A 122,551-nucleotide genomic window follows, 5' to 3' on the forward strand; every position below is an offset into this window, starting at 1 on the left:
ATTTCCAAGCTTTTTACCATTGCCTTTTGTAAAGTCTGAATCTCCTGTCCTGTGTGCTGTTCCAGTGTTCTCATTGATTCATTTAGCTTCTGGTCGTACTCTACATATATGATTCCAATGTATGAAATTTGTCCAGTAAAGACAAGGTCTCATTCTTGGATATTATTTGGATGGTGTGCATACTTCATTTCTAGAGAGATACTTTATCTGTTAACCTATCATAACTTTTCAACAGATTTTGATTGTTAAATTCAACATGATTATTAAATTCCCAATTGATAATATTGTCAGTTATCATATAACTTTCAAATTTTACAATTTACTTACCTGCCCTAGGCAATTATAGTAAATTGGAGTAGGTGTAATAATCTTTATTGGGCAACAGATGTCACGGTTGTAGCCGTATGGCAGAGGGCTCCCACCGCATGCACATGTACCGTCACCTACTTTACTTCTGATAATGTGCTCCATTTAACAAAATAAGAGCAGTTTTTAAGGACAATTAAAGTGATTCCATACATAGAGAGAACTGATGGTGGCTTTCTGTCAATCACCAGCCATGTGATGTGTGCAGCCAATAGAGAACACCACAGGGATAATGCGATGTGAAAAAAGAAGGAACAGCACGCTGTTGCAGGGAAAGTTGGGGTCCTAGGCAGTGGCAGGTGGGCCACAGATGGGCAAGAACCATGCCTGGGCTGGCGAACCAGGAGTACAGGGGGAAGGGAGGAGTCCCACCAAGCATGGACTCGGCCCCACATTTGGCAGTCAGATGAAGTGGAATGTGTCAGATGGGGGAACCATGAATCAAATAATCCCATACTAGCTCCAAATAGGGTATACTAAGGTTTTACTTTATTAAAAGGGAAACTCGTAGATCACAACAAGGAAATAGGAACAGGATCCAACATCCAGGTGTTGTATGAGGGAAGAAGAGAGGCACTCCTGGGGGCCTTTTGGTACCCAAAAGTCAAGTCTACCTGGTCTGGCCTCTCAAAGGCTATTGGCTGAAGGAGGTTCCCCATCATTGGTTCCCATCTACCAACAGAGGGGACAGACCATGAGTGACTTTGCTACCTGTGGCTTTTATGGGACCTTTAGATCAGATATGCAGTGGTTCCTTTAATAAGATCCAGCCAATGACCTCAAGTATGTTTACTGAGAAGCAGGTTCCCAGGACATATGGCTTAGAATTTAGGAATAGTGTCAGACCAGAAAGGACCAGTATCAGAATGGAAATGATGTCTGGGCTTGGTTGCATATGCCTCTAGTCTCAGCATTCATTCTGAGGCTGAAAAAGTAGAAGAATTTGAAGCCAACTTTGACTACAAAATGAGACTGGTCTAAAAAAGGAGGAAGAACAAGGCACAGCAGTGCCTACTTTCAATCCCAGCACTTGGGAGGCAGAGATAGACAGATTGTAAATTCAATATCAGCCTGATCTACAAAGCAAGTTTTAGTACCATCAGGGCTACATAGTGAAATCCTGTCTCAAAGCAAAATAAAACAATAAATAATTTGAAAAATAAAGCAGGAAGGGAGGGAAACAAAATCAAGGAAGGGGGACATATTAGCTGTTGTCAGTGGAATTCTGAGGCTGACATTACCAGGTTCCATTTGAACACACATTTTAAATTATAAGTTGATTGAATCAAGTGCTTCATTAAGATAATATGAAGTTAACTAATAGTTTCCACATCAGTAAATATGAATGAGTACATTCTTAAGAAAACCCCAAGAGTAAGTATAGGTCAGAGTCACACTTTACAAGGTCAGAATTGTCCTCTCAGCATTTATTCATAGGTTATTTTTTTGTGAGGGATGTCTGCACCCCTTTCCCTAAAGATACTATATGTCTCAGTCAGGGTTACTATCACTGTGATATAAACACCATGACCAGAAAGTAAGTTGGGAGGGAAAGGGTTTATTTGGCTTACACCTCCACAACACTGTACATCACTGAAGGAAATCAGGACAGAGGGTGTGGGACAATTCTGTATTCTGTCAATTATGTTTTAAATAAATGCTGATTGGCCAGTAGCCAGGCAGGAAGTATAGGTGGGACAACCATACAGGAACTAGGGGTGGGGTAATAAGAACAGGAGTATTCTGGGAAGAAGGAAGCTCTTTCTCCAGTCCAGCCCAGACCATGGAAAAAGCAAGATGTGATCTGTCCCGCTGAAAAAGGTACTGAGCCATTTGGCTAACATATACTAGAATAATGGGCTAATATAAGTTATAAGAGCTAATACAAAGCCTGAGCTAATGGGCCAATCAGTTTATAACTTATGAAGACCTCTGTATGGTTTTCTTTGGGGCTTACCAGCTGTGAGAACTGGGTAGGACAGAAAACTCAACAAGCAAACCCTCTTGTTACAGACAGAAACTTACACAGGGTAGGAACCTGAAAGCAGAAGCTGATGCAGAGGCCATGGAGGAGTGTTGCTTGCTGGCTTGCCTGGCCTGCTCTTTTATAGAACCCATGCCACCATCTCGGGTATGGCCCCACCCACAATAGACTGATCCCTGCCCCATTAATCACTAATGAGAAAATACCTGTATCTTATGAGGGCATTTTCTCAATTGAGGTTCTCTCCTCTCAGACGACTCTTGCTTGTGTCAGACTGACACAGGATACTAATTTTTTTTGGATGATTAGTTTTTCCTCATTCTTTGTACTCTAGTCAGGATCTTGAATTGATAAACTAGTTAGTCTGAGGATTCATGATGAATTGTAGAACTAGGACAATGAAGGAGAATCAGAGGGACATGGGGAGACAAAAAGAATACATTGGGCTTCTAGAGATGGTGGCTTTTCCCAGAAGACATAGAGAAAAGACATAGTATAGTGGCATTTCACTTGTATTTTAATAAAGCTTGCCTGGGTATCAGGAAAGTAAAACAGCCACACTGGCAAGCCAGCAATGAAACACACCTTTAATCTCAATAGCCACACTAGCTTGCCATAGAAACCAGGCAGTGCATGACTTTAATCCCAGTGATGCACACCTTTAATACCAGCCCTATAAAATGGGAGGAGATATCTCTCAGACACAGTCTCATTCTGAGATTCCTAGAAGCAGGATCGCCATTTTCAGACTGAGGTGGAGGTAAGAACCAGTGTTTTGCTTTTCAGATCTTCAGGTTGAACCCCAATATCTATCTCTGAGTTTGTATTATTTGTGCACCAACATAGTGGAAACATGTCTTAGTGAGGGTTCCTATTGCTGTGGAGAAACAGCATGACCACAGCATGCTATTATAAAGAAAAACATTGAATTGGGGCTGGAGGTTTAGTCCATTGTCATCATGACAGGAAACATTGCGACACATGGGTAGATATGGTGCTAGAGAAGTAGCTGAGAGTTCTACATCCAGATTGGCAGGCAACAGGAAGAGACTGTGTCACATTAGCCAGGCTTGGGCATCTGTGACCTCAAAGTCTGCCCCCAGTGACACACCTCCTACAACAAAGTCACACCAACTCCAACAAGGCCACATCCCCCAAAAGTGCTATTCTCTATTGGCCTATAGAAGTCATTTTCTTTCAAACCACCACAGAAGGCATGGAGGCAGGGTAGACCTAAACAGGGCCAGTAGAGGAAAGGACCCTCATCAGTCTGTTTAGAAGACTCCAATCATTAGGGATCTTCCCATCCTGATGGGGTAACATTTTCTCAGAGGCTTGGGCTTCTGTCTTTCCCAGGCACTCAGTTTGTTGTCGAAGCTGGGGAATGAGCTCAGGAATTCCCTGGAGGAGCACCAGCAGCCTGTCACAATAGCATGGTCAGTTAAGTTTTATATGCCAGCCTGACTGGGCTAAGGAATGCCTCGATAACTGGTAAAGCATTATTTCTGGATGGCTCTGTGAGGAAATTTCCAGAATACATAGTGTTGGGAATCAGTAAACCAAGCAAAGAAGATGCTCTCACCAGTGTGGATCTTCTAATCCCTTGAGGGCTTGAGTAGAACAAAACGGCAGGAGGGGGTCCTTGGGCTGAGCAGGAGCATGTTCCCCTACCCTGCAGTGCCAGCACTCCCATCTCTTATCTTTAGACTTGAACTGAGGAAGCAGATGAAGCTGTTTCATCTGATACTCCAGATTTCAGAGAGCAGTATGTGCAGTTCAGCCTCCAAATCAAGTGGCCTAATTCCTGCAAAATCTATCCATGTCTCTCTCTATCTCTCCCTCACCCTGCTTATTCATCCTATTGGCACTGTTTCTCTGGAGAACCCTCACCAAAACAAATTGTGAAAAACAATGTGTACAATGGGTAAGCAGACTCAGATAAGCTGGGCATTTTTCTGATTGAGAGATGGTAAGGAAGAACTATGGGCTATAATGATCAAACAAGAAGACTTTTTTCCTCTGGTATATTTGCTACTCTTACATTTTTACTGAAACATACTTTATTAAATTTACACATATTTAAACCATACTTTTTAATATATAGTCTTACTTTGTGAACCATTGCTGGCCTTGAAATGACTATGTAGCCAAGAGTGACCTTGAACTTTTGATACTTTTGTCTCCACCTGAAATAACAGGCAAGCATTACCATGTTTACCCAGGGTTGAAGATTCAGCCCAGGGCTTTGTGCATACTAGGTAAGCATCTATCAACTGCACAGTCTATAAATACATCCCCAGCCTTGGGTAGCTGTTTTGCTTGTTTTTATGTATTTGTTTGTGTGACTGTATACATGTATATACACTGCTCCCATGCAGGAACCTGAAGAGCTTAGAAATCAGATCATCTGAACTGGACTTATATGCTGTTATGATGTGATGCTGGGAGGGGAACCTGGATCTTCTATAAGAGCAGTAAATTCTTAACTGCTGAGCCATTCTCTAGTCCCCCTCAGTTTTGATATGTAGACTTTCATGAAATTAACACTACAAAGTAAGCAATTAACTCGCAGATAGAGAACTGAATATAATTCAGTATATGGGCTATGTCTAACATGGATGGGTTCACTCTTCTCTACAACTTGCTCTAATGAAAAGAGAAAGAAAGATACTGAGTGCAGCAGTACATGTCCTTAATCCCAGCACCCCAGATGAGTCCCTGTCTCAAAACAAACACACACAACCATAAAGGCTCCTGTTAGATGTGTGTTGCATTCATTGCATTTAAGAACCCAGCTCAAGCTGGGCAGTGGTGATGCATGCCTTTAATCCCAGCACTCAGGAGGCAGAGGCAGATGGATGTCTGTGAGTTTGAGACCAGCCTGATCTACAAGAGCTAGTTCCAGAACAGGCTCCAAAAGCTACAGGGAAACTCTGTCTCAAAAAAAAAAAAAAAAAAGAACCCAGGTCAGAGTTGGCATTATTCTGAGAGCTAGAGAGGTGACTCAGTGCTTAGGAGAAGGTGCTGTTCTTTAGCCAGGACTGCTCTCAACTTCTGACCATAGTTTTAGTAGCATTATCTGATGTTTAGAATTTGGATGTTTGTTTCTTTAATATTCTTCACCAGATGTCCACCAAAACTTGATATTTACCAATATCAGTTGGTGAGACAACCAGGATGTAAGATTTATGTTTCTTTTGTGTATATTTTGGAACCTTATGAAATAGTAGGTTTCCATATGACCTTTTCAAACACCCTTAACTTAAGTATCCCCATCTCCACCTACTCTCTTGATCTCTGTCCCCATAAGATTTATTCTTTAAACTTTCCACTCCTGCTGGGAACACCTAAGAGGAACTGCTCCAAGTTGCTGACACAGGTTGGGCAGTTATGAGTCAGGTGGTACTTGCCACTTCATGACTAGAAATTAGCCCTCCTTAGATACCAAAAAACACTCCTGGGTCAAGGTACACTGTGCAATCACACGATAGCAACCCACCAGTTTCTGGTAAGGGCTAACAACAGCCAAGGGGCTCAGAACACTTCTTTCTCTCTCCAGTAAGAGTGCCTCTCTTGGCTCCTTCCATCTCCTACTTTCCTCCTCTGTTTCCTCCTCCCCCTTCCCCTTCATTTTCCCAAGGATTACAAGGACAATGCAAAAGAGTACCAGCTGAAGGAAGAGAGGTGATGGGAGCTATGTGGACACCTGCTCCCCAGAGTCAGTGGTAGTGTCTGGAGCCCTGATCAAGTTACCTTTGGGCAACTCTGAGTAGAGGTCAAGCTGCAATGACCCCAGGCCCAGAGTATGTCTGGCCACGGTTTCCATCACATGCCACCACCTCCTTGAGATCCTCTATGCACTCATGTATGATCATGCTTGTTTTCCCATTTTCAAACTCCTTGTTTATTTAGTTTTGAACATCCCTATCAGTATGTCCTGCCACTGTGCTCTGTTGATGTCCTGTTCATCATATCCCATTCTGCTCTCTCACTATAGACAGTCTGGTATTTCCCAGTAGGAGGACACTTCCTCAAGCATGAGGTCTGGGGTGGAGAGCAGAGGTTGTAGAGACTACCATTTGTACTTAAAAACTTGACGGTAGTCTAAAAAGGACCAGAGCTATTCATGTGGGCAAACCTCTCCTCTGCCAAATCTAAAAGCTTGGGCCTTTGAGAGCTTCTGAGGAGACTTTGTTCCAGAAGGGAACTTCTATCTCATTGCAGGAGAGACAATAAAGGTAACTGGTTCAAATCCTGTCCCCAAAGAAGAAAGCTTTAGAAAGGTCCTAACACAGGCTCAAACCAGTGTTTCCAAACCTCCTATGGGCTCTGCTCAGGTTCACCAGGGACATGTGGTAGTGTGACAGAACTGGAGGATTCCCAGATCCATCGTTTCTGTATATGGTGAAAGGGACACCATTCATGTTCCAGAGCACCTTGATGGCTTGCCACTCCCCTTCCAATATTCAGTTCCCTTGGAGTCCCTATAACAATGCATCTTCAAGAACTGGAATGACTTTGATACGAAAGAAGAAAAATATATAAATAACAAAAACAAAAAAAAAACCCACTGTGATATTCTCTGGCTCCAATATAAGAAGACTATAGGATGGAAGCTTGAACTATAACATAATCCTGCAGCTGAACCTGGTAGCAAGGGACAAAGCCCAAGATACCTTATATCTAGGCATTTTTATCCCTCTATCTGGATGGGCAAGGGAAAGGCAAAGGAAGATGAAAGAAGGATATATCTGATATCCTAGATGACCTATATTTGTGACCAAAACTCATTTTCCAAAAGGAAAGCACAATCAACAGGGTTCAGAAGATGACCTGTCTTCTCACATGTTGTAGAGCCCCAAACCACCTCTGTATACTCCTTCTATCTCAAGTTATCAGAAAAGGATAGAGGTCCTGCAGAGCACCCAGGAGCTTTGCAGTCATCCATCTGCTCCTGCACATACAGTGTTCCTCCAAAGAGAGACTCCAAAATCCTCAGGGACAATTAAAATTCATATTTTTTAAACCTTGAACTTTCAGCAATGCTAGGATAAGCTAGAAAGCATCTCTGAGGAGCCACTGGGACTACTAGTAACTGTCAGACTTTAACTTAAGCCTCTGATCTCACATGAAAGAACCTATACTTGATCCCCAGTACTCACTGTACCCTTAGGGAGAGGCAGGATGTGAGAGAAGCAAGTAGACATTCTGATCAACTACCTGCTCACAATCCCAGTGACTATCTACCCGCAGTACAGACCTGAGAAGCCCGCTGCTTGTGATTGCAACACACAAACAGGGACCCACAGGAAATCCCCATGTGGGGAATGTAGAGCGCCTCCTCAAAGGGAAGAAAATTGCCCAAGAACCTGAAAAGCCTGATAAGAGCATCAAAGTTACTCAAATGGGGGAAGAATCCTGCCCTGTTTCTCAATAAGCCAGCTGAAGAGAATAAAGAATGGAGTTTGCCTCAGCTGCTCGGTGCTATACTGTTTATCTCTAAACCGGAGACAGGTCTATACAAGAAGCTCATGTTTTGAACTCTTTATTTCTTTCTGGCTTCTGCTTGAACCTTATCAACAACTGGGTTAGGCTCTGCCTTTGGGAACCATCTAAATTTTGTACCTAGTCGCTCTTTAGAGTGGCGTTTTTGAAGTGCAGAGTTTGGATGAATACTTCAGAGAGTCTGTCTTAAAACCTGGCAAATGATAGATCTAAATAAAATCAACACAGCCCCCCCCCCATGTTTAAAGTTGTCTTTATGTACAACTATAGATGTGTATGTATTGCTATGTATGCCTCTGACTTTAGGTTATTTACATGGTACCAAATTAGCTCATATATAAGTGGTCATATAAACTAAAATTAGTAAGCTAGTCCAAATTCCTTTTAGTTAACAATGTAACTAAGTTTTAAGGCAAACATCCTGTTTTCAGAAGCCCACAGTGGGCCTGAAGAAATAGAATAATGGCAAAGAACAAAGAGAAGAACTTAATAACTGTAGCCACAAAGGAGAAGCAAAGAGGTCTGACGACCTCAGGGTTGTCTTTGGGTACAAGCAGGTTTAAAACACAGAAAAAGAACTCCAGAGATGCTCAAAGCAGGAACTTTTATCTCATTGAAGAAGAGACAACAAAGGTGATTGCTACAAATCCTGGTCTGGGAGAAGAAAACAGAAAAGTTATGGCCTTAAACCAGTGTTTCTAAACTTCCCATGGAATATGCTCAATTTAAAATAGAAAAAAATTAAAACAGTGGGCAAGAGGTTTGCATAACTGGGACATCTTGGTGAGGCATAGTTAATCACTGTCTCGATTCTGGTTCTTCAAGATTGTCCAAAGAAGACTCTATTGTCTGAAGAGTGGCCTGGTTGTCAGGTAGGATTGCTCCTGATGAAGCTGTAACTTGCAGGGGTGGGGAAGTTGGTTCTATTGTTTCTGTAACCTAAGACTTCTCTCTCTGCTTTAATAATCTCTTGCAAAGCAAGTAACCCAAAAAAATGGAGATGAACAAAAAATGAGGACAGAGATTTAAAAAAAAGCTTTTGTCCTCTTTAAAAAGATATATTATAGCCTGGTGGGACAACTTAGCCTACAAAGGTTTAATGATGAACCTGATCACTGGAACCCTCATGGTGGAAGGAGAGAACCAAACCCTGCAAGTTGTCTCCTGACTTTTAGATACACACCATGGTATGTACACATATGTACACATAATACATAAAAATGTAAAAAAAAATATTTTAAAAATTTTCCCAAGATCAGATCTGGCTACTTTAGATGCTTATTTTGCCAGTCAGTCTGCTCACATCATCAGAAGGAAGTGAGCTACAGACCCTCTGAGTTAATGTTTAAATTTGTTTTTTGGGGGGTTTTCAATAATAAGAACCAAACATCATCCTAAAGGCCCAGGGAAGGAATGACAGGTAAAGAAAGGCCCAAAGTGAAAGCCTTAGCCCTGAAACATTCCCCAAGGATACAATGGTCCACCACCTCACAGAAATCACAGGCTGAAGAAAGGAATCTAGAAGATCAATGTGTACCACAGCTGTGGGAAAAGAGGGCACTGGAGAATAACTGCCCTCAACAGGGTTCTGGAAAACATGGCTTTGCCCCTTTTACAAAGAGAGAAGTCACACAGAGAGGATGACTTTCATCTCCAATGCCTGTTTTCCTGTTGAATAAATATCCAGAGAACCATTGAGGTACCTTGAATAACTCTTGACACAGTAAGTCAAAATAGGAAAAAAAAAATGTGTATTTTCATCCAAGTACTGGGGCTTTATTCTCTGCCTTAATCAATAATCTAGAACCTCATATAGAAACAAGCATGTCAACAAAAAATAATATAAGTGAGCTTGTATAAAAACAAGTGTTTATAGGAATGTCCCCTAAATCAAAAGAATTATTGTCTCAGCTCCAGTCTTGAAGACAGCCCCGTATATGGCCCAATAGCAAGGCAAAACATTGGACATTGCTGTTCTAGTACACTGTATCGGTTTAAGAAAATGCCAATATACCAGTAGCTAGGCAGCAAGTATAGGTGGGGCAACCAGACTAGGGGAATTCTGGGAAAAGGAAAGGAAGAGACACAGTTATCAGCCAGACTCAGAGGAAACAAGATAAGAATGCCTTAACTGAGAAAAGGTGCCAAGCCACATGGCTAAACATTGATAAGAATTGTGGGTTAATTTAAGTTGTAAGAGCTAGTTAGTAATAAGCCTGAGCTAAGACGCCAAACAGTTTGTAATTAATATAAGCCTCTATGTGTTTATTTGGGACTGAAAAGCTGTAGGACCAGGTGAGACAGAAACTTCTGTCTACGAACATCCTCACTTAAAAGCTAAAAGACATTCCTAGAGCCATGGTTTACTTCTCCAACAAGACTCTTAACATCAATGGTTAGGATGATTACAATTAATGGCAATAGGGATGGCAAGATAGCTCAGCAGGCAAAGGTGCTTGCCACCAAGTCTGGTGAGCTGAGTTTCATCCCTGGGACCCACACCATACAAGGAGAAAGCCAATTCTTTAAGGAGACCCACATCATAGAAGGAAAAAGACAATTGAGACAGAGTTTCTCTGTAGTTTTGGAGCCTGTCCTGGAACTCACCCTGTAGACCAGGGTGGCCTTGAACTCACAGAGATCCACCTGCTTCTGCCTCCCCAGTGCTGTGATTAAAGGTGTGCGCCACCACCACCCAGCTGAGAAAGACAGCTTTCTAAATTGTGATCTGTCCTCTACGTGCATGTTATGACATTTGTGCATGTATGTATACATATAAATAAATGCAAACATGCCATGCTGATTGATGAACCTTGTCAAGGATATAAGTATCTTGTGGAGACATATATATTTTCTTGGGGTTGATAGAGGATGACCCCCCTGAGACTAAAAGAGCTAAAAGTGTTAGTCTCTAGGGAAAAGCTCTCCTTTATAACTCTCCACAGTGTCTAGAATTCCTCAAAGATCTGGCTGCTCATACCTGAAAACTGATAAATGGCTAAAAAGGCTTGAAATTTGTCCTCAAACAAGAAAATTGTATTGAGTAACTTAAAATGAAAAAATAAGACTTATTTATAAGTGTAATGGTAAAATAAAAAATGTTGCGGATCCCCAGCAGTGACAGGCAGGAAAAATGCTTCAGGTTCCCACTCGGTGGCAGCAGGCCATGTAGCGACAGGCAGGGGGCCCTGAGATCAGCCAGTCTCAAGCAGGGATGGCTGCATGTCCCCTAGGGGTGGCTGGCCCAGGGCAGGGAGACACGCAGCAGCAGGCAAGAGACAAGAGACATGGATAGGCATGCCATACAGAGTGAGGATGGATATTTATTCAGTGGGTTATGGAGGGGGGAGGAAGGGAGAAGCGGAGAAAAGCAGAGAGAGAGAGAGAGAGAGAGAGAGAGAGAGAGAGAGAGAGAGAGAGAGAGAAGGGACAAACAGAAGGGGAAAGGGGAGAAGTAAGGAGAAGCAGAAGCTGCCTCTTTGAGAGGGAGAGGGTAAAGAGAGAGAGTTGGGCTACAAACTGAAGATCAGCCTTTCTCATCAATGGGGGAGAGAGTGGGTGTGGCTTGTCTCTTAAAGAGACAGAATAGATCATTACAATAAATCCATCAGCAGTAGTAGCCTTGCTGTATATCTTGGTTTCCATCTTTGAGCAACGTTGATACAAAAAAAAATATGCATTACTATTTTATATTATTTCCCTAAAGAAAAAAGGTGTAGAAGATGATTGATAGGGCTGCAGAGATGGCTCAGCACTTAAGAGAATGCACTGCTCTTGCAGAGGACACAAGTTCAGTTCCAAGCAGCCACACTGAGTGACCCATAACCATCTAGAACTCCAGAGAACATCATGTCCTCTCCTGATCTGCATGAGAACTTGCATTAACATGCATATACCTGTCCTTCAACATACACAATATAAAAAGTAAATTTTAAAAGGTATAATTTTTTATTTTAAAAATGAGTGTGTTTGTGTGAGCATGTGTGTGTACATGTATGTTGTGTACACATGAGCGTATCAACCTTGGTAGGCAGAAGAAGGCATAGGATCCTGCCTTAGGGCTTTTATTGATGTGAAGAGACACCATGACCACAGCAACTCTTACAAGGAAAACATTTCACTGAGAGTGGCTCACTTACAATTCCAGAGTTTCAGTCCATTATCACCATGGTGGGGAGCACGGCAACATGCAGGTAGACATGAAGCTGGCTACCTCTTGATCAGAAGACAACAGGGAGTCAATTGAGACACTGGGCAGAATCATCAGCAGAGGAAATAGCAAAGTCCAAGCCCACAGTGACACAGCACCTCCAACAAAGCAACACCCACTTCAACAAAGCCACCTCTTAATAGTGCCACTCCCTATGAGATTATGGGAGCCAGTTACATCCAAACTACCACAGATCCTTGGAACTGGAGTTACAGAGGATTGTTAGGTGTCAGTCATGAATGATAGGAACCAAACTTGGGTCCTCTGCAAGAGCAGTAGTTGCTATTACCACTGAGCAAAATCTCTGTCCCACTATTTACCTTTGAATCTGCACCACGGTCATGGCTTTCCTGGTTCTTGCTCTTTTAAAGGTTGTTGATTGATGTAATCAGTTACTCTTTGGATCTTATATTTCTAACCCATTTCCTTATAAAGTTTGTGCTCTAGTGTACAGAAGTTTCAGACTAAACTCCTGTGATTCAGGGATTGAAAGTCATTCCAATACCAGGAGCCCAGGGCTTCCTCAACAACTCTACCATAAAATAAGGAGAACCCTGTGGTTCCTCTCAGGCTGGGACTATGTCCTTCAACATGAAGGAAATGATTATAAAAACAGCATATCATCACACTTAAGTTCCCCCCAAATATTTCTGGGTCCAAAGATCTCAGAAAAAGTTGAGGGAGAATAGAGTAGAGTACAAGTTCCAAAAGGCACTTTGAAAGGCTGAAAAATTAGCATACAAAAAAATCAATGGCTTTTGTCTACAAGGTCCTTGGCCAGCAAGAGGCCCTGCTCCTGTACCAGGAGGTCCATCAGGAGGGGTAAGTGTGTGCCTGCCTGGCCGATCCAGATGACCTGGGAATAGAGTACAGGGACCCTCCAGTCCCCTAAATTTTCTAGCCATTCAGTGGGGCTTTTCCTCGGCTACTGGCTTTTGCTATATATCCCATAGCAGCTTGCCCCCAAGCACCCCTTTCCACCTGCAGGGTCCTAGGATCCCCAAACTCAACCTGCTTCAGGGATGAGGATCTGGGGACCCAGTGGTGAGTGCTAGTGCTACAGGGGTTTCTTTGTTCTACCAAGTCTGCCCCTACCAAGCCACCCTTTTGTCTGTGAGGTCCTTGGCCAGCAAGAGGCCCTGCTCCTGTATCAGGAGGTCCATCTGGAGGGGTAAGTGTGTGCCCACCAGGCTGGACAGATGCCCCGAGAATGGAGTACAGGCACTCTAAAGTTTCCTAAACATTCCTGGCCATTCAATGGGTGTGTCTCTGGCTACTGGCTTTCTCTAGTTACCCCATCCCATCTTTACCCCAAGCATTCCTTTTCATCTGAAGGGTCCTTAGATCTACCACCACAGCCTACTTCAGGGTGGAGGGGATCTGAGAGACAACTCCAGTGCTCAGGGGTTCTAAGAGAGGGAAGACCAAGTACACAGTTAGCCACAACAAAGATTGGACCAAGACACCAAGACTCTCCTGACCACATTTGAAGGAAGAGATGGCAGGCGCCAATGCAAGAATTCCTCCAACAACCTGAAAAGCAACATGATAACACCAAAATCCTGCAAACTTGCAACAGGAAGACTTGAACACCCTAATCCAGAAGAAGTAGAAGAAATCGACTTTAAACATAACATTATGAAAGTGATAGAGACCCTTAAACAGGATGTAAAAAAAAAATCTCCCTTAAAGAAATGGATGAGAAGACTAAGAAAAAAGTTTGAAGAAGTGAATAAATCCCTCAAAGATACCCAAGAAAACAAGAAAAAGCAATCAAACAGGTAATGGAAACAGTTCAAGACTTGAAAAATGAAATGGAGCCAATGAATAAAACACAAACTGAGGGATGGATGGATATGGAAAATCTGGGTAAATGAACAGGAACTAGAGAGATAAGTATAACCAATACAATACAAGAGATAGAAGAAAGAATCTCAGACACTGAAGATACTATACAGGAAATAAACTCATTGATCAAAGAAAACAGCAAATCCAACAAATTCTTAACACAAAACATCCATGAAATATGGGACACCATGAAAAGATCAAACCTAAGAATAATAGGGGTAGGAGAAGGGGAAGAATTACAACTCAAAGGTCCAGAAAATATATTCAACAAAATTATAGAAGAAATATTCCTATGAAGGTACAAAAAGCATATAGAACACCGAATAGACTTGATCAAAAAAAATCCCCTTACCATATAATAATCAAAACACAAAACATACAGACTAAAGAAAGAATATTAAGAGCTGCAAAAGAAAAAGGTCAAGTAACTTATAAAGTTAAACGTATCAGAATTATTTCTGACTTCTCTATGGAAACCATGAAAGCCAGAAGGTCTTGGATAGATGTGCTGCAGACACTAAAAGATCATGGATGCAAGCCCAGACTACTATACACAGCAAAGCTTGCATTCACCATCAATGGAGAAAACAAGATATTCAAGGACAAAAACAAATTTAAGCAATACGTAGCCACAAACCCAGCCTTACAGAAAGTAATAGAAGAAAAACCACAACCCAAGGAAGCCAACAACACAGACATCTAACAAACCTCTACAAGCACAACTCAAAGAAGGGAAACACACAAACTCTGCCATCAAAAATAAATAAATAAATAGCCGTAGTTAACAACCACTGGTCATTAATATCACTTGATATCAATGGACTCAATTCACCTACAAAAAGGCACATGTTAAAAGAATGGATACAAAAACAGTATCCAATATCTGCTGTTTACAAGAAACACACCCAACCACAAAGACAGACATTATCTCAGAGTAAAGGGTTGGGAAAAGGTTTTTCAATAAATCGGATCTAAGAAATAAGCAAGTGTAGCTATACTAGTTTCTAACAAAATTGACTTCAAACTAAAATAAATCAGAAGAGATGGTGAAGGACACTTTATACTCATAACAGGAACAATTCATCAGGACGAAGTCTCAGTCCTGAATATCTATGACTCTAATATAAAAGCACCCACATATCTCAAAAATAAAAAAAAGAAACATTACTAGAACTCAAAGCACTCATCAAATCCCACACACTAATAATAGGATATTTCAACACTCCTCTCTCACCAATAGACAGGTCAACCAGACAGAAACTTAACAGAGAAATAAGAGAATTAATGGAGGTAATGAATCAAATGGACTCATATAGAACATTCCACCCAAATAGGAAAGAATATACTTTCTTCTCAGCATCTTATGGAATCTTCTCGAAAATTGATCACATACTTGGCAACAAAGCAAACATCCACAGATACAAAAAAAATTTAGTATCCACCTGTGTGGATCACCATGGAAAAAAGTTGGAATTCAACAACAATTCTACCCCCAGAAAGCCTACAAACTCATGGAAACTGAACAGTCAACTACTGAACCACCCCTGGGTCAAGGAAGAAATAAAGAAAGAAATTAAAGTCTTCCTTGAATTAAATGAAAATAAAGACATAACATACCCAAACTTATGGGACACTATGAAAGCAGTGCTAAGAGGAAAGTTCATAGCACTAAGTGCCCACATTAAAAAGAAAATGGAGAAAGCTCACATTAGAGACTTAACAGTACAGTTGAAAGATCTAGAAAAAAAGAAGAAGCAGATTCACCCAGGAGGAGTGGAAGACTGGAAACAATCAAACTGAGGGCTGAAATCAACAAAATAGAAACACAGAAAACAATCCAAAGAATCAATGGAACAAGGAGCTGGTTCTTTGAGAAAATCAACAAGATTGACAAACTGCTATCCAAACTAATCAAAAGGCAGAGAGAGAACACCCAAATTAACAAGATCAGAAATGAAAAGGGGGACATAACAACAGATACTGAGGAAATTCAGAGAATCATTAAGTCTTACTACAAAAGCCTGTATGCCACAAAGTTGGAAAATGTAAAAGAAATGGATGTCCCCTGCTAGGTCCTTGGACAGCAGAGGAGAGGGTGCCTGAACTGGCCTTTTCCCATAGTCACAATGATGAATGTCTCAAACATCACCATAGAACCTTCGTCTGGCAATGGATGGAGACAGAGACAGAGACCCTCATCAGAGCAGTGGACTGAGCTCCCAAGGTCTAGTTGAAGAGCAGAATGAGGGAAAAGTTGAGCAAGGAAGTCAGGACCACAAGGGATTGGTCCATCCCCTGAGACAGTGTGTCTGATCTAATGGGAGCTCACCAAATCCAGATGAACTAGGACTGAAAGAGCATGTGATCAACCGGACTCTCTCAATGTGGCTCACAATGGGGGCGAACTGAGAAGCCATTGATAAAGGCACTGGGACTTGTTTCTACTGTAGTACTGGCTTTTTGGGAGCCTAGTCTATTTGGATGCACACCTTCCTAGGCCTGGATGTAGCAGGGGAGGGCCTTGCACTTCCCACAGGACAGGGTTCCCTGCTCTCTCTTAGGACTAAAGGGGGAGGGAGGAGGATGAGTGGGCGAGCAGGAGGGGAATGGGAGGAGGGGAGGAAGTGGAAAATTTTTGAATGAAATAATAAAAATATAAAAAAATAAATTTTAAAAAATGACCAAAAAAACAATGACAATAAGGAAGGCTGGGCACTTCTGTAGAGCAGTCTGTAGTTATGAGCACAAGCTCAGTGACAGTCGTGTCTATAGGTGACTCACGATAAACTACATATAAGAAAACATGTATGAGAAACTCTGCACTATGCAAATAATTCCCACATCTGCCCCCACCCACCCAACCACCCCACCACTGGGCCTCCATCTTTCATGTACCATTGCCATTAACCTTCTAAACATATTTGTGCTTTAGCCCATTTCCTTCCTTAGGAATATATTCTTTCTTCATAAATTCTTTTGCTTTGCCTGTCTCTGTCTGTGTCTTATCCAATTATTTGTTCCAGGAAACAAGAAACTGAAAATCCCAGTGGGTCCACAGAATTCCTGATATTAAAATAGTAATATTCCGGTCAACAGATATCTTGAGAGAGAGAAGGAAACATATTATTACAGGCAGGCTTGCTGGACAGACTTGAGCCAAAGACAGTTTCTAATCTCTGGCAGAATGATGGATTATAAGACTTTTGGCAAGCTCCATTCTTGCAGCTGGACTCTGAATGAGCTGTGAACTACAGAGAGCTAAAAGCTGTAATAATCAGAGAAGCATGGAGTGGAAGTATCTGGCTTGCTAAACAAAGTAAGGTTCATATGTTTGAACAATCAATGGAGCCAAGAGCAAGAGTATTACCCTGTTACTGCAATGAGGAGGCTGACCAGCATAACTCCTTGAGAAGACAGGTGTCATACCTCCACAAACCAAAGCTAAAGTTGTGCCCAGTATGTCTGGTTTACCATAACCCGAGAGGAAAGTCTAGACAGAGAAATAGCCTAAATAAGATTAGCCTGTGGGTATGTCTGTCCAGGGTTATCTCATGTATTAACTGATGCAGGAGTGTCCAGTACACTGTGAGTGGCACCATCCCTAGCCAGGTGGACCTAGACTGTATAATAAAACTAGCTCGGTATGGTCCTGAGAGTGATCCAACAAGCAGCATTCCACTATGGATTCTGGTTTAAATTCCTGCCTTGATTTCTTGTAATGATGTACTGTGACGTAGCAATGTAAGGCAAACAAACCCTTCCCTTCCTAAATTCCTTTTGGTCATACTTGTTGCAGAAAAAAATGAAACTAGAATATCCAACTAATAGACATGTAAGCAACCAAGATTCTATGACTCTAAAGTTTCTGTGGTAAAAAAAAACAACAAAAAATATTTTTTTTGTTTTTTTTCTTTTTTTTAATTTATTAAAGATTTCTGTCTCTTCCCCACCTCTGCCTCCCCTTTAACAAAAAAATATTTTAAATGATTATTATTATAATTAGTTTTGTGAAACATGGTCTCACTATGTAGCCCTGTGATGGAGGAGGGTCATCTTTCTATCTGTTGTTTCATTGGTTAAGTAATAAAGAAACTGCTTGGCCTCTGATAGGACAAAAATTTAGGTAGGCAGAGTAGACGGAACAGAATGCTGGGATAAAGAAGCTGAGTCAAGGAGTCGCCATGATTCTCCCACACCAGACAGACACAGGTTAAGATCTTCCCTGGTAAGCCACACCTCGTGGGCTACACAGATTATTAGAAATGGGTTAGATTAATATGTAAGAGCTAGCCAATAAGAGGCTGGAACTAATGGGCCAGGCAGTGTTTTAAAGAATACAGTTTCTGTGTAATTATTTCGGATATAAAGTTAGCTGTGTGGGCGACCAGGTGCCGGAAAAGTAGCCCGCCGCTCATATTACAACAGCCCTGGCTATCCCAGAACTTAATATGTAGTCTGGCCTCAAACTTACAGAGATTCACCTGCCTCTGCCTCCAGACTGCTGACATTAAAGTCATGTGGCACCACACCTGGCTAGAGCAGATCATTTTAAAATGGGGGGGGGGGGAGAGAATGAGAATTCCTGCAGGACTTCTACTTTAAGAAATGTATCTCCAGCTGGGCATGCTGGTGCATGCTTTTAATCACTTGGGAGGTAGGGGCCAGTGGATCCCTGAGTCGAGGTCAGCCTGGTCTACAAAGTGAGTTCCCGAAAAGCCAGTTCTATATAGAAGAACCCTGTTTAGACAAAAAAAAAAAAAAAAAAAAGGAATGAAGGAAGGAAAAAGGAAGGAAAGAAAGAGAAAAGGAAATGTATCTTCTTGGTGAGCTCAGCCATATGAATTCATTAAAAAGCTTATCTGTAATCCACTTATTGTAGCAGCTACATGAGGCTTCAATGATGAGTAACAGAGATCCTAAGTGTCCTAAGCAGTAAATGTAGACTATGTGGAATTACATAGTTTTAGCATCTATAATTTTGATTAATATAATGTCTAGAAGAAACATCAAGAGTTCATAAGTTTCCCTAGTTTCCATGATGCTGTATAAATCATAACTTCAGGCTGACCTCTAGTAATAATGTAACCTCTAATAGTTCTAAACAATCAGGGATGAAGAGGTGGTTAATAGCACTGACTGCTCTTCCAGAGGATCCAAGTTTGATTCCCAGCACCCATATGGCACCTCACAACTGTCTTGGGGGATTCAGCATCCTCTTCTGGCCTCCTGGGTACCAGGCATGCCCATGGTACAGACATACATACAGTCAAAACATCTATACACTATACACTTAAAAATGTAACAAGTCCTTTTCTGTCTCATCAGCCAGCTCCCAAATAATGACATATAGAACAATTATTAAATATGAAGGTTTGGCCATAGCTTAGGTTCTAGATAGAGAACCCATGACAGACCAAAGTACAAATAGCACCAGAGTCCAACTTGGTGAGCCAATGAGCTTTACTGGAGTTTACAGAATATGGGTGAAGGGTCACTTACAGAAGCTGAAATGACACAAAGACAGCTACATTACCAAGGTCCACTCAAGCATGGTTGACAGCTCACAAAAGCTGGGGAATCTTGAGCACACTGCACAGTCTGCAGGCAGCATAGCAGATTGGAGCATCCTTTCCAAGTGACTCTGGTCTAAGCCTCTTCCAGGCATCTGGTCTGGGTCAAAGTTTTCTTTGCAGCTTCTCTCCTCAGAGTCTTCTTTGTAACTCAGCATTCCTTTTGCTGACAGGGACTCTCAGCTTTTAATGCTTACACTGGTAAGAAGGGGCCTAGTGAATCTGGTCAGTTGCAGGAACTTCCTGAAGCGATTTTGAGTTGTTTACCTCATACTTAAGGATCTTCTCTGCAGGTGATATGTACAAATCTAGAAAACCGTTATACAGCACTCCACTGCCCTCCACAGATGGACAGAATGCGACATCCCAGATCACCATCCCATAACAAAGAGTTGGGTTACAAAGATAACCTTGGTGAAGCACGCTGAAAGTCTGCTGTCATCTGTTCTCAGTAGAGCCTGAGTTTATCTCCTCAAACCTGCTCAGGGCCCAAGGGGAACATGATATTGTTCTCCCCTGATGCACCTGCTGGCCCCATAAGTCAGAGTAGCCATGGGGTGGAACTGTGAATGCAGCTGTAACTGTTGCCTCTGCATTCTCTGACTGGCTGTTTGGAGAGGGGGTCCTGACTGGGCAAACCCCTAGCATAAACTTTTCCTTGAGGGAAATACTCTCCTCAGTGTAGGGTGGTAACAACCCACTCCAGGGACAGGCTTGACCATCCTCACCTGTATTCTGCTATCACGGATGTGTTCTGTGAATTGCTCCTCAGGCTTTAAAGCCCCCAGAAGCCCCTTAGCACACAGTTCAGCTTTCTATCAATTTTATCCCTTAGGAACTCCAGCTAAATCTTGCCACATTTGTCTTTGAGGAACTCAAATAAACTTCTTCCTCTGTTTCACCTTTTTCTTACCTCCTCTAGGCTTCTCTCCCACTTATGGATACTCTTGGCATGCTGGTCAAAGTCTTTCCTACTTTATAAAGGTCTTGCCCCACCAATGGGCTCAGCAAAGCTACTAAAGCTCCACACCAGCCTTGCGATCCCAGCTGGATCAATGTTTTTTTTTTTTACCTCCTCTGTGAACACAGTTCTATATGACTGAGTGAACTGGGGTTCAAACATGGAATTCCTGATTCCTAGTTCCCTCGATAGTGCCTTTCCTTCATCTACAGTCCTCCATTCCTGGACATATATGAGTGTTGAAGGAGCGGCAGGGCTCCATCCCCGGCACCCGGCCAGCCACATGGCTAGCTTATGCCCCGAAATAATTACACGGAAACTGTATTCTTTTAAACACTGCCTGGCCCATTAGTTTCAAGCCTCTTATTGGCTAGCTCTTACATATCGATCTAACCCATTTCTAATATCCCTGTAACACCACGAGGTGTCTTACCAGGGAAGATCTTAACCTGCGTCTGTGTCCGGTAGGAGAATCATGGCGACTCCTTGACTCAGCTTCTTTCTCCCAGCATTCTGTTCTGTTTACTCCACCCACCTAAGGGTTGGCCTATCAAGGGGCCTAGGCAGTTTCTTTATTAATAAGAAATCACTCCCACATCATATGAGGAGTTACAGGATAGTACAGGAGACACAGGTTATGCAGCCTGTGCCTTAAGGAAGGATGGGAAGTTACACTAATCAGTTTTCCTGCCTCCACAGCCAAACTGGGTCTGTCTACTCCCACATCCCACAGCCTCACAAGCCAGGCTATGACAGGCTCTTCCACTGCTTGTCTAAAGTCTTCCCTAATTCTAGCAGTTTGGTTGCTGAATATTTCCTGATCACACTGGTTTCTTGAACTGGACCATTGTAAAGGCCCCCATCTGTATGGAGGACCAGAGTTGTCCCCTCTTTTTCTTCTAAAAGTCAGACTTGAGAAATGTCTTCTACTATCTTTATTATCTCTTGTTCATCTTCTAGTTTTTCTAATTGACTAGCCAAATCTGAGGCTAACACAGGATGCTATAGCTCCCTTTCTTTCTGCAATTGCTCCTTTACACTATCTAACTTACTTGCCAAATCAGAGGCTAACACAGGATACACAAAGAAGGGCTCACTTTACACAAACAAGCTCCTGCTTGACCACCATCTCAGCCTCAGATGCATTCCTGACTACACACAACAGAGGCTGGGTAACCTCTGTCACTGCTTACAAACAATCTTGATCCTCATGTAGGGTAAAAGTCCAAGCTCACTTCTAGGTTTGAAAAACACTACCCTGAGCTCAAAAATCCCAACAATCCCTGAGCTTGCCCCAAGCTCAGGATTTGAAATCCCACCAATCCCCACCCTGGACATTTCCATTCTGGAAAACTTCACCCCCAAGAAACTCTGCATAAGCCTGTCTCCAGTTCAAGTACCCTGCTGCTCCCTCAGAACAGAGGCAACCACTCTCTTGTGTCTCTCCAAAAAATCTCTTGTGTGAGGTTTGTTGTGAGGTGTAACTTTCTGTGGCTCTTGACTTCAAGGATACCTTTCCCTTCAGAGTTGCAACACTTGTATAGGGGAAATCTTTCCCCTCAGAGTTACAATGTTTGAATTGAAGAAACACACCTGTGCACTAATCTCAAAGACTGCAAGATTTCCTCTAAACTTTTAACTCTTTCAGGGTATCTCTGTATTAGCATGGTAGATACCAATCATCAACCTACCATACTGATGAATACTGCCATCCTGGGATTCCTCCCACACAAACTTCTAAAACTGATGACTCAGCCTTAGTTGCATGTCTCACTATCCATCGCAAAAACCATGCAACTTGGGGACCATGGGAGAGAGTTGAAAAAGTGGGGAAAAGGGTGAGGAGCAGAGAAATATGTATAGCTCAATAAAATCAATAAAAGAGAGAAAAGAACAAGAACCATGTAACTGCTGTCATTGCACAAAGGCACAAAGGCATACTAACATACAAGAAAGCACAACTCTATTGGAAGTTCCCCTAAGGAAGACCCCACTCAGGCTTCTCAGCCTCAGTTGCATTCCTTGGTACCCACAGCCAGGACTATGCGCCTACTTCTCCCCACCTCATCTTTGTTCTGTCCTGTCCCTGTTAGGGCACAATTATGTTGTACCCCAACAAAACTGTTTTCTGTATGTATATATAATACATACAGCTGTTAACGGAAACTGCTTGTTTGTTTCCGGCCACCCAGACCTGAAATTATCACACAGAAACTGTATTAATTAAAACACTGCTGGGCCAATCACTTAAGCATATTGCTAGCTAGCTCTTATATCTTAAATTAACTCATCTCTATTAATCTGTGCATCACCATGAGGTCATAGCCTACTGGCAAGTTTCCTGCATGCTCCTGCCGGTATCTTTCTCCTTAAGCAGCTACATGGCATCTCCCTGACTCCACCTTCTTTCTCCCAGAATTCAGTTTAGTTTTTCCGTCTAGCTCTGTTCTGCCCTTCCGTAGGCTGAAGCAGTTTCTTTATTAATCAATAGTAATAAAACATATTCACAGCATACAGAGGGGAATTCCACATCTATACATCTACTCATCTCAGAAAAGGGAACCCATAACAGACCAAAGTATTTATGCCACCAAAGTCTTCCTTGGTCAACCAATAAGTTTTAGTGGGGTTATTTACAGGAATATGGGTGAGGGGTTACTTACAGAAGAAGAATATACTCAAAGACAGTTGTATTACCAAGGCCCACCCCAGCATGGTCTCATAAAAGCTGGAAAACCAGGAGCTCACTGCATAGCCTGTCAGCAGCATAGCAGGTTGGAGCAAGTCATTTCCAAGTGGCTCCGGTCTTAGAGTCTTCCAAACATCTGGTCTGGGAGTCCTCTTTGCAGCGTTTCTCCTCTCAGAGTCTTCGCAACTCAGCTGGTATGAGAGTCTTCTTGGAAGCTTGACTCCTAGCAGAGAGAGACTCTTAGCCTTTAATGCTTATTCTGGCAGCGAGGGACCTCGTGAGTCTGGTCAATTTCAGGGACTTCTGAAGCGATTTTGAGTTGTTTGTAGGTCTTAAGGAGATTCCACGCAGGATGGAATGTTTCAATCTTAGGATAAACTATTTTACAACAGTGTATCAGAGAAATTCTATAGTAGATGCTTAGTCTGTAAAGTGCCTGCTTCACAAACATGAGGACCCTAATTCAGAACCCAGCACCTATTTTTTAAAAAGCAGGCCGTACTCATATACATCTGCAACTTTAGCACAGGGAATCAGCGTCCAGTGGATACCCAAAGCTGACTGGCTGATCAGTCTAGTCAATCTGAAAGCACTGGGTTCTTCAAGAGAACCTGTCTCAAAAGATAAAGTAGAAAGTGATCAGTGAAGACACCTGATAGCCACCTAATCCTCAGCATGCGCGTGCACGCGCGCGCGCGCACACACACACACACACACACACACACACGCACGCACACGCACACACACACACACACACACACACACACGAGTGCTAGTATTTGACTAGCATAGGATAGGTAGACTGAGTGCATTACAGGCTCATAGCAGCCCTGGCAACAAAGAGGCAGTCAGCAGTGGCAGAGAGGAAGAACTAGAACTTCCCTAATACTGGAGGGCCTTTATGTCTCTTTCCCTTCCCCAGTCTTCCAGAGCCACAGCAGTGTCTAGAATCAATCTCTGGCTCCTGCCACTCCCTCTGCACACTTTAGCAACAGAGAGCAAGGAACCCCATGGCCCTTCCCAGAGCTTCCCAAATGAATGGTGTTGAGCTCCTACAGGGATCAAGGATTCCATCAGGAGTGTGACCTTGATGCTCTCTGTGTGGTGAGTGAACTGAAGGGAACACTTGGAGATGAACAGGAAGCCAGCTGTGCAGTTGTCTGGGCTCTTCTTACCACAAGTATTGCCACCAGTGGTCTTTATTGCCAGCGGTGGTCTTTCAATACTTCCTCAGAGCCACGGGTTGTCATATGGCAGCATTCCCTTCTCCCAGGTCTGTTACATTGCAAGGGCTTAGCTACTTTTGTTCTTAATGGGAAAGGATGAAAACCTTAAGACATTTGCAGGAAGAAGATCCTACTGTTGGCACTGTGTCAAATTCTTTGCTCTGGGAGAGAATGGCTGTGGAGACAGGGTGGGGTGAGTTCAAAACGTTTTCTAACATGGTCTGGCTCTGGGCCCAACTTTGTTGAAAACTGCTCAGAGGAGAGACCCAGAGCACTAGCATTTGGGACTTTAAAACTATTTTTGTTTAGATGTTCAAATTTGTTTAAACAGTTTCTCAAGAGGAAACAAGGAAAGAACTTGAATAGAAATGTTCCCCCACAAAACAGAACCTTCCCTAACATGGTATTATTATCTTTATCAGTGTTTATCCAAAGAAATAAAAGATGCAAGATTCAGCTGATATTTGTAACCTTGGGGGTTTTAGCATTAACTTACAATTATCACTTATTTGCTGTTACATTTTAAGTGTTTCATGTATCTCAACCCTTCATCTTTTTAGTGATCCTTTTTAGGGAAAGGGAACAAGGATAAGTATAAAGCTAGGCTAGCTTAAAGCTTGCAGTCTTTCTGTCTCTGCCTCCTTCCAAGTGTTGGGTTTATAGCCTGGACTACTGTGCCTGACTTGTGACAGTCCTTGCATTACCTATGTATTCCAAGTATGGGCAAGAAGCTGGAGTCTCGGCAGCGAAGGGAAGTGGTGCAGTGCAGTGGGTCTTAAACTATCCTGCTTGCAACCCTTTTCTTTGAGAAACATTTTTGGGGGCAGTTGGATTTTTGAGACAAGGTTTCTCTGTGTAGCTTTATAGCCTGTCCTGGAACTTACTCCGTAAACCAGGCTGACCTTTACCTCACAGAGACCCGCCTTCTTCTGCTTCCAGAGTACTGGGATTAAAGGTGTGTGCCACCACTGCCCAGCTCTCCAGCTCTTTTAGAAACTTTTACATGAATTTGAACATACACATGTATAAAACAGTTATACAAATCAAACATTTACAGATAATGAATAATAATGTATTTTTAAAGCAAAGCTTTAGTTTTATACATATATCTTCACCAATTATTAAAGAAAAACAAATTTGCATGCTAATGAGATTGTGTGCTTTTTATTCTTACATAAAGAATTAAAATCCTGTGTGAACATTTAATATTGCTGAACATAGTATTTTTCATTATTTCTACATTTTTCAGAATTGATAGGTTTTGACTTTATAATACTAAGAATATTGATTTGAATAAATACTAGCTGACAACAGCAAAAGCATGCTTAGAGCCATTTCAGAAACTGTTGGATAATTCATTGCATGAGTTTTCTTAGGAAAGTTAATTCAGCAATTCAAACAGCAGTTTGAACCCAAGCGCTTCACTGGGTGCTCCTTAGTCTTGCCAACATGACATACAATACTGTGCAAAATGCTCAAATCTTTTATTGTTGCCAAACATTGCATAATCTCCAATATAAGAAGCCAGGTTTAGATTTAAAAGCTGATGAGGGGCAGAGCTGGGATGCAAATCTAGATTTTTGTTTCCAGTTTGGGTTCTATCAGTGTGCTCCAATGAGTGTTTACCACCTGAGGCTCGGGAAGGGAAGATACTCTGTTTCATAATGTTTCTGGTTCCCATCATATAGATATCCCCACCATTGCTGATCTCAAGTTACTAACTTGATTGCATGGAACAGACTTGAGGAAACGCACTACTACACTCTTCGTGATTCAGCTGTTGTCTGCACACCAAGCACACCTTGTATGTTCTAATATCATCGAATACCCTGAGGATCCCGACACACTTGTGTTGTCATCCGACTCTGTACTCCCATGTACTCGTTCCGACAGAAGTCCTTCCTAGGACACTGCTAGCGAGAACTTAATCAGGTAGGCACTACCCTGCAGGTTTATATGAGTATTTCCAGCTTATATTGACCATAGTCATTTCAAGGAGACAATATTGTTTTCCTTACTCCATTAAAGAGAAAACAGAGGTCCAAAGAGTTTAAATGATTTGGTGAGAGTCACACAGCATACAAGTGAAGTGTCTCTCACTTCAGCTCAGAGATGATGAACTTTAGAGAAGGCACTGGGAGGAAATAAAGGACTGGGGAGAAGTAATTTCAGTCAAGTGATATGTGTTGGTTTCCCTATATGATAACAACAAGAAGTACTCGTTCCCTGTATTGGATAGCAAACATCAGGATATTTGACTCTGTTTACATTTTCAAAAAATCTGGATTTTCCGTGGGCTTAGTGACGCACACCTTTAATCCCGGCACTCTGCAAGCAGAGGCAGGCAGATCTCTGTGAGTTTGAGGCCACCTGGTCTACACAGCAAGATCCAGGACAGCCAGGACTATGTAGAGAGGAATCCCACCCCCGTCTATAAATAATAAATACATAAGACAAAAATCTGGATAGTCTAGTAAAACATTTCTGATAAAGAAACAAAGATCCAGATTTTAGTTCACAGTCAGCTACCAGACGTTGCATCACTAAAACTATGTAGTTTTGAGTTTGGTGGTCTGAAAAGATAACTAAATTTATTATTATTAATTTTTTAATTTTGAAATAGGCCTTGACTATGTAACTCTGGCTGTCCTGGAACTCCCTATGTAGACCAGGCTAAGCTCAAATTCATAGAGACCTACTTGCCTCTGCTTCCCAAATATTGGGAGTAAAAGCATGCACCTGTATATCCAGCTTATGATAACTGACTTATTCTCTCTCTCCTCTCTCTCTCTCTCTCTCTCTCTCTCTCTCTCTCTCTCTCTCTCTCTCTCTCTCTCTTGCCTATGGGAATCCAGAAGCGGGAGTCTGGACTCCTGAAACTGCAGTTAGGGATGGTTATGAACTACCACGAGGATGGTGGGAACTGAATCCAGGTCCTCTGCAAGAGCAACAAGTGTTCTTAACTGTTGAGCCTTCTCTCCAGCCCTTATAACTAAACAAAATTCAGAGATCTTAAGAAAAAAAAAAAAAGCACATCTAGGGCACGTCAAACAATCCACCTAGAAAAACAAAAACAAAAACAGACAAACAGGTGTGATGGCATGTGATTGAAATTCCAACAACTGAAAGATAGACCTTAGAGACTCTCTGTCAGCCAGCCTGGCTTATGAGCTCTAGACCAGTGAGAGATCCTTTCTTGATAAAAAGAAAAAAGAGGAAAGCCACACCCACAGTCATTGTGCCCACCTACACCTACACCCATACATGAAGAAAAGAGAAGGAAAGAAAAGCATGTCTGCAACCTACAAGAGTGGTGTGGAGGTGTATTCTTGTAACCACACAATTGAGAAGCTAAAAAAAGAAGGTCAAGAGTTTGAGGCTATCTTGGGCTATACAACAAGACCTTATTTGTTTGTAAAAAAAAAAAAAAGAAAAGAAAAGAAAAGAAAAGAAAAGGAAAGGAAAGGAAAGGAAAGGAAAGGAAAAAGAAAGAAAGAGAAAAAAAAAAAAAAAACAAGGGGTGAGGGATGTCCCAACTAGTTGTTCCCACAACACTGAGAAGATGAGCTTGGCACTCCTGTCCTTCCACAGAGCTTGATCTAGTAATTTCTCCTGTTTCTTAGGCTTTTCTGATTTTTGCTGATTTTAACATTTCAACAGATGAACTAAATATAACTTAGGCCCCTTTGTGGGGTCCTCATGTAGCATGGAATTGGGAACATCCATAAACAGGCCTAGCCTAGGGAAGTTTTTCTCCTTCATAGCTACACAGAAACCACAAGCACTCTTAGGTTAAGAATGTCTGTGCAAGAAATAAAATCCTTCTCATTTTCATCTGACCATAAAGAATGTTGAGAAAGAAGAGCCTGGTTTTGCATCCCTGTGGATGTGACTTGCAAAAGAGCTTAAGTAGTACAACTTGTGTAAGAAGAATTCTTTGGGTGTGCTTACTATAAACAAAGGGTCCTTGGCAAGAATAGAGAACTGAACAGCTGCAGCTGCAAGAGATTTGCTTAAACAACCAAAACATTAAATACTCTTGAGACAGGAGACAGGAAGAGAGAGACAGAGAGAGAGAGACATTTAGTGATTCAACCCCACATTTTCATTAGAATATACGAGAAGAACAATTGTTATTATTTTAAACCATGGAATTGTCAAAATGTGACTTTTCAACTTAAAAATATTAAATTTATGCTCTACTAAAAATATAATAAATAGATTATTGAATAAATATTACAAAAGCACCAGAAAAAATAGATTAGATCTATTCATTCTAAAATAAAAATTTATATGAGATTATTATGAAATGATTTTTAAATATTCTCAAGTAATGTATACAGAATGCCATCACTGGAAAAAAAACTTTTTTAAGGAGTAGATGCTACTGGGGTTAGAGTGATGGCAGAGGTTAAGGGAGTTTACTGCTCTTCTGGAGGACCCGAGTTGAATTCCCAGAGCACACATGGCAGCTCACAACTGTCTTACCTTCAATTCCAGCACTTGGAAGGCAGAGGCCAGCTTGTTCTGTAGCTTGAGTTCCAGGACAACCAGAGCTACTAAAGAAATGCTATCTCGAAAAGCAAACAGAAAGCAAAACAAACAAAAACAAGACAATAACCCAAGGATAATAAGCTATAGAACTATTTTATAGACCATATAAATTTCCCATAACCACTTTTTTTCAGGTTCTGGTTCTAGCTACTGGTTAACAGATTCTCTTGTGTTTTATACACTAGTTTATATTTAAGCATGTTTATTTACTTTTATGTATATGATTGTTTAGTTTGCATGTATGTTTGTGCACCACACATGTGCCTGGAGATCAGAAGAGGAAGTTGGATACCTTGAAAATTTAATTTAATCATCTTTAATTATTGCAATTAGAATAGTATAAGTTAAAATCACAATGTANATGCTTAAATATAAACTAGTGTATAAAACACAAGAGAATCTGTTAACCAGTAGCTAGAACCAGAACCTGAAAAAAAGTGGTTATGGGAAATTTATATGGTCTATAAAATAGTTCTATAGCTTATTATCCTTGGGTTATTGTCTTGTTTTTGTTTGTTTTGCTTTCTGTTTGCTTTTCGAGATAGCATTTCTTTAGTAGCTCTGGTTGTCCTGGAACTCAAGCTACAGAACAAGCTGGCCTCTGCCTTCCAAGTGCTGGAATTGAAGGTGTGCACCACCACCACCCAGCTTTTATTTGTTTATGTAAGAAAGTGTCTCCTGAGCCAACATGGAACCCACTGTGTAGCCTACACTGAACTCAAACTCCCAATTCTTGGGGCTCAGCTTCCTGAGTGCTGATATTAAAGGCATAGGTCACTGACTCTGGCAATACATTATCATTTAATTTGTATAACATGTATGTATCACCTTTGAAATAAAGTAATCATTTTATTCTAAACATCTGTTTTAAACATCTGGATGTAGAGATAGCAAGTAGTCATATAATAATAGTCTCAACATCAATTCATCTTTAATTATTGCAATTAGAATAGTATAAGTTAAAATCACAATGTAATACTGTTCCATACCTATAATCATGACAGGAAGATAAAGTAGTGAGTACACCCAATGCTGGAGCAGATGCACCAAGAGCAAATCATGTACGCAATACTGGAGGCTGTAAAGGGGGTACAGTTACTCAGTCAAGTTTTGTTAATAATAAACATGTAGTTAGTAAATGACCCAATTCCACTTTTTGGAAAAGAGAGATACTTATTTTTCACACAAAAAACATACATAAATATTTGTAACTGATTTATTCACAAATATTGCCATCTGGGAAGCAGCTCATGTCCTTCAAATGATGAACAGATAAATGTAACACATTCATGTAGTACAATAATTGGGGGCAATATAGTAAAATAAGCCACCCTTATTTGCAACTCCATGAATGAAGGACAAAGGATTATGCCAAGTGAAAGAAGCCAGATGTCAAAGACTGTATGCTCCCATTTATATGATATTCTGGAAAAGAAAAAACACTGTGGAGGATTGGAGATCAGAGTCAGGATGGTGGGGTAAAAGGAAAGTTAGGTACTAGTCAAATTGTTCAATCATGACTGAAATTGTTCAGTCCTTCAACTTCTTCCACCTATAAACACTCTGAAAAAAAAAAAGGCACTTCACAGCCAGAGCAAGGTCCTTCTCCTCTGACAGATTTCTGGACTGAACTCAGTGTATCTGCGTAAGCTCAAACGCATAACTGAGAGAGCCACACCAGAGTCTCTGAGAGTGATCTCCTCAGTTGTTAGCATGTCTGCAGTAAAGTAAAAGTGTTGTTTCGGGTTGCATTTTTCCTTTTATATTCATGTGGAGTATAGAGTGGCAAGAAAAGCAAACCAGAGCAAGGGAAAAGGAGAAAGGGAGCCCTAAATACAAAGCAAGGAAAAGGGAGAAGGAAAAGGGGGGTCTCTAATAACAATACAGAGTGAGAAAAGAGAAGAGAAAAGGGGTCCCTAGTAACAATACAGAGTGAGGAAAGAAGAGAAGAGAAAAGAGGGTCCCTAATAACAATTCAGAAGAAGGAAAAGGGAGAAGGAGGAAGGGATCCCTAGGAAACAATACAAAAGGATCTGCTGAGCCCAAGGCTCAGCATCCTTTTTTCAGACTCTCTACAGAACAATCCTACTCTATTCACATGATTTATTAAAGATTCATGCCTAAGAAATGAGGTCTTGCAAATAAAAGAGGCAGAAACCGGCTGTTCCATGTAAATATGTCTTCAAAATGGAAGCCTAGGTAATGATTATGGTATACCAGATTTTCTTAATGAATTGGCCATTTCAGACAATTACACACTCAAATTCAAAGCTAATGGAGCTATGGTTCCCAAGTGCCTCCTACCATTGTCTACCCTTGTCATAAACCACTTCTTTCTTCCTGCCAGATACCAGCAGCTGGAAGTTTGTCCTGTGTTCTGTTCCTTTGAGTCTGTAATTGTTTATCATGGTTGCCAAATGTGTCAAGGAGCTGCTGAAAGGGGTCTTTGCAATTTCAAAGAGTCGTGGCTCCTATGCATCAACTACAGCCACTGACCAGCTGAACATCTGAGCATATCACCAGATGTTTCCACTGAGTTACTGATGCATATTACTCTACAATGTTGGGATGAGTTGTGTGAAACAATACACATCAAAGTGTGCATAAAAATCACTAAGTCGGGGCTGGAAAGAAAATTCAGTAGTTAAGATCACTTACTGCTAAGTGGCCTCCCCCAAGAGACTGGGATTTGTTTTCCAGCATCTGTATGCATTACAGTTCACGATTGTCTGTAACTATAGTTTCAAGGGATCCAACACTATTTTATGACCTCTGGGAGCACCAGGAATACATGTGGTGCAGGCTAAACACTTACACACATAAAATAAAAAGTAAATAAATTATAGATCACAAACTCTTCTACCAATGCACGAATTGTTATAATTTTATAAGATTTTGAACCAAAATCTTTGGCAGAAGTATTTCTAAAGTGAGACAGCTTGTTAAGGAATATTTGTTTACATTATAAAGATGTATCTTTGCCAATGTGCCTTCGGATTGTTTTAATAAAGACCCAAATAGCCAATAGTTAGGAAGAAAGAAGTTAAGTGGGACTTTCAGCAACAGAGAGGACTCTGGGAAGAAGAAAGGTAGAGTAGCCAGCCAAACTTGGAGAGGAGACAGGAAGTGCAAGATGGAAGAGAGGTAATGCCATGTAGCAGAGCATAGATTTAAAAATATGGGTTAAGTTATAAGAACTAGTTGCGGCAAGACGAAGTAAGCTAAAGGCCAGGCTTTCATAAGTAATAAGTCTCTGGGTCATTATTTGTGGGTTGGCAGTCCAGAGACAGCTTGCTACAAGAGCAGCTGTGGTGACACGCTGAAACACTTTGCCTCTTAGAAGATGACTTGGCGTTGTTTTCATGCATGTCTACTAAATGTGCCCATCTACGACATTTTGCCCTTTTAACCCTCTTTCCTGTACATAACCTCCACTTCTTTCCATACGCTGAAAGCACACAGGCCATATACCCCACACTGACCTCGCCCTTTGTTCTTTATAGCTGTCAAAGGCTGGCCTCTGACCTCTTTTCTCTCAGACATATCCTGAATGCTAGCGCAAGGGCACCCTCAAGCAAGGCAAAGGCTGAAGATTTGTAGAATAAGTGGTTAGCAGCACGTGAACTCACAGAGACTGGGCCATGTGGACTTCATGAAGAGGGAGAGATTGGAATGCGGCAGACACTGTGCCTTTATGACAGGAAAGGTCCTGAGGACTCACAGCTGCAGTGACAGTGAGATGGAAAGGGTGAGAACCCTGTGGAGAGTAAGACTGTGACCATCATTCAGTCAACACTTTTTGAGCAGTTTTTGTGTTAGAACTGGGAATGTCTCCATAAATAAAATAGGATAAGTCTGGGTCTCTGAGTATTTAGGATCTGATGCCCTTGTAAAGTAACTGAACACCAATGAAATGAAAAGTATGAAGTCATAACACCATTTCCAGTGGGTGCAACAGAAAACAACAAAAGGCAGGTGACGGAAGGGCAGGGAAGGTGGCACGAACACATCAGTGATCAACACAGTGAATGTGACGTGCCAATATCTAGTCCAAGTTTTGTTCTCAGCTGAAACAAGCTCTATAGTAAACTCCTGTATGATTTATGTCAAGTTCCAGTTTCTCAAAGCCTAATTGAGGGGACACGCATTTGATTGAAACGTTCCCCTAGTGCAATCCTTAATGTTTGGGAGATTTTTTCCTTTTACATTAATATGGGAATAGTCATTAAAATAGTAATGTACTTGAATATACCTTTCCAAAAAACTGTGAAATCAGTTTTCCTCATGAAGATCTGTTATAAAGATCGAGGGCCAGCAAGTAAAGGCATTTGCTACTAAGCCTAACAACTTGAGTCGATTCCTGAACCACACATTGTAGAACAAGCCAACACCCACAGTTGTCCTTTGACGTCTTCACCTATACATGTACACACACACACACACACACAAATAATTAATAAATGTAATGGAAATTTAAAATTGAAAGCCATATTAGTGTGGTGCTTGACATGCCAGTATGAAGTGAGTCCCATCAGAGGTCACTCTGTAGGTCATAGATATGTGCTAACAGTTAAAATATTATTAGCAAAATGGAGAATCTTTTTTATTGACTTCTACAGAATCAGACCTAGGCTGAAAATCATCATATGACATATGACAAAAATATTTTCTTTGATCAGAAAATTTCATCAGTTCTGCTCAGATTCTTAAAGAATTAATTTAAATCTTACTGCTTTGCATCCATCATAAACTTTTAAAAAGGACTATCTTGGAAAAATTTTTGAAATTATATTCTATCAATTAATACTTTGACCAAAGAAATCCTCTATATCAGGCTTCAATATAACAGTGGCTCTCAGCTTTGGCTATACTCTGAATCATCTGGGGAATTTGAAAATCAACTGATGTCTGAAGTTTTGATGGAACTGATTTGAGCTTTGGTCTTGATTTTAGGATAAAAGTTTCACTAAATGGTTCTCATTTACACCTCTTGTCCAAGTGCAAATTGTCTCTGAGATCTGCTGCAGTGTCTTGGTGATGAGGAGCACCTTCGACATGACAGGGAGAGCTCTTCCCCACTCATATTGGCAGTAGGAAGTGAAGTTTCTGTAACTCATAGAGAGCCTTTCTCAAGTGCATAGCTCTTTCATTTCCCACCTCAATTAATACCCAGATAATCCCCTACAGTTGACCACAGGACAACTTAATCTAGATAATTCTTCATTAAGACCACTTTTCTAGGTGATTCTAGGTTGTATCAAGTTGACAGTTAAAACTAACCACCACAAACTGGGTGTGGTGGTGTACATCTTTAATCCCAGCACTTGGGAGGCAGAGACAAGAGGATCTCTGTGAGTTTAAGACCAGCTTGGTCTACAGAGTGAGTTCCATAATAGCCAGGACTGTTATGCAGAGAAACCCTGTTTCAAAACAAAACAAAAAAACCAATAATAAAAAAACCAAAATAAATAACAACAACAAAATTAACCATTACAATCTCCCCCTTGTCAACTTGACACACAAATATATCACCATAACCTTCCTGTATTTGTATGTGTATATGTATGTGTGTGTGTATATATATATATATGTTTGTGTGTGTATTTATGTATGTATATAGTGTGTATGTATATATTTTTATTCCAACTCCTGGTACCAATTTCTGTTCTAGTTTCATTTATATTGCTGTGATAAAAATATCCTGACATAAAGCAGTTTAGGGAAGAAGGGATTATGATGAGAATGTCCCCCATAGGCTCATATGTTTCAGTCACTAGGGAGTTGAATATTTGGGAAAAATTAGGAGATGTGGCCTTGTTGGAGTAGGTATAGCCTTATTGGAGGAAGTGTGGTCACTGGGCTTTGATGTTTTTTTAAAGCCCATAGTAGACCTAGTATCTCTCTCTCCCTGCAGATCAGAAGAGAAAGCTCATAGCTACTGCTCAGTACCATACCCGTCTGCTTCTCACCATGATGATCATGGGCTAACTCTCTAAAACTGTGAGCAAGCTCCCAACTGAATACTTTCTTTCACAAGAGTTACTTTTGCCATGGTATCTCCTCACAGAAATAGAATACTAAGATAGGGTTTATTAGGCATATAATTTCTGGCAATAGTCTACCGTTGTAGGACAATCATAGAGGCAGGAACTTGAGGCAGTTGGTGGAAACATATTCATAGTCAAGAGTAGAGAGAGAATATATGCCTGAATCCTTGCTTGCTAGCTTTCTTTACTTTTATACAGTTTTTCGAGGACCAGCCCCAACATAAAACATTTCTTACCAGTATAGAGGCGTGGGAAAAAATGAAGACACAATTCACACAACAGTATCAGGAGGGAGTTTCGGGGGTTATTCAGCTGAAAACAACAGAAGGAGCAGAACCACATTAGCATATCCCGACCACTTTCAGGATGGCACTGGGTTTGCTTTGTAATCAAAGGAGCTAGGTCGGGAGGTGCTGGATGCACCAGTTAGTCTCACAACTATTCTGTCAGATGAATGTGGGAAATGGCCTGCATTCTTGGCTCCCACACAGTCTTGGGAATGATGCTGCCCACAGTGGGCTGGGTCTTCCTACTAAGCATTTAAACATAAGAACCTATGGAGACCGTTCTCATTCAAACCACCACAATCCCTTCTTCCCTAAGTTGCTTTTGGTCAGGTTATTTTATCATAGTGACATAAATGAAGCTAGAGCAGAAATTGAGACCAGGAGCAGGATAATTGTTGGGTACTGGAATGAAAAAAAATTAATCAAGCTTATCCCCCCCCCCTCAACATGCCTATAGTCCAACATAATCTAACCAATTCCTAACTAAGACTCTCTTTGCTGGTGATTCTCAGTTGTGTCAAATTAACAGTTAAAACTAGCCAGCACAGTGACCAAAACAAAGAAGAAGAAAAGCAGCCTTAGAACACAGCCCCTTTCCATCACTGAGATGGGTGAGAACTCACTACTGCCCAGGCTAATCTTGGCAATAGTATTTCAGTAGGAAGAGACATAAAGAGTGCATGATGTGACTATTCTGCTACCATGGAATCTGTCTACATCAATGGGACCGAGCACTGTGGAGTGTGTGGAGCCTTAAACCACTCCTCATTTATCTATTATTTTAGGGTTTGGTGCTTTGTCAGATGTTAATGCTTGGAGGAATCCTGAGAATTTTGAACTTTGTCATCCTGAGTGGCTAACAAATCAGATTTCTGCTTCCAGATAAATGAAGGATAGCTATGTTTATGTGTGATATGGCTCTTTGTGGCCATTTAGATTCTCATTTAACTACTGCTAGTTTTTGAAGACTCAGCAAGCCATTTAAAATTTCAGAATCTCAAATTTCTTACCTCATAGGTTGTGGTGAGACATTGCAAATGTTTTGCAATGTTTATTGTATAATACATTTTCAATATTTATAACAATATCATCAATAAATCTAGATTGCAAGCTTTTATTGTTTTGTTTTTTGAGACAGGGTTTCTCTGTGTAACAGTCCTAGCTGTCCTGGAACTAGCTCTTGTAGATCAGGCTGGCCTTGAACTCAAGGAGACCTGCCTGCCTCTGCCTCCCAAGTGCTGGAATTAAAGGCATGTACCACCACTGCCTGGCTGATTGTAGGCTTTTAAAGGACACAGTGTTGTATTTCTCAGTCTCAGAATTTAGATAGTTACAGTTTTCTAATGTTTATGAGGTACATCCAGTCAAGAGAGCATAATTCTAACTTCTTGACTAATAGGGAACACAAGAACATTCCTTTACAGACCAGCAGAATGAGTGGTTTTGCTGATGCCCATGTTTTTGAGGAAGGTCCCTGACTGATCACAGCATCACAGTCAATCTTAGGAAGTTTAGAAGTCTGAATCCTTGGAAGTTTAGACGTCTAGATCCTAGATTCAGATAGACTGGGCTTGAATTTTGCTTTTCACTCTTGCTTTTCTTGATGAAGTCACTTAATCCCTCTCTATTTCATTTCTTTATCTGAAAACTGGGCATGTTCACTGGATGAATAAAACAGCAAATAGCCCTCAGACTGAACCCTGTATATTACTGAAGGCTCAGTTAAAACTTGCTATTGTTATTGTTGGCTTCAGGAGCATAGTTCTGACTCAGGTACCAACTTCAAGAGAAAGTGCCGGTGCCCAGGGGGTCAAGTGCAACAGAAATGAGGTGATCTGATTTGGAGAGAAGTGCAGCATGTCTAGGAAAGCAGCACAAAGACTCCAAAGACAACGGGAGACATCGCTGTTCTCACTCCCCAATGCAGGCTGCTCACACTGATGTCACTTTTGGGCAATCACTCAACTCATCAGAAGTTGACCAGCCCTTGTTTACAGAATACTTCACAGGGTAGCTGCGAGGTCTTAAAGGAAGTGAAAAGTAAAACCTCCGAGGAACATGGAGTCCAGGACTGGACATGAAATCTATATGGAGGACATAGAGGCTGATGTAATATGATTATGTATAATTTGTGTGTGTTTGTATATTTTTTCTTTCTTCCACAGTCATATTTTTTTCTCCTAATAACAATCAAGAATGTAACAGGAATGCAGAGAATCAGGGAGTGGATTATCCAGGAAAAGCTGTGGGTGTTAAGAAAGCCTTCTTTGTAGTATTTTTTCTATTTATGGCAGTAGAGCTTACTGAACAGCTCTGCCTGGCAGGTTCTGTGCTAAGTCTGTGAAACATAAGACAAACAGATACTATGTGTCTCTGACTGTATTCCAATGACCATGCAGCACCATTAAGGAATACATTTATAAGACGCTTTTCTTATCCTGTAATCAGAAGAAGAAGCATTCTGAAGTAGAGGTGGAAGGTAGAGAAGAGCATTAGAGAGAGGACAATGGTATAGCACTATGTGAAAACAATGAGAGAGAAGAGGGAGGAGGTAAGTCGGGGGACAACAAAGGGATATGCTTAGGTGAAAAATACACTCCAGGTCCTGTAGCCTGTGGAAATGAAACACATAACTAGAGAACTGGATATTTTATGTAGGAGGCTGAGGCAGAGATGCCCAAGTATTAGGCATCTAGAGGTGGTAATGGCAAGGAACATCATCCACAAAGGCACACCAGGCCCCAGATGTTATGGTGGATGGGCCGAAAAGAACAGGATATGACAGAGGTGATACATGTCTTCCTAGGACTGAAGGACAGCATCCGTTTTCCCTGAACATGCTGAAGTTTCACCCAAGCATGCAAGACAAAGATACGTCATAGAAAGATTTGTTTAAAATTCACATAGAACACAGATTTAGGGGTAGAGTGTGTGAAAAGTGGAAACTGTTCCATGTAACAGTAGCTTAAGCTAACTGGGTGACAGAGAGTCAGTGCCTGGATCAGATATTCTGCTTTCTGCATTTTGGCTGTGTCATGCTCCATTCTCATAGCGACCATCTTACCATTAGAAGATGGTTGGTTGGGCTCAACACATTACATTTGTGTTAGAGCTACAAGAATGGGGAAAGAGCCAACGATTCCTTCATCATCAATTTTAAAGGCCCTTCCACAGACCAACAGACTCTCAGCAGATTTTTGGCAGTTAAATAGATACAATCCCAGATGATCTCCTTTGGCTGTAAGAGAAGCTAAACAAGCAATAATTCTTTTTTTTAAAATATTTATTTATTATGTATACAATATTCTGTCTGTGTGTATGTCTGCAGGCCAGAAGAGGACACCAGCCCTCATTACAGATAGTTGTGAGCCACCATGTGGTTGCCAGGAATTGAACTCAGGACCTTTGGAAGAGCAGGCAGCACTCTTAACCACTGAGCCATCTTTCCAGCCCAATAATTCTCCTTTTATGAAAGGTATGCATGTGGAAAGTTGGAAAGAAGCAATCAACAACTCAAGCTGTCATTTCTTCCACCAAAGCTAGCGGGTGAAAGACAATGGGGGCCTGCAGTGGGATAATGGTAACAAAAAAAATGGCTATTGCCTTTACAGGAAACTCGGAACTTAGACACTCTGAACCAGTTCCTTCTGATGTGGTGATCAGGAGCCATCTCAGAAGACTCAGGACTGGGAGAAAGGGCCATTAGAAGAGTCGGGACACTCAAGGATGGCAAGGGAAGGGAAGAGTAGTAGGCTACTATAATGACATACTTCTGGACACTGGAAGCAGAAGATGAAAACCTTAAGGGATACTCTATAAGGATATGGCCAAAGAAGTCAAGGGAGCAGAGAATTTCTAGAAAGAGATCCCAGCAGGGCCAGAAATACCAACAAGGCCCCACACCAATTCACCCTGTATTTAAAATCTACATTTCAGTAACAGATGACAAGATTGTAAGACTCAGAGTCTTTTATACACTGTACATTTACATCAAATACTTTCTTACTCCATGGCATTTCTTAAACCCAACATAATTTCCTTTGATCCCGAGTCTGGGAAAACATGACACTTTGCCCACTTCTATTTTTTTCACAAACTAGCACACCCACCTTGGAATATAATGGGTAGTAAAGTTATGCAAAGAATCCCTGACTGCTACAAGAACTGGACTATATACAGAGTATGCTCATCTGACCATACATGGAGCATGCTCATCTGAGTATGCATGGTACGTGCTCATCTGACTATACATAGAACATGTTTGTCTGTCTATGTGTGGAGCATGTTCATCTGACATCTGACTATGCACAGAGCATGGTCATCTGACTATACATAGAACATGCTTACCTGGCTATGCATTGAGTATGCTCTTGAGTACTTGCATCTATCTGTACATTGAGGAGCGAATGTGCTTTTATTTTCCTGATCAAAATAACAGGAAGTATCATCATTCTCGAGGTCTTGATGTTCATAACAGAAATGCAACCATTAAAAAAAAACTGGGAAAGTTACTGGAGATCTGTAGGGAAAGCATGGTATTTAGTACAATCCCTAACTTGAAACAGATAAAATAATCTCCATTCTCAGTGTTCAGTCTACTTTAAGAATCCAACCCAAGAAGGCTAAACATTTCTACAGGAGTTCTTTACAACTTCAGTTTGAAGGGGCCTCTACCTCTTCAGTCAGCTGGGGAGGCCATGGAAATTCTACCCTTGCAAAGGGAGTGATACAAGAGAAGCATTTTTTCCTTCTTCTCTGACTAGTGAAACAGCTATAACACTTTTTCTTTTCCCCAGCATACAAAGTAACCTTTTAAAAAGGGGAACCCACTCTCTTTCAGTGCCAAAGTTGTTTGAAAAAATAAATTGAATAAAAGCTCTAAGGAATGTCTGTTTAAGCATGGTTGTCCAAAGCCTCATATTTTAAGAATTCAGGAAAATAGGGCTGTTCATTTCAGCCATTTCTCTCCTAGGTCCACTTCCTGGTACTCAGATTGCATTAGATTCAAAGCTAGTGCTATCTTTAGTTTCTAAGGTCAGGTTTTCCCATATTGCTGGTGTATGCATGGAATATTGTACTTGTGCTCTTTTTTCTGAACCTGATAATGATCATGAACTTGTAGGGTCAAGGGCCAAGTCATGAGTGTTATGGTAAAAACAAAACACTGAGGTTCTCTGAGGGGTGCAGCAGCAGGCCACAAGGGCCAGCGGGTCCCAGGCAGGGAGCCATGTGGCAGGTGGGAGACAGAGACCTATTAGCATGCCATGAAGAGAAAGTGAGTATTTATTTAGTGAGTTATGGAGGGGAAAGGGAAAGGGGGAAGGGGAGAAGAGCAGAGAGAGGCAGAGAGAGGGAGAGGAAGGGAGGTAGGAGAAAGGGGAGAAGTAAGGAGAAGGGAGAGAGGCAGAAGCTGCCTCTTCAGGAGAGAGACAAAAAGGAAGAAACTCAGGATGGAAGCAGAAGGAAGAGCTACTTGCCTCAGTGCATGGGGAAGGGAGTGGGCAGGGCTTGTCTCTTACAGGGACAGGACAGATCATGACATTCCCACCTCTTTTGTATAATAAAAAGGTGAGAGGTTAGGCACAACAGGTTAAAGGAATTGGGATGGCAGATTATCAAGATTGCTTCCTGCTTATTTGTGGGCGTCATCTTTGGGGGGAACCTGAGAAGGGTGGGGTGCTGGCCACAACCTGGGGTAAACCAGTGTATACCTTAATAAACATGGCAGGACTTGGTCACCTGACCTGGCACTCAGTTAAGATGGCAGTGAAGTCACCTGACCTCAGTTAAGATGGCAGTAAGTTCACCTGACCATAGTCAAAATAGCAGTGGCCACATGTTATATGAAAAAGCCACATTTTTTTGTAAACACAATAACAAGAGAGACCTAGAGGCATGATCTGCCCTGTTGCTGAGCCACCATGTCACAAGCCACGGTGGGGAAAAAGGCTAGAACTGAAAGCAGCTGCCTCATGGATCCGGCTAATCTTGTCAGTTTCTGTGAGACCAGCAGTAGCAGTGGCAGGGACAGTTTGAGGAAAAGTAGAGCCAGTGGGACACTGGCAGAACATTCACAGGTGGGTGGCTGATAGTTTGAGGGTTTATACCAGAGTTGGAAATGAAAACCGCAAACAAACCTAGCAGGGCCTACAGAAGGATGTCTCCTCTCTACAGGCAGGGTGTGGATGAAGCCTAAATGACTCCAGGTCCAGGCAACTCGGAAGCCAGAGGCTACAGGTCACTCTGAACTGTCTCTCACAGCAGGGACCACTTACAAGTAATAAGAAAAGAAAAGAAAAGAAAAGAGAAGAGAAGAGAAGAGAAGAGAAGAGAAGAGAAGAGAAGAGAAGAGAAGAGAAGAGAAAGGAGAAAGAAAAATCCGAGGGACCCCGGGGCCCCAAATCTAATGCACCACACAGCGTGTGCAGTGCTAGCATGGGAGGACCAACCTGGTTAATCCAGTCACGTTTTTAGCTATGGGAAGGAACCAGAGATGAATGTCAGCGAAGGGCTCAACCGTAGCTGTGAAGGTTGTGGTTGGGGGCTAGAAAGGGAAAACTCACCACCGAAGCAGCTGGTGTGTGCAGAGGTTGGTGTTTGGGCAGGTAGAACGCAGAGCTGTTGTAAAAGAAACCTGGTTCCTGAGCTCAGGGTTCCATGCATCCTCAGCTGGCCTGCTTGAAGGCTGGAGGGAATGTGGAGAGAGCCTGACTAAGTCGCAAGCACCAAAGGTTATGGTAAAAATAAAATACTGCAGGTCCCCGAGTGGCAACAGTGGACGGCAGTGGGCAGTAGGCACGAGACCATGGCAGGGCACAAAGGCAGCCAGGTCCCAGGCAGGGAGCCAGGCAGTGGGTAAGAGACAGAGACCTATTAGGCATTTAGTGGGTTATAGATGGGAAAGAGAGAAGGGGAGGGGGGATAAGGGGAGAAGCAGGGAAAAGGGAGAGAGGCAGAAGTTGCCTCTTCAGGAAAGAGAAGGGAAGGAAGGAACTCAGGCTGAAAGCAGAAGGAAAATCTGCTTGCCTCAGTCAATGAGGGAGGAAGTGGGCAGGGCTTGTCTCTTAAAGGGACAGGACAGACCATTACAATGAGAGCCTTCATATCTTACCTGTCATGGTAAGTTTGCAGGCATATTGGATGGATGAATGAAAAAATGAAGAAAACTGGAGAACAGTGGTTGATGGGTTGCTAAGCAGCCCGGTAAAGAGGATTGCAAACTAGACCTGATCAGTAAAAAAAGTGGCAGAGGGAAAAGAAAGTTCTGAATCAGCAGACCTGGGGCCTGGTCCCAGGATGCCTTGCTTTACTTCACTCACTGTACAAAACACTTCTTGAATTTGTGTTTGTGGAGTGCATTGTTACAAGCTCTGACAAAATCCCTGCTCCCAAAACACACTGACTGTTGCTAAAGGGATCACAGCAGAGATGTGTGGGATGAGATGCTACCATGTCAAGCCCAGGGCAGGTGCTATGCAAGAAGGGACCTCTAAATCAGTCTGTGTTTTCCAGGAAAGCTTCTTAAAGGATGCAAAGTGTTATTTAAAGAATGATTGGGTTCTCAGCAGTCCTCATTGTCCGCTGTGTTCAGCGAGACCGGTTTTATCCCAGGCTTTTTCAGACCCAGGCCAGCTGGCCTTGGTGAGTTCCCAATAGAACATCCCCATTGTCTCAGTGTATGGGTGCACCCCTCGCGGTCCTGAGTTCCTTGCTCGTGCTCTCTCTCCTTCTGCTCCTGATTTGGACCTTGAGATTTCAGTCCGGTGCTCCAATGTGGGTCTCTGTCTCTGTCTTTGTCTCCTTTCATCGCCTGATGAAGGTTAATATTGAGGAGGATGCCTATATGTTTTTCTTTGGGTTCTCCTTCTTATTTAGCTTCTCTAAGATCATGAATTATAGGCTCAATGTCCTTTATTTATGGCTAGAAACCAAATATGAGTGAGAACATCCCATGTTCCTCTTTTTGGGTCTGGCTTACCTCACTCAGGATAGTGTTTTCTATTTCCATCCATTTGCCTGCAAACTTCAAGAATGGCAATGGGTTTTTGATCCTACTGCACATATTGGCTTTGTGGGAGCCTAGGCAGTTTGGATGCTCACCTTACTAGACCTGGATGGAGGTGGGTGGTTCTTGGACTTCCCACAGGGCAGGGAACCCTGATTGCTCTTTGGGCTGACGAGGGAGGGGGACTTGACTGGGGGAGGGGGAGGGAAATGGGCGGCGGCGGAGGGGAAGAGACAGAAATCTTTAATAAATAAATAAATAAATAAATAAATAAATAAATAAATAAATAAATGTTGCCAGGTTAAAAAAAATGATTGGGAAAACTCACTGTAGGGAAGAGAACTAGCATGTGAGTTATTCTATATCATGAAATATAGAAGGTGGCATTTGAGAGGTTTTCGCCATAGCCAGAGATGAATCAAGAGAAGTAACCCTGGCTACTTTGCAAAAGTAATAGTGCCATTGCATCCATATGACTAGAGATTAGACAAAACTGGGTTCAAATCTAGCTCTGATACAGGCCTGTCAAGTGGTAATAACCACTGTTTAAAACAACTCTCCAAGCTTAGTTTCCCCAGCACAATGTCTAGTTGATTCTGTAATCTAGTGCTGTACAGCAATCTTTCTTAAAATGGAAAGGCTTGAGACAACACATATTTAGGAAGTCTCAGAGTTCTTATGGATCAGGAATCTGGGTCAGCTTAACTGAGGCCTCTGCTCCAGGGTCTCTCACAAGGCTGCACCCAAGGCAGTAGAGGCTGCCCTAAGTTCTTTACTTTATATTGCCTTCCGAATTCAGTATCTGGCTTCCTCAGAATCAGTGGAGACATCAGTGTTGGCTGGCAAGACAGAATGGTCATTGAAGTGAATTCTCTCACTGTGGTTACATTCTGTTGGTTAGAAGGCAAAGGCTAGCCCACCATTCCAGGGAAGGGCTTGCACAATAGAGTGAATACTACAAAATCAGCAAGTGGGGATTCCTTCTTGGAATTTGCCTCACCAATATTTTGTAGGATAGACCACCAATCAATGTTAGCGCTGTTAGGGTGACATCACAGGCCAATGTAGGAATTTGTGGGGGATGGGAGAGTAACCGAAGGTGACCTTGGAGAAAGTCAAATCATCTCGCGTCTTTGATACTTCATTTTGTCCTCAACAAAATGTAAATACTTGATCCAAGAATAAAAATGAGAAAAAATACATGCAACTGTAAGTTTTGTTTTGTTTTGCTAAGAGCAAATATAGTCCTTCTCCAGTTTGGGAAAACAATCTGCTTTGGGGCCTTTTCTGTTGTGTTGATTCTGAGTCTTACAGTCTGTTGCCTTAACTGATTTTAGTATTTGACCCCTTGAGTCTTAAAGAATTACTTAGCTGGGATAAACACAAAAGAGAAAGCTGTTTTCTGTGCTGGGATTAAAGGCATGTGCCACCACCACCAGGCTGCTTTTAAACTACCTTGGCTTTTGAGGGGGCGGGAGAGAGAGAGAGAGAGAGAGAGAGAGAGAGAGAGAGAGAGAGAGAGAGAGAGAGAGAGAGAGACTTTGTGAGAAATTTCAAGCTCCTGATAATAAAATGGTAATAAAATCTCTCCGGGCTCCCGAGGCTTCCCAGAGGGGATGTTTACACCGGGCGCAGCTGCTTTCCAGGTTTCTATACCTGCAGTGCAGCTCGGGTTACCTATTCTGTGGCCTCCTGCTAGGACAATTCCTATACTTGGAGCCTTCGAAGAGAAACACTTAATTGACCCGCCCTGCCTGGCGCTAGGCCGCTTCACTCCAGGCAACAATTCGAGGGGTTCACAGACACAGTGGGATTTACCGCCTGCCCTGGGCAGTTTTCCCCAGGGAAGGCAAACAACTGGGGAGGACATTTCAGAGGGGGGCAGAGTCACCCCAGCGCTTTGCAGTGCTTGGATGGAACTTGGGAGTCAGCCTTTCACAAAGACACGCTTCTCAGCAGGAAGTCTGGGTGGGGCGGGGCTGTCACGGGATAGAGACAAAGCTCCTTTGAATATTTATCCGAGGGCCTGACCTCTAGCAAGAGGGGTAACCCGGACCCTAGCACAGGGCGCGAACCCCAGCATGTAACCCCATCAGGCTCCCTTGATCTGCCAGTCAAGAGCGCCGAGTCGTTCGAGCTTGCAGCTGCACTAGCAGCAGGGGTCCCGCCAGGGCATGAAGTCACCTCCTGCGGAGTGGTAACCCAAACTGGAGGGTGCGGGAAAGCCTAGGAGCAACGGGCCAGCAGCCTCACCTTCCCAGGCCCTCCGCTCCAGCGAACTACCGCAGTCTCAGAAAACCTAATGAGAACCAGATGTAGTGGCAGCTGGCAAACTTTCTCAGAGTTGCTGATTGGCCAATGTTCAAGAGTCACAGCCAATCAGCGCGCTGGGCGGGCCCGCAGCTTGGACTAGAGGTCCAGGTTGGAGACTGGCAGGCAGTGCGGGCCGCAGAGAAGCGGTGAGTGAAGGACAGAGCCTGGGAGGAGCGGGCATGTCTCAGGACCCCACTGCCCGGCGGCTAGCACCGCCATCGCTGTCGTCGCTGCTGCTCCTGCTCCTGCTGTCGCGAGTCGGGGCTCTGCGTCCTGATGAGCTCTTCCCTTACGGAGAGTCGCGGGGAGACCAGCTGCTACTAGAGGGCGACGATGAAAGCTCAGCCGCCGTGAAGCTGGCAGTACCCCTACACTTCTACGATGCCCAGTTTAACGACCTCTACGTAAGTTCAGCTCCGGGAGGTGCGCGGCTGGGTGTGAGTCTTGTAGCTTCTTCCCGGGGTGTCCACGAAGAAAAGCAACTAGTCCATGCTCAGCTGTGGTCCCTCAGGGAACCAGACTCTGCCGTGGTGCTGCAGCTTCGTGACCCCTGCTGTTCATTAGTAAGGATCATTTCTCAAGGGGGCGCAACGACGGCACCCTTCTGCTGTGGCATCCCACGCAGAAAGGCTTCAGGGGAGTTTGCGTTTAGAGCGGTGGGAGGCTGTGCAGGCCGATAGAGCTCAAGGACTCGGCGCTAGTGGAAAGACGGACGGGTTCGAGGGAGGGCGCATCTGCTGGTCGCATTACATTGGAGAGGTGGGGTAGGAGCAGGACCGTCGCCGAAATTGAGCTGGTTGTCCTGTGTTTCCTAATCAGCTAGGAGAGGGAGGCTTCTTGGCTCCAGCGGAGCTTCTCTCCCAGGGACGGTAAGCGCAAATGACTTGAGAACCGTGTCTTTCCTTTGGGTTTGAGCGACCGCCACTATTTTGTCCTTTTTAAAAATGTTATGGGGAGCGAAGCTCACTTGCCGCCTCCTGCGTGTGAAGGTTAGAGAACAATCATTTTCCCCCTTCCAGCATGTGGGTTCAGGTCCTGGAACTCAACTCCTCAGGTTTGGAGGCAAGTGTCCTTACCCGGTGAACCACCTCACCTTCCTCGTGATCCTTTTTGCAGGTGGGCACCAATGGCATCATTTCCACCCAGGACTTCCCCCGGGAGACTCAATATGTGGATGATGATTTTCCTACTGACTTCCCAGCCATCGCCCCCTTCCTGGCTGACGTAGACACAAGTAACGGCAGGGGCCGGATCCTGTACCGCGAGGACACCTCCCCTGCTGTGCTGGGTCTGGCGGCCCACTACGTGCGTACAGGCTTCCCGCTGTCTGCATTCAACTTTACCCCCACCCACGCCTTCCTGGCCACCTGGGAGCACGTGGGCGCTTACGAGGAGGTCAGGCGTGGGGCTGCACCCTCGGAAGAGGTAAGTGAGGAGAAGGTCTGCAGTTGAGCAAGTTGAAGGAATGGGCTTGGCTTTGAGTGGGAACTAAGGGATTGGCTTGGAGTCTCTTCCCTGCCCATTGAAGCGGATGTAGTCTAGTGGTCTAGCCAGTGCTTAGACAGTTCGAGAGTGAAGTCTTTTGTCTCTGGGCATGTTCGAAGGGTACATCCATAATATGAATAAATCGGCAAATAAAACTGTGAAATGAAGGACTGACGTCCAGATACCGAAGACCTTTGGGACCTAAGTCACTTTACAGTTTATTTCTGGAGTCACCTATAAGCATACAAATTTCTAACGATATGTTCCTTGATGAAAAAAACTGGAAAATTCAGGAAATTCAAAAAGAAACAACTACCGTTAAACATTTTTGTAAGTAGATTTCAGGTCTTCCAACCCCACCACCACACCCACCACACCCGAGGCAGGGTTTTTCTCTGTAGTTCTGGCTGCCTTTGAACTCTTTCTGTAGATCAAGTTGGCCTTGAACTCACAGTAATCTGCCTGCCTCTGCCTCCGGAATGCTAGGATTAAAGGTGCGGGCTACCAACACCTGACTAGATTTCCAGCGATTTCTTACAAATATCATTATTGCCATTAACAATGGTGGATTCACATTGAGCATATTGGTGCTTCAGTGCTTTTTCTGTCGAATAGTATATACCCAGTCACTGTTTTTATGTAACATTTACAATGACTATATAAGATCTCATCCAGTGCTTTTACTATGACAGTTCCCAGTGTTGTTTCTGTGTTTTTATTATAGTTCATACTGTGAATCACTTTTTAATCTTTTTATTTATTTTATTCACATTTATATGTCTCTGTGTTTGCTGGTGGCAGTAGGACCAGAAGATAGAAGTTCATGGACTCCCTGAAGCTGGAGTTACAGGCAGCTGTGAGCTGCCTGACTGACAAGAGTGCAGGCATTTGATTTAGCATCCTGAAAAGGCCACAAGGGCTCTTGAGCCACCTCACCAGCCCCATGTAAGCTTATGTACCAGAAAGGTTGTCCACTTTTATAAGCTCTTTATAGCCTTTGCCACATTGCCCTTAACATAACAGTGTGCTTACTTCTGCTCTGCAGGATACTGTGTTCTGCAGTCTCACTGGAGAAAGCACCAACAGCTCTGCCTCAGGCTTGGGACTTGGCATCCTGTGAAATGGGCATGGGTGGAGTCAGGGTAGATTGCCTCATTCCTGGTATACTCCTGTGAAACTCCCCCCTGGGTGTAAAAAACGGCATAGACCAGGAGCAAAGCCTTGTTTACTTTAACTCCTAGTGTTTCTTGGCTGCAGAAATAGAGATGTCTTCCCAAAGAGGTTAAGAGCCTGCCCACTGTCACTGATTCCTAACCAACGGGGGCTGTGTTTGTTCCGTGTTCTTTAAGGAAGAGACCTGTTTCTTAAAATCCAGCAGAGGTCTAGAAATAAACATCATTGAAATTATGGTTCCTTAGTTGACAGGTAACATCTAGTTTTGTTTACTAATTAACCTTGTAATGCATGGGTTTGACATTTTTATTATAATTCAACAGAGTACAATAGAATTCAAGCTAAATACTGTACTTTCTTTGTGCCCACTGTGCCTGGGCCAGCTAAAGGGCTAGACAGGCACAACTGTGAGATTTCATCACTCACTCACTCATTCATTCATTATATTGTATTTTTTAACATTTACCTAAATCAGGAATAACAAGCTTATCATAGAAAACAAAATAAACACTTTTAATACCGGTAGTTAAGTCATCAATTCTTATATTTCATCACATTTTCTTATAGGATACTGTTTTCTAGATACAGTCCTATAAGATAAGTGCAAGTGTGTTTCTATCCCAGATAACAGAAGAGAACATAATTTCCAGATCTGCCTTAAATGAGGCAAAGGCAAGTTTTTCAACTCTGCATTTTCCCTTTCTTATGCTTTTCATGCAAGACCCATTTGTTTTTTCTACACAAATCATGGAAATAGCATAACAGTGACGCTTTTTTTTTTTACCCAGGGAGAAGTGACCCCTCAGTGTCCATTTTCTAAGCTGTAGAATGAGGTGACAGTACCGACTTTATAGGATTGTCATAAGAATGAACTGAGGCGAAGTTTTTTTTTTTTTTTTAAGATTTATTCATTTATTATGTATACAGTGTTCTGTCTGTCTGTATGCTTGCTGGCCAGAAGAGGGCACCAGATCTCATTACAGATGGCTGTGAGCCACCATGTGGTTGTTGGGAATTGAACTCAGGACCTCTGGAAGAGCAGTCAGTGCTCTCAACCTCTGAGCCCTCTCTCCAGTCTGAGGTGAAGTTTTTAAGTAGCCACTATCACCGCTGAAGTTTAAGACGTGCATGCAGGTACTCAGTCATGTACTTTCTCAAGTTGGCTTGATAAGACCAGGTGCTGGTTCGTTTGTTCCTGCCGGGTAAGTGCTGTCCTACAGCTCTGTGTAAGGATTAGGTTGTTTTATTTCAATTTATCTTTTTGTATATATGTGTCTGCCTATCTGTCTGTCTGCCTGTCTGTGTATGCATGATATATGTGTCTGAGTGTAATTTGATGTGTGTCTGCATGATGTGTGTTGTGTTTTTGTGTGTGCATGGTATATTGATGTGTGTGGATAAGTATGTATATGTGATGTATATATACAGATATAAGTGCGTATATATGTGTGTGTATGTATAAAGTTGTCTGTATGATGTATGTGTCTATATAGTGGGTGTATATGTGTGTATGTGCATGGTATATGTGTGTATGTGTCCATATGTATAGTGTTTGTACATGGTATGTGTATGATGTGTGTATGGTGTCTGCATCATACATGTGTGGATGGTGTGTGGATGATGTATATGGTATTTGTGTTTGTATGATGTGCGTGTATACACTCCAAGGTACACATGCAAAGTTCAGAAAAAGAACTTCCTGGTGCCAGTTCATCCTTTCCATGTGGGTTCTTAAATTGAACTTAGATTTCTAGGCAAGGGTTTCACCTTCAGAGCTGTCTTTCTCTGGCCCTCCCTCTGTAGGGACTCTGATCTTTGTCCCAATGAAGGGATTACCTCATTTCTAATTTTTTTTTTTATCATTTTGGTAAAGTTGGATAGGCTTATCCCTGGTGGAAAAGATGGCATCATATTGGCTGATATTTTGCTCTTGCCAAATGGTATGTTTTTTTCTGTCAGCCTGGTTCTGCCAGTGTTGTATCAACACTGAAAGGCCATATTCTGTATCGGGAAAGGATATGCAGGCTTCTGCGTGGTTTCTGCTAAAGCTTCAGGTTTTCTGTTTCAACTGCAGCTAGGCAGCTCTGTCTTGCCTCTCTCTATACTGTTCTTGATCCTGTGGATCCTGGGAAAGCTGAAAGCCAGTCACCCTTGAGTAGCCTTTGCCAGTCCATCTGAGGGTTTCCCTTCAGAGCCTGTATGGAGGGCTCTTAGAAAGCTTGTCTCTGGAAATGTGAAGGCCTTTCCCTTTGGAAACCAGTCAAAGGGTATCTGTGAGGAGGGCCCTTCAGGACCTGTGAAGTGGCCTCTTAGCGGTTCTGTGTGGAAGTCTATAGCCTGACAAGGAAGGGGTCTGTTCATGTGTAGAGTAGTTTCCAAACAACTCAGCTCTTTTGGAATGTACTTTGGGATCATGAATTTTATTAAAAGGAGTTTTGTTTTGTTTGCCTATTTTAGTGAAGACAAGGAAATTAAGCCTCTGAATGCTTGTTGAAAAGGTGACATAGAAAAGCCACTGAAGGCATTTTAGTTGACGTGAATAAGCAAAGCACTAGTTGTACAGATTCCTTACTTAAAAGTCAGCCTCTCCCATCACAACCAGCCTTTCTTCTCCACAGGGCTTTCTCCCTCCCCCTTCAGTTCTCCAAATGTAGACAACCCTTATCTTACACAATTTCTCTAAATTTAGAACCTGGGTTCTCCCTTATCTTGTGAAGCTGACTGTGGCCACCATACCAGGAACCTCCACAGTTGGTTATTTAAGGATGGGATTCTCAGCTCCAGCTCCACTCCTTCTATCTCCTGAGTTGTGACAGAAATAAAACTTATGCAGTGACTGGCCCTGAAATAGATTAAAAATGCTGCAGATCCCAGAGTAGCTGCAGTGGCAGAAACACTGCAGGTCCCTAAGCTGCAGCAGGCAGCTGGCCATATGGTAGCAGGCAGGGGGCAGAGGTCTTGAAAGTAGCCAGTCCCAGGCAGGGACAGCATACCAGACCATGCCACAGGTCTACGAAGGCGGCTGGTCCCGGGTGGCAGCCATGTGGTGGTGTTGGGCAAGAGACAGACAGACACGCCATGCGGAGTGAGGTTGGATATTTATTAAGTGGGTTATGGAAGGGAAGGGGGAGAAGGAGAAGAACAGAGAGAGGGGCAGAGAGAAAGAAAGAGAGAGAGAGAGAAGGGGGAAGGGGAGAAGTGGGGAGAGGCAGAAGCTGCCTCTTCAAGAGGAAGATGGAAAAGGGAGAGAGACTAAGGCTGCAAGCAGGAAGGAAGATCTGCCTGCCTCAGTGGACGGTGTGTGTGTGTGTGTGTGTGTGTGTGTGTGTGTGTGTGTGTGCGCGCGCGCATGCATGTGTGTCCCCACCCTGACTGGTTACATGCATTAGGCATCTACCTGAAATAGAAACATGGAGAGATTCTGGCCTTCTGAGGAAGAGTCAAGCTCTGTTCATGGGATGTAGTAGGGAGGAACTGAATAAACAAACTTTTCTTAAAATCAGGGAAGGCAAACAGCCTCTTCCATTTAGAGAGCACATAGATTTGGTGTTCCACATATTAATATCTGCATTTCCTTGTCCAATCAGCCCAACCTCAGTCTAATCAATAGTAATAGATGTTGAAAAGGTAAAATTAACATTTGAGAAATTCTAGAATAAGACAGAAAAAAAAAACCACAGGGACACATTCCTTCTTTGTATTCAAGTCTGAAGTTCTTCCCTGTGCCCAGTTTTGTCATTTTTAGCAAAATGGCGAGGTAATGGTGCCAATAAGTGATTTTTCTATCACTCATCTTCTTTATAAAGCATATATTAAAAAAAATCCTCTCCCAGTTTCCCTATTAAATTGCAAATTCTTATATGAGAGAAGCAGACTGTAGTCTCTAAGACAGTGAATATCCCTTAACTAATTGTTTGGTGGAAGGAAGTGCTGAAGGCAGGAAGGTCCTGTTGAAACCGAGTAAATGAAATACCAGGAGTTAATCTGGAGTCAGCCAGTGTTAATTCAGCTCCTTCTCTCCTCTGTCTGCTTTTGGCTCCTGTGGTGTTTATCTACATTCACTGGCTGCCACTGTGACGCCACCCCACCCCCACTCTGATGTCCCAAACACGCTCCTCTGTGACCTCTGCCACCATGCCTGTCCCCAGTAACTCTCCAGAAATTCCAATCATGGCTGTTTCCTTCTCCTTCCTTAGCCTGCAGCATCAAACATAATATTTTGGCTCAGCAGGTACTGTTGAATTAATATTCAAATGATTCAGTGAATGGGATTTAAAACCAAACCAGACAACCTGAGCTGAATGCATACCAGAAGCCAGCAAAGAGGGTGCTGGAGAATCAAAAGGAGTTCCATATAGAATCACACTGCTAAGCCCCTCAGGGGCCAGTACTTGGAGGGTAGAGTTTTCTAGGTGCAGGGAAATAAGAACACAGCGTTAAAGCACATAGTGGGAGTGGGGACAGTTAAACACTGTGCTGAGGGTGTAGTGAAGCTGAATGTGGGAGAGGCGTTCAGATGGCTGACCATTGCAGGGCATGAGCTCTGGGGTGGCTGGTTGCTACCACTACTCATTTCCTAACCTCAAGCACATTTGCAAGTCACTAGGTCTCTTTCTTTCTTTCTTTCTTTCTTTCTTTCTTTCTTTCTTTCTTTCTTTCTTTCTTTCTTTCTTTCTTTCTTTTTTCTTTCTTTCTTTGATTTTTTTTATATTTATTTATTTATTAAAGATTTCTGTCTCCTCCCTACCACCGCCTCCCATTTCCCCCTTCTCCCCCAATCAACTCCCCCTCCCTCATCAGCCCAAAGAGCAGTCAGGGTTCCCTGCCCTGTGGGGAGTCCAAGGACCTCCCACCTCCTTCCAGGTCTAGGTGAGCATCCAAACAGGCTAGGCTCCCACAAAGCCAGTATGTGCAGTAGGATCAAAACCCAGTGCCATTGTTCTTGACTTCTCAGCAGTCCTCATTGTCCGCTATGTTCAGCGAGTCCAGTTTTATCCCATGCTTTTTCAGACCCAGTTCAGCTGGCCTTGGTGAGTTCCCGATAGAACATCCCCATTGTCTCAGTGTGTGGGTGCACCCTTGCGGTCCTGAGTTCCTTGCTCGTGCTCTCTCTCCTTCTGCTCCTGATTTGGACCTTGGGGTTTCAGTCCGGTGCTCCAGTGTGGGACTTTGTCTCTGTCTCCTTTCATCGCCTGATGAAGGTTATATCCAGGAGGATGACTATATGTTTTTCTTTGGGTTCTCCTTCTTATTTAGCTTCTCTAGGATAACGAATTATAGGCTCAATGTCCTTTATTTATGGCTAGAAACCAATTATGAGTGAGTACATCCCATGTTCCTCTTTTTGGGTCTGGCTTACCTCACTCAGGATAGTGTTTTCTATTTCCGTCCATTTGCATGCAAAATTGAAGAAGGTCTTGTTCTTTAAAAGCAATGTGACAAGATAAAAAGAGAATTTGACTGTGAGAGCAGTAAGGAGACCTCTTGACCAGCTCCTGACAGAGGCTTGCCTGCAGTGGGCATTGAATGAATTGATGAGCAAATGAGTGGATGGATGGATGGATGGATGGATGGATGGATGGATGGATGGATGGATGGATGATCCAAATGAGAAATGCTGAGGCACAAGATTACAAACTAGGACTCGGGGTATGGGAATGAACAAGTTAATTTTGCTCCTTGTTCGACCTCTCAAAAGAGTTTGGACTGCAGCACTGGGCTGAGCTCCTAGAGTCCAGATGAAGAGAGGGAGGAGAGATCATAAGAGCAAGTTCAAGACCATGATTGGGAAAACCACAGAGACAGCTGACTTGAAATAGTGGGAGCTCAAGAACTCTGGACTGACACCTGGGGAACCTTTATGGCCCTCTGAATATGGGTGACAGTTATATGACTTGATCTGTTTGGGGGAGGGTTCCTGGCAATGGGACCAGAACTTCCCTGGTACATGAACTGGTGGCTCTTTGGAGCCCATAACCTAAGGTGGGATACCTTGGCCAGCCTGATTCCGGGGGGAGAGGGCAGGGGAGGGTGGGCCTGCTTCAACTTGGTATCCCAGACTTTGGTGTCTCCCTGGGTGAGGCCTTATCTGTTCTGAGAAGTTAATGGGGGGGGGGAGATGGTGGAGGTGGAGGGGAAGGAGAGGGAACTGGAGTTGGAATGTAAAATGAAAAATAATTAATTAAATTTAAAACAAAGGAAAAAAGATTTGACTGGAGAAAATTGCAACCTTAAAAATTTTTAAGTACTATTTTAAAGTTATTTGAGAATTTCACACATTCATACAATGTATTTTCAATATATTCCTCTACTCCTGTTTATTCTCAACTTTATGTCCTTTATTTGACCCAGTAAGTACAATTAGTGCAGCCCATATGGGCATGGGTGAGGAGTCACTCACTGGAGCCTGGTCTTCTTACCCACAGGGACCACACCCTTTAAGAAAACTGCCTCTTCCTCCCCTAGCAGTCATCAGCTGTCAGCAAGTGCAGGCTTCTGTGCCCCTCCCTCATCCATGCTGGAAAACTGAGTGATTAGATCTTGAGCTTGTGTTGTGCATTCATGAGTTTGGTAGCTCCATCATGTCCACAGGTCATTGTTTTGACCCGTTCCTTCTGACCTCTAGCTTTTAAACTCCTTCCACCTCTTTTTCTATGATGTTCCCTGAACTTTGAGGGAAATAAATATTGTAGATGGGGCCAACTGTGGCTGAGCACTCTGCAGATAGTGTGTTCTCTGTACTTTGACTAGTTTTGAGTCTATGCATGAGATACCATCCAGTCCATACATGATGCTCCCATGTGCTGAGAGATGGATTTAAAAGTATAGGTATTTAGAAGTTGTCTCTTGTTGAGTAGGCCTTAAATCCACCCAGAGAGAAGTTGATTATACTCATAAGACTCCTGCCACTTATTACACTCATGTGTATCCCCCCCCCCCCCACAGGGTTTCATTGTGTAACAGCCCTGGCTGTTCTAAAACTCACTTTGTAGACCAGGCTGGCCTCAGGCTGGCCTCAAACTCACAGAAATCCACCTGCCTCTGTCTCCCAAGTACTGGGAATAAAGGCGCGCGCCACCACTACCCAGTCCACGAGTGCATCTTGTCAGAGCCTTTGTTTTGTAGTTCTCTCAGTGGTCTCAGTAGCGTGAGACTGTTGATGTCTCTTCTCCCTCAGTAGCCTGTGCTCATGGTTAGTACTGGGTTGATTTCTCCACGTTCTTTGACCTCCATGTGTAGTGTCATCACTTGGACCTTCGTTTATCACTTTCTGGTGGGAAACCTGAGCAATGACCAGAACCAGCACTGATATGGGTGACACCCTTGACCAACTTGTTGGGGAGATATCTTACACCTGGCACTAAGCTCTTTATTTTTGTTTGTCTTTTTGAGACAGGGTTTCTGTGTATTCCTGGCTGTTCTGGAACTTACTCAATAGATCAGACTGGCCTGGAACTCACAGAGATCTACCTGCCTTATTGGATGAAGCAATTTTTTGAGGGATGTTCAAGGCGACCCATACAATGAAATGTCTCTCTATACTTAGCTCCTTCACAAGCAGAAAATTCAAAGAAAACACAATAATATAATAATCCAGACTCTGTGTATTTTTCATCTTTACATAGCTTTTTGTTTTTTATTCTATTACACTTTAATATTTATGTCTCTTTAAAGACCGTGTCTTATTTTTTATAAACCATTTACTTCCTTTTATAACTTTCTATACTCTTTTTCTTCTCTCCCCCAAGCCTACGGACATTTATCCAACACTGTGACCCACTTATAAAACTTTTTTATCTGTCTTTATTGCATATCTGTAATTATTTTCTGAACAAAAGAATTTCTTAAGATGCTAAGCACTTAAGAATCTAATTGTGACATTGCTAGGACATATATGGTACTGCCTGCTTGCCTTGACCATTCCAACATGATGGAGCTGCTCGCTGCTTACTAGAGCCACACATATGGCCCCACTTCCAGGCACACACTCAGTCCACGTTGCCATCAAGCAAGCCACAGCAGGCTTCTCACAAATCCCATCCAAATATTTGGTCTCCTGAAAGAGCTAGTGTTGAAGGAGCTGCAGGCTGCGTTCCTGCCGCCCAGCTCCCAGCCACAGGCTAGCTTTACCTGAAATAACAACACACAAACTGTATTCATATAAACACTGCTTGGCCCATTTCTATTAATATGTGTAGCACCACGAGGTGGTGACTCACCAGGGAGATTCTAGCCTATGTCCATCTTGGGTTGGAGCTTCATCATGTCTGCCCTGGAGAGGAGCGGCGTGGCGTCTGAGCCCACTTCCTCTTCTTCCCAGCATTCTGTTCTGTTTACTCCACCCACCTATGTTCTAACCTATCAGGCCAAGCACTTTCTTTTTTTTTCTTTCTTTATTAATTAACCAATGACCTTCCTCCATCAAGCTAGAGGTCGCGCTGGCAGCATGGTCCAGGAAGCCGGCATTTCAAAATGGCAAGTTTTTTTTTTCCTACTAACACTGAGTCAGGAAAACTTAAAAGGAGCTGCAACGTTAAAGCCTGGTTAACTCTGTTTTTTTGTTTGTTTGTTTGTTTCCCTATAATTTCTTCCCAACCTCTCTCAGGTTTTAAGTGGATTTTAGTTGGTCATGTGGGCACCAATTTGTAGCAGCAGGGAGGCTACTTATTGGTTCCTGGCTGCTTAGCCTCAAAATAATCACACAGAAACTGTATTCATTAAATCACTGCTTGGCCCATTAGCTTTAGCTTCCTATTGGCTAACTATTACATATTAATTTAACTCATTTCTATTAATCTGTATATTGCCACATTTTCTTTATTAATTAACCAATCATATTCACAGCATACAAATGGGAATCACACATCATGGGGTTAAAGGCATTCCCCACCACTGCCCAGCCTTCACTGGGCTTTTTATTTGACAACTTGTGTCTGATGAGAGGAACATTACCCCCCATGTAAAGTAATTCCCTTTAAACTTTTGCTGTGTGTATGTTTTGACAAGTAGGGTTCCCTGTGGCTATTTCAAGCATCCCTAGTGTTAATTTTCCCTTCCTAATCCCCTCTTCTTCCCTACAACCCTGGAGTTTCTTAACCCGTGTTTTACTTGTGAATAATCCAACTGTTGATCTAAATCGGTAGAAGAGGTTTAGAATAGCAACTTGTATAGCTGAAAATTTATATTTGTAGTTTGGAGAGAAAATTCTAAAAGTGAATGTGTTTTAAACCAGTATGTGGAAATCCTAAAAAGGATTTTGGACTCAGGCATCTAGATTGCCTACATTCTGTTTTCTTCTTTTGTTTATTTGTTTGTTTAAGGATGTTTGAAATTCCTGTTTGTCCACAGCTGAACACTTTCCAGGCAGTTCTGGCATCTGATGGATCTGATACCTACGCCCTCTTTCTCTATCCTGCCAATGGCCTTCAGTTCTTTGGAACCCGCCCCAAAGAGTCCTACAATGTCCAGTTGCAGCTTCCCGCTAGGGTGGGCTTCTGCCGAGGGGAGGCCGATGACCTGAAGAGAGAAGTGCCATATTTCAGCCTGACGAACACTGAGCAGTCTGTGAAAAATCTCTACCAGTAAGTTATGTGGAGTGTGTGCCTGTGCTATTTCATTGGAAGGACATTTAGAAGGGACACAATCGCAAATGGCCAGAGATCATTTAATAACGAGCTTGGTGGCTTCTACAAAAGGCACTGGGTCACATCCAGATGCTAAGCTCGACCCTGGAGCTTCAGGCTCTCCAAGATATTCTTTATTTTCCTGTGCGGTTGGGCATATGAACCAGAACCAGCAGCGATTATGTGTATGCTTGCAGAACCACTGGGGCTTGCTAGGAAAAACATTATTCTTGGAACCACATAAAAATATTGTAATAGCTGTCTCAGCGGAGGCTTTCCAGGTTAATTATTACTCAGGAGGAAGCGTCGTGATTTGGTGTTTCAAATAAGTATTGTTGAAGATTAAATTATGAGTAATATAATTTGCGGGAAGAGTGAATGGTGCTTTGGACTTCATTGCCCAAAATCATGGTGATAGGTTTGCCCACAGCATTGCCAGAAGCAAGCCTGCTTCTTACTCTTCCCAATGGCTTATTCTGTTAGCAGGGCACTAGGCCATTTTGCATTTGTCTGTCCAATTAGTGCTCAAATAAATTTATTGACTCCAGGTGGGCTCTTTTGGTCTTTGCTTTTTGAAACACTGGCTATGCCCACAGTAGCTATTTCATTGTCTCCCTTACTTAGCTGCTTCTCAGTCACACTGAATCCTCACTTATAGGAAAGCCTTATTCTTGTGCATGTATCTCTTGGTCTTAGCAACTAGAGAGAACTGGAGAGAACTCAGCAGAAATTTATTGGTCACTTATTATCTGCTAAGCATTGTGACAAAACATTTGCAGATGTTATCTTAATTAAATCTCACTTGACTTATAGGCAGTAAGTAGAGCTATTTTCTCAATTTTTGAATCACCTCACAGAAATTTAGTAAGGTGCCTGTGTCAGAGTATAAAGGCCAAGCTATAGTCAAGCCCAGATCTGAAGCACTGAAATATGGATTAAATTTTATACAGATCCTCTGTGTCCTTCTGTGACCCATGAGGGGCATGTGCAGGTCTCCTCACCTGCTGTATAGTCTAGACTCTAGAACAAACTTAGCTACATGCCATTTGCCCTCTCTTTTCATCTCCTAACCAGGAGTCCACTCCCAAGGTTGTGTGTACAGCCCTTGGAAGGAGGGTGGAGCACATTACTATGATTCTTTTTCTTTTTTCTTAATTTATTAGATTTAAAAAAAAAATACCAATCCAAGTTCCCACTCCCTCCTCTCCTCCCATTCCCTTCGCACACCCTTCCACTCCACTTCCTTCCAGTCCTCAGAGAGCATAAGCATGGCTGCGGCAGACTGCAGGGCCACTGGCAGTGGCACCAGGGTTTGTCCTTACTGCATGTACTGGCTTTTTGGGAGCCTATTCTCTTTGGATGTATATCTTGCTCAGCCTAGATAAAGTAGGGAGGGCCTTGGACCTTTCTACAAAGCTATGTGCATTAGTACGAATTTTAAGGCACAGGCCCTACACACCAAGGAAACCTGGGAAAGAGGGCCAAGAATCACAGAATCCTGGAAAGAGAGTTGGCATCTGCATGGCCACAGGAAGCAGGTGCATGTGTGTGAGAGAGTGTATGTGTGCACGTGTCTGTGTGTACAAAGAGCCTATGAGGAAAAGCAGTTGTGCTTCCCTACCAGAGCTATAAAGGCCCTCACACATGGGTGTCATACCCATGTATGCACATGGACACACTCCCGATATTTCATTCCTTTCTTGGATACTTTCCAGAAATAACCAGAGTTGCCAGAGAAGGGCGGAGTGAGATGTGACCAGAATTACTTGTAGGTTTGATGTACTTCATGCTTAATAAAAATAAAACAAAATAAAAACAACAGAATAACATGAAATCAATGTCAGAATTGCCTATCACCTCTTCGAGTGACAGCAATGCTAAGTGATCTTCCAAAGTGGGGTTTGCCTCCTCTTCAATATTTTCATGCTTGACACTATCTTGTAGGCCTCTTTACTCCAGACTCCATCTATATTATCATTGTGTGGGTTTAAACATTGTATCATTATATGCCCAGTACTGTGGGGACACCATTTGTAGTTCTCAAGCACAATTCTGGTTCTCTCTGAACACCTGCTGTGCGTCTTGGAGACGATCCTTGTCCTAGTCCTCGAATCTCCTCCTCAAACGAAGGTTATACATTATTGATGTTTTCAGTGCTGCTTTGAATATCTAGCTATCTACATTTAAGAAGGGAAGAGAGGGTAGTTATTAAGTGTTGCCCTCAGGGTCTGTGCTGGGCCTTTAATGTGGGTTTTCTAATGTGTTCTTCCTAAGAACTCAGGCAGGAAAGTGCAGTCACCCCATTCACAATCCAGTTTTCTTTCTTCCTTTCTTTCTTTTTTGTTTGTTTGTTTGTTTTCCTTTATCACACATTTATTTACTTTTTGCTTTTGTAAAAGTGTGTTCATAGGCTTGGTCATGTTTAAATTAATTAATAAATAGTTTTAAGATTTTTTTCCCTCAGATTTAGAGGCAAATAGAGAAAATACAATCAAATCCATATGCCCACAAGTTCTTTGGGTTCCTAGGAATTTCCAGCAGCATAAAGGGGTCCTGAGATTGCAAGCTGTGAGAACCTCTGCTCACATTAGTAGTGTCCACCCACTGGGCTGAGGGCTACATCTCCTGGGGAGTCAAATCTTGAAGGAGGTTCTGTTCGGAGATCACAGGGGCAACTGGACATGGCAGCTGGACATGGTGGTGCAAGTCTTTGATTGCAGCACCTAACAGGCAGAGGCAGGCAGATCTCTATGAATTTAAGGCCATCTTGGTCTACCCAGCAAGTTCCAAGCCAGTCAGGGCTCCAGTTTTCTTTCTAGGAGACAAATTCCATCAGGAAGCATTCCAAACAACCTCAAAGTGTAGGATAAACTAATTGTGTAGTTTCCCATCAGGCTCTGGGGCAGCAAACTGAAAGATGTTGATTTATGTCTCGTTAGAAGGCATTTATTTAGCTTCCTCTTCCATAATTTGTATTCTCCTACTCCTTGAAGCTTTTATAGCTGTCCATTCCCAAATTCAAGAGGCTTCCCAATTGCAGCACCTTGGGGGATGAACTCCAGCTCTAGCAATTTCTCTTACTGATGGTTTTCAGTTTTTAAAATTACACTTACTGTGTGCTTGGGGGGTGCTTGGGGGAGTATCTGTGTTGGAGAGCAGTTTGTGGGAGTTTTTGGTGCCCTTTCACCATGTGGAATCTCGGTATAGCTCTCAGCTTTTGTTGACAAGCAGGTTTCCCTGCTGAGCCATTTTATGAGCCCGGATTTCTGTCTTCTTTGGTGTTGTTTATTTACAACACTGATTTCTCTAAACACACCGCTGAGTGAGGGCAGGAGGGAAGTCTGTTGGTAGAACACTCGCCTGGTGGACATAAAGCCCTGTTTGATCTTCAGTGCCACATAAACTGGTACAGTGGCTCGGTCTGCTCTCTGTTGCTGTGATAAAACCATGACCAAAAGCAACCTGTGGGGGAATGAGTTTATTTGGTTTGTATATCCTGGGTCACAGTGCATTGATAGAAGCCAACACAGGAACTCAGGCAGGACAGGGACCTGGAGCGAGACAGGAACTGAAGCAGAACCTATGGAAAAACATCACCATTGGCTTGGTTCCCATATCTTGTTCAGCCTGCTATATATAGCTCAAGTTGGTTCCCTAGGGTGGTCCCCCACAGTGATTACCCTCATCAGTCATTAACCAAGAAAATGTCCCGCAGACTTTCCTACAGGCCAGTGTGATTGAGGGGAGTCCTTAATCGAAGTTTCCTCTTCTCAGATATGGCTAGGTTTGCATCAAGCTGGCAATAAACAATCAGCACAGCAGTAACAACATATGTGCACTTGGGCACGGGATGAAAAGACACAGAAGTAAAAAAAGTCTCAAACTGTACCAAACATTACTGCTGTAGAAATCTAGATTAGAGTGATGAATACCTGCCCAAAAGGACAAAGATCTCTTGTGCAATTTAGTGAATTTTTAATTTTCTTATTAGCTGTTCATTCTTACTGCTCATTGTTCATTTTTGAGGATGTTTTGTGGCATGGGAGAGCTCTGGGCAAACACGGCACTAATGTAACTGGATAATTCAAACTTACTCCAGCTTTCTCTTTGGGTGGCACACGCCTTTAATCCCAGCACTCGGGAGGCAGAGGCAGGCGGATCTCTGTGAGTTTGAGACCAGCCTGGTCTACAAGAGCTAGTTCCAGGACAGGCTCCAAAGCCACAGAGAAACCCTCTCTCTAAAAACAAAACAAAACAAAACAAAAACCAAAAGGAGTCTCACAGGCAGCTGCCCTCTTCACCCTGTCCCCATGAGCAGGCAAGGATGCCGTGTACTCATAATCCCAGTGGAAGATCTCAAGTTTGAGTCCAGCTTGGGCTAGCTGGTGAAACTCCTCTGACAAAAGAGAAATGATTTCTTGGAATATGAGAAGGTTCATAGTCCTCTCTACTGGATAAATTGTAACTCATTTTGATAAATACATTTCACTTATTGAGCTAGACTTAGACTTAAAAAAACACTCCTGTATCATCCTCTATCATTAGTAGATTAGTTCTTATGAATAACTTCTTCTTATCCACCAGATATAGGTTTCCAATGTAATTTAACTTAGATGTTTGGAACGCAGGCTTTGTAGTTAACAGTCTGCCAGCTATTAGATGTATGATTTTAAGATTACTTAGTCTCTCTAAAGCTATGTAAGTTTTCCTCAGTAAAACTGGGCATAGCAACTACCTCTGACTTTCAGAACACAGTGAAGACTTGCAGAGCACAGTGTTAAGCACTTGGTGCAGGCTGGGCCAAAACATAGGAATCGATATTGTTTAAGTGGTTGGAGAAGCTTACACTTAAGTGATTTAGGATATCTTTTAAGTTTTCATTCAAGTAGAGAAAGCATAAAATATTCTTGCTTTTCCTGTTTGTTTTCAGATAGCCAGATTTTAGATAAAACATTTGGTTTTTGGTTGTAGAGCAGATTTATATGATAGTTTAGAGTTGCATGCATGATGCCGAACAAAAAGCAACTTATATCAAAATTCCAGTATCATGTTTTAGTTACTTACCTAGAAAGTTCGTTTCTGTCTGACATACATTAGGGAAAAATCTCACTTTTGTCTTTATAGTCTTGGTTTCAAAATGAACTGTGAAGGAGGGTGAGTGAGTGGATGTGTCACAATCAGCTCTTTCCTTTGTTCTTAGACTAAGTAACCTGGGGATTCCTGGAGCATGGGCTTTTCATATCGGCAGCAGGGTTCCCCTGGACAATGTCAGGCCAGCAACAGTTGAAGGCGACCTTTCTGCAGCCCACTCTTCAGCTTCTCTGGAACACTCCTTCAGCCAAGCTGCAGCCCTGGAGAGCTATTCTGAGGACAATTTTGATTACTACGATGAGAATGAAGAGGACATTGAATACCCACCAGTTGAACCAGGGGAGGCTTTGGATGGCCACAGCAGAATTGATGTATCATTCAATTCAAAGTCTGATCCAGGCCCTGTCAAGAGTGGGACCTTGTCTCCAGATCCTGGTCAGGCTTCTCCTTTGCCACGCCGTGGTGACTGGTCACCCTATTGGGAAACAGAATCAGTTTCCTTGGACCTTCAGACCAAACAGGGAGCATCTGTGGGAGAGGTAGAGGTCCTGGATTTCAAGGACCCAGTGAAGCTTTTGGATCATATGGGTACCAGAACCCTGGCTCCTGTGAAGGCAGATGCAGCTTTCCTGAATCCAGGCAAGGAAGATCTTGGGAACAGAAGCAGTAAGCCCTACCCCGATGCAGGGCCGGATGTTCCTGTCCCTCCTCTGGAAGAAGTCCTTCCAGATTACCCAGTGTCTGGTCATGTGCCTACCCTTGGAGGGAGGTATGTGGTAGGAGTGGAGGACCGGCTTGGTTCTAATGATCAGGGTAAGTGCATTGGAAAACCGAATGTTTGAAGTTTTCGTTTAAAAAAAAATGTAGAATTGTCAAGCTCGATGTGGTCACTCACATATGGTAATCCCAGCACAGGGGAGGCTGAGACTGAGGGCCAGCCTGAGCTATATAGAGAATTCTAGGCCACCCTGGATTATAGAGTGAGACCTTTTCCAAAACAAAACTAAAATAGAGTTGTGGTTTTTCTCCTAAGTGAATAGGTGAAAAATTTAGCAAGAAGATGGAACTGATTTTTTTCTCCTTGTGTTTAAGGAGATAAATTCCCTCTTCCAAGAAAATCTTGGCAAAAGAGTTCTTCTTGGAGTCTCCTGATCATTAATAATGTGTTCTAAAAGTTAAGCCTCATGGAGTGGGGAAAGAACTGGGCCGCTGTGCCGGCTGTCCTCTCAAGTGTAATGAAATATTTTAGTTTGCAAGTTCAGGGAAGGTGAACCATTTGGAGGCTTAGTAGGCGATAAAGGGTGGAGGACTAGGCCATTTGGCCTTGACCATGGTGAATTGTGCAGGTTTGACAAACATGCTGAAGAGCCCATGGGGAGGACATGGTAGACACCTGTGTCTGCTGGATTTTTTTGTTTGTTTGTTTGTTTGTTTGTTTTATTTTTTTCTTTTTTTTGGTTCTGGCCCCTTCGGCTGTGGCCTTTGCCTCCCTGAGCCCTGTTCTCATTGCACGACTCACTGGCCAGAGCTGGAGGGAGGTGGGAAATGCCCAGAGGGGACAGCACTTCACCCACACTGATGAACTGGGAAACTGGCCCTGGGCTCATCCCTCTTGTTTCGGTCCTGTTCTTTGCCGGGAGGAAAGGGTCAAAGGTGACAGCTTTCTCCATTATGTTTCACCTTTTCGGTTGTTCCACCAATGTTTTGACAAAAACATACTAACCTAACAAAGGGGGCCTTCTGGGTGCTGCTAGGACATTTTTTTTCCAGGATGTTGTTTGGAGAACTATTTCATGAAGAAAGAAAACCACTTTGTGTTTAACAGAGCGTTAAGTGATAGTTAGTGGAAGAGACCTGATGTAATTTTTGAATCTTGGCTATACTGAGGCAACTTATTTCACCCCTAAGCCTCTGATTTCTTGTAGATAAATTGCCAGGATTTGATGTAGATATATGTGAAGTTCTCAGTGCCTACCTTAGTTCTTTAAAGAAAATAGTGGCTGACGTTATAATTTTTGAGGATTTAAGACATCGGAAGTAGGATGGAGGACAGGTGAAGAATGGACAACAGGATGGAAAACAGAAAAAGTGAAAACAGAAAAAAGGACGTATTAAAAAGTTTCTGGCCCTGATTCCCTTCTCCATGATGGAGTCAGGCAATTTCTGACTTTTCTGATTTACAGACTTCTGTAAATCCAAAAACATAGATTTTTTGAAGGTTCTAGAATTTACAGATCCTTCTAACAGTCTCCAAAAGTTTCCGTGTTACTTCTTTCTGCCTAAAGGGACTTACAGATATGAATGAATCAAAGGTTTTCTCAAAGGGATTTTGTTGTGCAGATGTGTTTCTGCATGGCCTTTGTTGGAGGCAGGTTCTCCTGGCCCAAAAAGAGCGCACAGTTACTGAAAAGCCGCGCCTGCTCCCGAGGTGTAAGTGATATGGCCCAACACAAAACTGCAAACATTTGAGGTTTCTCTTCTTTTGAAACTCAGTTGTGGTTCTCAAAATGAGAACTTTGTAGATAACAGTGAGTCACAATGTCAAAGGTTGGCCGTGGCTCCTCAGGAGGGCCTGAAATGGAACTGGCTGTTGGGAACCCAGGAGGGGCATGAACTGTGCTGTTTACCAGCTGCCAAATGTAGCCAACTGTTGACATCTTAAATGACAGAACATTTATGGAAGATGCATTCAGGGGAAGAATGTCTAATTAGAAGTATTTAAATCTTAGAGGAAAAAATCTTTTAAATTTCATTTCAAAAATGTGTGTTCATATGTGTGGAAACTTAACACTTAAAAAGAAAATGTTGTGAACTGTGTGAAGTATAGAAGCATGTGATTATTATTATTTGTTTGAAAGGAAGCCCTAGCATCCCAGATTTATCTGGCAACTGTGGGGCTAACTCTGGAACGCTGGTGACATGAGGGTCACTGAGACCTGGCAAGAAGCAGCTCTGGAGTAAAAAGTCCATGGATCTTGGTGGTGGATGGTCTCAAGCTCCCTGCAGCTCTGTTATGTACTTGGAGGAAAGACACTGTCAGACCCTTCAGAAAACACCATTCCCAATAAATTTTAGCATCCCCTTTAAGTGTGTAGCATTCAGTTTGCTGAACCAGGGAATTAGGATTTTGTTAAAGGCCCAGGAAATCTTTCTTTTTAGTGTTGCTTTCAATAGGACGCACATGTGTGCACAGGTGCATATGTTTGCAAGTGTGTCGAGGATGGAGGACAACCTTGAATGTGTGTCATTCTCAGGAGTGCATCAACACTGGCCCTTGCTGGCCTGGAACTTAACACATCATCTAGACTGGTGGCCAGGAAGCCCTAGGGAACTGCCTCTCTGTTTTGTTTTTGTAACAGGGGTCCTGGAAATTAACCTTGGGTCCTAATGTTTACAAGGAAAATACTTTCCTGATTAAACCATTTCCCCAGTCCTATAGATTAGCAATATATCTATCTACCTATATTCTTATATGTCTGCCTGGCTGACTGTCTTTGTTTACTTTTGAGATAGGGTCTCACGCTGTAACCCCAGGTTGCTTGGAACTTGTATGTCAACCAGCCTGGCCTTAAACTCACAAACATCCTCCTGCCTTTGTCTCCTTAGGTCTGGGATGCTGTTGTGAACTGATATGCTTGGCCACCTATAGACTACTTTTTTAAATTCAGAATTCTAGATTCTTTTCAAATTTTTACATCTGCATCAGGCGCATTCAGGTTCTGGCCTTGTATCTTTTGCTTCTTTGATTTCATAGATCATAGAGCCAGCAATACAGAGAATGTGTGAGCATCCTTTCTCTGAGGTGACTTGTATTTAACAGTAGTTTGTTGTCATGCCAAGAAATTACCCAAGCACCCATATGCTTTACTCTGTGTGGGAACCATGGGGGAAGATTGCTTGAGATGCATTGTGCCTGCTGCTTCTCTAAGAAGAGACTTTAGATTGCATTGTCATGGTTGATGCTCAGGGTTGACTGGAGTGAGTTAGTGTCAGCCTTCTCGTTTTGAAGGCTGGAAATAGATACTGTCTCTCTGAGTACAAGACAGACATTGCAGCAGCGTCAGGGATTCCGCGGAGGGGTTACATCTGTGTTTGTGGCTGCAACCAGGGAAGTCTTACTGAAGGAGGGGATGCTTGAAGTAGGTTGTGGGGATCTGAGCCTGAGGCCAGAGAAGGTGGGATTTTGAGAACATTCTGGAAAGATGGGTACAGAAGTGGAGATGGAGCCGGGGATGAAGTGAGATAAGATTTGTCAGTGAAGCTAACAGGGATCCGACTGCCTGTACTGTGAGGAACAGGCAGTGAGGCTGGTAAGGGGTTTTAATGCTCTTGAACCTGTTGAGGTTCTTCTGTAAGAACCTGGGTATGATCTCAGGTGACAATACGAACTAGAAGGGAGGGCACCTAGGCTCCGGATGCCTTGTGTATTCTGCCCCACGCAGGAGTTTTGTTCTTTCTGTTTGGAAGTCAGTCATCCTGGAAGAGCCCAACTTCCTCTCTCTTTCTGACCTTCAGGGTGGGTTACTCAAGCGTATGGCTCACTGGAGGTTCATTCTTGAAGAAATTCTAGCAGTCTCTAAACTCAACCCAGCTCACCAGGCCCCAAAGCCTCACCTCATGGCTACCTCCAGGTTGCCAAGACAGTCTGTGAGTAGAGGCTCCCATACCTCTCAGAACACCTGTGTGTAGAGATTCCTTGATGGGTCCTGTCCCTTGTCCAGAAGGTGAGAGGGAGCCTATTAGTGTCCTGATAGCTGAGCTGATGTTAGCAGCCACAACAAAGTCTTAGAGGCAGTTTGCCACCGACATCGTCACAAGCTCTGTATATACTTATTGATGTGGAGACCGGAAGGGAGTGCTTGCCACAGCTGCTGCAAAAGAGGATGTGCTGTTCCTGAATAGTCTGTCATTCTGGGGGGGTGAGGAAATCTGGGGGGAAAAGATCTGTTCTGTAGTGAAAACGTTGATTCTGGTTCTTAAGGTGTTTTTAAAGATAAAAGTGTGCCCAGCTGCTTTGGGATAGGCTCGGGAAACCCTGTGTCCTCTATGATGTGCACTGTGGGACCTCCTCTCCCGAGGCTGTCCTCTGTAAGGAGGGCAGGCAAGCCAAGGACTGAAGACAAGTGCTTAAACCTTTCTGGGGAAAGATGGATCGGAACAAGTAAAGAGGAGAAATTTCTATTTTTGTTAAAAATTCCCAATTAGGATAAGATTCAAGTGCTCTGGCAGAGTCCCTGCTTCATTCTCTTAGATATCCCCACTCCATTTTTTTTTCTGTTAAAGGATATGAGAAAGGTTTATTTTGTTTTATTTTATTGTTTTTGGGTTTTTTGTTGTTGTTGTTGTTGTTTTAGTTAAGTGGAGAAAAAAAGTGAGACTTAAACATCCCTAACACTAAGCTGCCTTTGCCATTATCCAACCTCAGACGGCAAGTCTATGACAAATGGATATTATTTAAACCCGGCAGCCTCTGCCCACTGCCCACCTAGATTCAGCGGCATAGCATTTTAATCATCTGTAGTTGGTGGAGGCTGAAGCATTAATTCAATCCCATGGAGAGTTGGGAAGGAATTGGTGGGTTTAAGGTGGGCCTCAGAATTCGTCTTTTTAACAATTACCTCAGTGTTTCTAATGTACTAACCCTCGCTGTAAGGGGTAGATGGTGCAATGCTGCGGGTGGCCAATGCTGTCAGGGTGGAGATGGGTTTCCCCAAGCAACCCTCAGCAGCTGTCAAAGCTGCAGTCATCTGAGCTCTGAGCGCAGCTCCCGGTTTCCCACACTGACTCATGTTGCACTCTCTCCCCTTTCTTGCACCTCACATTCATCAGTAGGACCCTGTTGGTTCTGCCTCCGGCGTCTCCTGGACCAGTCTCCTAGATCACTTCTTTCCGCTGCTCTTCCTTAGCACCTTTTCCTACCAAGGTCCCAGCTCACTGAAGTCAGCCATGTTTGTTTATTGGCTGCTGCCCAGCAGAATGCAAGCTCCAAAGCAGCTGTTTGCTTGACTTCTGGATTCATGGCTCGGGGAGAGTGTTTAGTAAATACTTATTTAACTGGTGGATAAAAGAAAGGAAGAACATTGTGTGAGATGTTTGCTATCACCAGCACATTTCCATATTAGGTGTTGAGTGTGCAAGTGCATGTGGATGTGGAAGAGGGTATAAGTGAAGTGAATCTTCCTGAGTTTGGGGTTGCATGTGACTGAAGAGGGTGTGTGCTTGGTTCAAGTTCCATTCTCAAAAAACAAATTTTCATAAAAATCTGAGGAGAGTCTCAGGTCAGCTTACCAATAAGTACTTGACCCATTGTACTTGTGGTTTTAGTCTTCTCATAGCTTTTGTAAGGAAGCTTTTTTCTATTCTGGTTTCTCGTTAACTTTAGAACCCTTGTCTGGGACCTGAGAGATGGACACCATGCCTGATGACCTGAATTTGACCCCTGGACCCATGTGGTAGAGAGAGCTGATTCCCATGGGTTGTTCTCTGTCCACCACACACACTCTCACCTTTCTAATACATAAATGAATATTAAAACAACCCTTTTGCGTGTAGTCTCCTGTGAGTTCTTCATCAGGAGCTGCGACTCACGCTATGATCACACCTAGAGTTTTAGTTAAATTAACCTAGCTCTCCCAGAATCTCTAGTTCCCTCTTCACCTCCTGATGAGGCTTAGAATGACTGGGGCTATAAGTCTTCACAAAATAACAAACAGCAGGGATACAGCACAAACCCATCCATTGCTTACTTAACTTGCAAGCCAAACCATGAGTGGAAATGGGTTTTCTTTTGATCGGCCATAACTGAAAATGGCTCCGCAGGATGCTTACATTGCCACACACCATGGAGAATTCTTAGGTGAAGGAGTGCAGATGGCGCCTGCCTGTGGTTTCCCAAAGGGACTGACGATGACCCAGCTTGTGACCTTCCGAAGCTCCACCTGTGCTGGTTCAGGAGCACACCTCTTTACATGAGCAGCAGCTTGAGCAGGGGAAACTTTGTTCTTTGACACACTCGCGTTACACTAACATCTTTTTACTTACCCTGATTTTTGTTGAGAGAGAGGCGTGACGTAGTGAGAAAGTTCATGCTCAGTGTATACACGAGACCCTGGGATCCATGTCCCAAACCCTCCACACACACACACTCCTCACTCCTAAACCACTGATAACAATAAGTAGTTTTCTACGTAGAAAAGGCATGCTATCTTGTCACAATCCATTCTTCCCCTTTTCCCCCTGCAGTGAATTTTGTTGATTAAAAGAAAGTTATGCAAAAACAGTTTTTCTTGTCAAAGAAGTTGAGTTATGCCTAATTTTCCGTTTTTATAAAGCTGTAATTTCTCAGACAGGTCACTGACTCCATTCTTCAGCTCCTCACCAACTTTCCCTTTAACTAAGGTGTTCTGACCCGATGACCCCCTCAAACTGCAGCTTCTCGTGGATGCTTTAACTGCAAAAGGAATGCTTGCGCTACTCTCAGTGTTTCTCAGTAACTGTCTGGGCTTGGGGATGTGCACGTGGGTGTGGATGCCCAAAGAGTCCAGAAGTGGGCATAAGATCCTGTGCGGCTGGAGTTGTCACCCAGGCTGAATGCTGGGAACTGAACTCCGGTCCTTACTGTTCCTCACTGCTGAGCCATCTCCAGTCCCTTTCACCTCTTCTTACCTGTGTGTTTTTCTCAACATGCTGTAAGCATCCAATCCCACCCTTAGCCTTAGTTGGGTCCCACTGGGGAGTAGTAAGGACCCAGAGCCTTCAGAGTTCCGTCCCAGCTGCTCACAGCCCTTGTGACTTCAGGTGAGTCACCTTAGTCCTCTTTGTTTCCATTTCTTTCTCTGGAAAACAGATGAAAATGGCACTTGGTAGCCAGGGATCTGGTGCAGATGGAGTGTTGATGTTAAAGCTGGCGGGAGAGTGCCTAGTCTATATCAAGCCAGCTTGAATTTTATCTCTCTTATCCTTGTGTTTGCTGATGTAAGTGGTTATGCCGGTTACACATGGGGAGCTAGATCTTTTCATTGTCTCACCTGGAATACTCTTAAGTAAATATTGAATTTTTGATTCCTTCCACCCATTCCTTATTTTCAGACTTATTCCTGGAAGGCCACCACAGTCTGTTTTTTTCCTATGAATAGCCAGAACTGGTACTTTCAGCACCAGTGGCTAGAATGCACTAGAAATTTTGCCCTTCCTGCTTTATCTGAAATCTCTTGGTATCTCTCTCTAGCCTTCTGACTCCAGTGGCTGGGAGGTATAGCATGCACAGCCACAGCCAGCCACCCTGCCTCCTGGTGGCCATACTTAGAATTGGTACATCGCTCAGCATCCTGGTAAAAAGAATTTATCAAACTGGGAGGTGGTGGTGCACGCCTTCAATCCCAGCACTCAGGAGGCAGAGGCAGGAGGATCCCTGTGAGTTCGAGGCCAGCCTGGTCTACAAGAGCTAGTTCCAGGATAGGCTTGATAGCTGTCTCAAAAAACCAAGAAAAAAAAACTGTGCCCCAATTTCAAGGAACACTTTGGCCATTTCTTTTATAAACAATGACATGGTGACATTGGCTCCAGGTTCCTCTCTTTCTTATGTTCCTCCCTCCTTCCCTTATCTCTCTCGCACAAATATCTCTCTGTAATAGGTAGAGTATGTGGGAAGTTTGGACAACAATCCCTGGAACATCAAGCTTCCTCTGGTTTACTGTGGCTTTGTAGAGCATCTATGACTATAGCCTACTTTGTTTCTGCTGCATGGAAATCATACTCGTGTTCGAAATGACAAAAGCTCCTTAACCCTGTTCCTTGTTCTCTCCCCCCCCCCACTCTTCCGCATGTGAAGGCAAGTGTTTGTGCATCCTTTACATTCGGGTTCCTTAAGAGTTAGCTGTAAACCCTGGATCTTAGCTCCCTGAAGATTATTGCTCAAATCATACAAATCATTGTCAAATCATACAAAATTGCTAGTGTTTGGTCATTTTCCTTTACTAATCAAATGGTGATTTCATAAAGCACACTCTCATCTGCAAGAATGGTTTGCCTTCACGACTGCTCTCAGCCAAGCTCACCCGTGTTGTAATAAGACCCAGTTGGCAGCGATGACCTGAGATTCTTGCCAGAAAATATAAAGCAAGTTAATCCCCCAGGCTGCATGTTATTCCTGTACCCTCGGCATCAAATCCTATTTGTTTACTAGAGTCCAAGCTGACTTTGCAGAGCAGATGTGGTGTCTTTGCAGTTTAGTGGTGACAATGCTGGAGTCCTTTGGCCTTTCTAATGCTTGTTTGTTTAATGTTGCAGTCTTCACGTATAATAGTGCCAACAGCGAAACCTGTGAACACAGCCATGGCCAGTGCTCCCAGCATGCCTTCTGTACCGACTATGCCACTGGCTTCTGCTGCTACTGCCAGTCCAGGTTTTATGGAGATGGGAAGCACTGTCTGCCAGAAGGTGATTGACAAACCGGGGCTGCTGTGTGAATAGTGTCACCACTTGCCTGTTTCTAGTTACCGTGGGCTGTGATTGGTAATCCTTATGTCTGCACTATGTGAATCATAGCGTTAATGATTGGATGCCTAAATAACAAATACTTATTTATATATTTATTTATTCTCAATTTGAGAATTAACTAGAAATGATTCCACTTGCCCATTCCTGACTCTGTAGAGCTACAGGGGAGGGAAAAGAAGGAGGATAGGAGATATTGCAGACAGGCTGAGTCATTAAGTGAGTAGTTGATTGGTTAGAGCATCGTCAAAGGTTATTGTTAAGCTAGATATGGCAGTACATGCCCATAATCCTAACACTCGGGAAGGAGGCTGATGCAGGAGGGTTGAGAGTTGAATGCTAGCCTGGATTTCATAGTGAGCATGCATAGAGATCTTATTTCAAGAAAACTAACATCAATAATGATAATAATAATATTAAAGTGATTTTTCCAAAGAATGATCATTAGATGTAGTCAGGGGAGTTCTTTTATCTCTGTACACCTGTCCTGATCTTGATGAGGGCAAAAACTGAGAAGATTCTCTTTGCCTTTCAGGAGTGCCTCACCGAGTCAATGGGAAAGTGAGTGGCCACCTCCGAGTGGGTGACACTCCTGTGCACTTCACTGATGTGGATCTCCATGCTTACATCGTGGGCAATGATGGCAGAGCCTACACAGCCATCAGTCACATCCCACAGCTGGCAGCCCAGGCCCTTCTCCCTGTCATCCCAATCGGAGGCCTGTTTGGCTGGCTCTTTGCTTTGGAGAAGCCAGGCTCTGAGAATGGCTTCAGCCTCACAGGTGAGTAGAGATCAAATTCGGCAAATGAGAATTCGAAAGTGGTACCTGTGGAACACCTACAGATCTTTTCCTAACTCTCCTACACACCCTTGACATACATAGGTCATAGCTTTTTAGGTTGAGTCATGGCTACAGAAGAGGCCATGTAACTGAATGTGGAACTTGCTCAAAAGTTTTCTGGTTGCTCAAAAAAAATGTATAAACCCCCACAGTGAATACAGGCGTTTTCGACAGCACTTGCCTGTGGTGTGACTCCAAAGCAGCCTTGTCTCTGAGCACACAATGCACACAGTTTGTAAAAGGGACACCTGTGCTCAGACTCCAGTCCATCGGAGGTTTTGAATTGCAGCATTCCTGCTGTACATACAAAGCTTTCTGCTCTGCACATGCTGCTTTAGTGGCTGGTAACATTTTCTTGTCTTCTACTGTCATCCCTTAGCAAGCAGGTATCAAGTTCATGTAGCTTTGGATCATTCTCTGTTAATATGTTAGATTTAAAAAGAACTGTTGTCTGCGTTTCAGACTTTCGATTCTTGAAAATTGCTCAATGATTTGTAGGTTGTAAGGATTAGGGTGCATTTTCCAACAATTGCTGAGGTGTCCCTAAACGTACTTCTGCCTTTCTGTGACATTTTCAGCATCAATGATTCCAAACTCAAAGCCAGTTGACTCTGAAAAGACTGAAGATAATTGTTCTCCTTCAGCTAAGAGATAATTCTTTGTATAAAATAACGAGCTAAATAATAAATATAAAATGAATAGAACAAGCAAGTCCATCTCAGTAAAATGCAAGCTTTCTTTCATTTTTAATAATGGTAAATTTATATGTATACCAAAGCATTGCTTTAAAATACATTTCTTTATGGCCTCTTATCTGTAAATGTGTCCATATCTTACACATATATATCCAGGCAGAGTAAAAGTCATGAGTGGAAGAGTTTAAAGGCTCTGGGAGATCGCTACTGTCCAGACTTACCTGCACACAGATCACCTGGTGGCTGTGAGACCATAGAGGGCCAGGGTGAAGCTGTGACTTGCCAATGAGTCCTCAGTAGATGTCAGCAGGGAGCATGGGGGAGGGGGTGGCTTCTCGTATACCTGCTAGCAACACGCATTTCCTTTCTTGCACACAAAGGCCTGTACTGTGAGACAAGTTCTTTCCCCACCTCTTGCTGCATGGCTCAGCTGCCATTTAAAGGATATATAGTATGTCTCCTTTACTCAAGATTTAAATGAAACCATGTGTCAAAAGTAGTTAAAATATAGTATGCAAAGTTAAACTTGGATTTCGGAAAAATGAAGTTTTAAAATATAAGTATGCCCATATATATTACATAGGATATACGTGACCAAAGTATTCATGATTTATCTGAATTTTAAATTCACTGAATATCCTGGTTTATGTGGGATTTGCTAACCTGGCAAGCTGAGAAAGTCCTGCATTATCTCTTACAAAATATAAAAAAAAAATATCTCCCATAAAGAAAACAGGGCAGGGGCAATTGAAATTCTTTGAGTGATGCTGAAAGTGTCAAATGGCGGTAAACGCAAACCAAATAATGGCAAGCTAACTCTGAATAGAGTATTCTAAGTTTTTTCTTTATTAAAAGGGAAAACTCATGAAACAGGAATGGGGGTACAACATCAAGGTATGGAGCATGGGAAGAACAGGCTAAGCTGGGTGAGATCATGATTTTTGGTACCCTAAGTCATGCTCCAACCAGGTCCAACCTCTTAAAGGTTCCTCATTACCTCCCTCTTTTGTCTAAATAAGAGAGTTCCAAAACCAATACAAAACTATATACACTAAGAACAGATATGATATCAAGTATAAAAAATAGAATTACAACCAACATAAACAATTTTAAGCAAGGAATATATGCTAAATGTTTTAATAATCATTCTATCCTAAGGAGTTTAAGTCTTGTATTAGAAATGGCTTGGCTAGATCATAAGAAGAAGGTAACTAGGACTATCTAATCTCCACACCTATCCAAAGCCTGAGAAGGAAGATAATAATATTTCTTGAGTAGGCAGGAAGCGCAATCAAGCAGCTTAGTCTCGTTTGCAATGTTGAAGCAACCAACTTTGGCTAAGGCCTAGAGTAACTGACAGACCCTTTTCTGAAGCAGGAAAATTTCCATAACCATCTGACCTTGTCTTAGCAAGGTTTAGCAGTCTTTTTTCTTATATCCTGCTTGTCCTGTTCAGATATCATGTATTTTCTCAGTGGTCGAGGCATGCGCAGTTCCTTGCACAAAGGCCAGTTTTGCCAAGAAGAAAACAAGCTCCAAGTGAAGTGTCCTTAGTGCTCAACATTCTCTCAGGAATAGATTTGTGCTGCCAGGAGCAATCATGTCTGATGTCAACAGAACCCTAAGTTATTTAAATGCCATGTTCTACAGGTCTTTGAAGTGGTTGAAGTTCACATATCTATTCAGAAATCTCTCTGTATTTAAAGAACCTATTAGTCAACTATAAGTATGACAAACATGAATGACTACTGACCTATAATACTTAATACCTATATAACTTAAAGACTAAGACTTCATATTAGAATATTCAACAGTCTTTAAACAACTGTGGAGTAAATAAGGACAATGACCTCAAAATGTAAACAGTGTATAAGAATCTTGATCAGAGGTAGAAATATATAATGCAATATGATAAATCCTAAAATTGTATCAATATACAAAATGTCTTAAGCAGAGATAGAAACATGCTTGTGTACAATCTGGCAAAATAACTTTGCATAGTTATTTCTAAAATAACTTTATAAATATTGTAAACAGAAATAGGAGCATATTCAATAAAACAAATATAATTTGAACTTATATCAATATACAAGAATCTATACCAATATAAATTGTCCATAAATAGTAACTCACAATATTCACTCTTACTCACTAATATTATATTATATTATATTATATTATATTATATTATATTATATTATATTATATTATATTAGTGTGGGTAAACTCACACTAATCATCCTCCATGTCATCCAGAACAGTATGGTTTTTTTTTACAGTAGGCAATGGATTTTTAATTTTTCTGGTGAAACATGTTCTCCACCATGACTGGGAATAACTTGACCATGTTTGACATGGGGGCCTGTGAAAGGTCCCCCCCCAAAAAAAAGTTTTCCAATGGTATCAGGTTGCCTTGTCTGTCTTTTGCTGATCTACATTTATTGGCCCAATGTCAGCATTTGCCACATCGCCTACATATCCCAGAATGCTGAGACCAGCTATTCTTGTCATTTCCGTAGGAGACATTATTCCTAGGAATTTCTTGTCTACAATCCCTTCTCAGATGTCCTATTCTACCACAATTAAGACATTTGGCATCTTGGTGTCTCCTCATACCATTGGAAATCGCTTCTCTTACCCAAGCCTCAGTACTATAGTCAAATGTCTCAACATTTATTGCTTGCAAGATCCATTCATCTATTGGTGCTGATCTAACCTTTAAAGGCCCAAGGATCTTTCTGTATTCTAAGCTGGAATTTTTAAGAGCAAGAGATTTAATAAGTACTCATCTAGCTTCTGACTCTGTTACACCTACTTGTATAACCTTAGTTAATCTTTGTAAAAAGTCACTAAAGGGTTTTCTCTGGCCCTGTTTAACCCTAGTATATGATTTAATTCTCCTTTTTGGTTCCTGAATCCTGTCCCAAACATTGAAAGCTGCTGGGCTACACAGGGACAAGGTGTGTTTGTTATAGAGAACCTAGTCCTGAGGATCAGAGTAATGGCCCTTGCCAAGAATTTGATCTTGTGAAACCTCAAATCCTTTTACTTTTCCCTGTTGTTCTAAAATTTTTGCCTCTTTTCACCAATAACACTTTCAAAGCAGCTGAGGTCCATCTTCTAGGACAGCTGAGATTATTGAAGTCAGTCGTGTGGGGTAGCCTTATTGTTTGAAGCCCACATTTTCACCATTTCCCTAACAAATGGCGAATGTGGGTCATAAGATACTATTGCTTGTTTAATTTCTTTTAGATTGCTCATACTTATAGGTTGCCATGTATATTTTTGACTACCTTAGGGTGTTTTGTGCCAGATGGTTTCTCAGATGAAATTACTGGATAGGCAGCTAAAACTCTGGGAAAATCACCCTGGAGTCCAGCACATACTAAAGCCAGATCCTGTCCTTGTGCCTTCTGTCCCTGCTCATCAGTCTTGATGATTTCCTCAATCTTTTTAAATCTCTTTACCACTGCATTTTGCAAAGTCTAAATCTCCTGGCCAGTGTTTCATTTTAATGCCCTTATTGAGGATTCCCAGGTATGAAATTTGTTCAGTAAAGATACATCTCATCTTTGGACATAATTTTGATGGAGTACATATTAACCTCATGGAGAGATACCTTATCCATTAATCTATCAGAACTTTTTATAGATTTAGACTAAATTCAGCAGCATGAATTCTTTCAGATAATGTCTCAGCACCCTTCAACATTGACTGGATTTTGTCTGTCAAATTAATGCTATCCCTCTCCATATTGTTAAGTTTTCCAACTAGCTGTTCATTATTAGTCTGTAAAGACTGTATCATTTTTAAAAGTGCCTCATTCTTGGCTCTGTTATCAAACCATTTTCTTAACAAGGTAATATTAAAAATAAAACTAGTTTCCAAAATTAAATAAATGGATGCATAAGGAAAACCATATAAGCCTTGCAGAATACCATCTATGGCATAAGCAAAATGATAATTAAATTCTTAAGTGGTAATATTATTAGTCATCTTGTAATTTTTCTGATCTTACCTGTTGTAAGGCAATTACAATAAATTGGAGTAGGTGTAATAATTTTTTTGTTGTTTGTTTTTTTTTTTTTTTGAGGCAGGGTTTCTCTGTAGCTTTTGGTTCCTGTCCTGGAACTAGCTCTTGTAGACCATGCTGGCCTCGAACTCACAGAGTAGGTGTAATAATCTTAAAGGCCATTGGCTAAAGGAGGATTCGAGAACTTTGGGAGAACAGGAGGTCTGCAGCTAGGACTGAGCACAAGCTGGCATGCTCTCCTTAGGTACTGTCTCCATCAGAGACCAGAAGAGGACATACACACTAGTGACTAGCTGCTTGAAGCCATGCCTCTTCTACGATAGGGAGGTAGTCTACCACCCAAGCCCCAGCCAATCCTCAGAATGATTTATTTAAACCCACTTGATGAGCTTTTGTTTTCTGCAGGTGCTACTTTTGTGCATGACGTGAAAGTTACTTTTTACCCCGGAGAAGAGAGGGTTCGTATCACTCAGACTGCTGAGGGGCTTGACCCAGAGAACTATCTGAGCGTTAAGACCAACATTGAGGGTCAGGTGCCCTTCATTCCGGCGAATTCCACAGTTCTCATTGCTCCATACAAAGAGCTTTATCGTCACGGGGACTCAGGTATGTGTGAGTTTCCACAGCTGTAAAGTGGACATGGTATCTGCCTCAACGAGATAGTGACAAGGCTTAAAACACAGAAACGTCCTGGAACACAAAGTGACACTGATATAATTTTGTTCTTGTTTTTTTGGAAAGTATTCACCATGTAGGCAAGCAGAGAAATGAGTCCTGAACATAAGGATGTCAATATCTTCGCACATTATTTTCTGGTGGCAATAACTGATAAAATACTGCCCTCTCAGGCATGGACTGTATTAACAATTAAGATTCATGATTGCCCTGTAACTGTTTCAGCTGATGATTTTAGTTTACTTTGAACTAAATACAAAGATGCTTTTACAGTGCTATTAAACGAACCCGGGATTTGGAGTCAACACAAAATTTATTCACATCCTGGGTTTGCCATTTAAAGTCTATGGAGAAAAAAATCAACAGAAAGCTTACTTTCTTCTATTTTAGCATGAGAATAAAAACATCTTTTCTGATTGCCTAACACAGTTGGTAAATTTCATAAGGTGTAAGAAGCTGTATGTGTGTCCAGCCTGCAGCCTGGAGGCTACATCTGTCCCAGAGTAGCTAGCTATAAATACAGTCCAACACATTAGTAGATGATAGTGTTGTGTCACAATGTCAAAAGCCTGACACATTTATATGCAGTACTAGCCTCATGCAAGATGCCCAGCGGTCACTGTTGCCATCTTGAATTTGGTCTGGCCCCTAGCTTCCAGCATGAGAGCTGGATACAGGGAAAAGTCTAGAACATAGACCCTGACTGTGACCAGAATATACTGGGGCCAATCCTGCCATGACTCCCAGCCAGAGAGGAACAACTTTTTCCTCTGCTGGTGTCTTGCCAGCTAACCAAAGGGCAGAGCATTTGGAGTATTCCTTTTGTGAAGTGTGTCTCAGATCTACCACATCCAAGCCCCGCGTCTTGGGCTGTTCATCTGAACTCTGTGGTCTCTGCACAAACTGTCAGTGCCTGTCTTGCACAACTACAAGGTAGTGTGTAGATAGCTCTCAGCACACCAGTGGCTATCAACACACCAGCACATCATAATGCTTGTTCTTTGTGTAGCAGTTGTTGTTTCTCCTCCTCAGTAGTATGGCTTTGTCTCCACTCAGGTTCAAGGGGTTCTAGGTCTTTCCTTCCAAGCTTCCTATAGAACTCAGGAAGTTCTCAGTGGAACCTGCTCCAGGAATGGGGTGAAAAACTGTAGAAAAAAAATACTTCTAATATGAATATTTCTGGTTTTGGTATTTTAAAAGTTTACCAGTTTGCTTGTAAAATGTTCATTACAGCTGTGACCTCTTCCAGTTCCAGAAGTTTCTCTCTCACTTCTGGTTCTATCAACCAAACATGGTCCTACCACATAGACCAGAACATCACTTATAAGGCATGCCGGCATGCCCCCAGACACTTGGCCATACCTGCCATCCAGCAGCTGACTGTGGACCGGGCTTTTGCTTTATACAGTGAGGATGAGGGTGTGCTGAGATTTGCTGTGACCAATCAGATTGGCCCGGTGGAAGGTATGTATATTATTTTTGTTGGGCAAAAACCGTATCCTTTCTTAGAAGCCATCAAACAGTTTTGGTGCGATTAAAGTTCTGTGAATTCCAGATATAAAGTCAATAAAGCATGGCCCTGTGTAGACAGGCAAGTGTAGAACTTCGAGAACATAGCCGCTGCCAAATGTCAGAAACTGAAGTATGGCACCTGGGGCTGGGTGGTACCAGTCAGGCTTTTCCCCTGATATGTGAATAGAGATTTAAATCAGTGGAATTTAAGTGAGAATCTAAAAGTTAAATGCTCATGTTTGCAGTCAGTTCAACACAAATTTTAGTTATTATTGTGTATAATAGGGTAAGTGTATGTGTATTGTGCCATGTATGCATTGGTGTTCACAACAAGTTCATGGAAACTATTCTCTTCTGCTTTTTACATGAGTTCTAGGGATTGGATTTATGTTTCCAGACTTTTTCAGCATGGCCTTTACCATGAGCCAGCCTCAGATTTTTTTTTTTTTTTTTGACAAAGACATCAAAATAGTTCAATGGGAAAATAAGTCTTTTAAACAGGTGATGTTGAAACAACTTTCCAAATGCAAAGGAATGAAGAAGTGGGACCCCTATCTTGCCTCAGGCATAAACAAAACCCAGCTCAAAGTGGGCCAAAGACCTAAATGTAAGACCTAAACCTATATGTACTAAAGGCTTTGTCTTCATAGGGCCATGCTATTCGGGAGGTTCCAGAAACTTTAGGAGAAGGGCACCAGCTGGAAGAAGTAGATCATGGGGTCATAACCTCATGGGTTATAGCTTGTCCTATATTCCACAGTCATGAATGGCCTCTGGCACATACTACAGTTGTCATGGTCTTCCTTACCACAATCAGAAGCAGTGGAGTCAGACAGTAGACTAAAACCTGAGCTAGAATAAGTCTGTTCTTTCTACATTTTGTGACAGTGATGATAATACTAGCACAGCAGCATTATTCAGAATAGCCAACCGGTAGATGCAACCAGTGAATGCATACAAAATAGTCCTAAAGCCACACAATAAAATATTACTCAGTCATTAAAAGAAACGAAGTACTCATTCATCCTACAGCTTGGGTTGCACTTGATAGCACTGTGCTAAGTGAAAGAAGCCACAATGCATGATTCCATGGACATAGACTGTCCCAATCCAGAGAGATACCAAGTCGACTAACAGTTGTTCGTGGACAAGAGGGGATAAACAAAGCCACTTAAGAGTGTAGGGTTTCTTCTAAGATAATAAATGTCCTAGTAATCAACCATCATGGTAGTTGTGCAGCTCTAAGTGTCGGGAAAATCGTTTAGTTTTGCCCTTCAAGTGGGTGGATTGTGTCATAAGGATTGCATCTCACCTAAAGGAAACTGGCAGAAGCAACTCTGTGGTTTACATTTCATTGGTTTACCTTAGGTTTATCTGTGCAGATAGCAATGTTCTGTGCCTGTCAAAGCAGTAGAGCAAACAGAACCTTAGATGTGCAATCACTCAATAGGCAGTGATTGCAACTCCGATACACTGGAGAAGGTAGACTTATAGAATCAGCATAAAGAGCAGTGATTGCCAGGCATTTGGGTAGAAAGGAGGATGGATGGAGGAGGAGGACCATTTTAGGTTGTGAAGTCATGGTGCATCAGGCTCTGATCGTGGGTATGTGTTCTTACGCTTGTGATGTTCAAAACCTGTAGGCTTGCAGGCAGAGCGAGCCCTGATGTGCATGGGGGTGGGGTGGGGGAGAGAGGGGCATGCACACGTGCAGGTACCTGCGGACACCAGAGGCATCAGATCCACTGGAGCTGGAGTTCCGGCAGCTTGTCAGCTGACTGATGTGGGTGGCAGGAACTGAACTCTAATCCTCTGGAAGAGCAGCGTGGACTTTTAACCACTGAGTCTTCTCTCTAGTCCAAGCCCTATCACTTTAAAATTGTGTTTATTTTTAAAAATGAATATACAAGGTATGTTTCATTATGGCATTTTTTTTTCTGTTTCCCTTTCCTATCTCCCTACCTTGCTACCCCTCACTTATCCCCTTGCCCCCATAAGAGTGGAGCCCATCCTTTCATGAATATATATTCTGTTACTCTCTGTCTCTTCTATTTTTATGTCCTATATCCACAACCCCCTCCCACATACACATCTATATAAAAATTAAAATCTAGGCTTTTTAAATAAGAGAGAATAAGAGTGATCCATTTTTCTACAAATGTCACAATTTCTGTTTTCTTGGTAACTAAATAAAAGTCCATTGTGTATATGAACCACATATTCTGTATCCATTCATCTGTTAATGGACATCTAGGCTGATTCCATTTCCTTGACGTTCCAGACAGTGCAGAACTGAGCATGGTGTGCAGGCTCTCTGTAGTGGGACTTCCTCTGCCCTTTGGAGTGACTCCCCATGAAATCCATGGATATTAGTTACTGGCTGCTGCCACGGTAGTGCACATTAGTGATAGGGTATCTGTGTGATGAGGCTATGGAAACTGTTCTTAGCAATTTCTCGGTAATCCTGCCTGTTCCTCAAAAGCTGACTGTTTTACAAAAATGTCCTTGTTACAAGGAGAGGGTACCTTGTTTGTCCCGGCCACCTGGCTAGCTTACACCAGAAATAACCACACAGAAAACTGTATTAATTAAAACACTGCTTGGCCTGTTAGCTCCAAGTTCTTATTGGTTAATTCTTACATATTAGTTTAACCCATCTCCATTAATCTGTGTATCACCACATGGCTGTGGCTTACCGGAGATTCTAATCAGCATTCATCTCAGGCAGATTTCTATGGCTTCTCCCACTCTGCCCTTCTTCCCAGCCTTCAGTTCTGTCTTCTCCACCTACCTAAATTCTGGCCTATCAGGCCCAAAGCAGTTTCTTCATTCATGAACCAATGAAAGCAACACATAAACAGAAGAACCTCCTACACCGTGTCCTAGGCAAGCTGGGATGGGCCTGCAAAGGGAGTCGACAAAAAAGTCAAGGTGATAATTGAATTCCCTAAACCAATTCATCCTGCTTTCCCCTAGGAGAAGAGGTATGTGAAGATACAGGGACTGGCTCCTGCCCTCAGTTTGTTGTTAACACTGTGAGCCCAAAGTCAGCATCTGTGAGAGGTGACTGAGCAAATCTGTGTTGTCATCAAGGCCCCTTACGCCTCCAGTATGGGTGTGTTGGCTCAGCCATATGTTAGCAACAGAGGAAGCTGATGGGATCTTGGTTGAAAGGAAGAGCCTGAGTTTATTAGTTTGGTTGCTTTGGATATAGGAAACTGGTCCAAATATATAGGATGAAATAGGATGCCAATCTAAGCATTGGGCAGTCAAAGATGATATTACAATGTGCATGAAGTGCATGAAGATGCCACTTGATTTTTTTTCATGTGGAGTATTACTCTACCTATGTAAAGGTGTGTTACATTTGCTTAGGCTGCATTTGTTTAATTATGCAAAGGTGTCTTGTTTTTGTCTATGCTGAATTTGTTTAATTATGTAAAGATGTCTTGCCTGTCACTTTGCCTGTCACAGGCACCTAATTGATCTAATAAAAAGCTGAATAGCAAATAGCTAGGCAATAGAGGGATAGGCGGGGCTGGCGGGACACAGAGAATAAGTGGGAGAAATCTAGACTCGAGAGAAGAGGAGAGAATGAAGGAGAAAGAGCAGGAGATGCCCGTGGCCAGCCAGTCAGACACAGTAAGACATAAAAATGGAAGGTAAAAAGATTCAAGGCAAACATAGATAAAGAGAAATGGGTTAATACAACTTATAAAAGCTAGCAAGAAATGAGCATATCTGATAATAAGCTGAGCTTGTTGTTATATAAATAACTAAGAAGTCCCCGTGTCATGATTTGGGAGCTGGTTGGTGGCCCAAAAGAAAGCCTGTAAATCAAGAAGGAAGAGCCCAACTGTATTTCATAAGGAGAGAGAAAAGCACCTGTGGAACACAGCCCCCCCCCCCACATCTGCCCTTGCAGATGGAGGCATCAAGACTATAAGAAGAACCATTAGAGTAGCAGTTCTCCACCCCACAGGGGTCACATATCAAGTATCCTGCATATCAGGTACTTACATTACGATTTGTAACAGTAGCAAAATTACCGTTATGAAGTAGCAATGAAATAATATTATGGTTGGAGGTAACCACCAGATGAGGAATTATATTAAAAGGTCACAGCATTAGCAAGGTTGAAAACCACTGTATTAGAGGATGAACCACCAATACCATTGAGTCCTTTGGAATCATTTAAGGAAACAGTTTATCTTTGGGTCTCTTTTTGCAAAAGAAGAGTAAGCCAGCAAAAAGTACCAGTTGTTAGTTGGTTTTATGAGCTTCTTTCTCACCCAGGCAAATAATATTTAATAAATAGCATAGTATATTACCATGCATTGTCCTTAGTACCTTACATGAATTATCTAGTCCCCATAGCAACCTCTACTCAACCAGGACTGTATTGTTATCACCCCTTTATAGATGTAAAACTTGAGGTGTTGAGGTAAGACAGTTAGAAACGCAGCTGGTAAGCAGCAGGCTGGGACTCAAACCCTGGCTCTGGGCACCACTCAATGCAGCTGCAGCATGTGGGCTCTGTCAGCCTCACAGAAGCCTCATAGGATAGTCGGAGATTTCATGGGAGTGTGGGGTTCAACCTTTTGTGACTGAACCATGTTTTACCCACAGAGGTACCATTCATTGTTCCTGAAATGGAACAATGGAAAAGCACACACAAGGCACCAGAAGTAAACCCTCTTCCTCCTCTGTCACTGCATAGGAGCATTTGAAGTCTTAGGCTTTTCTAAGAAGAGGGACTGCTGACAGGCTGGAAAGCATGCTAAGCCATAACCTTGCAGCAATGTGGGCACTGTGTGGTTTTGCAAGGTGCAGATACAGTTAGTGTGATTTCCTAGCGAAGAAGAGAAGGCTGTAGTCCTTGCTGTCCTCCAGCCACAGCTGTCTGTTCCTTGTAGTATGTTTGTGGTGTTGTCACAGAACAGGGATACTTGGGGAGATGTTTGGGCAGAGGGCCATTGAATTCGCATCAGTGAATTCAGCCGTTCAGGGATGGCTCCTTTAAGGAAACCATTCTTCCCTTTCTAATTGAGTCAATGGGTTCCAGCTCCCCTGTCAGAGAGTCTCTAGTTTAAGTGGGTGAAATATGAATGGCTTAAGAATATCCTTGACTTAACTGCAAGAGGAGAGAGCCAGCGGACTTAGAAATTATGAATAGTAAAGTGGTTTTAGGAATGTTTTCTCAAGATGTTACTGGAAGCCACACTTAGTGGCTGTGTGCAGAAGGGCTCACTGAAATAGCTGATTTTTAAGTTTTTTTCTTTTTTGTCAATTTTCTTAATAACGGGCTGTGCATTTTCCCTTTGCACTGGATTCTGAATTATATTACTAACTGTATTGCTTGTGATTATGGACATATTTGTGTTGATGTAAGTACAGCAGTTTAAGAGTGCAGGTGGCGCACACTTTTAATCCCAGCACTCAGGAGGCAGAGGCAGGCGGATCTCTGTGAGTTCGAGGCCAGCCTGCCTGGTCTACAAGTGCTAGTTCCAGGACAGGCACCAAAGCTAGAGAGAAACCCTGTCTCAAATAAACAAACGAACAAAAAAATGGAGGTCAACTCTGGTCTGCTTCTAAAATTCTCGCTTTATTTAATGCCTAGCGGGGAGATAAACTCTAATGTACATACGCACTTATGAATCTTTCCTGGAATATGCTGTGGTCAAAGTTTAATGTTGGAAAAGGCTGCTGTATAAGAAGGTTAAGTATTAGCATTTATAAATCAAAGCATTTTGAAGATGACTATTTCTTTTGGAATGTATTTTAACATGAGGAAATGTTTGTGGGGAGAATGGGGTTCTTGTCTTTCATGGGTCCTTCATATGACCCTGTTCTTAGTGAAAATTTGGCTGGAGACTGACTTCAGGAACTCTTGTCTGTGTGCCCAAGTTAACTGAGCACTGCTTCACTAAAGCTGGGTTTTCCTCCCTGGGCCAAGAGGTCGAGAAGGAGACATTCCCAGGATAGCTGTCCTACTCTTGTCAGCGATTCCCTTCCCTCTGCCAGCACTGAGGTGAACTGAGGACAAACTCAGCCAATCTCATATTCAGGTCCTGCTGGGGAAACTGATAATGAATGTTCTGCAGTCGAAATCCACCATGCTGTTTGTTATAGTGTGGGTGGGAGGAGTTTACCATGGGCGGAGCTATCTCAGTCAAGGCACCACAGTTTACAACAGACTATTAAAGAGAACCAGAAAAATCTAACTTGGGCAGCAGGAAGGTGAGAGTGCTAGGGAAACAAAGTCGCAAAGGCCTGGGAGGAAGCTCGGCCCCAGAAGCAGGCTGCAGCAACAAGCACTCGGTACAACTAGCAACTACTTTGAACAAGTCCCGGCTGTAGAAGGTGGCTGGCGAGTCACGAATGAGAGAGAAGTGACAGGGAATCCTGGTGTTGAGTGCAGGCAGAGGTCCTGCTACGGTGTGTCTGTCACTGCTAGGATTCTGGCATCTACCAGTGAGAGAACCATTGAGCTGGTTGCACTTAGCGTATACTGGGGTGGAATAACCTGCACCGAGGCAGAGTTCTGACACAGACTTCAGAGGCACAGGCCCCAGTTACTATATTTTGCATGGAGTATTGTAATAGTCAACAGCTCCACAGACTGAGGTAAAGCAAACACTTCAGACAGGGAAAAAGGGCTGTCCCGTGGAGGAGGAAGGAGGGAACTATTCCTTGAGATGGCCAGGCCTGCCGGTGGGAACACTAACTTTGGAAATATTTTATGTTGCATTGTTAAAAGCAAATCCAGCAGATGTAAATAATTTTATTTGGATTTTGCACTGAGGAATTGGGAGTCACTGTGCATCTGAACCTCATCCCTGTTGTCTGTGCCTTTGCCTTAGATGGAAACTTTCTGAGGTTCCTCTGGTGACAGCTGCAGCGGAGTGGTGGGTGGCGTGGACCCTGGCCTGGGATTGTTTGGGTTTTTATCTTATTCCGACTCTACCACTTCTCACTATAACCTTGAGGATCTTACTTGGCTTTCATAGCTATTGCTATAGTCTGCAGTCTGCACCTGTCCTTGTGTGAATTTAGTGGGTTGGATGTAGACCACTGCCTGGGAGGGGATGCTCAACAAGTGGCAACGACGACTGCATGACACTCTCTAGAACTTTCTTAGAGATGGATCCACAAGATTAGGAAGTGTAGGGGACTGGAGAGATGGCTCAGTTGTTAAAGGCTTGGTACAGGACCAAAAATATAATAAGTGTAGACAGGCATTGGGAATTCATTTCTATTTATTTGGTTCTATCTTTACAAAGGAAGTTTTGGGGACCAGCAAGATGACTCAGTGGGTAAAGGAGTTTGTCATATGTATCAGTTTACTTTCTATTGCTGTGATAAACACAATGACTGAAAGCAATTTGGGGAGGAAAATGTTTACTTGACTTTATAGGTCTGTAAAAGGAAGTCAGGGTAGGAACTAGAGGCAGGAGTCAGAGATAGGAACTGAAGCAGAGGCCACAGAGGAGTGCCGCTTGCTGGCTTATTCCTCCTGGTCTGCTCAGTTTGCTTTCTTGTACACTCCAGGACCACCTGCCCAGGGGTGGTGGTACCACCCACTGTCAGTTGGGCCTCCTTACTTCAATCATTAATCAAGAAAAGGCTCGCAGACTTGCCTGTAGGCCAGTCTGGTGAAGGCATTTTACCAGTTGAGGTTCCCCCTTCCCAGATGATCTGGGACTGTGTCAGGTTAATAAAACTGACCAGTACACTGCACAAACTCAGTTACAGAGGTCAGTCCCTGCAGCCCATGTAAGTGTGGAAGGAGCAGACGCACTCCATGAAGCTCTCCTCTGACAGGTGCACTGTGGCATGCACATATACTCACATGTATAAACACACACACATTTACATTAATAATAGAGTCTTAATTTTTTTTCTAAAAGAGACTTAGAATTCCAAACTTATCCCCCTGATAGAACACTCCAATCTTGAGTAAGATAATGAAATAGCAATGGTAGTAGAAACTGTATGTGTCTATCTGTCGAGTACATGTGTTGATCTGGGGGAATAAAAGCTTTTTCCAAGGTCTGTTTGGATGACTTACTGTTGTGCCTAATATTTTAAACACCAACACACTAGCACTTCTCAACTGTAACACACATATGAACTCTTGAGCTAGAAATCTCGCTAAAATTGAGATTCTGACCCTGTGAGGTGTTAAGTCAGATTTAACCCACAGATAGGGTGACTTTGAAATGGAAGACTGACAAACGCAGAGCCAGAAATTTGGAGGTTGAGTCTTTGCCAACACACTTGCTGACCCTGTATTCAAGTAATTTATCCCTTGTCTTGCTCACTTTTCTTATGGGGACAGCAGTGTGGCCCAGAGTTACCCTGAGAATCCAAGGAGAAGCTAGATGCTTTCTTCCCCTGGAGGCAAACCTACTGAAAGCCAGAATCCTGCTCTACAGAGTAGGCACAAGGAAGCTGTTGAAATTAACCTTGAGATGCAAGCAATCCATCTTAGCTTTGAATGCCTAACATAGCAAGGACTCCTGTCTCCTTCCTATTCTTCATATTCTCTCTGTGACCGTCACTCTGTCCCCTTTGCTGTTTCCCATACATGCACAGTAGACTCAGCCCCTGAACCAGTGAGCCCTTGCTATGATGGGAGCCACACCTGTGACACGACAGCCAAGTGCCGCCCAGGGGCAGGTATAGACTACACCTGTGAGTGCACCCCTGGGTTCCAGGGAGACGGACGGAGCTGTGTGGGTAAGAGACATGTCTGTTTCTGTCACGTACCCCTTGCTCTCTCCAGCACCAAGTCTGTGGAGGACAAGTGGTATTTGTGGTCTTATTCAGGCAATGATTTTAACCTCTGTATATCTAGACACAGTTATATGAAAACTGAGGCCGAGTCTGGCTAAATTTGAGAAGATAGATTGGAGATGGGTATTTGGGGTTAGGGTTATAAAGAGAAATCATCTTTTGAAAATTGATTGTTTACTTTTTAAAGAATTCTTGAAGTAGCCAAAAATTATCTTCTTGGCCAGGTGGTGGTGGGGCACCCGCCTTTAATCCCAGCACTCGGGAGACAGGCAGATGGATCTCTGTGAGTTCGAGGCCAGCCTGATCTACAAGAGCTAGTTCCAGGACAGGAACCAAAACAACACAGAGAAACCCTGTCTCAAAAAGAAAGAAAAAGAAAAAAAAATCTTATTATGACTTAACTGGAAAGATTTGAACATGCTTTTCCTTATTTCTGATGAACTGCAACTTGGAATTTTACCCAAAATTTCACATGTCCATGGTTTCCATCAGTTAACCATTAGTTCCTCTGAAGCATCATAGTGGTGGGAAAACTGAGTTGTCAGGTCTTCCGTTTCCAAAACCTCTGTTTCATCTGTGCTTTTGTGTCCCCATTTTTCTTAGATGTCAATGAATGCGCCACTGGCTTTCACCACTGTGGCCCCAATTCCGTGTGTGTCAACGTGCCGGGAAGTTACAGATGCGAGTGCCGCAGTGGCTATGAGTTTGCAGATGACCAGCACACTTGTGTCTGTAAGCATCAAGGGAAAGTGTCTCTTTCCCTTCCACTAGAAAGATGCTGAACCCTACTTTGGGATTCCCTTATGTCTCTATACTTGCTGTCCAGAGGCTCTGTTCTATGTCTTTCTGAACGCTGTAACCCTCTGCTGCAGTTCAGTTCAGGCCTGTCCTGATGGTATGTTACCACTGGGTTTTTCCCAGCTAGATCATATTGAGTTACTGGAGAATGTTCTCAGTTGGGATTCCTGGCCTTGTCACATACCCAGACGGTGACTTGTAACACCTCAGCTTTATAAAGAATTCATGTTGAAAGGTGCCTGTCTCATGCAGTGGGCCAAAGACCCCACTTAAAATAAATATACCCTCTAGGGTTCTAAAACACACTAACTTCAGGCTGAATAATCGATCAAAAAGACCTAGAATTCCAAATTTATCCACTGATGGAGCTAGCTGATAATAGAGAATTACACAATCCAACCTCCAGTAAGATGACAAACTAGCAATGGTTAGTAGGAACTCTGTGTGTGTGTGTGTGTGTGTGTGTGCGCGTGCATGCACACATGCTTATGTATATCTGTTGGTGTACACAGTATTCTGAGGAATTACAAGCTACAACCAGAATCTGTTTTAATAACTTATTGCCATGCCTAATATTTTAGCACAAACACACACTAACACGTTTCAACTCTAATACACATATAAATCTTGAGATAGGAAGATAGGACTCTTGGCAAGATTGAGATTCTGAGACCCCAACATTTAAGATCCTCAGGTGTGCTGCTGATGTTAGTCTTTGGGTGGGGCTGAGAAAAGAAAGGCTCACACACTTGGGACACTTTCATTTTTTTTTTTTTTCAGTGATCGCCCCACCTTTCAATCCTTGTCTTGACGGTAGTCACACCTGTGCTCCTGAGGGGCAGGCCCAGTGTATTCACCAGGGAGGCAGTTCATTCAGCTGTGCTTGCCTGCCAGGCTTCGTTGGCACGGGACATGAGTGTTCTGGTGAGTGCCTGTGGGTAAGTCTTGACTGTTCCCTTTGGGTATGCATCCTCGTAGAGACACAGCCTCTCTTCTCCTGTTACTCACACAGCCTTGGAGTTGCCAAGAAAGCGGGCATCTTTGGAATCAGAAAGAGCCCAAGGGTGATCCCTGGCACTGGAATGGTGGCACCCATGGTCCTGGAGTGTGGTGCCAGCTTGTGTAGACTGGAGGGACTCAGGCTACGGTGTCTTCCTATATTCTCCCACCCTCATAAAACACTTGGTGAGACAGGATCTGGTGTCTGTGTAGCCCTGGCTAGCTTGGAACTCAGAGAGTCACCTGCCTGTGCCTCAGGGATCTAGGGGTGTGTCACCATATGTGGCAGTTTTACTGTCTTCTTGTCATAACCTGTTAATCTGGGAAGAGAGAACCTCAATCGAGGAACTACCTAGATCCAATTTGCACTTGGGGCATTTTCTTGATTACTAATTGATGTAGAAGGGCCCAGTCTTCTGGGATGCACTGCTGGACTGTATAAGTTAACTAGCTAATCGCGAGCCCAAGAGCAAACCAGTCAGCAGCATTCATCTCCAGGGTCTGCTTCTGCTCCTGTGTAAGATTCTATGACTGTCCTCAGTAATGGATTGTAGTCTAGAAGTGTAAACTCTGAAATAAACTATTACCTAAATTACTTTTGGTCATAGTGTTTTTTCTCAGCAACAGGAATGCAAACTAGAATGGGGTTTGGAGTGAAGGAGCATGCTGTTTAGGTAATGAAGTCCCAGGGAGTTGCAAGGCTGCCCTAGCACATTACCTTAGAAGGCCCAAGTATGTGGGGGCAAAGGAGAAAAGATTGTCTTTTACATTTTTATTTCCAAAGCAGGCTTTTTCCCATTTCAAATACTTTCTATTCTTTACTCTCTCACTGTTTCCTTTTACAATAACTGAGACAATGTAGAAGTTCATATAACTTCCCTGAATAACCTTTATATTGATGCGTTCTTCAGGTTCCTAGACATTCATGCTATTGAGTGTGGGTCTGATATTTTACCTCACAAGGCCCAGCTGTTCCTTGTGGGTCTGATGTCTGGGCATGATTCAGTAGATACGATGGCATAGGATGCCCGGTGGGGCTAAAGACAAGAGTCACCAGAAACCTTTGCCACTTAGTATGGTCAGGTGCAAGAATTGTTGGACGCAGTCTCAGTTCCATGATAGCATGTTGTGCCCTTTGGTTTCTTGTCATGTGGGCCTCTCACTAGACAAGGCTGTTTTGAGTCACAAAACAGCTTGCTTTATTACAGCCTACCAGCAAGATGGAAGTCATCATCTCAGAGATGCTTGCAGTGTTGTATTACTGCATTTGTTATGAGCACGTTTCTAAGGAGAGGACTCTTTGAGATGATGCCTATTCTGAGACAGGGGTCATTGAGAGCCATTTTGGAGACTCCCTAACATAGCCACAGCCTGTAGTGTGTGTTAGTCTTCCAGGGTTGAGATAGAGGGCATTTTCCTAAAGGTTCCACACAAGTTAGTCTATGCTAATCATGAAAGTAGCTAACAAAATAAAACTACAGCATGGTAACTATGTGTATACATTCTGATTTAGAGGTGTTTCAAGTGTTCATTATGTCTGTGAGTGAAAGATCCTTGCCAAAAGGCTCTGTGTTGTGCGAACTGTGTGATCTTGAGGTGCACACATTTTTACTCTATCAGATGAAAAGGGGATTTGTGAATTTTCCTTCAGCCACCATTTGTTGAGAACCAGCCATCCTGGAAAGGCTGCACTTGGATTTGGGTTCTCAGTCTGGTTTGAGTCACTAGCAGGAGGCTTTGGTTCAAAAAGAGTCTTCTCCACTTTCCCTCTGGAGTGGTTTCAGTCTTGTAATAGTGTGAGCTAAATAGTTCCCAGGCATGCTGTCATTAAGAATCTGGTTAACTTTGCAGGAAGAACAGATTGTCGTGAGGAGTTCCAAGTGTGAGCTGAGGGAGCCAGGATAGAGAGGGTCTGTTCTATCTTTGCTCAGGAGGCAAATGTTATGGTGCAGACATTATAGTCAGGATGTGTGTGCTCAGAGGTGCGGGGTAAAGCATGCACAAGAGGGTGTGGGCGTAGAAGCAACAATGTTTAGTATTATAAGTACAGATTCCAGGGAAGCTCACCATGCCACACAGACACAAACAGCAGACATTTGCTTGTGACTGGACAGTTAGGGAACAGAGAGACAGCAAGGGCAGATGGACCAAAGCATAGTGTTCTGGATAGCATAGAGGTTAATTGGCACCATTGGGTCAGAAAGCAAGTCAATCATTCAGTGGTTGAATTTACCTCCAGCTGCTTCTATTCAGAATGAGGGCAGGAAGGGACTTCAAAGTCCAAAGCATGAGCTTCAAACGGAGGGTTCCAGACATGTTTACCTAACAGGTTTTTTACTTTAGTAGATGAATGGTAGAGGTGTCCATTGTGCTAGAATGAGTTGCCATTTTTCTGTTGCCTTTGTGACAAGGGCTATCCTGCTGTCTCAGCCCTCCTGTCCCCAGTTTTCTGGCCACCCCCTGTACAAGCCTCCCACTGGTCAATTGTTATTAGCATCCTCAAAGCAGTGGTCCTGCCTTGAGAAGAGGCCAAAGTCCTTCCCCATCTTCTGTCTGAACACTTGCTGTCCAGGGAAATGCACTCTGACTTCTGCAAACCCCACGGTGGTGTTTGTGTTCCTGAGGGAGAGGCTGAAGCCAACTCTGAGCTCAGGCCCTGGAGCTGCTGACTGGCCTGTCTTTCATGAAGGCCTGCCAAGAACGAATTGGATTACAATTCTGGGATCCTACAATTCTCCAGTTTCAGGTCCCGGGATTCATCAGGTGTGATGTATTAAACTTCTTCCAGGGCTTTTTTCTACTTACTGGTCATTCCTAACAGCCCCTGTCTGCCATAACCATGGCACCCACAAAGAGGAACAGGGGAAAGTGGTTGTTTCGGGTTTGGTCATGGCTTTAATAATGCCAGAGGTTTGTCAACCTTGGGGAATTCCTTTTTTTGCCATTGCTTGCTTGGGGTTCCTGTCCCCACTGGAAGTACTTTTGGGGTGAGTTTGGCTGGGTGCTCACTTTTACAGCTTTGGCTCCACAGTCAGTTTTATAGCTCCTCTAGCCCCAGCCAGCTCCCTACTTAGCTGTGCCCTGGAGCTTTAAAAAGACAGAATGTGCTACTCAGATGAAGAGGATGGTTCTGTAGTGGCTATCTATCTAGGATGCTCTTTAAATAGCTCCTTTTCTAGTGTTGGGAGGTGAAGGCACCCAGAGGATAAAGAGGATGGTTCTGTAGGGGCTATCTAGGATGCTCTTTAAATAGCTCCTTTCTTACTGTTGGGAGGTGAAGGTAACCAGAAAATCAGTTGCTTGCCCAGGAGAGCCGCTCAGGGTGGAATTAAGCTTTATTTCATTAAGCATGCAGGGGGGTTCGGACTCAAAGGCACTGTGTTCTCAAATGCAGAGGATAAGCATACTGCTCACTAGGTGAGGTAAGGGATTCCTGTCAAGGGAACAGAATGCCTGTGTGAGAGGCACAGTACCTGACAACCCAGAAAACAGCTGAACTGGGCAATGGAGCTGAACTGGGCCCTGGAGAATGTGGGCTGCGGGAAGGCCTGGTGGAGTCTCTCTCTGATCCCTGCCCATTCAAGTCTAACCCTGGTTATAAACTTTTCTAAGCTGCTGTGTGCCTACCATGGGTTGCACCATGGACACAGCTCCTTCTTTTCTAGGCTTCATGCCATTGCTCGGTCACAAATTTCTTCTACTCACACATCAAAAACAACTCTGGCTGTTATGATGGCTGTGACTCACGTTTCCTTTTGTTTTTGGTCGAGCCTAGCTCTGACCTGTATCTTTTGTTTTCCCATTTTTCCTCTGGAAGACTTCCTGTTGTCTCATTCCCTCACCCCCTGGCATCAGCTTTAGCAGTTCTACTGCTAAAGTTCCTTGGGGGTCTTTTGAGTGTCAGGGTGGGGAAAGAGGTGATTTGCTCTTGACAGCATGGGCCAACTTTAATAAGCAAAATAAAAAGGCACATTAATTGGCTTTTGCTCAAACTGTGGGAATTGGCAATTTTGAGTATGAACTCCTCAGAGAAGCATGTGCTGAGTGCAGGGGCCTGAGCTGTTCCTGTTATTTCAGAAGTCCTCATAACATTCTTCTCTTTGAGTTAATGAGAAGTAAGTTTGGGTATGACAATCTCTAATTGGAGGTCCTTCTAAAAAGAAAATGTGTTCGGGGCTTCATCAGATTCCTGTATCTCTACAAGAATAGAGAGGAAACTGGTGGCAAACTAACATGGAAAAACTATTGTTACCTATATTTATCTTTGTTTGTAACATCACTGACAGAAAATTAATGAAAAGCTTAGTAGTTGAAAGGAAATAGTGTCTAGGATTCAGTGTAGCAGAAAGATGCTCCAGAAGCACACAGCGGGATATTCTTCTCTGGGTGCCCACACATTTCCACTCAGAGCACTCATTTCATTGATTAATGCACATGTTCCTGGATTTGTTTTTGTCTTTGTTACGGTTACTGTGGCTGTGATGAAACACCATAACCAAAAGCAACCTGTGGAGGAATGGAGGAAAGGGTTTATTTCACTCAGAGTTCCATTTAACAGTTCATCATCAGAATTAGCGAGGGCAGGAACTCAAGCAGGGTTCAAGCAGGCTCCTGGAGGCAGGAGCTGATGCAGAGACTATGGAGGGGAGCTGCTTACTGGCTTGCTCCCCATGGCTTTGCTCAGCGAGCTTTATTAGAACCCAGGACCACCAGCCCAGGGATGGCACCGCCCACAATGGGCTGGATCCTCCCCCATTGATCACTAATTAAGAAAATGCCCCACAAGACGGACAGTGGTGGCACACGCCTTTAATCCCAGCACTGGGGAGGCAGAGGCAGGCAGATCTCTGTGAGTTTGAGGCAAGCCTGATCTATGAGACCTAGTTCCAGGATAGACTTTAAAGCTATAGAGAAGCCCTGTCTCAAAAAACCAGAGAGAGGGAGAGAGGGGAAGAGAGGGAGAGCGGGAGAGAAGGAGAAAGGGAGAAAAGAAAATGCCCCACAGCATGGTCTTATGGAAGCTGTTTATCAGTTGAAGCTCCTTTCTCTCTGACAATTCTAGCTTGTGTCAAGTTGACCTAAAACTAGCTAGTACGTGTTTTTTCCTTTCTTTCTTTTTTTTTCCCCTTTCTGTTAATGTTTACTACTAGCTCAGCTCTAGGGATGTTCTAAAGTTGGTAACTTGTTGAGCCATGTGCACTGGGGCCATGCAGTCGCACAGCTGTTTGTGATGAAGTCATGGTCTTCCTTCCTTTCCTAACCTCTCTGCGCCTGTCCCTGACCTCTGCAGATGTTGATGAATGTGCGGAAAACAGATGTCATGAGGCAGCTACCTGCTACAATACCCCTGGGTCCTTCTCTTGTCATTGCCAGCCTGGGTATCATGGGGACGGGTTTCACTGCACATCTGGTAAGTGATGGAAGACCAGCTTAAACGCAGGATCTCCCTGCGCCTTCCCACTTATTTTCCTCCTAGCCCTCTTTTGATGGAAGCTGGTCTGGGGGCCTGGTGGAGGGATTTTCCAAGCTCTGGATTCTTCTAGTAGCCTCCTGATGTTCACTCACTGCTCACTGGTATGCAAGCTTGTTAGAGTCTGCCATTCACTCTGGCTGCTCTGCCTCACCACCTAGGGATCTGCTTTGCTATGCGTAGTTTAAACTATTGAGGGGCTTATTAAGTAGGAGCCTCATGCACCATTGAGTCCGTAGTCAACACTCGTGGTGCATGCTTTAGGGGAACTTGGCCAACACATAGCAGTGTGGCTATATTGACTTGGGCTTCTCACACTTAAACTCTGGGTTCCATAAAATGGGTGGAGTTAACTTGTCCTCTTTGAAGTTTCCAGAATGTTGGGCAGATGCCAATGGTTATTCTTCATTTTGCCCAGATGGCAATAGGCCCCCAAGGGCTGAGGAGCATACTGGACTGGCTTACATTTATATTCATCTGGGGTGTACAGGGCGAATGGGGGGAATTAGGGACAGCTAGGTAGATGGTAGCAAAGCTAAAATAAGAATTCAGGACTCTAAAATCTTAGTATCTTGCTATTTCTCCATGTCATGGTAACTTGAAATTGTAGGGAAGAAATTTTCAGTACAGAAGACTTTATGTGAACTGCTAAGTATGAATGGGTTGTAAAATAAGAAACTTATTTCTTATTTCTCTTTTGTCTCACTCAGCCATGGTTCCGGAAGATTCCATCTCAAGCCTGAAGCCCTGCGAACACCAACAGCGCTATGCCCAGGCACAGCATGCCTACCCTGGGTCACGAGTCCACATCCCCCAGTGTGATGACCAGGGCAACTTCATGCCACTGCAGTGCCATGGCAGCACTGGCTTCTGTTGGTGTGTGGACCAGAATGGCCACGAAGTCCCTGGCACCCAGACTCCACCTGGCTCCACCCCTCCTCACTGTGGACCACCATCAGGTGAGTTCACTTGCCCAGAAGAAAGACTTTGCGCCAGGGTCTGGAGTCAAAAATAGAATGGCTCTGGCAGTGGGATGATTTATAACACAGCTCAGACGTAGGTGTGACTGGCTGCTGTGTTTTTATAGCTTTTTTTTCCTCCAACGAACACTTGGAAGATATAGGCACACCCATGTGCGTGTTAATGTCATTGGATCCTTTATGCATTAGATTCCATTTGCTGAAAGGTGACTGAAAGTTGAATTTTCACATCAGGCTGTGAGCCATTGTGAAAGGCTTGAGGGCTAAAGAATTTTGCCAACGTAATATTTTATCTACTCCTACCATGTCACTTTCCTGTAAAAGGCAGGCTGAAGACTGCTAATGTTAGCAAGAAAAAATAAGTATGAAACTGAGAACAATCCACTGAGTTCCCTTTAACCCAGTGATGCCTATCCGTCTCTAGCTGATCGAGCATGGTGATGGGAAACCCTTCTTTGCGCAGCTGCCTTCATAGGAAGTATAGGAGTCCATCCATCCGGTCTGAGGTGCTCATGGCAAACATGGCCATTGTTATCTGCCTTCTTCCTGCCAAGGTTTTGGCGCATGGTCGGCAGAGTCTCACTGGCAGTGTGTGAGCAGCAGGCATCTTACCCTGGGCAGCTTTCCAGCCCCTTGCTGAATTATTCACAAGTGGGCAACACATGCTGCTGCTTTAGCCCAAAGACTTCCAGATCTGGGAGCTAGTATCTAAAGAGCCACTTCTGAAGTTATTTAAAAATAAATAAATAAAACCTAAAAAGTTTATAGAATCAGCCGGGTGGTAGTGGGGTGCGCGTTTAGTCCCAGCACTCAGAAGGCAGAGACAGGAGGATCTCTGTGAGTTCGAAGCCAGCCTGGGCTACAGAGCAAGTTACAAGACAGGCTCCAAAGCTACAGGACAGAGAAACCCTGTCTCAAAAAAAACAAAACAAAAGACAAAAACAAGGCAAAACAGAAATTTACAGAATCACTTATGTCAGCCTTTAATGTGTGAGGGAGATAGAGCTGGGCAATTTCCAAAAGTTTTGATTCTATAACATTCATAACATGGCCAGGGCTTTGGTGTTCCCAAGAATATGTACATAGAAATTAGTGCATGAATCTGGGAAGAGTTGGGGGAGAGAGGGTGAATACCATCAAAATACATTGTACAAAATTCTCAATAAACAAATTGAAAGATTCACACAGGTAAATTGGTAACGGATTGCTCCACATTGATCCTCTTTACTCCCCATGCCCCCATTACTTATGAACAAGGCTACAGACCTTAAAAACTAAGATGCCTTAGAGAAGTCCTGTTTCTGCTGTGGCTTCTCTCAAAAAATTCAGCTCTGTTTGGAAGTCAGTGGTGAGGTGGGGCCTTGGAGGGATGGCTTGGCATTCTATTAAGTTGATTAAAACAAACGTGTTAAGGATAGTGACTCAGGCTGAGATGTCAATGACATTTTAATAATGTTAAAATAAGGGCCACATTCTTTTGTGCAGAATTCTTATGGCCCAGACTTCTTTCTTTCACTCTGTGACCTGCCTGCCATCTCTGACTAATCTCATTTGTATAATCAGGTCAGTGGGAGGGAGGCTAGCATGTGTGCACTCTGGACTTGAGACTGAACCCTTACCAACCAGAAACAGGGAAGAAGTAAGCCCATGGTTGGATGTTGCTTAAAACAGTAGGAGATGAAAGAGGTGCCCGTCTGTGAGTGATCTGAGACCCAGTTGACTTGATGTGTGTTTGCATCCATCCAGACACGTTGGCATGTTGTGTGGTCCCCAGAAACAAGAGTGGCTCTTGGGGATGTACAGTGTGGATGTTTGAGAGAGTAGCAGCCCCTTCTTTGGTCCTGGAACACTTAGGGCTGAGCAGATCAGAGTCTTGCCTTTATCATCTTTGCTTCCTGTGAGTCATGAGCTGTAACAACCTGAGGGGGCAGCCACTTCCCAAGATGGAAGTCTTGAGAGGGCTTGTGGAGCTTGAGATTGGGGTCTTTATTTGTATATCCCCACCTTCTCAGAGGACAGGGCCCTTGCAGCCTGTTTTGATACCTCCAGCTTTGTTCTTTGAAGTGTCTGGAGGGTTTTGAACAGAATATACTAAGATACCCTGGGTTTTAAGCAGCTGCTGGCTGAGTGTACGCTGATTTGATGGTGTGAAAGCATGGGAAGATGGAAACAGAAAAGCCAGATAAAAGGCTGTTGCCATGGTCCCGGTGTGAGATGATGCCCCTGGGTTTAAACATGCCACTGTGGCTGCTGAGTGTACACTGGTTTGGTTGGGGCGGGGGCAGGCGGGGGACAGGGACAGGAAATTCAGACAGAATACTGTTGCCATGATCCCAGTGTGAAATGTCTGTGACCAGGGTGACACACTCAGGAAAAGTGACAAGAAGGCAAAATGGGTTTTTGTTGTTGTTTGGGTGTTTTTGAAACAGGGCTCACTATGTAGTGACGGCTGTCCTGGAACTCACTATGTAGAACAGGCTGGCCTTTAACTCGCAGAAATCCACCTGCCTCTGTGTCCTGGGTGCTAGGATTAAAATCATGCACCACTGTGTCTCTGTCTCTAGTCAAAATGCTTTTGAGGGTAAAATTGATGAGACATTTTTTACTTGATGTGTGAGAGAAAGAGGTAATCTGGTGATTGTGTTTGAGCAATAGAAAATGTAGTTGCTGTTTAGTGGAGCTAAAGGCACGGGAGCCAGTTTGGGAAAAAACAGGAGCTCAGCATTTACTTTTGTGCTGAGAGTTCCTTTGTGCATCCAGGTGGTGATCGCAAGGAGATAACTGGCTGTGTGATTCTGTGGACCATAGGCTTTGAGTTGCAGGAATTAAGACAGAACCAGAAATGCCTTTAGGATAATCTAAGCTCAGTGAGCAACTGATTTCAACAAGTGGAGCCATTGTAGATAGAACCACATGTGTTGTATAGGGGAGAGCCTCCATGGCCCTGGGGCAGCCGCCTACAGGGAACTGGCATATGTCAGAAGCCAGCTGGGCTTTCTTTAATCATGGTGTGCACCAAGAGTCTGAGGATAGAAGGATTTGGGGGAAAGGGTACAGGAGAAACAGGACAGCATTGTGGCAGAAGGCTGGAGCTTAGAGAAAAGGGTCAGCTTTGAGATAGCTCCCAGCAATGTGATATGGTTTTCTTGAAACTGGATAGTCCAAGAATCAGCTTCACACTGCTCAGAGTCACCTCTGCTGTGCTGTGTACACCATCCTGTCTCTCTTGCTCCATGTAACTTTCCAGTGAAACTGAGAGCTCCATGTAGCACAGCATGATTTTCAGCCTTTTCTTCTAGACACACAGGCCAGCCTGGAGAGGATCTTGTGGTAATAGGTTCAAGAACTTGAAACAAGTGGGGAAGAATAATTGTTTTTAAGTGTCATGTGCATGATTGAGTCCCCAAAGAGTCTCTCCAGTCTTGTGTCGTCATCAGAGGATTCTTGGGCACAGACCAGGTCCACGTGCATCTCCACTGGACTGAGTGAGGAATATTGAGGAACTTGTCTCCTTGTTATTTTCTGAAGTGACTGGGCCTCCATGGAAAGTCCCCCTGGCCTCGGGAGATAGGAACATCAGGGTGATTCCTTTTCTGCGTTTCCACAGAGATCTTCTGAGAACACATGTGCTTCCCTGGCCCAGTGTCCAGGGGCGTGTCAAAGAAGGCCAAGAAATCGGGGATTGGGACCTGAAGTTGTACTGATCTTGGTTGGCCATCTAAGGGTTTGTTTCCCCCATCTTAGAGCCCACCCAGAGGCCTCGGACAGTCTGTGAGCGCTGGAGGGAAAATCTGCTGGAACACTATGGGGGCACACCCAGGGATGACCAGTATGTACCCCAGTGTGACGACCTGGGCCACTTCATACCCTTACAGTGCCATGGGAAGAGTGACTTCTGTTGGTGTGTGGACAAGGACGGCAGAGAACTGCAGGGCACACGCTCACAACCAGGCATCACTCCTGCATGTAAGCACGGAATGGCTTAGTCTTCCCTCTGCGCCGCCGGGGGCTTTCTGTCGGGTTTTTGCTTCCCATGGTGGGTAGGGTAGGGAGGATAAGGGTTACGAGTCTGATGAATAAAGTCACTCATTGATATGCTGTGTTGATGTATCATCAGAATGTCTCAGGATCTCAATCTGGATTTAATGTTGGCTTTGCCACGAGCAGTGTCTGCTCTAAGAACAACTGATCTCAATCCAGCATGTAATTATTCTGCCTTCCCAGCCCTGCGTGAAAGGGGCAATGTCACCCTGGGGCCCCAGGAAGCTTTTGGCCCTCCAAAAAAGGGACAACAAAAACCCTCTACTTTGTTTGGAGACTAGTGTTTTGTTGTCTTTATGTCCTGAGTATTGTCATCAATTTAAATAGCTTTGAAAAACACCTAGAAACCAGAATTTCTTTGAAGAATATCTGTCCCTTGAAAACACTGGGTAGTTTTGAAGGCTCTTGTGTACAAAAGTAACTTTTTTCTCTCTCCTTGTTTCCACAAACAGGTATCCCTACTGTCACTCCCCCTATAGTCCGACCCACACCCCGCCCTGATGTGACTCCTCCTTCTGTGGGCACCTTCCTGCTCTATGCCCAGGGCCAGCAGATTGGCCACTTGCCTCTCAACGGCAGCAGGCTTCAGAAGGATGCAGCCAGGACTCTGCTGTCACTGCATGTAAACTGGATTTCTCCAGGGGGCTGGGCTACATGAGAAAAATGGGGCTTGGAATAGGGGTGGGCCTGCATGTTAGCTAGGCTAATGGGATGTTGGCATGAGGAGCTGTGCTTTGTGGTTTTCAGAAGCCTCTGCTGGGTGCCACAGGGTAAGGAATGCAGTGCAGGGAATTCTGGCATGCTTTTGGGCTGCAGGCCACTTAATGGAGTTCAGTTGTTGGAAGTCATACCTGGCCCATTCTCGCCGCTTTGTCCTGAGGGCTCATGGAAGTTCAGATAGACAGTAAGGAATTTCAGAGTCATCGGGTGTTTATGGGAAGATCATTGTAGTTCCTGGGGGTTCTCTTGGAAGTCTAAAAAGCAGGAGGTGATGACCTCTGGTCATTTGAGGCAGTAGGGTGGAACCACCCAGGACCTTTTGTTTGGGTTCTGTCACTTTGATGCACTTCTTAGCCTTCTTCCATGTCCATCATGACTTTGGGGAGTGTGACCGCTATTGCGCTCCTCCCTAGAAGACAAGTTTACTTCTTGAGCTAGCACAACACCTACTTGTGGAAGGAGGGGTTTCTCCTTCACAGTGAGGAGGAGAGAGGCATCACCAGTTACGGTGAAAACTGCTCTGACCCTTTCTTCACTGCACAGAGCAGACTGCATACAGGGTAGGGTTCACTATATTCACTTCTGTTGATGAACTACATTTCATTCCAAGGAAGCTTAAAAGCAGTCACTGTCTTTTTTTTTTTTCTTCTCTTTTTCTTCTTTTTAAGATTCAGGGCTCCATGCCCACTCTTGATCTGAGTGTACTGTTTTAGCAGTGTCCTCGTGCTAACCATCTCGTATTCTAGGTATACTGGATGGCTTGCTTGCATTTCTGAACATGTCTAATGGGCAGGGTGGAGATGGCTATAGCGAAACTGAAGGAGGAAGGAGACATGAATTAAAGCACACTTTAGAGCAATTTACCTGAAATGTGACCTTTATACCAAGAAGCTTAGTTTATGAATCCCATGAGCCCCTGGGTTCATTGCTGTCTGTATGAATGTGTATGTACTCTTGCCTCAGATAGAGGGCCTTTTAATCTTGATTTTCAAATAAAAGTACTGAGACCTTAGATTCCCCCTCCCGCCCCTGCAAATAAATGCCAGCTTTTCTGCAGGCACCAAATCCTGCTTCATACAGTGCCTCTTGGTGACTGCTGTTTCAGGCACAAGCCAAGCTCCAGGCTTTGCTAGACGAGGTAGGGACAGGCGTGGCCTGTGTCAGTCTCTGCTGAGGGTTCTCATAGCAGGAATTTGGGTTAGAAATGGAAAGTCCTGTGTGAAGTTCAAACAGGAACATCCCAGATTTGGGGTTTTCAATAAGACTGTCACTCAGAAGAAAGGAGAGAGGCTATGCTAGCCAAAGGCCGAGTGACCACAGTTCCTTAATCTGTAAAATTATAGGCTTTCTTCTATACCACAGAGCTGAATGCTTGTATTGAGGCAGGGGTGACTGCACCTCAGGTTGGGGAGGATTTCGGTCTATTCACCCAGCAAAGGAAGTTTTGTTGGCATGTGTTGTCAGATTTTAGAAAGACTCTTTGAGAAAATGCCAGTAATACTTGGAAGCAGTCATCTTTCACCATTGAGCACTAAGGACTTATTTTGAGATGATCCTCTCAATAGTGAAAGGGCTGTTTTCCTCATGAAATTACTGTTTTTACAGCCAGTTCAAATAGTGCTGAAGGAGCTTGCTGTATGGTAGTTGCCATTAAGACTATTTTATAAACGTATTACTGTTTGAAGTATTGAAGGAAAGAGGCATAGAGGTTAAGTGGCCTCCCTGGCTTTGACCTTAGGCAGGAGTCACTACCTCCCTTGTCTAACCACTGGGCTCCACGCCCTGCACCACCACAGTACAGACTGCTCAGAGTAAAGCTGTGTAGCCCTGAATTCAGTATTAGGGATTGAAGGGAATCCTAATGCTTCTGATGTCATGATTGGTTCTGAAGGGCTCCATAGTTGTGGGGATTGACTATGACTGCCAGGAGAGGATGGTCTACTGGACAGATGTTGCTGGTCGGACCATCAGCCGTGCCAGCCTGGAAGCAGGAGCAGAACCCGAGACCATCCTTACCTCAGGTCAGCAGCTTCGTTCCATGGACACTTGGCAATGCATTTTATTTTACTGTCATTGGCGTGTTTCTTCCTCGTTTCTCCTGTTTTTAGCCAAAGGGGAAGGTTAAGTTCTATTACTTTTGAGCTGTACAAGCCTTACACCTCTGTTAACAAATGATTTTATACAGCAGAAACAGAAAGATGATTCTAGGATAAGGCGAACTGTCCTCAAAAGAAGTGGGTGGCACTAAGAGTCCAGGGATGCTAGGGACTCACGCCTTTAATCCCAGCACTCAGGAGGCAGAAGCAGGTGGATCTTTGTGAGTTCAGGATCAGACTGGGCTACATAGTGAGTTCCAGGACAGCCAGGGCTACACAGAAAAACCCCATCTTGAAAGATTTAAAAACAAACAAACAAAGAATCCAAGGTCTGGCAGTTTTGGCAGTTTATATTGCCTGTCCCCAGCACCATGGATGCGAGGAGCCACCAGGGTGGTAAGGTCTAGTACAGAAGACACCACGTAGGGTTGACAAGGCAACAGAAGATCAATTCTACAAGCCTGTTTTGGGATCTTCAAGGCTCTTTTATGCTTTGGCTCTATAAGCGGCTTAGTTAAACCTTTCACACCATGCTGATGCTCCCCCCCCCCCACTTTCATTTCCAGGTCTGATAAGCCCTGAAGGACTTGCCATCGACCATGTTCGCCGAAGGATGTACTGGACAGATAGTGGCCTGGATAAGATAGAGCGGGCAGGACTGGATGGTTCCGAGCGGAAGGTCCTCTTTCACACAGATTTGGTGAATCCACGAGCCATCACTGTGGATCCAATCCGAGGGTTAGCTGGCTTGCTTTGTTCTCAGTCCATCTGTAGATTTGTTTCGGAGCCCGAGCCCCTAGCTCTTATATATGGCACGGGAAGGTTAAGACCAGAATAAAAACTCAAATACCTAATTTACTGGATATATGTCAAGGCGCTGCTAGGTATCAGGCATCTTTGAAGGCAGAAGCGGGGTTTTGTCGTTTTGTTTTTCGAGACACAGTTTCTCTGTGTTCCAGGACAGTCCTACCTGTCCTGGAACTCTCTGTCTAGACCAGATGGCCTCGAATGCACAGAGATCATCTGTCTTTGCCTCTCCCGTGCTGGGATTAAAGGTGTGTGCCACCACTGGTCAGCACAGGTTTGGTTTTGTTTTTAAGGAGCTAGCATTGTATGAGGCAGGATGTAAGGTGACAGGCAAGTAGAGCTAAGGTGTTAGGTTGGAATGTAGTGGTCTGCAGAATCTGGGAACTGCCTGGATCAGACGATCACGAGGCAGGACTTTGAGAAAGCCTTGTTAAGGTCACAGTGGTGTTCTGTTTTGTTTCTCCGTTCCCCCTCCTGGATGGGGAGTGTACAATCTAGGTTAAAATGTTCCCTCTCCATGACAACTATGCTGTCACCTGTGGGGTACATGCCTGGGCAGGGATCTCTGTCTGGGATGACTGACGTGCAGCTTCCACCAAACTTAATTACAGAGAAAAAAGCCTCAAAGGTGGTTTGGACTTTACACATGAAGGAACCTTATCTGCAGGACTAAATATCTCCTAGGGCCACTCCTCATAGTCCTTGGTGCACAGTCTGAAAGGGTGGGAACTGAACAACAGCACCTTGTTCACTCATTGCTTCAGGATTTAGATTCTAGAGGAAAATGTCAAAGACAAGCACCGACACCAAAGCGCGACACACAGCTTCTCAGAGGCTTAGTTGGTCACTGTCTGGATCTCAGCCTTCTCACGGACTAGAAACTGGACTCTGGCTCTTATTGTCACCCATAAGGAGTGACGTTCATAGCAGAGAAGACTGACATTTCTCTCCCTTTTGCTGTGCTTCTCTGGGTTCAACTGACTAGTATCTATAGCTTTCATAGAAGTTTCAGTATTCCTGCTCTTTTTGTAGATTTTAACAAGATACTGTTTAAGTATTTTTTACATGTTAGGAGTGTCTCTGTCCTGGTAGCCAAGTGTAGGACAATTAAGCGTCCTGGACCTTCAACACTTGGGTACTTCTCCAAGAAACTCTCCCTCTATTCCTCAAATCCCACCTAGTTCTTTATAACAGGACTCATTTTCTACACACAAATGTCTCTAACAAATATATTTCTTTGGATTCTAGGCCCAAGATCCAGTTTAAGATTTCAACAAATTAAGGGTTTCTGGGCAACTACATCAAGTGTCTGAGAGGCAAGGGTCTAGACAGTTAATGACTCCCCACACTTGCAGCTGTCAGAAGGCCTTGGTGGCCCAAGACAACATTTATTAACCATAAGGTATCTGGGTGAAGCTACACAAGTTGGTTAAGATGCAGCAACCAAGGTACTGGCCAGGCCGCCATGATCAAGGCTTGGCTGAAAAGGTCTCTTAAGTTCTCACGTGGACCGCTGGCAGGCTTATGCCATTGCTGGCTGATGGGCACATGGAGCTCTTCATGGGGTAGCTTGCAGTAAAGTATCTAGCTTCCCCTGTGAAGCAAGAAAAGTCACTAACAGAAGCCACTTTTAAAAAAACTGATAGTGAACGTGATATCATGACTTCTACCATACTGTTCACCAGGAGCAAGACACTAAACTCGGATAACCAAGATTAAGGCTGTGAAAACCAGGAGGTGGTGATCAGTGGTGGCCACTGTGGCTGCTACATACCCTAAGCTGCATGGCTGTCCTTTTGGGGTGTTGTTGGGGGTAGGGGCTTGTATATGCTAAGCTATGTACCTCAACCCCTGCACAACTGTTCATAACTACCCATTAACATTTATCCACAGCAACTTGTACTGGACAGACTGGAATAGAGAAGCTCCTAAAATTGAAACATCGTCTTTAGATGGAGAAAACAGAAGAATTCTGATCAACAAAGATATTGGATTACCCAATGGGTTAACCTTTGATCCCTTCTCCAAACTGCTGTGCTGGGCAGATGCAGGTAATACTGGTGACGTTGAGAATGATGGCCTTCCTCGCAGCAGTGCACGCGCTCTGGGGATTTGCCCATCTTTTAGATCTTTTGGTATAAATTTCTAACATACTTGCCAGATCTGTAAGCTTTAAAAGAACATGGTGCAGTGATTCTTACAGTGGAGTTCAAAGGGAGCCTGAATGCAGCAAGTCTGTCCTGCCCCCGCCCCTGCTGTGAACACCTGGAAAACTTTTAAGTTTGCATGAACTCAGGCTGGTCTACCTTCTGGGCCATTATTACAGTTTAACTCTAAGATTTTCCTCACTTTGTGTGCTATGATCCTTTGCCATGTGCTGTAAGAGAATGGCCTCCTTCAGGAATGCATTAACGCCAGGTTATCTATTTTGTGGCATACTGTGCATTACTAAAAAAAAAAATCTCAAAGATACCATATCTCATTCTACTAAAGAAAATAAAAGTTCTTGAATTTGCTGAATATGCAGCTGGGTGTTTTACAATCCAGCTGTCTAAACATTGCGTTTTTTAAAAACGTATATGGAATTTAGACTTCTTAATAAGAAATCTGGAACATGAAAATTCATTTTTTTCCACTGAACTCGTTTCCATATAAAACTACCCACTACTATTTTCATTTTCTTATGTAGAATTTATAAATATGTAAGGATTTTGGTCAAACTGGATGTTATGTTTCAACCTATAAATGTAGGTTTATGCCCCCCCCCCTTCTTCTTGGGAAGAAACTGGATGATTTCAATAGATTGCATTGTTTCTTCCATAAAAGGATTTAGGTTTGAAACTCTACTCAGAACTACAGTTCTGCTGCACCGAGTGGACATGAATTTACAGTTGCAAACGTGGACTGTAGTGGGAGTAAAATGCCCCATTTTTAAATTCTGCCTCTGTTCTCCTTGAAGACTCTATCTGGCATCTCATTTTCCCCCTTGGATATCTTAAAAGGAACCAAGAAACTGGAATGTACACTACCTGATGGAACAGGACGGCGTGTCATCCAAAATCATCTCAATTACCCCTTCAGCATCGTCAGCTATGCAGATCACTTTTACCATACAGACTGGCGGAGGTGAGCCCCACTCTGGAGAGCAGAGCATGCTGTTTTACCAGTCAGCAACTCTAGTTGGGAAGTCCTGTTGAGCTGTCTGTCCTTCAAAATAGACACCTATTTTTGAAGTCATCCTTCCACATCGTCCTGAAGTTTACTAGTGATGCTTGCAGGGAGCATATAAGTCTAAGATATTTTGTAATATACTACTTAAAAAGAAGCATTTATTTAAATCTGTTCTTAGAGAATGAATACTTTTAAATGGTATAAAGTTTAAGTTTTCCTTTTAAAAAATTACATTAACGAGATGGGCGTGGTGGTATATGCCTTTAATCCTAACACCAGGAAGCTGAGACAGGTGAATCTCTGGCTAGCCTGGTCTACAGGACAGTAAAGGCTACACAGGAAACCGTGTCTTGAAAAAAACAAAAAATAAGAAAAATAACATCAACTGTCTACCTTAAAGACCGAGAAATACTGTTTGGCTCTGAGCTTAGAAGACCTTAAAAAGAAAACAAAGTTGCATGTCTGAGTACTTTTCCCCAACTCCCTACTATTTCACGGGAGATTTAAGTGCTGTACTTTAGACCTCTGGGACGTAGCCATCAGCTCTTATGGCTACAAAATGTTAAAAAATACATTCTGCATGCTGTCCCAGGGTTTTGCCTTAGAAGGGCCAGGAGGATAAACAACATTTGCATTTCATGGAAGTTCCCAGGATATTGGTGTAGGAGCTATGTCCGGAGTCACTGGTTTTAGACAAACTGAACCAAAACTCATTTAGCTGAATTGTTTGCTTTTAGTAGGCAAATTGTTGCCTACTAAAAGATTATCTTGTGACTGGCCCTGACTGCCTCTCCTCTTACCAGGGATGGTGTCATATCCGTGAATAAAGACAGTGGTCAATTTACCGATGAGTATCTCCCCGAGCAGCGGTCTCACCTCTATGGGATCACTGCAGTCTACCCCTACTGTCCAACAGGTAAGGTCATCAGGGTACATCATGATGTCCTTCGTTCAGTGGGTGGAGAAGGGATGGGAGAGGGCAACAGTAACTCTGCCAGCACTGCCTTGCTGTGCTGCTCAACTAACCAAACATTCACTGCTGTCCACTCCCTCACAGGAAGAAAATGAACACAACTGTATAGGAGGATTTCAAGTTTACAAGACACTGCAAAGGCAAAGGCAATGGAAAAGGAAGTGGTCGTCATGAGCTCTGGGCACACGAGATGAGCATTTTTAGTGCAGCGAGACTAAGTCTGTTTTGTGAAGTGTATACCTCAATCATCACTACTGTATTTTTTAAAAACAAAGGTTATCAGAAGTTTAAAGAATTTTAGTCATTGCTTATTAAAGCAACTTTTTGTAAACACTTATTTAAAAGACCAAATTTATTCAACAAAGACCTAGCAAGAGCTTAAGACACTAAATCTGATTTTTGCCATGGATTCTACCTACCCAAGAAAAGTAAAAACACATATGAAAATGTATTCCTAAAGTCATCTGAGAGCCCTGTAACAGACTATGATGATCACCAGGATGACCCAGGCTGCTCATACTTCCCAGCAGAAGTCCTCACTTTATTTATATTAAAGGTGCTAACTGATCCCCTAAGTGCCTCTACAGAAGCATTCCTCAAAGTATTCCATGTAAAACACCAAAGATGTAGCAGTTCTTAAATTTTCTATATAAATCCAATAAAATATTTTAAAGATTTCTAATGGTCTAAAGATCGATACTGTCTCCAGGACGAAGTCATGGTTGGGATGAATCTCTAACCATAAAGGAGGATGCACGAGAATTACAGAAACAGGGTACATTATTTCAAAGCAAAACAAAAAGTTACTTTCCCCAACTTTATTAAAGAAAAAAAAAAAAGCAATGGTGGTAAATCTCTAGAACATGGCCAATTTCCTGGGATTCCTCCCTCGAAAATGTGACATTTGATTTCCAAACACATGCCGATGCACATGGTTCCCAGCACACTAGGCAGGCGAGAAGCTGAGATCCTGGGGTGCTCATCTTCCGACTTTCCCCAGTCTGTGGTCTGTCTTTGGGTCAGCAATGATCGCCTGAACAGCGACTATGGCTTCATTAATTTTCGTCTGTAGCTCTCTGAGCTCTTCTATGTGCAGCAATCGCAAGATCTGAGCAGCTTCATTCAGAACTGCATCTGTTATAAGACAAGAACACTGCATCTCTGTGTGTATGTGTGTGTGTGTGTGTGTATGTGGTTTCTGTGCTTCCAGCCACCCCCATACACCTCAGAACAAGTCCCTCAATATAGCTTGACTTAAAGCAAAATAACTTACCTCCTGTGTCAAAGCCAAGAATATGTTTGTCTAAAGCAACAGGTAAGCCCTTTTAAAAAATAATGACAAAAAAAGACTAGTTAAGAGTCACTTTTCTCATTTGAAATTAAAGAGTTGCTTGCTATTCAGGGATTGTTACAAGTTACCCTGTGAAGAACTAGCTTTCCGTGTTACAACCACCCAGGAAAGAGTGCTCTTCAAATGTACCAGAGACACTAAAGTCCACCCAACTTTTTAAACTTTTTAAGCCAGGCCTGTAAGGGTCCTTAACTGCAAAAGGCACTTGATGCTACTCAGGAAGGAGGACCAAGAGCTAAGCAAGTACTACACAAATTAGATTACAAATGATACTACAAAATATACAAACATATATAAAACATAGTTTTCTTCAGTCAACTTGTTTAATAGATTATATATTTAATGTTTTATTACAAGAAGTTACTTTGATATGATCTTAGTCAAACAGCTTAATTTTCCAACTCATTAGCACCTGCATCCAGTAACAGGGCTAATAACTTATATAATGAATGTAGGAGTAGACTTGTCCTGATTGGCTGTGTTATCACCTGGTACCACAGACTGGCATTCTTTACCTACACCAACAGACTATCAAGGGACAGCTACCCTTGACATTAACTACAGCCCTCAAATATTAGAGTTACAAACTGTAGCACTCAAGATGAAGCTAGATTCTACTCTGCAACAGAAGCAGAATTGAGGCTCAGCACTGTTTCGCACTGCCATCATTTTGGTGAATGAATGACTATTATGCCAGAACAATTTGCTGCTTGTTCTATAGTGTGGGTGAAATAGGCTGGTCTTTGATCCAATTTACAGTGGCCAATTTATACATAGTTAAACTAGTAAGAACCTTTAGTAGGAAGTGCGTGTCTTGCAGAGGCACCTACACTGCACTGCCCGGGATCAGCAGCCCTTCATTACTGCTGCACTTGCTAAAGGGGTCAGAGGACAAAGGGCATTGCAGGACTTGAGAGAGGGAATGGGGGTGGGGGCAGGCACAGAGCATTCATTTCAACATCTGTGTAGTAAGAAAGGACCATTATTGGCAACTGCAGTGCCTATCCCTTAGCCAAGAACATTCTCTGCATTGTCACTTTGGAGAGATTTCCTTTTTTTTTTTTTTTTTCTTTTTTTGAGAGAGGGTCTTACTATGTAGTCGAGGCTGGCCCTGAGACACAGAGATCTCCTGTCTCCCTAGTGCTAGGGTTAAATGCTTACACCTACACCTCTGGCATTATCAGGGATTTCTGAATTGGCAGCATGGTTAAAAAATATTCCAGTAGCATTCTTCAAGGGGAGGTTGTCATGGCATGCTGAACAAAGCGAGTTAAATGACCAAGACTCACAAGTGTGAGGATGGGATCTAGACTTGACAGGACAGTAGTGTCCTGCCTTTCTTACCACACATCCAAACAATCCAATCCATTTCACAAGGCACATTTCTAGTGGGCACAGGTCTCAGTTTGCAGACTGAATGGATGACTGAGATTCTCTAAATGTGAAATGTGAACAGAAATTCTCTGCTCACCCATCTGTCTGAACCTCAGTCACTGAATACACTGAATTTGCTTAAGAATCAAATTCAATTCACACATAAGCTACTCTTTCTCCTGTTCCAACAGAATGAGTATCTTTTTCTTTTGGTTTTTCAAGATAGGGTTTCTCTATGTAGCTCTGGCTGTCCTGGAACTTACTCTATAGACCAGGCTGGCCTCAAACTCAGAGATCTGCTTGCCTCTGCCTCCTGCATGCTAGGATTAAAGGTGAGTGCTATCATACCCGGCCCAGTTATCTTAAGAAAACACTAAGTGTGAATGCACCGCAATACCTGAAGGAATTTCCATTAGATGGCTTAGTATCTTAGAAACACACATACCTCTTTCGTTTGATTTGCTTTAGCAACTGCATCCTGTGTTAGACGCTCCTGAACCAAAATGCGAATTGCCTAGAAAGCCCAAAAACACTTTGCTTACTATTTTACCAGACCACGAATACACAAATGCTCACCCCTGCCCCAATGCTGGGATTGGATCCACGCTCTAATGCATACCAAGCAAGCACTCTACCACTGAACTACATCAGCCCTTAATATGCTGACTTTTGTGCCCGGTAAATCTAAGAAAACTTCTATAGTATCACAACTATGTGAATGCCTAACAAGATAAATATGTATCTAGACCTAGGACTTCACAAAACTTTGTTATAGCCACATACTCCTGGATTTTCAAAGTTTGGCAAAAGTACCCAAATACATCTGCTTCTCCTCTCCCTTAGTTTATGACTAAAGCTGATGTGACCACTGTAGGACTGCCCCAATGAAATTTGCATACTCGACTAAGCAAATAAAACTTTGAAACAGCTAAATTTAACTAGCAACAACTTGATGTCTTTGGCATCTAAGCTGGTCTGAGAAAATCCATTCAGATACAACATGAATATTCTAATAAGCTAAGAATACTAATTTCTTTGTGGAAACTGTCTACGTAACCCATATAATTCTAATAAGTAGGATAAATAATAATCCCTTCTGCATAGAGGGAAGTCTATTCAACTTACTACAAAGTGATTTATAGTGACCTTCACTCTCAAAGCTTTCCATCTCCTACATCAGCAGTTATCCAACAGTATCTGATCACCATTTGCATCCTCCTGCCCCACTCCACTCCATGTTTACAGCAGTAACTTTACAGAATGCTTTTCCTTTCTCAAAAATAACGCTCTTTCAGGGAGCTGTGTTTCTTGATGGAGGAGTAGAAATTGCATAGTTTATCTAGAAGTGGAAGATGCTGAAGACGAGAGCATTGTTTCCCAAAGAGGTCTTGTTGTGTGGCTAAGTTCACCATTAGTGATTTGGCATTTCCCCCTTCCTCAACAACACACACTCTCACCCGACTAAACAAAGATGGCCCTACAACTGTCTATGTCTTGGATGTTTGTTATCTTCTTCTAGGTCTTAGCTCCTTTTTTTCTTTTTCGAGACAGGGTTTCTCTGTAGCTTTGATGCCTGTACTAGAACTAGCTCTGTAGACCAAGCTGGCCTTGAACTCACAGAGATCCACCTGCCTCTGTTTCCCAAGTGCTGGGATTAAAGGCATGTGCCACCACTGTCCAGAGGTCTTACTTTTTTAATAAGCTTTGTTTTCTTTTGCTGTGAGGTATATGTGTGTACACATTCATGTGTACTTGTACATATGGGTGAACATCACGTGTGGAGATTAAAGGCTGGTGCTGGGTGTCTTCCAGTTGTTCTCACCCTTTTTTCAGACTAGCCTTTCTCTACTAAATTGCTTTTATATATCTGTCAAAAGTAAAAGTAGGGCAATGACCAGTGTGAGATGGCTCACACTGATATGGCTCAAATGGCTGGCCAGCATGCCCCAGGGATCCACCTGTCTCTGCCTTCCCAGCAGAGATTTTGTGCTTGTTTATTAATGTGTGTATTGAGTTCCAAAATCAGTCCTTAGACTTCCGTGGTAAGCACTCTACCGGCCGAGCCAACTCTAACTGCTTTTTGTTTTCTTGGTTTTTTTTTTTTTTTTTTTAAGTATTTCTCAGCAAGATTGTTACTAGGACTGAGTGAAATTTTATTTCTGCAAAGACAAAACACATTGGTGTGCATACATCTAATGCTGGGATACCAGCTTCCTACCAGACAATGTGAAACAGATAAAATAATGATGTGTGCTCTCGGTCCCACATTCTTTTGAATTTCTATTTATCAGCCCATCATAAACTTAGGTAAAAACAGACAGCTTTCAGAAAAGTGAAGATTCTTCTACATATGTAGTTTCTGTCAAGAATAACATGGGCACCTTACCTTAAGCATTACCAAGTAATCATCATGACGTTGAATCTGAAGGAGGTTAGCCAGAGCCATGACACCAGCCTTAAAATCAGGATTATTTACTATAAAAGATTAAAAATGAATAAACATAAACCTTACACCTCTGCAAACATAATAATTACTTATCTGAACATATGAGCTTACAAAAATACCAACTTTCTGGGACAGACTCATCCCCAGTCTTTTTGCTGCTTTCAAGGAAAGCCACAAAGCAGTGCACCACGCCACCACGCCAACAGTGAGAACAAGGGTGCAAGGTCTCCTTACCAACCGCACTAGCCTGATCAAGCTAAGTTCACACATGGCCAATTTAACACTAAGCCTGCCCTGGAGTGGTCTGCAAGACCCATTTACAGGCACTTTTAATTAATGTTTCTTCCCAAAGCTATTAATTTTAATATAGATGCCTTCAGCCAGGTGGTGGCGGCTCACACCTTTAATCCCAGCACTCGGGAGGCAGTGGCCGGCGGATCTCTGAGTTAGGGGCCAGCCTGGTCTACAAGGGTTAGTTTCAGGACAGGCTCCAAAGCTATAGAGAAACTCTGTCTCAAAAAACAAATAAAAACAAAAGTAGATGCTTCAATGGGTAGTTTTCCCAATGCTTTTCTGTGTACGGTGGCTCTGGAGTGTGTAAGAAGCTCGTTCACTCTCAAGAATAACTTATATCGCGGGTCACAGTCACAGTCAATCAGTCAATGAAAGCATAGTCAACACACCACACTCTAGGGAATTTTTTAAATGTAACACCTTAAAAGGGAATTACTAAAAGTGCACTTGGGACTTGAAATAATGAAACATTTTATCATTTGTCACTGGATTAAAAAAAATAAATTATACAGTCAGGAAAGTGACCAATAACTGGCACAATGAATAAGAAATCAAAATCCAAATTATTTGGAGCAAAAACCATCTGCATTTTAATATTCAAATATTCAATGGTGAGGGGGTTGGGGGAGAAAAAAGCATACTGGGACTGACAACAAAATACAGGAAAGAACACAGTGCCATCCAGTCTTCATCCTAGAAGTAGAAAGCATTTACAGAACCAAGACTGTCGCCTGTGGGCATCACACACTCACCGTCCAGGTTGATCAATGGCTCTGCATTTTTAGCTGTGTCGTCAGTATTTTTCCTGTTATCGGGTACTAAGTCCTTGTATTTTTCAGCTATAAAAAACAGGTAACTTAAGGTTAAAATAACTATTGTTTACTGAATTTAGCTGAACCATTGTGACATCCACTCAAAATTATACTTTATATACAAAAACTAAAGAAAGAGAAGTAACTTTTTGATTCACCTAAAATACTTGTTTACTTGATACAAGTTTCTGAGCTAAAGCTGGCCCTGAACCCTGACCCTCTCAAACGCTTGGATTATAGGCATAAGCTTTGCGAAATATATTTCAACATCTAACATTTAGGAAATAAAGTCTTTTATACCTTGCTGTTAAAGTTAGGACAGAAGAATGGACGGGGACACACATCCACATGAATTACCTAAAATTAAACAGAAGCAGGACAAGGTGGCAATATACCTGTGGCCCCAGTCACAGGGGTCAAGCAGGAGAGTCACAGGTTGTAGGACTGCCTGAACTACATATCAAATGCAGTGATACTATGGGCAACTTGGCCAAAATCTGTCCCAAGCTTTAAAAAAGAACATTAGGTGGAAAGTAAAATTTTCCCCCAAATCTTTTCAAAACTGAAATACTGCTTTCAACTCAAAACCATGTAAAGTGTAGTATCATACACAAATTTAAAACGTCTCATGGAAATTAAAAATTCTAAAGGCATTTTGTTTTCACTTCAAAATATTTAAAAGAAATAATGAATAAACTTAATGCCAAAAATGGCTTCTCAGATCTTCATATAAGAAAACTCTCTGTACTGTTATAATTTTCCCATGAATCTAAACTTTAAAAAGTAGTGAAATTGAAAAGATTTTAATCTCTTTGGCATGTGATTGCAAGGGTTTTTAGTAATGGCAAGGCACACAAAAAATGGCAATGATCAACAGATTTAAGTCCTAAGTCAAGAACACCAATGCCTCCTGCTGATGAAGGCCAGTATTGCTGCCTTAGTTAGCTTGGAGTCCCTGCTCCTGCAATGCTGAAAACTGGAAATTAAACAGCCTGTTGTGTAGTTTAGATGTTTAATACACTTTTGATACTATTTGTCTTTCAACTCTTTCCTTTTTGCAATATAAAACTATCATAGTTCATACATAAGCTTTTATTTGAGAAAGGAATGCATATGCTAATCAACTATGGGAATACAGCACAAGCCACCAACACTGAAGGCAAGTATAAATGGAACAAACGCAATGAGAAAAGGCAAGGCGAATGAATAAGAATCCACGTGGGAGCAGCCAAAGATCAGCTTTAATAAGGTCTAAGATCCCAGGATAATCTATAGCTAATGACCTCCCACACAGTTGCTACCAACCCAGAGAAGGAAACAGAAAACACTCTAAAGACCCTAAACATTAGCAAGATTGAGGTTGCATGGTTTCTAGTCCCAGGAAGGGAAACTGACAATGCTTGAGAAGTGTGACTAGAGCTGGTCGTTAGATAGAAGCTGCATTCTAAAGCCCATTTCAGAAATTAGTCAACAGACCATGTGGCTTTAACACTAGTTCAAAAGATCAAAATCAGGAGAATGTGACAAGAAGCTGAAGCAAGTGACAGCAGCAGGAACAGGGGCGATGGCTGACACAACACACAGAAAAGAAGACAGAAATGAATGGTAAGAGCGAGATGGCTAATGAAAGGCAACAAACGTAATGAAGAGTTGTGTTTTACCCCTGGGCCTAATACTCAAAAGTGTCCAATACACGCGTAGTGGCTTTTAGATATAAAGCAAAGAAAAACCAGCCTACAGTCACAACTCCAGAGAACCTAGACAACAAAGAGGACCCTAAAACAGACATAAAAAAATCTAGGAAGGAGAAAAAGGCAAGATTGGGAGCATGGGAGTCACAGAAGAGAGCAGATGGGGAGGGGGAGGAAGGGAGGGAGCAGAGAAAAATGTATAGCTCAATAAAAACAAGAAAAATTTTGTTTAAAGTTTCCGATAATAGAAGGACTAACATAATATATACACATTAGCCCACACTGTCTTAATGTGCACTGGCATTAGACACACTATTATGTCTTTGCTCCTGTGAAATAGCAGCTGCAGCCAATACTCCAAACCCCATGGGTCCTGAGGCTGGCAGCAGCATCAAAGGCTAAGCCATGCACACAGCAACAAGCTAAAATGGGCTGGAGAGGAGCACTGGCTAAGGACCTGGGTTTGATTCCCAGCACCCACATGGCAGCTCACAGCTGCTTTCAGCTCTAATTCCAAGAGTCCTGATGTCCACTTCTGGCCTTCACAGACACCAGGAATGCATAGGATACATATACAACTAAAAATAAAAATCTTTTTAAAAGTCTCACAAGCCCACACCCACACTCACATTCCCCACAAAACATACCATTATCTCCATATTCAAGTCTAACAGCTAAACCAAGAAGCCAGTCAATTGCTTCCTGTCGCTCCTGAATCTTGAAAGGACAGTTAACATCTCTGAGATACTGTGAAGGGAAGGGAAAAAAAAATGGATTTCATTATCATATAGCCACAGAACTAAAGAATAGCAGATTTGACACAGGCCTCAATATGGATCTTTAGGAATTTCTTATAACATCTATATCATTAATTTTTTGAGATAGTGCCTTATGCAGCCCAGACTGGCCTTGGAGTCCAGATACACATGACCAGCTTGGGACTCCTGATTCTCTCCACCTCTCAGGTACTAGGGTTACAGTGTGCATCCCCACTTCTATTACTATTAAACCTCTGATGTGATTACACAGCTCAGAAGAAAACATTGAAGAGTATCATTTTAAGTGAAACAATGAAATACTCCCTTTAAAAAAAAAGTTTGTATTGGGAGATCCCAGGAAGGACAGCTGGATTCAAGAATAACATCATTTAGATAAGAAACCAGCAGTCTAGAAAAATCTGATACTCAACAGTGGCTATACAACTTAGATATAAGGCCAAAGCCTTAGCTTTGATTCCAGGCCCAGTGCACAGGGCAATTAGATAAAATGATAAAATCCTTTAAAAGGACAGACAATTCAGTCACTTATTAGAACTTTAACTTTCATACATGAACATCATAACAAATGCTTAACAGAGCAAGTTATGGAACATGTGTGTTGGCTATAGCCAAGTATTTGCTAGGCAAATGAGAGGACCCTTCAGACTCTTAGAAGCTGAAAATGCATCCTAGCAACAAAGTTTTCAGTCAAAACTTCAGGGATAATTTATGAATTGATACTTTTTAGTCACAACTCATTTTCTAACCAAAGATTTTATTTCTTTAATAAACCAACTAACTCTCATTCACAAGATTTGACCAAGATCAAAAAACACTTGTTAGAGTTGGGCGAGGTAGTGCACACCTTTAATCCCAGCACTAGCGGCAGGCAGATCTCTCTGAGTTGAGGCCAGCCTGGTGTAAAAAGAGAGTTTCAGAACAGCTAAGGCTATTACACAGAGAAACCCTGTCTTAAAAACCAAAATAAAAATAAAACAAACTTGTCAGTACTAAAATATTTTAAAAATACAAGTTGCAACTTAAAATCTAGAGGTTAACCACCCAATAGATGTTTTCAAATATGTCTTAAACAATGAGGTTCCTGATAGTCTTTCAGTGAATAATGATTTATCTTTATCTTACTATGAGTCTGGGTCTTTTATATAAGCAATTATCTTTAATCTCTGCATACTTTCCATCATTTGTACCTTTTACATGAAGGAACAGGTGCATAGGACAAGTGAACAAACAGAAAACACTAGTATTATATTTTAAAATCTTTTTAAAAAATTGAAAAAAAAAAAGTTTAATGTTAAACAAAAACAAACCACCAGAAGCAGTGGCAGTGACAATGCGTGTGGGCCCTGCTAAGGTGAGCACGTGTGGGGACAGGCCTGTCAGGTACACTGCTCATGAACAACACAAGGAGGCGGGTGCCACTGCCACTCCCATTTGCTGGCAATAGAATGAGGTGATTTTTTTTACTGAGTTTTCAAAACAATTTTTTCTGCAAAAATATTACTAAAATTAAATCAATAGAAAATCTAATTCTAGTAACAAAAACGTCCATACAGAGCTTTTTAGAACCCCTTCTATCAAATACGGGGACTTCTATATACTAACTAATAAGCATGACAGTTTCAAGTGTTCAGGTATGTCAGTTACATCTTTTAATAGGAGTACTGTGGCAGTCATATATTTGAATGCTTGCTCCACAGGTGATGGAACTGGTTTGGGAAGGATTTATTAGGCCACACCTTGTTGGAGGAGTTATGCCACTGGGGGTGGGCTTTGAGGTCTCAAAAGCTACTCTACCCCACAATTCCCAGGTAGCTCAGGAGATGAGTTCTCAGTTACTGCTCCAGTGTCATGGCTGACCGCCTGCTAGCATGTTTCCCATTCTCCAAAACTGCAGGCAAGTCCCCAAATAAATGCTTTATTTTATAAGTTGCCTCAGTCATGGTGTCTCTTCATAGTAACAGAAAAGTAACTCAGACAAGTTCTCAAAAGTACATGCCTATCGCCAGGCGGTGGTGGGGGCACTTGCCTTTAATCCCAGCACTTGGAAGGCAGAGGCAGGTGGATCTCTGTGAGTTCAAGGCCAGCCTGGTCTACAAGAGCTAGTTCCAGAGCAGGCTCTAAAGCTAGAAAGAAGCCAAAAAAAAAAAAAAAAAAAAAAAGTACATTCCTGCATTTTTGTGTCTAATATAACTCCAGCTCCAGGAGATCTGATGCACTCTTCTGGTTTCTGTGGATACCCAACAAACACATACATATACATAAAAATTAGAGTAGGTAGCCCTGTTAAGGATTATCTTCCCACCAAGTTTAGTACTTAGGTTAAACATGGAGGGAGATAATATAATTTGCTTTAAAAATCAAAAGAGCAAAATTTGAAATCCATGAAATTCGCTTTACTGATACTGATCACTATCATATCTTGAAAGAATATAAGAATTTTCAACTCAACTTCATGCCCTCTTTTTCTTCCTGGTTCATTACCTTTTCGAAGAACTTGGGCCAGTCACTGCTGTGGATATTTCTCAGGTTACCTCTGTCTTCAATCTTGTAGTGTCTAATTTTCTGGTCTTCAAGCCAAACAATGAAGTTTCTAAATTCTGTTTCATCTGCAACAAAAACATCACATATTAAGTCACGAGTCCTAACGATCCTCTATAACTTTCCCACCTGCAAACACTAAGTCAACTGACCTGACCCATCCCACTCCACCCCATCCCCTACCCCCAATAGAAGTAAGCAAGTGTTCAAAGTTCAGACTCTGGAGCCACAGATTCACTGCAATACACTCAAATTCTGGGTGTACCTCAGAAAACTGGGTACACTTTCTAAGTTTCAGATTGTTCAGATAAAAGATGAGGATAGTAATGGGGCTTATTGCATGGGGCTGTTTTTAGTATTAAATGAACTAAACATGCATGAAACAGTGTACCTTAGTTCCTTCAGAGTATGAGGGGCACTAGACAGGTAAAAAGTTAGAAGCAAGTCAACAGAGTAAACAAGAAATAAACATTAGAGCACCCCGAACACAAATATTTAAAAACTGAAAGCTAGGAGACAGTATACTATTTCTAGGATGCCTTTGCTTCCTTAGATTTTCCCTAACATACTCAGGAAAGATTCTCACTTCACATGTCAGAGAGCTGAGATTCAAACCCCAATTTCGGACCTATCACCACACAGCCCATTAAGCTTTGCGTCAAAATCCAAGTACAAAACCAGAATAGACCCTGATACGCTTCCAGAGACCAAACGTTGACCCGGCTTAGAAACTGCCTTCTACCTGTGCGTCCAGTACAGCGAAATAAGGCCCTGGTCCCCGCCACACTCGTCTCCCACTGGCCGGCAGGACTTTAAAACCAAGTGTCTTTTTCTGGACCATTCCACCCCCTGGCAGCCGGCCACTAACTTTCTGCACGCCCCATAGGTCTCCCTGGCCCCCGGCGCTGCCCTGCTGCCCCATAAGGTGCCCGGCGAGCAGCCGTCGGGCCGGGAAGCGTGCCGCGGTCGGCGGGGTAGCGGCCGCCGGATCCGGGCGGGCTGGGAAGGCACCGTCTCCGGGCCCCGCGGCTAGCACCCACCTTTGCAGTTGAAGCCTGCAGGGTTGTGGTAGTCCAGGGCCGTGAGCTTGCGTCGGAACATGGTCGCCGGTGCTCGTGCTGGCCGCCCGGGCCTCTGCCGGGACACAAGGGAGTGAGGCGGGCGGCGCAGGTACCGGCGACGCGGCGAGAGGGCGGGGCGGCGCCCGACGCTCCGGACGGACGGCAGCTGGCGCCAATCGCGGCTTAGGAACGCCTGAGGCCTGCAAGCTCTCGCCAATCAGCGCTGCTGCTGGGGAGGCGGGGCCACGTCGGGGCACGTCGACGCTCAAATAAACTTTATTGTCAGCTTCCTAGTTGTACAATGGAGCGAAAGGAAGTTGGGAGTAGCGCTATTTGGTCTAACTGCTTTTCTTGTTACTGGAGGTAAAACCAAAACTAAAATAATAAACAAACAAGAAATTGTGTCTGTAGGCTTTCTGAGATTGGCCATAGCTCTCATTGGCTCAGAGTTGCTGCTTAGTATTTTGAACGTATTAATTTTAATTGCTCCTCTTTGAACGCTGATAATGACCGAAAGGAAAGATCCCTGAAGGAGATCTTTCGGACCAGTTGGAGGACACACAGATAACAGACAACCCCAATGCCGTACTTCGGTTTGTCACCAGCCAGAGTGAAGTCAGAAATCAGGAACCGGCCTTTCATTCACCCAAACTCTCAGTCACTGCCTCTAGTAGGCTGTTTACTCCTGAGGTCTCTCCTGTGCCACATCCTTTAAATCCTTTCTAGTCCCATAGCTATGACCTCAAATCAGGTCTGCATCACTTCTACTGATTCATTCTAAATACCTAACTAATTGCCTAGAGTAAGTTTTGTCTTTTCTTCGTTTGATTTATGTGTATTGGTGGTTTTGTGAGGGTGTTGGATTTCCTGGATATGGAGTGACAGACAGCCATTTCTAATCTACTTCCTCACACTGCAATGTGACTGATTGTCTAAAATGTTCATTTAAAACTTCCCACTTTTAGCAGAGCTGTCAGTGGGTGTGGTCTGAGCTGGGTGTTTCTTGGCCTCTTACCCAAAGAATTGGAAATATGGCTCATGCAAATTTGCAAAAGTCAAACAGTTTTTTTAATTTATTAAGGATTTCTGCCTCTTCCCCATCACCGCCTCCCCTTTCCCTCCCCCCCCCCCCCCCCCCCCCCCCCCCCCCCCCCCCCCCCCCC

General features: G+C 43.0%; 2 protein-coding genes across 4 annotated transcripts; one reads left to right on the forward strand and one right to left on the reverse strand.

Annotated features, from left to right (window-relative positions):
* Positions 1 to 45,682: 45,682 nt before the first annotated feature.
* Positions 45,683 to 109,720, forward strand: Nid2 (nidogen 2). 2 transcript variants are annotated; one of them, XM_050126962.1, is made up of 21 exons: positions 45,683 to 45,969; positions 46,682 to 46,990; positions 57,572 to 57,804; positions 63,047 to 63,750; positions 72,226 to 72,375; positions 72,968 to 73,213; positions 78,407 to 78,607; positions 79,910 to 80,140; positions 88,790 to 88,930; positions 89,591 to 89,719; positions 90,566 to 90,709; positions 96,075 to 96,194; positions 96,965 to 97,213; positions 100,979 to 101,200; positions 101,728 to 101,897; positions 103,887 to 104,016; positions 104,658 to 104,829; positions 106,792 to 106,949; positions 107,901 to 108,024; positions 108,873 to 108,985; positions 109,127 to 109,720. In XM_050126962.1, the coding sequence occupies exons 1-21, from the start codon at positions 45,745 to 45,747 to the stop codon at positions 109,135 to 109,137; spliced, it is 4,182 nt and encodes a 1,393-aa protein (XP_049982919.1). In that variant the 5' UTR covers positions 45,683 to 45,744; the 3' UTR covers positions 109,138 to 109,720. The 2 variants fall into 2 exon arrangements, with proteins under 2 accessions (XP_049982919.1, XP_049982918.1); XM_050126961.1 differs by having other exon boundaries at positions 45,684 to 45,969; positions 88,787 to 88,930.
* Positions 109,721 to 109,845: 125 nt separating this feature from the next.
* On the reverse strand, positions 109,846 to 121,535 carry Rtraf (RNA transcription, translation and transport factor). 2 transcript variants are annotated; one of them, XM_050126963.1, is made up of 8 exons: positions 121,368 to 121,535; positions 120,271 to 120,395; positions 117,658 to 117,757; positions 115,260 to 115,346; positions 114,154 to 114,242; positions 112,213 to 112,281; positions 110,316 to 110,364; positions 109,846 to 110,176 (listed from the first exon to the last, which is right to left on the reverse strand). In XM_050126963.1, exons 1-8 carry the CDS (start codon positions 121,426 to 121,428, stop codon positions 110,022 to 110,024), a joined length of 735 nt encoding a protein of 244 aa, XP_049982920.1. In that variant the 5' UTR covers positions 121,429 to 121,535; the 3' UTR covers positions 109,846 to 110,021. The 2 variants fall into 2 exon arrangements, with proteins under 2 accessions (XP_049982920.1, XP_049982922.1); XM_050126965.1 differs by having other exon boundaries at positions 110,015 to 110,195.
* Positions 121,536 to 122,551: the final 1,016 nt, after the last annotated feature.

Source organism: Alexandromys fortis, unplaced genomic scaffold, assembly GCF_014885135.2.
Source record: "Alexandromys fortis isolate MF-2015 unplaced genomic scaffold, M_Fortis_MF-2015_v1.1 scaffold_233, whole genome shotgun sequence".
In the NCBI taxonomy this organism is placed as follows: domain Eukaryota; kingdom Metazoa; phylum Chordata; class Mammalia; order Rodentia; family Cricetidae; genus Alexandromys; species Alexandromys fortis.

Excerpts from the sequence above, each read along its gene's own strand:
- Rtraf (XM_050126963.1), bottom strand. The coding sequence starts at position 121,428 with ATGTTCCGACGCAAGCTCACGGCCCTGGACTACCACAACCCTGCAGGC. Across the intron at positions 114,243-115,259 it reads GCCATTGATCAACCTGGACG|TAAATAATCCTGATTTTAAG; the intron begins GTGAGTGTGTGA and ends AATCTTTTATAG. Across the intron at positions 112,282-114,153 it reads ATTACTTGGTAATGCTTAAG|GCAATTCGCATTTTGGTTCA; the intron begins GTAAGGTGCCCA and ends TGGGCTTTCTAG.
- Nid2 (XM_050126961.1), top strand. The coding sequence starts at position 45,745 with ATGTCTCAGGACCCCACTGCCCGGCGGCTAGCACCGCCATCGCTGTCG. Across the intron at positions 57,805-63,046 it reads TCTGTGAAAAATCTCTACCA|ACTAAGTAACCTGGGGATTC; the intron begins GTAAGTTATGTG and ends CTTTGTTCTTAG. Across the intron at positions 73,214-78,406 it reads GAATGGCTTCAGCCTCACAG|GTGCTACTTTTGTGCATGAC; the intron begins GTGAGTAGAGAT and ends TGTTTTCTGCAG.